This window comes from Bubalus kerabau, chromosome 6, assembly GCF_029407905.1.
Source record: "Bubalus kerabau isolate K-KA32 ecotype Philippines breed swamp buffalo chromosome 6, PCC_UOA_SB_1v2, whole genome shotgun sequence".
NCBI classification, from domain to species: domain Eukaryota; kingdom Metazoa; phylum Chordata; class Mammalia; order Artiodactyla; family Bovidae; genus Bubalus; species Bubalus kerabau.
The window spans coordinates 57,801,394-57,945,572 of record NC_073629.1 but is presented as its reverse complement, the minus strand read 5'-3'; the positions used below and the strand labels follow the sequence as shown (position 1 = coordinate 57,945,572).

The 144,179-nt window shown below is 37.4% G+C and overlaps 2 protein-coding genes and 1 long non-coding RNA gene across 3 annotated transcripts; 2 read left to right on the top strand and 1 right to left on the bottom strand.

Annotated features, from left to right (window-relative positions):
• Positions 1 to 31,494: 31,494 nt before the first annotated feature.
• Positions 31,495 to 91,125, bottom strand: LOC129656165 (uncharacterized). Its single transcript, XR_008716244.1, has 3 exons — positions 91,008 to 91,125; positions 67,368 to 67,509; positions 31,495 to 31,857 (listed from the first exon to the last, which is right to left on the bottom strand). It is a non-coding gene; the product is annotated as an uncharacterized LOC129656165 (long non-coding RNA).
• LOC129656164 (calcium-activated chloride channel regulator 1-like) lies at positions 48,987 to 72,850 on the top strand. Its single transcript, XM_055586906.1, has 14 exons — positions 48,987 to 49,145; positions 50,170 to 50,310; positions 50,504 to 50,651; positions 51,418 to 51,526; positions 54,719 to 54,899; positions 56,922 to 57,149; positions 57,940 to 58,164; positions 62,375 to 62,552; positions 64,639 to 64,739; positions 65,096 to 65,320; positions 65,458 to 65,728; positions 66,325 to 66,495; positions 67,286 to 67,525; positions 72,510 to 72,850. The coding sequence occupies exons 1-14, from the start codon at positions 48,987 to 48,989 to the stop codon at positions 72,848 to 72,850; spliced, it is 2,718 nt and encodes a 905-aa protein (XP_055442881.1).
• A 19,857-nt stretch (positions 91,126 to 110,982) lies between the features above and the next one.
• LOC129655190 (calcium-activated chloride channel regulator 1) lies at positions 110,983 to 143,543 on the top strand. The gene is made up of 14 exons (XM_055585288.1): positions 110,983 to 111,153; positions 112,550 to 112,690; positions 112,887 to 113,034; positions 113,796 to 113,904; positions 117,427 to 117,604; positions 124,090 to 124,317; positions 125,417 to 125,641; positions 132,774 to 132,951; positions 135,741 to 135,841; positions 136,187 to 136,411; positions 136,547 to 136,817; positions 137,384 to 137,554; positions 138,789 to 139,028; positions 143,203 to 143,543. The coding sequence occupies exons 1-14, from the start codon at positions 110,995 to 110,997 to the stop codon at positions 143,541 to 143,543; spliced, it is 2,715 nt and encodes a 904-aa protein (XP_055441263.1). The 5' UTR covers positions 110,983 to 110,994.
• Positions 143,544 to 144,179: the final 636 nt, after the last annotated feature.

Below are 144,179 nucleotides of genomic sequence, written 5' to 3'. Positions count from 1 at the left end.
CCTCTTGCATGAGTAGAGCAGTCCTTCTTTTGTGTTCAATTGGAAGAGGTCTGTTTTCATTCCAATCCCTAAGAAAGGCAATACCAAAGAATGCTCAAACTACTGCACAATTGCACTCATCTCACACATCAGCAAAGTAATGCTCAAAATTCTCCAAGCCAGGCTTCAACAATACGTGAACTGTGAACTTCCAGATGTTCAAGCTGGTTTTAGGACAGGCAGAGGAACCAGAGATCAAATTGCCAACATCTGCTGGATCATGGAAAAAGCAAGAGAGTTCCAGAAAAACATCTATTTCTGCTTTATTGACTATGCCAAAGCCTTTGACTGTGTGGATCACAATAAACTGTGTAAAATTCTGAAAGAGATGGGAATACCAGACCACCTGATCTGCCTCTTGAGAAATTTGAATGCAGGTCAGGAAGCTACAGTTAGAAATGGACATGGAACAACAGACTGGTTCCAAATAGGAAAAGGAGTACATCAAGGCTGTATATTGTCACCCTGCTTATTTAACTTATATGCAGAGTACATCATGAGAAATGCTGGGCTGGAGGAAGCACAAGCTGGAATCAAGATTGCTGGGAGAAATATCAATCACCTCAGATATACAGATGACACCACCCTTATGGCAGAAAGTGAAGAGGAACTAAAGAGCCTCTTGATGAAAGTGAAACAGGAGAGTGAAAAAGTCGGCTTAAAGCTTAACATTCAGAAAACAAAGATCATGTCATCTGGTCCCATCACTTCATGGGAAATAGATGGGAAACAGTGTCAGACTTTATTTTGGGGGGCTCCAAATTCACTGTAGATGGTGATTGCTGCCATGAAATAAAAAGACACTTACTCCTTGGAAGAAAAGTTATGACCAACATAGACAGCATATTAAACAGTAGAGACATTACTTTGCCAACAAAGGTCCGTCTAGTCAAGGCTATGGTTTTTCCAGTAGTCATGTATGGATGTGAAAGTTGAACTATAAAGAAAGCTGAGCACCAAAGAATTGATGCTTTTGAACTGTGGTGTTGGAGAAGACTCTTGAGAGTCCCTTGGACTGCAAGGGGGTCCAACCAGTCCATCCCAAAGGAAATCAGTCCTGAATGTTCATTGGAAGGACTGATGTTGAAGCTGAAACTCCAATACTTTGGCCACCTGATGTGAAGAACTGACTTATTGGGGAAAAAAAAAAAAACCCTGATGCTGGGAAAGATTGAAGGCAGGAGGAGAAGGGGACGACAGAGGACGAGATGGTTGGATGGCATCATGGATTCAATGGACATGAGTTTGAGTAAACTCCAGGAGCTGGTGATGGACAGGAAAGCCTGGCATCCTGCAGTCCATGGGGTCGCAAAGAATTGGACACGACTGAGCAACTGAACTGAACTGAACTGGAAGGTTGTTGCTGTGCTATGAAAGACACTGGCATTCTTGGACTCCTGAGGAGAGGAATTCAATCTGGGGCCAGTGACAAGATGATCGCTCAGAGATTTTGTGTAATAAAGTTTTCTCAAAGTATAAAAGAGATAGAGAAAACTTCTGACATAGACATCAGAAGGGGGCAGAAAGAGTGTCCCCCTGCTAGTCTTTAGCAGGAAGTTATGTACCTACTAGCAGGCTGCTAATTAGACAAAGGAAATGTCTCAGAACTCAGAGAATGGCACCAGGCCCCACACCCACAACATGCATTTTGAGATAACATTGGCACAAGGTGAGTCATCCAGGGCCATAAAATGATTGATATGAATCTTGAAGAAAGGCAGGTTTCCAAGCAGAGACACAGTCTCATAAACACAGCTTAAGAGAACATTTGCATAAGTAAAACATACTGGTTTGTCAAGTTGGTTCTGAGTCTTAGGTGGAACTGACTTGAAGAAAGACAGAATCTAGGGTAAACACATAGTTCATTAACACAGCTTAAGAAAAACATTTCCATAAGAAAAACACATTGGTTAGCTCAAGGTTTGAGAAAAGTTAAGTTCAGGTGGAACCAGGTGTCATCATGGCAACACAGAATTTTAAAGGAAACCTTTTAATTTTGTATAAAGAAGGGAAAAAAAACCTGACACTTGTAGTTTGTTTCCTCCTGCCGCTTAGTGGTGGTTTAGTCACTAAGAGAGAGAGAAAAAACATCTGACACTTGCAGCCTATTTCCACTGTTTGGAGACCCCTAGCTTTCCTGCCTGTTACCCTCTCAGAACAACAACTACAAAGCAACCTCTAAGCGACAGTCGATGACCCCAGGCCTCCGAGTCGGGGCAAGCTAAGCTCCCTGGAATGAGGTAGGAGAGAAGATGGAGACATAAAAAGGGAAAAGACGGAGAACTTCTAAATGGGAGTTTGGGCCCCAAGGGAACGAGTCGTGAAGGAGGAAGAGATTCCCGAGCACTGGGAGGCTCCCTCACAGGGGGGCCCAAGGGGGAGTTGTGGAATCTAGGGCAAAACAAAGGACCTCAAGGGCAGAAAACAGAGAAAGTTGCACTTCTCAGCCCATAAACAGCTCATGGACTGTGGCCCCAACCAGACAGCAGGCTCAGGGAACCAAGAGAAGTCCACAGAAGCCCCAGGTGCAGAGGGCCAGCCCAGGGTGCCAAGAGACCTGTGGAATTCAAACGTGGAATTCAGAACACACAAAACTTGCAGTGCAGAGAGCAGGTCCAGAGAACAGAAACATGTGAACACAAGCCCCGTGACATAGAGGCTGGCCCGGGGAGCCAAAACAAGTGCAACAAGTCCCACGGTATAGAGGGCAGGCCCAGTGAGCCGAAGCTAGTGCACACATGCCCTGCGACACAGAAGGCAAGCTCAGGGGGCTGAGGGAAGCCCACACAGGCCTCCATGATGCAGAGGGCAGGGCCAGGGAGCTGAGAAAAGATCCACACAGGCCCCTACCTGGCAACCTTCAGCTTGCAGTGCAGGGTAGGGCCAGGGGACAGGAGCACTGGCAAAGATTCCAGGGACAAACAGGGGGCTGGTGGCAGTGAAGATATGCTGATTCGGTCACTTTGATGCGACTGCAGAAATAGATGTGTCTCACACTGCCAAATCCAGAAGGACTGCCCAAAGACATACTGAACCCATAGACTCCCCAAAACCTACTACTGGACACTGTGCTGCCCTTCAGAGAGATGAGATCCGGCTCCATCAACTGGAACATAGCCACAAGCTCCCCCAACCAGGAAAACATCACAGGACACTAATCCAACCCCATCCACGGAGGCAGACTTCACAACCAAGAAGAATTACAACCTTGAGAACCTTTTTTTTATTTTTTCTCTTTTAAATCGCACTGTTCATTCCCCCTACATATGTCTACCTTCACATTAGCCTTTAGCAGTACTGTGGAGTATTTCTCTTTGTTTTTCTTGTTAAAAACAAACAAAAAAACAGTTTTTAAGGGTTTTTTTTACCCTTTTACTTGTGATTTTTCTGATTTTGTTTTTGATATATTTGACTGCTTTTCTTAAAGTTCTTTACCAGCTGGAGCTATTCTTCAATATATATAAATCTTTTCCACATATGTCTCTTTACCTTTGCTTTTCTATTTTTTCATTTCTCTCTTTTTTTTTTAACTCTCTATTCCACTGCTTCCTTACCCCTTTCCTCTTACATCTCCTCTTTTTTTTCTTTTTCTTCTCCCTTTTTTCTATCTCTCTTTTTTCACCGTGTAAGTTAAATTGTTGTGCTCTCTTTGCTATATTCTCCAGTTGGCAAAAAGCTCAGCCTCAGTTTTCCAGATTGAGCCTTAGTTAGCTTTGCTTTTAATTCGTCAATATCACTTTTGGTTTCCCTTGCTCACCAAGTCAAACTCCTGTACTCTTTTCTTTAGAATACTTTGGTTATAACTGTATGTGTGGAAGTGTGTGTATATGTCCCATTATTTCTGTAATTACCTGCTTGATCTGCTTGATCTCCTCCCACTGGAACACAGGTACAAGTCACCCCTAACAAGAAGTCAACACAAACCACTCCTCCAACCTTTCCCTCCAAGGGCAAAAACCAAATGAAGAAGGAATACAATTGTAAAGCCTAGGAAAAGAAGACTTCACACAGAGCAAAATAGGGGGAAAAGACGAAAAGACAGAGAAATGCAGCACAAATGAAAGAACCAGGTACAAACTCACAAGACCAAAGAAACAAAGAGGAAATAAGCAATCTACCTGAAAGAGAATTCAGAATAAGATAGTAAAATGCTCCAAAGACTTGAAAACAGAATGGAGAAAATGGAAGAAACAATTAACACAGTTAATACAATCACCAAGGACATAGAAGAAATAAAGAATAAGCAAACAGAGATAACACAATTACTGAAATTAAAAATACTCTAAAAGGAACCAATAACAGAATAACTGAGGCAGAACAGCTAAGTGAGCTGGAAGATAGAATGGTGGAAATAACTGCTTTAGAGCAGAATAAAGGAAAAAGAATGAAAAGAATTGAGGATAGTCTCAAAGACCTTTGAGACATTATTACATGCACCAACATTTGAGTTATAGGGGTCCCAGAGGAAGAAAAAAAAAAAAAAGAAAGGCACCGAAAAATTTTTTGAAGAAATTATAGTTGAAAACTTCCTCAACATGGGAAAGGACATAATCAAGCCAAGAAGCACAGAGAGTCCCTTACAGGATAAACCCAAGGAGAAACACATCAAGACACATATTAAGCAAGCTAACAGAGATTAAACACAATGAAAGAATATTAAAAGCAGCAAGGAAAAAGCAACAAGTAACATACAAGGGAAATCCCATACAATTAACAGTGGATCTTTCAGCAGAAATTCTGCAGATCAGAAGGGAATGGCAGGATATATTTAAACTACTGAAAGAGAAAAATCTACAACCAAGATTACTATATCTGGCAAAGATCTCATTCAAAATTGACGGAGAACTCAAAAGCTTTATAGACAAGCAAAAGTCAAGAGAATTTAGCACCAGCAAACCAGCCTTACAACAAATACTAAAGGGACATATGTAGCCAGCAAACGCAAGAGAAAAGAAAGACCTACAAAAACAAACCCAAAGCAAACTAAGAAAATGCCAATAAGAACACATATATCAATAATTACTTTAAATGTAAGCAAATTAAGTGCACCAACCAAAAGATACAGACTGACTGAATGGATACAAAACAAGACCCATATATATGTTGCCTACAAGAGACCCACTTCAGACCTAGAGACACATACAGACTGAAAGTAAAAAGATGGAAAGAGATATTCCATGCCAATGGAAACCAAAAGAAAGCCGGAATGGCAATCCTTATTTCAGACAAAATAGACTTTAAAATAAGAACTATTATAAGAGACAAAGAAGGACACTACATAATGATCAAGGGATCAATCCAAAAAGAAGACATAACAATTGTAAATATTTATGCACCCAACATAGGAGCACCTCAATACATAAGGCAAACTCTAAATAGGCGTCAGAGGGGAAATTGACAGTAACGCAATAGTAGTAGGGGACTTTAACACCTCACTTACACCAATGGACAGGTCATCAAAACAGAGAATTAGTAAGGAAACACAAACCTTAAATGAAACATTAGACCAAATGGACCTAATAGACATCTTCAGGGCTTTCCATCTAAATGAAGAAGAATACACTTTTTTCTCAAGTGCAGGAACATTCTCCAGGATAGACCACATCTTGGACCACAAATTTCTCAGTAAATTTAAGAAAATTGGAATCATATCAAGTATCTTCTCTGACAACAGTGCTATGAGACTATAATCCTCAAACTTGCTAAGAGGCTAGAATTTAATTATTTCAACCACTAAATAGAAAGAATATATAACATGGTAGAAGTGCTAATTATTGCTACAATGGCAATCAGGTTACAATATATAGATGCATGTAAGTAACATATATATATTAAATGTATACAATTTAAATTTATATATCATATATATTTACTTTTTAATAAACAAATGAATATCTTATAACTCTATTTGCCAATGACATCTCAATAAAACTAGAGGAGAGAAAAGAAACTGATCCATAGTTAAGCAATCAATCAATAAAACTACAGTAATCAAAGGAGTGTGGCATTGGCAAAAGGGCAGACACACAGATCAGTGTAACAGAATAGAGTCCAGAAATAGACCTACACAAATATATACAGTTGATTTTTGACCCCCACGCCCCCTCCAAAAAGAAAAAAAAAGCAAAAGAAATTTAAATGAGAAAATAGCAATTCAACAAATAATGCTGAAAAGGTTGGACATTCATGGGCAAAAAAAGAAATAATATTTGTAACACATATCTAAGGATTTATACAAAAATTCTCAAAAATTAATCATAGATCTAAATATAAAAAATAAAACTATAAAATTTCTAGAAGAAAAGAAATTAGAAAATCTATATGCTTTGGAGATGAGTTGTTAGATAGAAATCAAAAGTATGATGATCTAAAAAAAATTGATAATTGACTTTATAAAAAATGAAAAACTTTTACTCTGCAAAAGACACTGCTAAAAATGAAAAGACACCTGGGGGAAATGCTTTAAACCACATGTCCAATAACAGATGTGTAACTCAGCATGAAAAATATAAACAACTCAAAAAAGTGAGCAATAGGATCTGAACAGATATTCACCAAAGAAGTTATACAGGTGGTAAATAAGCATATGAAAAGACAGGCTTTGCCTGCAATAATATTTCCATGATGTTCTAATGATGATTTCTATTTCTTCATTCCTTCCATATTTATTAACAGCAATGCTTTAAGATTTTTTGTCTTTTTTTTTTTAATTATTTTTATTGGACTATAGTTGCTTTACAATTTTGTGTTGATTTCTACTGTGGGGAAAATGAGTCAGCTATACATATACATACATCCTCTCTTTTTTAGATTTTCTTTCCATTTAGGTCACCACAGAGCATCTATTAGAGTTCACTGTGATAAGCATTAGGTTCTCTTTTGTTATCTATTTTATACATAGTATCAAAATGCATACATGTCAATCCCAATCTCCCAATTTCTCCCACCCTATCATTCCCCTTTAGTATCCATACACTTGTTCTCTATACCTGTGTCTCTATTTCTGCTTTGCAAATAAGATCATCTATACAATTTTCCTAGAGCAATGCTTTAAGATTTATCATTTCTCCTTTCTCCCCATTTTTATTCATGTCATTTGGACTCAAGAACATTTATTTTATTTAATTTATAATTGAACACTATAAATACATGGTATAAATTTACCAGTTCAAATATTTTAAAGTGTAAACCCTTAACTATACACTGAGTTGGCAGCCATGTGGTAATATTGAGATTAGAAAAACTTTGTTGCCAGAGTTAACTCCAAGTGCCCATCTTAAAAAAAAATCTACCACTGAAGACATAGTCATTACAATTACTTTTTATACTAATGTAGAAATGTAACTAATCCAATTCAGTGTCTTTTAATACATTCACAGTGCTGTGCAATCTTCATCATTATCTAACACCAGAATATTTCATCACCCCAGAAACAAATCCCATTCCCATTAAGCAGTCACTTCCTATTTCTTCTCACCTCCCCCAGGCTCCTGGCAATGACTAGGCTACTTTCTGTCACCATGAGTTAACTTATGCTAAACATTTAATATCAATGGAATCATAAAATATAAGGCCTTTGTGTCTAGATTGGCATCATGGTTTCAATGTTCATTTATGTTATAGCATGTAACAGTAGAGAAATAGATTTAAGGGACTAGATCTGATAGATAGAGTGCCTGATGAACTATGGACGGAGGTTCGTGACATTGTACAGGAGACAGGGATCAGGACCATGCCCATGGAAAAGAATAGCAAAAAAGCAAATTGGCTGTCTGGGGAGGGCTTACAAATAGCTGTGAAAAGAAGAGAAGTGAAAAATCAAGGAGAAAAGGAAAGATACACCTATTTGAATGCAGAGTTTCAAAGAATAGAAAGAAGAGATAAGAAAGTCTTCCTCAGTGATCAATGCAAAGAAATAGAGGAAAACAACAGAATGGGAAAGACTAGAGATCTCTGCAAGAAAATGAGAGATATCAAGGGAACATTTCATGCAAAGATGGGCTCAATAAAGGACAGAAATGGTATGGACCTAACAGAAGCAGAAGATATTAAGAAGAGGTGGCAAGAATACATAGAAGAATTGTACAAAAAAATATTTTCATGACCCAGATAATCACGATGGTGTGATCACTCACCTAGAGCCAGACATCCTGGAATGTGAAGTCAAGTGGGCCTTAGAAAGCATCACTATGAACAAAGCTAGTGGAGGTGATGGAATTCCAGTTGAGCTATTCCAAATCCTGAAAGATGATGCTGTGAAAGTGCTGCACTCAATATGCCAGCAAACTTGGAAAACTCAGCAGTGGCCACAGGACTGGAAAAGGTCAGTTTTCATTCCAATCCCAAAGAAAGGCAATGCCAAAGAATGCTCAGACTACCGCACAATTGCACTCATCTCACACACTAGTAAAGTAATGCTCAAAATTCTCCAAACCAGGCTTCAGCAATACGTGAACCATGAACTTCCAGATGTTCAAGCTGGTTTTGGAAAAGTCAGAGGAACCATAGATCAAATTGCCAAAATCCGCTGGATCATTGAAAAAGCAAGAGAGTTCCAGAAAAACATCTATTTCTGCTTTATTGACTATGCCAAAGCATTTGACTGTGTGGATCACAATAAACTGTACAAAATTCTGAAAGAGATGGGAATACCAGGCCACTGGACCTGCCTCTTGAGAAACCTGTATTCAGGTCAGGAAGCAACAGTTAGAACTGGACATGGAACAACAGACTGGTTCCAAATAGGAAAAGGAGTACGTCAAGGCTGTATATTGTCACCCTGCTTATTTAACTTCTATGCAGAGTACATCATGAGAAACGCTGGACTGGAAGAAGCCTAAGCTGGAATCAAGATTGCCGGAAGAAATATCAATAACCAGATATGCAGATGACACCACCCTTATGGCAGAAAGTGAAGAGGAACTAAAAAGCCTCTCGATGAAAGTGAAAGAGGAGAGTGAAAAAGTTGGCTTAAAGCTCAACATTCAGAAAACGAAGATCATGGCATCCGGTCCCATCCCTTCATGGGAAATAGATGGGGAAACAGTGGAAACAGTGTCAGACTTTATTTTTCTGGGCTCCAAAATCACTGCAGATGGTAATTGCAGCCATGAAATTAAAAGACACTTACTCCTTGGAAGGAAAGTTATGACCAACCTAGATAGCATATTCAAAAGCAGAGACATTCCTTTGCCAACAAAGGTCCGTCTAGTCATGGCTATGGTTTTTCCAGTAGTCATGTATGGATGTGAGAGTTGGACTGTGAAGAAAGCTGAGCACTGAAGAACTGATGCTTTTGAACTTGTGGTGTTGGAGAAGACTCTTGAGAGTCCCTTGGACTGCAAGGAGATCCAACCAGTCCTTTCTAAAGGAGATCAGCCCTGGGTGTTCTTTGGAAGGACTGATGCTGAGGCTGAAACTCCAGTACTTTGGCCACCTCATGCGATGAGTTGACTCATTGGAAAAGACTCTGATGCTGGGAGAGATTGGAGGCAGGAGGAGAAGAGGACAACAGAGGCTGAGATGGCTGGATGGCATCACTGACTCGATGGACATGAGTTTGAGTGAACTCCGGGAGTTGGTGATGGACAGGGAGGTCTGGCGTGCTGTGATTCATGGGGTTGCAAAGAGTTGGACACGACTGAGCAACTGAACTGAACTGAACTGATGTAACAGTACTTCATTCCTTTTTAGGGCTGCATAATATTCCCTTCCTGGATATATCATATTTTGTTTATCTATTCATAACTTAATGGACATCTGGGTTGTTTCTATCCTCAGGATAGTGTCTTCCTATATAGAATTCTTAAATTGGCAGATTTTCTTCTTTCAGCATTTTCACTAAACCATCCCACTGCCTTCTGGCCTAAATGGTTTCTGATAAGAAATCAGCTATTAATCTTACTGGAAAATCTCTTGTAAGGATCTCACCATAGATCTCTGAATTTATTTTTTTAAGGTTTACTGATCTTCCTGGATATACAGATTTATGTTTTTATCAAATTTGGGAGACAAACTTCAGAAAACCTTTGAACATTATCTAGTCTAGCTGAACATATATAAACCCAGTGACTGAGAAATCCACTGAGAATTATATATTCCAAAATAATATGTGCACATGTGCACTAAGAGACTTCTTTAAAATGTTGTTATTAATAAAAGTCAAAAATTTTAAACAATTTTTTATTATGCACTCAGAGTTTACACAAATGTTTACTGCTGTTTTATTCATGATAATCAAAATGTAGGAGGAAAAAAATACATGTTCTTAAACTGGTAAATGGATAAGCAAATTGCAGTGTCTTAATACAGTGAAATTCAATAATAAACAGTAATGAACAACATGCCACAATATGGATGAATTTCAAAAACACACTTACTGAAAGGAACCAGACACCAAAAAACTCAAGAAACAAAAACCAAAGTATGCAATTACATTATATGAAATCATAGTTACTATAAACTAAAACACTGACAGAAATTAGATTAGTGGTTGCTGGGGGCTGGAGTGGGAGAGAAGGGCTGACTAAAAGGGGAAACTAGGGAACTATTTGACAGAATGGAAATGTTCTATACCTTGACTGTGATTATGTTTCATGGGTGTAAAAGTTTTCAAAATTTAAAGAAGTGTATGCTAAAAATGGAAACATTTTTGTATGTAAATTATACTTTAATAAAGTTGATTTTATAAATAGATTATTCTTGTAACCATGTGGAAACTGGATTTGGGCCAGACAAGGGTGGAAACAGGTATGCTAATTACAAGGTTATTGCAGAGATAAGAGTAGCTTGGATGAGTGTGGTAACCACAATGATAAAAGTTAATCTGTATGTGATATTTATTATGGGCCAGGCACTGTTCTCTGTACTTTGTGTGCACTGGTTTAGTTCGTGCTCCCACTTCTTATATGAAGCATTAATAAGTACTGTTATTATGTTAAAGCACAAAAAGCTTAAGTGACTTGTGTCAGTCAGTTCAGTCACTCAGTTGTGTCCGACTCTTTGCGACCCCATGAATCACAGCACGCCAGGCATCCCTGTCCATCACCAACGCCTGGAGTTCATGCAAACTCATGTGCATTGAGTCAGTGATGCCATCCAGTCATCTCATCCTCTGTCGTCCCCTTCTCCTCCTGCCCCCAATCCCTTCCAGCATCACAGTCTTTTCCAATGAGTCAACTCTTCGCATGAGGTGGCCAAAGTATTGGAGTTTCAGCCTCAGCATCAGTCCTTCCAATGAACACCCAGGACTGGTCTCCTTTAGAATGGACTGGTTGGACCTCCTTGCAGTCCAAGGGACTCTCAAGAGTCTTCTCCAACACCACAAGTTCAAAAGCATCAGTTCTTCGGCGCTCAGCTTTCTTCACAGTCCAGCTCTCACATCCATACATGACTACTGGAAAAACCATAGCCATGACTAGACGGACCTTTGTTGGCAAAGGAATGTCTCTGCTTTTGAATATGCTATCTAGGTTGGTCATAACTTTCCTTCCAAGGAGTAAGTGTCTTTTAATTTCATGGCTGCAATTACCATCTGCAGTGATTTTGGAGCCCAGAAAAATAAAGTCTGACACTGTTTCCACTGTTTCCCCATCTATTTCCCATGAAGGAATGGGACCAGATGCCATGATCTTTGTTTTCTGAACGTTGAGCTGTAGGCCAACTTTTTCACTCTCCTCTTTCACTTTCATCGAGAGGCTTTTTAGTTCCTCTTCACTTTCTGCCATAAGGGTGGTGTCATCTGCATATCTGGTTATTGATATTTCTCCCGGCAATCTTGATTCCAGCTTGTGCTTCTTTCACCCCAGTGTTTCTCATGATGTACTCTGATTATAAATTAAATAAGCAGGGTGACAATACACAGCCTTGACATACTCCTTTTCCTATTTGGAAACAGTCTGTTATTCCATGTCCAGTTGTAACTGTTGCTTCCTGACCTGCATACAGGTTTCTCAAGACGCAGGTCAGGTGGTCTGGTATTCCCAACTCTTTCAGAATTTTCCACAGTTTATTGTGATCCACACAGTCAAATGCTTTGGCATAGTCAATAACGCAGAAATAGATGTTTTTCTGGACCTCTCTTGCTTCTTCCATGATCCAGCGGATATTGGCAATTTGATCTCTGGTTCCTCTGCCTTTTCTAAAACCAGCTTGAACATCTGGAAGTTCACAGTTCATGTATTGCTGAAGCCTGGTTTGGAGAATTTTGAGCATTAGTTTACTAGCATGTAAGATGAGTGCAATTATGTGGTAGTCTGAGCATTCTTTGGCATTGCCTTTCTTTGGGATTGGAATGAAAACTGACCTTTTCCAGTCCTGTGGCCACTGCTGAGTTTTCCAAATTTGCTGGCATATCATCTTTCACAGCATCATCTTTCAGGATTTGAAATAGCTCAACTCAAATTCCATCACCTCCACTAGCTTTCACATTTCAGGATGTCTGGCTCTACGTGAGTGATCACACCATCGTGATTATCTGGTCCGTGAAGATCTTTTTTGTACAGTTCTTGACTTGTGTAGTTAGTATTAATAAAAAAGCTCATAGTGTGGCTTCAATTCACACACTTAATCATTATGCTCTACAGGATAGATTCAGAAAAAATTTTGAAGGTACAGTTGTCAAAAGTTACTGATATGTAGGATGTGCTACATGTGGAAGATGATGATGCCATAATGGTATGAAGAAAATTGGGGAAGCATCATGATTGAAGGGAATAAAATGAAGAGGCCTCCATTAAGTAATTGAAAGCAAAATTTGACTCTTTTCTGTATTAAACAAAAAGGAACTTTGTTTCCTGTTGAAGCCTCTGAAGAAAACAAACCACTATTATTCAGGGTTTCCGGGAGGGAGTTCAGGAAATAGTGGAATATCACAAATGGAAACATTTAGGGATCAATTGACTAGAACCCCGAGTATGGTCATTGAAGTTAAGCTGTTGCTGCTTGGCTGGCTTTTAGAGATGTAAGCCTTAGTAGGAAGCTATCATTGATTCATTGGGATGGGAATAACATTTGTTTTGCTGTTACTTTTTATAGCAAAAGTAACTTACAGTGATGAAAGATCATTCTACTTCTTTATAAGAGAATAAAAATTTGTTATTGTCAAGAAATAAAAAATACTTAAACTCCATTTAGGATATATCAGGTTTGAGATACTTATTAGCCATCCCAATAAAGATGACAAGAAGATACTAAGTTACATGCATCTGGAATTTCCAGTACAGACACATCAAGTCTGAGAGTCATCAGCTGATAAGACTGAATGAGATCACCCTAGGGAAATAAAGAGCTAGATAGAACCCTAGATGGGAAGAAGTCTCCAAACTTCTAGAACAGGCAGAGTAGGAGGAAATAGCAAATATGTTTGAGGACAGCTGACCAGGCCATCTGAAAAATTTTCTAAATATCCAATAAAGTATTTACAGAAAATATTCAAGTACTTAAAGGGATAAAACTGGAACAACTTTACCTGAAAAATTCTAAGTATTCCATTGCAAATAAGTCATAAATAAAGAAAATATGTTTATGAAAATGAAATATAATGATATCACTGAGTGCCCACTCCATGTATGGCATTATACAGGCACAGAAAAAGTGAGGTGAGTGAGAAGATTTCTCTTAAAATGAAGGTTTGAATTTATCTTTCCATTCATTCTACCAAAAAAAAAAAACTATTTAGCAAATGTCTTTGAGGTACTTGACATATGTTTGATTAAAAGAAATATAGATGTGAACAAGGCAAACATACTCAAGAAGTATAATGGAAAAGATAGTATCAGATACACTATTTTAGTGCATAGAGTGCTTTGGGTACTTAAATCAGGGAGAACTAACCTAATCTAAGCATCATGGAAAGTCTAAGAGAGTAAAATTTCAGCTAAAACTTAAGCTGTGAGTAGAGATTCACCAAGAGAGTAAACACTAATGTTCAAGGCAAAGAGAACAACATGTGCAGAGTCAGGCAAGAGAGCCTCAGGTCGACTAGTCTGATCAGAATAGGAAATGCAGCTGAGGAATTAAGTATGTGGGTTTTAATGAGGTGGGGGCCTTCAAGTCTCACTAAGGATTTTGGACTTTATCATAAGGTAACTAGGATTAATACCATCAGAACTTGTTTTCAAAAGTTCACTACTTTTGAAAACTCCAATTGTAAGTATCTGTAGGATCACAGAAGAGGGAAAGGTCACCTGATCAGGTTAGCTCCCCAGAAAAGAAACATTTAAATTGAGATTTGAAGCATGAGAGATTTTACCAGACAGTGAAAGAGAAAAGGCATTCCAGGAAGAGGAAACAATGAGGACAAAGATGCCAGTATACAAAAAGAGCTGGGCACACTAGGGAACAGGAGGCAACCATAAAGGACTATAGCAGAAAGTGGAGAAAACACAGAGGGAAACAAAGCCAAGGGGCACATCCCTCATATCTATGTACAAATGATACAATATGGAACAAATACCACATATTTAAATATTTAAAAGTTATAAGTCATGCCAACAAACTATTATATAAAATTTGTTCTACTCTCTATATATGTGCTGGAGAAGGGAATGGCAAACCAGTTCAATACTCTTGCCTTGAGAACCCATGAACACTATGAAGAGGCAAAAAGAACTCCGAAAGATGAACTCCCCAAGTCGGTAGGTGCACAATATGCTACTGGAGACCAGTGGAGAAATAACTCCTGAGAGAATGAAGAGATGGAGCCAGAGCAAAAACAACACGTAGTTGTGGATGTGACTAGTTATAGAAGTAAGGTCTGATGCTGTAAGAGAAATACTGCATATGAACCGGGAATGTTAGGTCCATGAATTAAGGCAAATTGGAAGTGGTCAAACAGGAGATGACAAGAGTGAACATAGATATTTTAGGAATCAGCAAACTAAAATGGACTTGAATGGGTGAGTTTAACCCAGATGACCATTATATCTACTATTGTGGGCAAGAATCCCTTAGAAGAAATGGAGTAGCCATCATAGTCAACAAGAGTCCAAAATGCAGTACTTGGATGCAATCTGGAAAATGACCGAATGATCTCTGTTCGTTTCCAAGGCAAACCATTCAGTATCACAGTAATCCAAGTCTATGCCACAACGAGTAATGCTGAAGAAGCTGAAGTTGAACGGTTCTATGAAGACCTACAAGACCTTCTAGGACTAACACCCCAAAAAGATGTCCTTTTCATTATAGGGGAATGGAATGCAAATGTAGGAAGTCAAGAAACACCTGGAGTAACAGGCAGATTTGGCCTTGGAGTACATAATGAAGCAAGGCAAAGGCTAACAGAGTTTTGCCAAGAGATCAAACTGGTCATAGAAAACACCCTCTTCCAGCAGCACAAAAGAAGACTCTACACATGGACATCACCAGATGGTCAACACTGAAATCAGATTGATTATATTCTTTGCAGCCAAAGATGGAGAAGCTCTATACAGTGAGCAAACACAGGACTGGGAGCTGACTGTGGCTCAGATCATGAACTCCTTATTGCCAAATTTAGACTTAAATTGAAGAAAGTAGGGAAAACCACTAGACCATTCAGGTATGACCTAAATCAAATCCCTGATGATTATACAGCGGAAGTGAGAATTAGATTTAAGGGACTAAATCTGATAGACAGAGTGCCTGAAGAACTATGGACTGAGGTTCATGACATTGTACAGGAGACAGGGATCAAGACCATCCCCAAGAAAAAGAAATGGAAAAAAAGAAAAATGGCTGTCTGAGGAGGCCTTACAAATAGCTGTGAAAAGAAGAGAAGCAAAAAGTAAAGGAGAAAAGGAAAGCTATAAGCATCTGAATGCAGAGTTCCAAAGAATAGCTAGGAGAGATAAGAAAGCCTTCCTCAGTGATTACTGCAAAGAAATAGAGGAAAACAACAAAATGGGAAAGACTAGAGATCTCTTCAAGAAAATTAGAGATACCAAGGGAATATTTCATGCAAAGATGGGCTCAACAAAGGACAGAAATGGGATGGACCTAACAGAAGCAGAAGATATTAAGAAGAAGTGGCAAGAATACAGAGAAGAATTGTACAAAAAAGATCTTAATGATTCAGATAATCATGATGGTGTGATCACTCATCTAGAGCCAGACATCTTGGAATGTGAAGCAAAGTGGGCCTTAGGAAGCATCACTGTGAACAAAGCTAGTGGAGGTGATGGAATTCCAGTTGAGCTATTTCAAATCCTGAAAGATGATGCTGTGAAAGTGCTGCACTCAATATGCCAGCAAACTTGGAAAACTCAGCAGTGGCCACAGGACTGGAAAAGGTCAGTTTTCATTCTAATCCCAAAGAAAGGCAATGCCAAAGAATGCTCAAACTACCACAGAATTGCACTCATCTTGCATGCCAGTAAAGTAATGCTCAAAATTCTCAAAGCCAGGCTTCAGTAATACATGAACCGTGAACTTCCAGATGTTCAAGCTGTTTTAAAGGCAGAGGAACCAGAGATCAAATTGCCAACATCTGCTGGATCATTGAAAAAGCAAGAGAGTTCCAGAAAAACATCTATTTCTGCTTTATTGACTATGCCAAAGTGTTTAACTGTATGGATCACATTAAACTGTGGAAAATTCTGAAAGAGATGGGAATACCAGACCACCTGACCTACCTCTTGAGAAATCTGTATGCAGATCAAGAAACAACAGTTAGAACTGGACATGGAATAACAGACTGTTTCCAAATAGGAAAAGGAGTACGTCAAGGCTGTATATTGTCACCCTGCTTATTTAACTTCTATGCAGAGTACATCATGAGAAACACTGGGGTGAAAGAAGCACAAGCTGGAATCAAGATTGCCGGGAGAAATATCAATAACCTCAGATATGCAGATGACACCACCCTTATGGCAGAAAGTGAAGAAGAACTAAAGAGCCTCTTGATGAAAGTGAAACAGGAGAGTGAAAAAGTTGGCCTAAAGCTCAACGTTCAGAAAACAAAGATCATGGCATCTGGTCCCAACACTTCATGGGAAATAGATGGCAAAACAGTGGAAACAGTTGCAGATTTTAATTTTTTGTGCTCCAAAATCACTGCAGATGGTGAATTCAGCCATGAAATTAAAAGACACTTACTCCTTGTAAGGAAAATTATGACCAACCTAGATAGCATATTAAAAAGCAGAGACATTCCTTTTCCAACACAGGTCCATCTAGTCAAGACTATGGTTTTTTCCAGTGGTCATGTATGGATGTGAGAGTTGGACTATAAAGAAAGCTGAGCACTGAAGAATTGATGCTTTTGAACTGTGGTGTTGGAGAAGACTCTTGAGAGTCCCTTGGACTGCAAGGAGATCCAACCAGTCCATCCTCAAGGAGATCAGTCCTGGGTGTTCATTGGAAGGACTGATGTTGAAGCTGAAGCTCCAATACTTTGGCCACCTGATGCAAAGAGCCGACTCATGTGAAAAGGCCCTGATGCTGGGGAAGATGAAGGCAGGAGGAGAAGGTGATGACAGAGGATGATATGGTTGGATGGCATCACCGACTCAATGGACAATGAGTCTGGGTAAACTGCAGGAGTTGGTGATGGACAGGGAGGCCTGGTGTTCTGCAATCCATGGGGTCGCATAGAGTCAGACACAACTGAGCGACTGAACTACGTATCTTCAAATTTAAAAAATGGTTGAGTGAGAGGTTGTTTACTGTAATTAAATATAGTAAATTTACTCTCATTCAGACCTTTATTTACACTTAACAGTCCAAATATTGTTATATCTGTATAGGAAGTTTGCCAAGTCATCTAGTTCTAAATCAAAGTTCATTAACCTTAAGACTAAGAAAGTTACATAAATCTTGCCAGTTAACAGTAATTAACAGGCAACTGCTAGGTTCTAGGCCTAGTTACTTCTTTTAAAAATGTTTTCAGTATTCTCTGCATATCTGACAAGAGTAATCAAATATGGATATAAAACTGAACTCTTTACTAAATGTAAAAAGAGTTGTTAAACTTTTTACTAAATGTAAAAATTGTGACGTGCTCTTGAGTGAGGTTAGTCCCACTGGAATCTTATAGGGGCTTACATGGCATATAAACAAATTCTTTACTATATAAACACAATTTTCTAATGTTTTTTATACCAAAGTCTAACAATATCATAGCTTCCTTCATCATTTCTGTTGATTCTTGCTCAAATTATCCCATTTATTTTTTTGCTTTCTTATCACTCTAGTCTATTCATACCTGAATGGACTTGAATGGTTTTACTGTATTTTTTTAGTTTTTGCTTGTTTGAGAAATTCTTAGTTTCTTCTTCTATTTCTTCTTGTCTATTCTAAATAATAATCTTGATGGATATAGATTCCTAGGTTGCAGGTTTTTCCCTTTCAGGACATTGAGCATATCATTCCCTTCTGGCCTGTAAATTTTCTGCAGAAAAATCAGCTAATGTCCCTACAGCAGTTCACTTATAACTGACTCCTCTTTTTGCCTTTAGAATCGTCTTGCTATCTTTAAGTTCTGCCATTTTAATTATAAGATGTAGTGATGTGTTTGGGTTCATCTTATTTGGGATCCTCTGTGCTTCCTATACCTGGATATGTTTCTTTCTTTAGGTTTGAGAAATGTTCAGCCATAATTTCTTCAAATACCTCTTTTATTCCCTGTCCTCTTTCTTCCCCTTCTGCAATCCCTATTATTTACAGGATGGCGAGCTCCATAGCTTCACAGTGTCGTAGCAGCCATCAGTGCTGGTCTCTCTCTACCCTGTTTGTCGGCAAGCCAGCACCCGTGCACTTGTCTCAAGCAAACTTCAGGCCACTCCAGCTCCCTATCTGTCCAGGAACCTTCCAGGCAGTTCCCAGAATGAAGGAACCTTTCCTCTTTCAAAGCTCCCTCCCAGGGGAGCAGGTCCATCCTGATTCTTTTTTTTTTTTTCTTTTCATTCTACCTGGTTACATTGCGGATCTTCCTTGAAGCTTTTTGTTGTAGCAGCTTTCATCTGGTACTTTATGATAATTGTTAATGCAGATTTATTTTTGATGTGTTTGGGGGGGGGAGGTGAGATACACAATCATTCTACTCTGCAATCTTAATCTTTGCCCCCTTCAGTCATATCTTCCTGATATCTTCAACTCTTCCCTGAATCCAATCTTTCTTCTTTGAACACAAATAATATATTTAGATATGCAACAAAGAGAGAGAGAGACAGCCAGCCAGACAGGCAGACCAATATACATATGTTAGAATTCAGAGAGTTATAGATCCAAAAATGTCTAAAGGAATTAAATTTCAGAGGGAAAATTATTCATAGGAGCATTGGCACAGGATAGGGTCTATGTCAGGCAGAGGGATTCTGCTGCAGTAAGAAGCTAGTAGTGCCTTTGAGAGCCACACATGCTGGTGTGATAGACTGTAATCTGTATGAGTCCCAAATACAGAGGTAATTCTTCCATTCCTCTACCAATTCTGTTCCATGGGACTTCTGTGGAGACTGCAACAGAACAAGAGGCTGGTGGCTACACTTAATAGCAGAAAGTCTCATAATGCTTAGACCCCAAAATCCTTTTTAGAGGGAAACTCCTGTAATACACATAGAATAGATCTGATTCTCAAGATATTTGAAACTACATGTGAATTCTAATTACCCCACACTACAACCCATTCCTGACTCAGGTGGACTCCTTAAAAAATAAAGGGCATGCCTTTTTTGGGAGAAAGCAATACTTAACCCAATCTCTAGAGTACTTTCAAGCACAATGTCAAGGATATAATAAGAAAAAATGGTGCGCTGTGCAAAGAATCAGAAAAATATGAACCATGGACTTCCCTGGTGGTATGGATAGAATCTGCTTGTGAATGCAGAGGACATGGGTTCAGTCTCTGATCTGGGAAGATCCCACATCCTGCAGAGCAACTGTCCAAGTGCCACAACCACTGAAGTTTGTATGCGCTAGAGCTTATGCTCCACAACAAGAGAAGCCACAGCTGTAAGTCCATGCACTGCAATTAAAAGTACTCCCCACTTGCTGCAAGTAGAGAAAGCCCATATACAGCACTGAAGATCCAGCACAACCAAACAAATAAATAAATACAAATACAAAAAAAAAAGAAAACACAAGTGTTTATATAAAATAAGAAAAATATGAACCATGAATTTAGAGAAAAAAATTTAAATATGTTAAAGAAATGAATGAAAGAGTAGAATTTCAACAAATAAGTGGAATCCCTAAAACATCTCTCAAAGCACAGCCTACTTTTCATAAATGGGGTTAAAAAAAAAAAAAAAACAGAAGAGGTCAAAGCTTGGTTTCAAACTATATACTCTCTGCTCACTCCAAGACTTGACAACGTCAGGAAACAATCCTTAAGAAAGGATGCTAGCTACAGTGGTCATGAAGAAGCTTGCCTCTAGTGACACTGAGAAATATCAATAACCTCAGATATACAGATGACACAACCCTTATGGCAGAAAGCCAAGACAAACTAAAGAGGCTCTTGATGAAGGTAAAAGAGGAGAGTGAAAAAGCTGCCTTAAAACACAACATTCAAAAAACCAAGATCATGGCATCTGGACCCATCACTTCATGGCAAATAGATGGGGGGAACAATGGAAACAGTGAAAGACTTTATTTTCTTGGGCTCCAAAATCACTGCAGACAGTGACTGCAGCCATGAAATTAAAAGACTCTTGATCCTTGGAAAAATAGCTATGAAAAACCTAGACACTGTATTAAAACACAGAGACATCACTTTGCCAACACAGCTCCGTATAGTCAAAGCTATAGTTTTTCCAGTTGTCATGTTTGGATGTGAGAGTTGGACCATAAAAAAAGTTGAGTGCTAAAGAATTGATGCTTTTGAACTGTGGTGTTGGAAACCAAAACAAAATAAGACTTTAAAATAAAGAATATTATAAGAGACAAAGAAGGACACTATATAATGATCAAGGGATAAATCCAAGAAGAAGACATAACAATTGTAAATATTTATGCACCCAACATAGGAGCACATTAATACATAAGGCAAACAGTAACAGGCATAAGAGGGGGAATCGACAGAAATGCAATAATCATAGGGGACTTTAACACCCCATTTACACCAATGGACAGATCATCAAAATAGACAATCAATAAGAAAACACAAACCTTAAATGAAACCTTAGACCAAATGGACCTAATAGATATCTTCTGGACTTTCCATACAAATGCAGTAGAATACATTTTATTCTCAAGTGCACATGTAACATTCTCCAGGATACACCACATCTTGGGCTGCAAATCAAGCCTCAGTAAACTAAAAAACTGAAATCATATCAAGTATCTTCTCTGACTACAACACTATGAGACTAGATATCAATTACAGGGGAAAAAACTGTAACAAACAAAAACTCATGGAGATTAAACACTACATTACTAAATAAGGAAGAGGTTACTGAAGAAATAAGAAGGGAAATCAAAAGATTCCTAGAAACAAATGACAACAAAAACATGGTGACCCAAAACCTATGGGATTCAGCAAAAGCAATTCTAAGAAGGAAGTTTTTAGCAATACAATCCTACCTCAAGAAACAAGAAAAGCATCAAATAGACAGCTGAACTCTACATCTAAAGCAGCTGAGAAAAGAACAACAACAACAACCAAAAAAAAAAAAACCCCAAAGTTAGCAGAAGGAAATAAATCATAAAGATCAGAGCAGAAATAAGTGGAAAAGAAATGAAGGAAACAATAGCAAAGATTAATATAACTAAAAGATGGTTCTTTGAGAAGATAAACAAAATTGACAAACCGTTAGCCAGCCTCAACAAGAAAAAAAGGGAGGAAAAATCAAATCAACAAAATTAGAAATGAAAAAGTAGAGGTTACAATAGACAACACAGAAATACAAAGGATCATAAAATAATATTATGAGCAACTATATGCTAATAAAATGGACAACATAGAGGAAATGGACAGATTCTTAGAAAACTTCAACCTCACAAGATTGAACCAAGAAGAAACAGAAATTATGAACAAGTCAATTACAAACACTGAAATCGAAACTGTGATCAAAAATCTGCCAAAAAACAAAAGCCCAGGGCCAGATGGGGAATTCTATCAAACATTTAGGGAAGAGCGAATGCCTATTTATCTGAAACTCTTCCAAAAATTGCAGAGGATGGAACACTTCCAAGCTCATTCAACCAGGCCACAATCACCCTGATACCAAAACCACGCAAAGACAACACAAAAAAAATAAAATCACAGGCCAATATCTCTGATGAACATCAATACAAAAATCCTTAACAAAATTCTAGCAAATAGAATTCAACAACACATTAAAAAAACGCATACACCGTGATCAAGTTGAGTTTATTCCAGAGATGTGAGGATTCTTCAATATACACAAATCAATCAGTGTGAGACACCATATTAACAAACTGAAAGATTAAAACTATATGATCATCTCAATAGATAAAGAAAAAGCCTTTGATCAAATTCAACACCCATTTATGATACAAATTCTTCCAAAAATGGACATAGAAGGAACCTACTTCAACATAGTAAAGGCAATATATAATAAGCCCACAGCAAACTTTATTCTTAATGGTGAAAAACTGAAAGCAATCCCTCTAAGATCAGGAACAAGAAAAGGGTATTCACTCTCACCACTATTGTTCAGCATAGTTTTGGAAGTCCTAGTCATGGCAAGTAGAGAAGAAAAAGAAATAAAAGGAACTCTGATGGAAAGAAGAAGTAAAACTCTATTTGCAGATGATGTACTATACACAGAAAACCCAAAAGAATTATCAGAAAATCACTAGACCTGATCAGTGAATTTAGCAAATTCTCAGGACAAGGTTAATACACAGAAATCACTTGCATTCCTCTATATTAACAATGAAAAATCAGATAGAAAAATTAAGGAATCAATCCCATTCAGAATTGCAACAACAACAAAAAAATAAAACATCTAGGAATAAACCTGCCTAAGGAGACAAAAGATCTGTATACATAACATTATAAGACACTGATGAAAGGCATCAGACTTTTGGAGGGCAAAAACCAAATCTTCTGTGCACCAGGAACCAGGAGAAAGGAACAGTGTCCCCACAACAGACTGAGCCAGACTTGTCTGTGAGTGTCCAGGAGTCCCCAGCAGAAGCATGGGTTGACAGTGGCCTGCTGAGGGGTCAGGGGAACTGAATACAACAGTGCGGGCACAAATCCTTTTAAAGGAGGTCACCATTACCATCATTACCCCTACAGTAGTTTGGCTTCAGGTCAAACAAAAAGGAGGTAAACACAGCCCTCCTCATCAACAGAAAAATTGGATTAAGGATTTACTGATCATGGCCCCACTCATCAGAATAAGATCCAGTTTCCCTCACAGTAAGTCTCTTTCATCAGGAAGCTTCCATAAGTGTCTTATCCTTATCCATCAGAGGGCAGACAGAATGAAAACCACAATCACAGAAAAGAAACCAAACTGATCACATGGACCACAGCCTTCTCTAACTCAAAGAAATTATGAGCCATGCCATGTAAGGCCACCCAAGACAGACAGGTCATAGTGGAGAGTTCTGACAAATGTGGTTCCCTGGAGAAGGAAATGGAAACCATTTCAGTATTCTTGCCTTGAAAACCCCATTAACAGTACAAAAGGGCAAAGAGATATGACACTGAGAGATGACCTCCCCAGGTTGGTAGATGCCTAATATGCTACTGGAGAAGAGTGGAGAAATACCTCCAGAAAGAATGAAGAAACAGAGCCAAAGTGGAAACAACTCCCAGTTGTAGATCTAACAGTAGGTGGGAGCAATCCAATGCTGTAAAAAACAATATTGCATCAGTTCAGTTCAGTTCAGTTCAGTCACTCAGTCGTGTCCAACTCTTTGTGACCCCATGAACTGCAGCACACCAGGCCTCCCTGTCCATCACCAACTCCCGGAGTTCACTCAGACTCATGTCCATTGAGTCAGTGATGCCATCCAGCCATCTCATCCTCTGTCGTCCCCTTCTCCTCCTGCCCCCAATCCCTCCCAGCATCAGAGTCTTTTCCCATGAGTCAACTCTTCGCATGAGGTGGCCAAAGTACTGGAGTTTCAGCTTCAGTATCATTCCTTCCAAAGAAATCCCAGGGCTGATCTCCTTTAGAATGGACTAGGAACCTGGAAAGTTAGGTCCATGAATCAAGGTAAATTGGAAGTGGTCAAAAAGGAGATGGCAAGAGTGAATATTGGCATTTTAGGAATCAGTGAACTAAAATGGACTGGAATGGGTGAAATTAATTCAGATGACCATTGTATCTACTACTGTGGCAAGAATCCCTTACAAGAAAAGGAGTAGCCCTAATAATCAATAAAAGAGTGTGAAATGCAGTACTTGGGAGCAATCCCCAAAATGAAAGAATGATTTTGTTCATTTCCAAGGCAAACCATTCAATATCACAGCAATCCAAGTCTATGCCCCAACCATTAATGCTGAAGAAGCTAAAGTTGAACAGTTCTATGATGACCTACAGGATCTTCCATAATGATTACCAGAAAAAAGACGTCCGTTTCAATATAGGGGACTGGAATGCAAAAATAGGAAGGCAAGAGATACCTGGAGTAACAGGCAAGTTTGGCCTTGGAGTACAAAATGAAGCAGGGCAAAGGCTAACAGAGTTTCACCAAGAGAACACACTGGTCATAGCAAACACCTTCTTCCAACAACACAAGAGATGACTACACATGGACATTACCAGATGGTCAACACCAAAATCATATTGACTATATTCTTTGCAGTCGAAGATGGTAAAGCTCTATATAGTCAGCAACAACAAGACTGGGAGCTGACTATGGCTCAGATCATGAATTCCTTATTGCAAAATTCAGACTTAAATTGAAGACAGTAGGGAAAACCACTAGACCATTCAGGTATGACCTATATCAAATCCCTTATGATTATACAGTGGAAGACATATAGATGACTAAAAAATGAAAAGATGCTCAAATTCGTTCATTATTAGAGAAATGCAGATCAAAACTAAAATAAAATTTAAAAAAAAGTACAATGAGATACCACCTCACCAGTCAGAATGGCCATCATCAAAAAGTCTGCAAACAATAAATGCTGGAGAGGGTGCAGAGGAAAGGGAACCCTCTTGCATTTCTGGTGGGAATGTAAATTGATGCAGACACTATGGAAGACAGTATGGAGATTTCTTTAAAAACTAGGGGTAATACTACTATGTGAAGTTGCTCAGTCGTGTCCGACTCTTTGTGACCCCGTGGACTATAGCCCACCAGGATCCTCTCTCCATGGGATTCTCCAGGCAAGAATACTGGAGTGGGTTGCCATTTCCTTCTCCAGGGGATCTTCCCGACCCAGGGATTGAACTCCCACATTGCAGACAGATGCTTTAACCTCTGAGCCATCAGGGAAGCCCCAAAACTACTATATGACCCACCAATCCCACTACTAGGCATATACCCTGAGGAAGCCATAACTGAAAAAGACACATGTACATCAGTCTTCACTGAAGCACTATTTACAATAGCTAGAACATGGAAGCAACCCAGATGTCCATCGACAGATGAATTAATAAAGAATCTGTGGTACATGTATACAATGGAGTATTACTCAGCCATAAAAAGGAATGCATTTCAGTTAGTTCTAATAAGGTAGATAAACCTAGAGCCTGTTATACAGAGTGAAGTAATCCAGAAAGAGAAATATAAATTGTATACTAACACATACATATGGAATCTAGAAAGATGGTACTGATGAATTTATTTGCAAGGCAGCAATGGAAAAACAGACATAGAGAACAGACTTATGGACACAGTGGGAGGGGAGAAGGGAGAGGATGAGATGTATGGAAAGAGTAACATGGAAACTTACAATACCGTATGTAAAACAGATAGCCATGGGCTTTTGCTATATGACTCAGGGAACTCAAACATGGGCTCTGTAACAATCTTAAAGGGAGGAACGCAGAGGGAGATGGGAGGGAGTTTCGGGAGGGAGGGGACATGGATGCACCTATGGCTGATTCTTGTTGATGTGACAGAAAACAACAAAATTATGTACAGCAATTATCCTTCAATTAAAAATAAATAATTTTTTTAAATGTTCCAAACAAGATAGAGAAAATGAAGTATACTCCAAATTACGTCACAGTGAAAGGGCATAATATTAAGTAGAGACAAAAAACAGAATGCTTCCTAAAATAACAATTAGACTAACTGGTAACTTCTTAACCACAAAAATGGGAGGCAGATAATAGTTAAATTTTTCATTATGCTAAGAGAAAATAATTATCAAACTAGAATACTATACACAGGGGCAATAGTTTTAGGAATGAAGAAGAAGTAAAGATATTTCAGGAAAACAAAAAACTGAGAAAAAAATGATAAAGGATATACTGAAGAGTAAGGAAAGTGGCCCTAGATAGAAGATCTGAGAAATAAAAAGGAATTAAGAACAAAGTCAGCCAAAATACAAGCAAATACAAACAAAGATTACTTACACAACAAAAATTAACTCTTATTTAGACATGCAAGGACTTCCCTGGTGGTGGTCCACTGGTTAAGAATCTGCATGCCAATGCAGGGGACGTGGATTCAATCCCTGAACCAAAGGTTCCACATGCCACGCGCAACTAAGCCCTATGTACAACAACTACTGAACCCACACACCCTAGAACCTCTGCTCTGCAGCGATAGAGTCCACCACAATGAACACCACAGTAAACAAACAGAAATAGACCATATAACTTTCAAACTATTGGAAGAGAATAAATGGCAAGAGAACTGCCTGATGGTCATGAGCCCAGTCTGTTAGCTTAGCAAGTTAAAGCCGACCACAAGAAAAACTGTTCCGGCAAATTTTCTTTGTATACAGAACAATTCATATCACACAGAGAATATTTTGCTTTATGGTTAGAGACTATGGACCTTAAACTCAGATAAAATATCTGTTTAGCATGTGTATTACTAGAGCTGATACCAGAAAATAATGTGTTACTTCCAGCATGAATGTACAAGTAATATTTTAAAACCTACTCAAATCGTATGACTTCCAAACAGGGAGTTCTCTTCATAGACCAAGATCCACACTTGAGTTCTTAGCTTTATTGTATGGAATCGACCTGTGGTACTATTTATTATTATAATAAATGGGCACCCCATTTATTAGCCTATATAACAATGCTTTCTATTTTAATAGAATTTTGTATATACAAACAGTACTCACATTTGCATTCAATTTCCATGAAACATCTTAGAGGTAGATCTAAATTTATGTTATAAATGAGGAACTAGAGGCTTATACAAATTGACATAGTGTGTAGAAAGTAAATTAGTAGCATATATAAACCTCAAACACTGGTCTCCCAGATGCCTATTTGTTGTTGTTGTTCAGTAGCCAAGTCATGTCAGACTCTACGACCTCAGGGACTGCAGCTTGCCAGGCTTCCCTTTCCTTCACTGTCTCCTGGAGTTTGTTAAAACTCATGTCCATTGAGTCAATGATGCCATCCAACCATCTCATCCTCTGTCACCCCCTTCTCCTCCTGCCCTCAGTCTTTCCCAGCACCAGGGTCTTTTCCAATGAGTTGGCTCTTTGCATCAGGTAGCCAAAGTATTGAAGCTTCAGCTTCTGCATCAGTCCATCCAATGCATAGTCAGGATTGATTTCTTTAGGATTGACTGGTTTGATCTCCTTGCAGTCTAAAGGACTCTCAAGAGTCTTCTCCAGCACCACAGTTCAAAAGCATCAATTCTTCAGCGGTCAGCCTTCTTTATGACCCAACTCTCACATCCTACATGACTACTGGAAAAACTACAGTTTTCACTATATGGACCTTTGTCGGCAAAGTGATTCCTCTGCTTTTTAATATGCTTTCTAGCTTTGTCATAGCTTTTCTTCCAAGGAGGAAGTGAAGTGAAGTGAAGTGAAGTCGCTCAGTCGTGTCCAACTCTTTGCGACCCCATGCGACTGTAGCCTACCTGGCTTCTCCTTCCATGGGATTCTCCAGGCAAGAATACTAGAGTCAGTTACCATTTCTTTCTCCAGGGGATCTTCCCAACCCAGGGATCGAACCCCAGTCTCCCGCATTGGAGGCAGACGCTTTAACCTTTGAGCCACCAAGGAAGCCCAGGGATGCTTCCAAGGAGGAAGCATCTTTTAATTTCATTTCTGCAGTCACCATTCACAGTGATTTCAGAGCCCAAGAAAACAAAATCTGCCACTATTTCCACTTTTTCCCCATCTATTTGCCACAAAGTGATGGAACCGAATGCCATGATCTTTGTTTTTTTAATGCTGAATTTTAAGCCAGCTTTTTCACTCTCTTTTACCATCATCAAGAGGCTCTTTAGTTCCTCTTCATTTTCTGCCATTAGAGTGGTATCATCTCCACATCTGAGGTTGTTGATATTTCTTATGGAAATCTTGATTCCAGCTTGTGATGCATCCAGCCTGGCATTTCTCATGATACACTCTGCATAGAAGTTAAATAAGCAGGGTGACAATATACAGCCTTGACGTACTCTTTTCTCAATTTTGAACTAGTCTGTTGTTCATGTCTGGTTCTAACTGTTGCTTCTTGACCTGCATACATTACAGATTTCTCAGGAGACAAGTAAGCTGGTCTGGTATTCCCATCTCTTTAACAATTTTCAACAATTTGTTGTGATCCAGTCAAAGGCTTTAGCGTACCCAAAGATGTAGCAGTAAATGTTTTTCTGGAATTCCTTTGCTTTCTCTATGATCCAGTGGATGTTGGCTATTTGATCTCTGGTTTCTCTGCCTTTTATAAACCCAGGTTGTATCTCTGGAAGTTTTTGGTTCACATTCTGCTGAAGCCTAGCTTGAAGGATTTTAACCATTACCTTGCTAGTATGTGAAATGAGTGCAATTGTCTGGTAGTTCGAACATTCTTTGGTATTGCCCTTCTTTGGGATTAGAATGAAAACTAATCTTTTCCAGTCCTGTGGCCACTGCTGAGTTTTCCAAATTTGCTGACATATTGAGTGAAGCACTTTAACAGCATCATCTTTTAGGATTTGAAAAGGCTCAGCTGGAATTCCATCACCTCCACTAGCTTTGTTCATAGTAATGCTTCCTAAGGCCCACTTGACATCACACTCCAGGATGTCTAGTAACCAGGATGGTGAGTAATTGTACCATCATGGATAAACCAGTCATTAAGATCTTTTTTGTATAGTTCTTCTGCATATTTTGCCACCTCTTAATCTCTTCTGCCTCTGTTAGGTCCTTGCCATTCCTGTCCTTTTTGTTGCCCATCTTTGCATGAAATGTTCCCTTGGTATCTCTAATTTTCTTGAGGAGATCTCTAGTCTTTCCCATTCTGTTGTTTTCCTCTATTTCTTTGCATTGTTCACATTGCAATAAGAAATAAGTAGGCCTTTTTATTTCTCCTTGCTATTTTCTAGAACTCTACATTCAGTTGGGTAATCTCAAAAATGACAGAATGATCTCAGTTCATTTCCAAGGCAAACCATTCAACACCACAGTAATCGAAGTCTATGCCCGAACCACTATGCCAAAGAACCTTGTAGGTCTATAAAGAACTACAAGACCTCCTAGAACTAACACCAAAACAAGATGTCCTCTTCACCACAGGGGATTGGAATGCAAAAGTGGGAAGTCAAGAGATACCTGGAATAACAGATAAGTTTGGCCTTGGAGTACAAAATGAAGCTGGGCAAAAGCTAAGAGTTTTGCCAAGAGAATACACTGGTCATAGCAAATACCCTTGATGCCTATGGAATACTTTAAAAATATTTCCAAGTGCCACTTTACTAAATTTCTTTCTCCAAAAGAAGTTTAATCATAATGTATTACAAAATATTTTAATTTCAAAATGATTTTTTTTGCTATAAATTGTCTTCTCAACCCATTATGCCAATATTTTAGTGTATATGTCTATGTGTTTATGTATATATGTATCAAACTACTTAAATGAGTTAATTTCAAGGAAGTAGCAAATATTTATTACTGATAGACAACTATAATTAGGTGATCTAATACTGTATCCCTTTCTTGGTTCTCCTCTTTGTTCAAATTTTTTAAACTATTCTTCACATGTTATCCATAAGCTTAACAAATATAACATCAATAAAAAAATCTTTCTTGGTTGTTAAGGCAAGAATGGCTAAAATGTAAGCCAATTATGTCTTCTTAGAAACATTTTACTGTTTATTAATAGGGCTTCTTGAGTACTTTAATGAAAAGATACTATTAAAAGCACATATTTATTAGTTGTATTTAAATTTTATGTGATACTGATTTTACTGAAATTTTATAAATAAGTGTTTTCAAACATGCACTGATTTAGAAAATATCACAAATCAAGTAAATTGATACTCTTATCATCACTTTGTATATCTTATATTTTGAATGGATCTTTTACATTTGCATGATCTTTTAATATCATGCTCTGATGACTTGGAAAATACTGATGCAGTGAGTTAGGCAAATCTTATAAATGTTCACACATTTCATTATATAATATCAAAAACTCACATCAATTAATACCACCCACTACCAACATTATGAGAAAAGTCTTTAAGCTATTTGCAATAACAGATGTAAGTTTCCCAAATTCTAATTTTTAAAAGCTCAAATTTTATCATTGTCAACAGATATTGTTGGTTGTATTCTTCTGCATGACATTTTGAGAAAGTATTTGCCAAATATCTGTGTCTGTATAACCACAGTTTCTCAAGTAAGAAGTGGTGTTTATGAAAACCTTGCACATTTTGTCCAAGTAGTTTTCCTAGAGTACAAACACCATACTTTGCCATGCAGCAGAAGTGCTATATCATCACAAAGAATATTAAAAAGTGTGTTCAAGGTTAGGAATTTAATATAACTAACTTTTACTGCTTCATCAATTCCAATCTTAAGTGAAAGAGGCATTATTTTATACTGCAAGTATTCAGCAGTGAATAATTCAATGATTATAAGTACAGTTTGGTGTCTCTATTTATATTTCTGCTAAGCTTCCAGCAGTTTAATCCTCTACATTTTTTGCATTATCAAGTGTTAACAAGTTTATAAAATACAAATACTATAACTTCTTAGTATCATCATCAAAATAGTTTTGACCGTTTGGATCCTCTGAAAGTCTTGGAGAGCTTCAGGGGTCTGCCAACCACACTTGAAGACTATGGGCTTAGATCAACCTGGATTCACCCCTGAGTTTGAGATAGGTGTGACCTTTATTCCAGTCACGTGAAAATTGAAAACATCTGAACAAAACTGAAATTCTGTTAACTATGACATCTAAGAATGGTTGGACTGTAGCATAACTGGGTGTGTGAGGTTGTGATGGTTCATAAATCTCTGAACCAGTGTACTGTACCCACAGGTGATGAAAGGTTGTTGCTGAACCACAAAAAGCTGGGATTCTTGGCATCCGGAGGAGAAGAATTCAATACCAGGCCAGAGACAAGACTTGATCACTCAGAGCTTTTGTGTAATAAAGTTTTATTAAAGTATAAAGGAGATTGAGAAAGCTTCTAACATAGGCATCAGAAGCGGGCAGAAAGAGTACCCCCCTGCTAGTCTTCAGCTGGATGTTATATAGTTACTAGTCACTAGCAGTCTGTTCAGAGAAGGCAATAGCACCCCACTCCAGTACTCTTGCCTGGAAAATCCCATGGACGGAGGAGCCTGGTGGGCTGCAGTCCATGGGGTCGCTAAGAGTTGGACACGACTGAGCAACTTCACTTTCACTTTTCACTTGCATGCATTGGAGAAGGAAATGGCAACCCACTCCATGTTCTTGCCTGGAGAATCCCAGGGACGGGGGAGCCTGGTGGGCTGCTGTCTATGGGGTCGCACAGAGTCGAACACGACTGAAGTGACTTAGCAGTAGCAGCAGTCTGTTAATGAAAGAAAAGAATGTCTTAAAACTCAGAATGGCACCAGGCCGCTCATCCATAAGATGTATTTTGGGATAATCTTGGCACCAGATGAGTCATCCTGGGCCATAAAATGATTGACTTGAATCTTGTAGAAGGGCAGATGACCATACACATAGTTTCGTTTACATAGATTAGGGGAACAATATCTGAGTATAACATAATGGTTTGTCAATTAGGTTCTGAGCCATTACAGTCTGGGGTAAATGCATAGTATATTAACATAGCTTAAGACAAACATTTCCATAAGAATGCATTGGTTAACTCAAGATTTGACAATAGTTAGCTTCAGGTGGAACCAGGTGTCATTATGGCAACACAGTATTTTAAGAGAAACCTCCTTTTAAATTTGTATCAGTTCAGTTCAGTCGCTCAGTCGTGTCTGACTGTTTGCAACACCATGAATCGCAGCATGCCAGGCCTCCCTGTCCATCACCAACTCCCGGAGTTCACCCAAACTCATGTGCATCAAGTCGGTGATGCCATCCAGCCATCTCATTCTCTGTTGTCTCCTTCTCCTCCTGCCCCCAATCCCTCACAGCATCAGGATCTTTTCCAATGAGTCAACTCTTCGCATGAGGTGGCCAAAGTATTGGAATTTCAGCCTCAGCATCAGTCCTTCCAATGAATACAGGACTGGTCTCCTTTAGGATGGACTGGTTGGATCTCCTTGCAGTCCAAGGGACTCTCAAGAGTCTTCTCCAACACCACAGTTCAAAAGCATCAATTCTTTGGCTCTCAGCTTTCTTCACAGTCCAACTCTCATATGCACATATGACCACTGGAAAAACCATAAACTTGACTAGACGGACCTTTGTTGGCAAAGTAATGTCTCTGCTTTTGAATATGCTATCTAGGTTGGTCATAACTTTCCTTCAAAGGAGTAAGTGTCTTTTAATTTCATGGCTGCAATCACCATCTGCAGTGATTTTGGAGCCTAAAAAAATAAAGTCTGACACTGTTTCCACTGTTTCCCCATCTATTTCCCATGAAGTGATGGGACCAGATGCCATGATCTTCGTTTTCTGAATGTTGAGCTTTAAGCCAACTTTTTCACTCTCCTCTTTCACTTTCATCAAGAGGCTTTTTAGTTCCTCTTCACTTTCTGCCATAAGGGTGGTGTCATCTGCCTATCTGAGGTTACTGATACTTCTCCCAGCAATCTTGATTCCAGCTTGTGCTTCCTCCAGCCCAGCATTTCTCATGATGTACTCTGCATATAAGTTAAATAAGCAAGGTGACAATATACAGCCTTGATGTACTCCTTTTCCTATTTGGAACCAGTCTGTTGTTCCATGTCCAGTTCTAACTGTAGCTTCCTGACCTGCATACAGATTTCTCAAGAGGCAGGTCAGGCAGTCTGGTATTCCCATCTCTTTCAAAATTTTCCACAGTTTATTGCAATCCACATAGTCAAAGGCTTTGGCATAGTCAATATAGCAGAAATAGACGTTTTTCTGTAAATTTGTATAGAGAAGGGGAAAAAAATATTGCTAGTTTGTTTCCTCTTGCTGCTTAAGAGAGATAAAAAATGTATGACACTTGCAGCCTATTTCCTCCATTTGGAGACCCCTGGCCTTCCTGCCTGTTACCCTCTCAGTGAACTCTGTTAACATTTCCTTCTTTATATCTCACGTTACAAAGAATAGCATTTGCTTTTAACTCATTTTATGTAACTCTTTGAAAGGTAGTATATAAAAAAAAATAATTTGCTATTTTGCAACACTTCTGTGAGGCATCCAGAAAAATATCTTTCAGGAGAAGAGACAATAGGAAAAGAATTAAGAAGTAAATTTTAATAAAGATCATTAAAAGAAACTTTATTAGAGATAAAGTTTTTGGAAGTTGATGACAATATGATTTTTTTCACCTCTTTTAACCATTACTATTTCAACTTAAGAATTGTTTATCGGAAAGGTTTTCTGTCCTCAAAATAATTTTTAAAAATGAATAATTAAATTCTGAAAGACTTGTACTTAACCTGAAGTATTTATGACAAAACAATCTTTTGGAAATTCCATTATTCAATCTAAACTTCAAAGAAGATAAAAATTCTATTTATTTATAATGACTGGTCATAACAATCCACATTCACTTGGATCTTGTACTATCAAGTACTAGTCTGTAATATAAACAAAAAGAAACTGCTTTCAATCTAATTTTCTAGGTGATACTCTGTGATTCACCTTTTTGAACACTAGTATATCTTACATATACTTTAAAAACATACTTTCTGAAACTGGATACATGCCTGTTCAGCCACTCAAGTCATATCTAGCTCTTTGCAAACCCAACTGTAGCCCACCAGGCTCCTCCATCCATAGGATTTTCCTGGCAAGAATACTGAAGTGGGTTGTCATTTCCTCCTCCAGAGAATCTTACCAACCTAGGGATCAAACCTGTGTCTCTTGCACCTCCTGCACTGGCAGGCAGATTCTTTACCACTGATCCACTTGCGAATTCCATAACTGGATGACCTGAGTTCAGATCCTAAATCTGCAAGTTCTTTAAAGGCAAAGCCTATGTTTTACTCATTTCTGTACTCTTAAAGAGCAAAACACTGAGCAGCCATTATGGAAAACAGAATGGACATTCATCAAAAATTAAAAAAACAGAACTACTACATGATCGAGCAATTCCACTCCTGGATGTTTATCCAAAGAAAAGAAAAACATGAAATAGAAAAGATATATGTACCACTATATTCACCCCTATGTTTAGCATTATTTACAATAGCCAAGATATGGAAGCAACCTAAGCGCTCATTAATAAATGAATGTATAAAGAAGATGTGGTATAAATATGTAATGGACTATTACTTAGTCATAAAAGAGAATGAAATCGTGCCATTTGTGACAACATGGATAGACCTAGAGGGTATTATGCTAAGTGAAATAAGTCCGAGAAAGACAAATGCTGTGTGGTTTCATTTACATATGAAATAGAAAGAATACAACAAACTAGTGAATATAACAGAAAAGAAACAGATTCACAGATACATATGACTAATAATTACCAGCAGGAACAGGGAAGAAGGGTCAGACAAGATAGGGTACACGATTAAGAGACTATTGGGGAAATCATTACAGGCTTCAAAGGCAAAAATAGGCCTTTGGCTGAACAGAGTTCCTGAAAGGAGTTACATATTAAGCTGCTAACCAGCAGAAATTGTGAAAGTACGTCTTGGGAACCAACAGATAAGAAAAGCAGTAAGTCACGAAGCTTCTTCAGACTTGGGAATATGGCCCCTTCCCAGGAATGAGTGAACATGCTGAGACTTTCAACTAGAGATGGCAGCATTTAACATAACAGCCAAAGTTGCATATTTGTACTTAAGCTGATGATTATCACTTGGAGATAAAATGTGTCAGTATTTAGAAGATTTGTGCAACTCAGTGCTAATGCTCCAGGTAATGGAAAAATCACTTCTTGCTAAAAGCTTAATATTCAGTTGCTTCTGGATGAATGTTGTTCAATGAATTGTATATTTGGTATAGTCATTCTCATCAGGGGAGTTTCAGATTCCCCTATAGGCATCTGGTCCCATCACTTCATGGGAAATAGATGGGGAAACAGTGGAAACAGTGTCAGACTTTATTTTGGGGGGCTCCAAAATCACTGCAGATGGTGATTGCAGCCATAAAATTAAAAGACGCTTACTCCTTGGAAGGAAAGTTATGACCAACCTAGAGAGTATACTCAAAAGCAGAGACATTACTTTGCCAACAAAGGTCCGTTTAGTCAAGGATTGGTGGCAGGAGGAGAAGGGGACAACAGAGAATGAGATGGCTGGATGGCATCACCGACTCGATGCACATGAGTTTGGGTGAACTCTGGGAATTGGTGATGGACAGGGAGGCCTGGCATGCTGTGATTCATGAGGTCGCAAAGAGTTGGACACAACTGAGGGACTCAACTGAACTGATGGGTCTGTTATTCAAGATGTTGAGGACAGTATTCAAGTTAGTTCTCTAGTTTTTATAAGAGCCCTCATCAAGTTTAAGTAATTGCTATTTGAGCCACTCCTGAGGCCACAGGACTTGATTTGTACTCTATAAGTGAACAAAGACTTACAAAAAGAATAATTTGTGCTATATCAACTGGTATTGGCATAAAGCTATCTCCTGAACACTTTGGACTAATTAAAGAATGATCTAGTCTAGCCTTTAAAGGTATTTGTGTTTAAGGGGGAGTAAGTGACCTTGATTATCAGGAAGATATTAAAATAATTTTACAGCATGAAAGTAATGATTTGTTTATTAATAAACATGATAGAGTCCATTTTTATTCTCCCCTACTGTATTGAAAATAAAAAAAAAAAAAAAAGGAGAACCTCTCACTTTGTTAACTGTTCAAGGAGGTGGAGGAGTTGGATCCACAAATGAATGTACCTCAATTTTAGCTACAGTCTGGGTGAAGTAACCTAACGGTCCTCCCATACCTGCTGGCATAACTGCACAGGGGAAGGATAGCACCATGTAAGAAATGATCCCTGGACAAGAAAGATGTAAATATATTCCATTAAATCATTGTTATTCTTGTGAATAGATTGTTTTTGAAAGTCTAACTGTAATTTGGATCACAAACCAAGCCTCAACTCCAGTATCTATGCTATGATCAAAGGGACACAAAAATGGAAACTTTAGATGGAGAAATTCAACTTGTTATACAAAGATAACTTCACCTGCTCTGCAAACGAAGACTGTCCTGTTCTACCTGACTTTTTGTACAAAACCTGTTTGGTCAGGGGTGGACACTAATAACCTGTGGGCTCAAGCTTCTGTATGTTCTACGACTTCTTCTTCTCTTACAATTTTATTAAGCCCTCAAGGCTCTTAACTGAGAACTTCCAGATATACAGTCAGTTCAGTTCAGTCACTCAGTCGTGTCTGACTCTTTGCGATCCCATGGACTGCAGCACTCCAGGCCTCCCTGTCTATCACCAACTCCAGGACTTTACTCAAACTCATGTCCATTGAGTCAGTGATGCCATCCAACCATCTCGTCCTCTATCGTCACCTTCTCCTCCCGCCTTCAATCTTTCCCAGCATCAGGGTCGTTTCCAGTGAGTCAGTTCTTCACATCAGGTGGCCAAAATATTGGAGCTTTGTGGATTTAGAAAGGGCCAAACTGCCAACCAATTGCCAAATTACCAATTTAGAGACCAAATTGCCAACAGCCATTGGGTCAGAGAAAGCAAGGGAATTCCAGAAAAACATCTACTTCTGCTTCACTGACTATGCTTAATGATTCTGTGAATTACAACAAACTGTGGAAATTCTTAAAGAGATGGGAATACCAGACCAACTTACCTGCCTCCTGAGAAACCTGTATGTAGGTCAAGAAGCAACAGTTAGAACCGGACATGTAACAAAGGACTGGTTCAAAACTGGGAAAGGAGTTCGTCAAGGCTTTATGTTGTCAACCTGCTTATTTAATTTATATACAGAGTTCATCATGTGAAATGCCAGGCTGTATGAAGCACAAGCTGGAATAAAAATTTGGGGGAGAAATATCAACAACCTCAGATATGCAGATGATACCACCCTAATGGAAGAAAATGAAAAGGAACTAAACAGCCTCTTGATAAATGTGAAATAGGAGAATGAAAAAGCTCACCTAAAACTCAATATTCAAAAAACTAAGATCATGGCATCCAGTCCCATAACTTCATGGGAAATAGATGGGGAAAAAGTGAAAACAGTGGCATATTTTATTTTCTTGGGCTCCAAAATCATTGTGGACAATATCAGAAGCCATGAAATTAAAAGATGCTTTCCACTTGGAAGGAAAGCTATGACAAACCTGTGTGTGTGTTAACTCGCTTCAGTCGTGTCTGATTCTGCGACCGTATGGACTGTAGCCCTCCAGGCTCCTCTGTCCATGGGATTTTCCAGGCAAGAATACCAGAGTGGGTTGCCATGCTCTCCTCCAGTGAATCTTCCCAATAAAGTATTATAAATTCCTGTAAAAATACTACTACTCTACATCTATACAATGGAAATATTATACAAAAGGTACCTTTAACACAAGTTTTCTTGTTAATACGGTTTAATAACTCACAGAGTAATGGAAGAGGCACCTTGATGGATCTTGTTACTGTCTTAAATTCTCGTCTGATGTTTTATTTCATTCATTTGTTAAGATTTCTCAATCATGTACCCAGGTAGGCCATCATTACCAGAAATTAATACTACATTTTAATATAACCTTTCCTATTCAATCTAAATGCAAATAAAATGAGCATGGTATGATATTCTATTAGGGACTAGTGGCACTGTGATAGGCTTAGTGAATTCTATGAATGTAGAGACTTTAGCATCTAGATTATAACACACTGATAAAGATATAGCCCAAGCTTTAACTATTAATGCTAAATGGATACCTACTACTTTCAAACCATAGCTCAGTTAAGATTATGATAGGGAGCTAAGATGGCAGAGGAGTAGGACGGGGAGAACACTTTCTCCCCCACAAATTCATCAAAAGAACATTTAAACGCCAAGTAAATTCCACAAAACAACTTCTGAATGCCGGCAGAGGACATCAGGCACCCAGAAAAGCAACCCAAGTCTTCGAAAGGAAGTAGGAAAAAATATAAAAGACCAAAAAAGAGACAAAAGAGGGTGGGACGGAGTTCTGTCCCAGGAAGGGAGTCTTAAAAAGAGAGAAGTTTCCAAACACTAGGAAACCGTCTCACTGCCGAATCTGTGCCGAGCCTTGGAAGCACAGAGGGCAACATAACAGGGAGGAAAAATAAATAATCAGTTAAAACCTGCAGATTACGAGCCCTACGGTAACTCCTCCAGCGGAGAAGCAACGCAGATGCCTGCACACGCCACTAGCAAGCGGGGGCTGGGCAGGGAGGCGCGGTGTGGGCTGCATCACTTACAGTAAGGATCTGGCCTGAAAACCCCGAGCGCTATCTGAGCAAAATAATTTGGGCTAGCAAACCAGACTGTGGGATATCTACCACGTGAAAAGCCAGCCCTAACCTAAGACACTGCCAGGCCCGTGCAAGGAACAAAGGACTGAACAGAGATAGCCGGCTGCAGACTATCCCCCTCCGGTGACAGGCAGCCAGAGCTGGAAGGGGGCACTTGCAGCCCCAGAGAGACATTATCTATAAAACTGTAAGCAGGCTTTTTTGCTAACTAAAACTTCTTGGGGATAGGGACAGTCAACATCCGCCTGAGAAGGTGCGCCGGTTGTACACCTAGATAACTGAGCCGCGGGGAGGCAATAAGTTGCAGCAATCACGCTCGCCAAACACCTCATCACCTGAGCTGCTCGGACCTGGGAAGGGCACAAAACGCAGGCCCAACCAAGTCTGCGCCTCTGAGGACTACCCAAGTGCCTGAACCAAAGCGGCTTGGACCCGGGAGGTGCAAGCAGCCCATGGCCGGTCACGGATGGTTCCTGACGGAGCAACCTAGAGCCTGAGCAGTGTGGGCAGGGAGGCTACACACACCGCGAGCAGGGGCAGACCCAGTGTGGCTGAGGCACTGCGACCGCACGCCAGTGTTATTTGTTTGCAGCGTCCCCCCGTCCCCACAGCGCGACTGAACAAGTGAGCCTAAAAAAAAAAAGTGTCCGCCACCGTCCCCTTTGTGTCAGGGCGGAAAACAGACACTGAAGAGACCAGCAAACAGAAGAAGCTATAACAGAGGGAACCGCCTTGGAAGCTACAGGCAATAGATTAAACCCTGTGGTTAGTACCGACTACATAGGAAGGGGCCTATAGATCTTCAGAAATATAAGTCGGATCAAGGAACTAGCTGAAAATGAACTGACCCCACAATACTCACAACAAAACCAGAGAAAGTCCTAGATATATTTTTACTATTTTTATGATCATTCTTTCTTTCTTTTTTTTTAATTTTTAAAAAAATTTTAAGTCCTCTATTATTCCTTTAATTTTCACTTTTATAACCTACTATTACTTTGCAAAAAAAAAAAGACCCTATTTTTTTTAAAGCAAACTTCATATATATATTTTTTATAATTTTTGTGACCTTGTTTTTTTTCTTCTTCTTTTCTTTAACATTGTATTTTTGAAATTCCAATCTCTACTCTAGATTTTTAATTTTAGCTTTTTGGTATTTGTTATCAATTTTGTACCTATATTTTTTTTTATAATTTTTGTGACTTTTTTTTTCCTCTCTTTCTTTCTCTTCTTCTTTTATATAACATTGTATATCTGAAATTCCAAACTCTACTCTAGATGTTTAACTTTTGCTTTTTGGTATTTGTTATCAATTTTGTACCTATATTTTCTTTATAATTTTTGCGACTTTGTTTGTTTTTGTTTGTTTGTTTTTCTCTCTTTCTTTTCCTTCTTCTTTTCTTTAACATTGTATTTTTGAAATTCCAAACTCTACTCTAGATTTTTAATTTTTGCTTTTATGTATTTGTTACCAATTTTGTACCATTAAGAACCCAATCTTCAGTATCCATTTTTCACTAGGGAGCGAGATTACTGGCTTGACTGCTCTCTCTCCCTTTGGACTCTCCATTTTCTCCACCGAGTCGCCTGTGTCTCCTCCCTAACCCCTCTCTACTCTACCCAACTCTGTGAATTTCTGTGTGTTCCAGACGGTGGAGAACACTTAGGGAACTGATTACTGGCTGGATCTGTCTCCCTCCTTTTCATTTCTCCCTTTTATCCTCCTGGCCACCTCTGTCTCCTTCCTCCTTCTTCTATTCTCTGTATAACTCCATGAGCATCTCTGAGCGGTCCAGTTGTGGAGTGCACATAAGGAAGTGACTACTGGCTAGCCCACTCTCTCCTCTATTGATTCCACCTCATCTCATTTGGGTCACCTCTAACTCCCTCCTCCCTCTTCTCTTCTCCATGTAACGCTGTGAACCTCTCTGGGTGACCCTCACAGTGGAGAAACTTTTCATCTTTAACGTAGATGTTTTATCAATGGTGCTGTATAGAAGGAGAAGTTTTGAAACTACTGTAAAAATAAGACCGATAACTGGAAGCAGGAGGCTTAAGTCCAAACCCTGACTCCAGGGAACTCCCGACTCCAGGGATCATTAATTGACAGGAGCTCATCATATGCCTCCATACCTACACTGAAACCAAGCACCACACAAGGGCCAACAAGTTCCAGGGCAAGACATACCAAGCAAATTCTCCAGTAACACAGGAACACAGCCCTGAGCTTCAAGATACAGGCTGCCCAAAGTCACCCCACAACCATAGACATCTCATAACTCATTACTGGACACTTAATTGCACTCCAGAGAGAAGAAATCCAGCTCCACCCACCAGAACACCAACACAAGCTTCCCTAACCATGAAACCTTGACAAGCCACCTGTACAAACACACACACAGCGAGGAAATGCCACAATAAAGAGAACTCCACAAACTGCCAGAATACAGAAAGGACACCCCAAACTCAGCAATTCAAACAAGATGAAGAGACAGAGGAATACCCAGCAGATAAAGGAACAGGATAAATGCCCACCAAACCAAACAAAAGAGGAAGAGATAGGGAATCTACCTGATAAAGAATTCCGAATAATGATAGTGAAATTGATCCAAAATCTTGAAATCAAAATGGAATCACAGATAAGTAGCCTGGAGACAAGGATTGAGAAGATGCAAGAAAGGTTTAACAAGGACCTAGAAGAAATAAAAAAGAGTCAATATATAATGAATAATGCAATAAATGAAATAAAAAACACTCTGGAGGCAACAAATAGTAGAATAACAGAAGCAGAAGATAGGATTAGTGAATTAGAAGATAGAATGGTAGAAATAAATGAATCAGAGAGGAAAAAAGAAAAACGAATTAAAAGAAATGAGGACAATCTCAGAGACCTCCAGGACAATATTAAACGCTACAACATTCGAATCATAGGGGTCCCAGAAGAAGAAGACAAAAAGAAAGACCATGAGAAAATACTTGAGGAGATAATAGTTGAAAACTTCCCTAAAATGGGGAAGGAAATAATCACTCAAGTCCAAGAAACCCCGAGAGTCCCAAACAGGATAAACCCAAGGCGAAACACCCCAAGACACATATTAATCAAATTAACAAAGATCAAACACAAAGAACAAATATTAAAAGCAGCAAGGGAAAAACAACAAATAACACGCAAGGGGATTCCCATAAGGATAACAGCTGATCTTTCAATAGAAACTCTTCAAGCCAGGAGGGAATGGCAAGACACACTTAAAGTGATGAAAGAAAATAACCTACAGCCCAGATTACTGTACCCAGCAAGGATCTCATTCAAATATGAAGGAGAAATCAAAAGCTTTACAGACAAGCAAAAGCTGAGAGAATTCAGCACCACCAAACCAGCTCTCCAACAAATACTAAAGGATATTCTCTAGACAGGAAACACAAAAACGGTGTATAAATTCGAACCCCAAACAATAAAGTAATGGCAAGGGATCATACTTATCAGTAATTATGTTAAACGTAAATGGGTTGAATGCCCCAACCAAAAGACAAAGACTGGCTGAATGGATACAAAAATAAGACCCCTACATATGTTGTCTACAAGAGACCTACCTCAAAACAGCAGACACATACAGACTGAAAGAGAAGGGCTGGAAAAAGATTTTCCATGAAAATAGGGACCAAAAGAAAGCAGGAGTAGCAATACTCATATCAGATAAAATAGACTTTAAAACAAAGGCTGTGAAAAGAGACAAAGACGGTCACTACATAATGATCAAAGGATCAATCCAAGAAGAAGATATAACAATTATAAATATATATGTACCCAACATGGGAGCACTGCAATATGTAAGAGAAATGCTAACAAGTATGAAAGGAGAAATTAACAATAACACAATAATAGTGGGAGACTTTAATACCCCACTCACACCTATGGATAGATCAACTAAACAGAAAATTAACAAGGAAACACAAACTTTAAATGATACAATAGACCAGTTAGATCTAATTGATACCCATAGGTCATTTCATCCCAAAACAATGAATTTCACCTTTTTCTCAAGTGCACATGGAAGCTTCTCCAGGATAGATCACATACTGGGCCATAAATCTAGCTTTGGTAAATTCAAAAGAATTGAAATCATTCCAAGCATCTTTTCTGACCAAATGCAGTAAGATTAGATCTCAATTACAGGAGAAAAACTATTAAAAATTCCAACATGTGGAGGCTGAACAACACACTGCTGAATAACCAACAAATCACAGAAGAAATAAAAAAAGAAATCAAAATTTGCATAGAAACGAATGAAAATGAAAACACAACAACCCAAAACCTGTGGGACACTGTAAAAGCAGTCCTAAGGGGAAAGTTCATAGCAATACAGGCATACCTCAAGAAACAAGAAAAAAAGCCAAATAAATAACCTAACTCTACACCTAAAGCAACTAGAAAAGGAAGAAATGAAGAACCCCAGGGTTAGTAGAAGGAAAGAAATCTTAAAAATTAGGGCAGAAATAAATGCAAAAGAAACAAAAGAGACCATAGCAAAAATCAACAAAGCCAAAAGCTGGTTCTTTGAAAGGATAAATAAAATTGACAAACCATTAGCCAGACTCATCAAGAAACAAAGGGAGAAAAATCAAATCAATAAAATTAGAAATGAAAGTGGAGCGATCACAACAGACAACACAGAAATACAAAGGATCGTAAGAGACTACTATCAAAATTATATGCCAATAAAATGGACAACGTGGAAGAAATGGACAAATTCTTAGAAAAGTACAACTTTCCAAAACTGGATCAGGAAGTAGAAAATCTTTACAGACCCATCACAAGCACGGAAATTGAAACTGTAATCAAAAATCTTCCAGCAAACAAAAGCCCAGGTCCAGATGGCTTCACAGCTGAATTCTACCAAAAATTTAGAGAAGAGCTGACACCTATCCTACTCAAACTCTTCCAGAAAATTGCAGAGGAAGGTAAACTTCCAAACTCATTCTATGAGGCCACCATCACCCTAATACCAAAACCTGACAAAGATGCCACAAACAAAGAAAACTACAGGCCAATATCACTGATGAACATAGATGTAAAAATCCTTAACAAAATTCTAGCAATCAGAAAACAACACATTAAAAAGATCATACACCATGACCAAGTGGGCTTTATCCCAGGGATGCAAGGATTCTTCAATATCCGCAAATCAATCAATGTAATACACCACATTAACAAACTGAAAAATAAAAACCATATGATTATCTCAATAGATGCAGAGAAAGCCTTTGACAAAATTCAACATCCATTTATGATCAAAACTCTCCAGAAAGCAGGAATTGAAGGAACATACCTCAACATAATCAAAGCTGTATATGACAAACCCACAGCAAACATTATCCTCAATGGTGAAAAATTGAAAGCATTTCCTCTAAAGTCAGGAACAAGACAAGGGTGCCCACTTTCACCATTACTATTCAACATAGTTTTGGAAGTTCTGGCCACAGCAATCAGAGCAGAAAAAGAAATGAAAGGAATCCAGATTGGAAAAGAAGAAGTAAAACTCTCACTGTTTGCAGATGACATGATCCTCTACATAGAAAACCCTAAAGACTCCACCAGAAAATTACTAGAACTAATCAATGATTATAGTAAAGTTGCAGGATATAAAATCAACACACAGAAATCCCTTGCATTCCTATACACTAATAATGAGAAAACAGAGAAATTAAGGAAACAATTCCATTCACCATTGCAACGGAAAGAATAAAATACTTAGGAATATATCTACCTAAAGAAACTAAAGACCTATATATAGAAAACTATAAAACACTGGTGAAAGAAATCAAAGAGGACACTAACAGATGGAGAAATATACCATGTTCATGGATTGGAAGAATCAATATAGTGAAAATGAGTATACTATCCAAAGCAATCTATAGATTCAATGCAATCCCTATCAAGCTACCAACGGTATTCTTCACAGAGCTAGAACAAATAATTTCCCAATTTGTATGGAAATACAAAAAACCTCGAATAGCCAAAGCTATCTTGAGAAAGAAGAATGGAACTGGAGGAATCAACCTGCCTGACTTCAAGCTCTACTACAAAGCCACAGTCATCAAGACAGTATGGTACTGGCACAAAGACAGAAATATAGATCAATGGAACAAAATAGAAAGCCCACAGATAAATCCACGCACATATGGACACCTTATCTTTGACAAAGGAGGCAAGAATATACAATGGATTAAAGACAATCTCTTTAACAAGTGTTGCTGGGAAAACTGGTCAACCACTTGTAAAAGAATGAAACTAGAACACTTTCTAACACCATACACAAAAATAAACTCAAAATGGATTAAAGAGCTAAACGTAAGACCAGAAACTATAAAACTCCTAGAGGAGAACATAGGCAAAACACTCTCTGACATACATCACAGCAGGATCCCCTATGACCCACCTCCCAGAATATTGGAAATAAAAGCAAAAATAAACAAATGGGACCTAATTAAACTTAAAAGCTTCTGCATAACAAAGGAAACTATAAGCAAGGTGAAAAGACAGCCTTCAGAATGGGAGAAAATAATAGCAAATGAAGCAACTGACAAACAACTAATCTCAAAAATATATAAGCAACTTCTACAGCTCAATTCCAGAAAAATAAATGACCCAATCAAAAAATGGGCCAAAGAACTAAATAGACATTTCTCCAAAGACATACAGATGGCTAACATACACATGAAAAGATGCTCAACCTCACTCATTATCAGAGAAATGCAAATCAAAACCACTATGAGGTACCATTTCATGCCAGTCAGAATGGCTGCAATCCAAAAGTCTACAAGCAATAAATGCTGGAGAGGGTGTGGAGAAAAGGGAAACCTCTTACACTGTTGGTGGGAATGCAAACTAGTACAGCCACTATGGAGAACAGTGTTGAGATTCCTTAAAAAACTGGAAATAGAACTGCCTTATGATCCAGCAATCCCACTGCTGGGCATACACACTGAGGAAACCAGAATTGAAAGAGACACGTGTACCCCAATGTTCATCGCAGCACTGTTTATAATAGCCAGGACATGGAAGCAACCTAGATGTCCATCAGCAGACGAATGGATAAGAAAGCTGTGGTACATATACACAATGGAGTGTTACTCAGCCATTAAAAATAATACATTTGAATCAGTTCTAATGAGGTGGATTAAACTGGAGCCCATTATACAGAGTGAAATAAGCCAGAAAGAAAAACACCAATACAGTATACTAACACATATATATGGAATTTAGAGGGATGGTGATGATGACCCTGTGTACAGGATAGCAGGGGAGACACTGATGTATGGAACAGTCTTTTGGACTCTGTGGGAGAGGGAGAGGGTGGGATGATTTGGGAGAATGGCATTGAAATACGTATAATGTCATATATACGTATGTCGCCAGTCCAGGTTCGATGCACGATGCTGGATCCTTGGGGCTGGTGCACTGGGACGGCCCAGGGGGATGGTATGGGGAGGGAGGGGGGAGGAGGGTTCAGGATGGGGAACACGTGTATACCTGTGGTGGATTCATTTCGATGTTTGGCAAAACCAATACAATATTGTAAAGTTTAAAAATAAAATTAAAAAAAAAAAGAAGGGAAGAACAAAACTAAAAACTAAAAACTAAATAAATAAATAAATAAAAAGGTATATTTTGTGTCACTGAGTTCTTCTGAGTCTTCCCCTAAGTATGGGTGGCTGGAAAAGTGAATAAAATCCTTGTACAGATTAGCAAGAAAAAAAAAAAAGATTATGATAAAAGTTTCTTACAATTGTTCAATGCTTCATTAATAGATTAGATCAAACTGTACATATAATTTAAAAGTTTAAATGGACTATGTGCTCTAATCAAACATTGTATTACCTTGTTCAAAAGGATAAAGCCCAAGAAATACTAATGTCTACCAAAGTATATGCTTAGAGAAAAATATTTAAAGAACGAATACCAAAAAATCATTATATATTAATAAAGGAAAAGCTAGACGTGAGAAAGCTTGGTGCAATTGGACTATATTGCATTATACTATACCATTGCCTTTGGAAAAGAATTTTGATTACCCCATTTCACAGAAAACTGTTTGGATTTCAATAACCACACCCACTGATTAACAGACTGTGAGAGAGCTGCCAAGGGACTACTCTGTGGCCAGGCTTCTTGTATCTGGGAATCCTGCTTATTAGACAACTTGATCAAATGGACTATTTTTCCTCAATCTTATAAAATACTTCTTGAAGTCACTTTCCAATTTATTTGTGTTATAATCAATGATTTAAACACAACCTCTGACTATCAGCTAGAAGTTCCATTTTCAGGATGTTTAGCACATATAGATCATTTATATAAGAAAGGAACCACATACTATTGCTCTCCTGTAAAAGAACAATTGTTGTGGACTCAAATGTTAATTCCTACTTTACCTGTCCCCAATATTAGCTTACCATTAGAACTCCTACATAAAATCCTAGAAGAAGCAAAAGAATTACAGATTTATAAAAAGAATTTATAAATAAGCATCACTGTACTTTATTAGAACATTTTATTGTTACTATTACTGCAGCTAACAAATTAATGGATGTAGGTATTAATGTCCAAAAGCATACTTCTCATTCTCAGTGGGACATTTTCTTTTCTCAGTCTCCCACTGAGCCAAATTGTTTTCTGCACTGTTTAACTCACTGTTGATAATCTTGATTGTATTGTTCTTATTAACCATATGGAAATGTTATTTATCTTAATGCATTACAAAAACTGCTAGAGAGACCTTCCTTTATTCTTATGCTCTTCAGTCTAAACAATGCTGAGGCTGAATGTTGGGGAAAGTAATAGAAGTAGTCTTGTTCAGACTTCAGAGGAAATGATAGGCCTTGACTGAACCGAGACCTCAAAAGGAGTTACACAACAAGCTGCTAATCAGCATAAATGGTGAAAGTAGTTTTGGGGAAATAACAAATAAGGATGGGAATAAATCACAAGGAATGGAATGAGTTACTAAGTTTCCTGAGCCTTGAGAATCTGGCCAGCTCCCAGGGATCAGTGAACATTCTGAGACATGACTAGCGATACCAGCATTTAGCTTATTAGTCAGAACTGTATATTTACATGATGATTATCAGCTTGCAGTTTGGCAATAAAAGCAGGACTCCTTTGGACGGCACCTTGAAGTCTTACGTGTGGGTGGACACATGCCTGGGACTTCTCAATTGAGGACTCCAGAGTGCTATTCCAGGGTTTTCCAGCATTGCCTGAATCTGGATGTAGGTATGTCCCCAGTTTGGTGATGTATATATTTGTTTCTTGTTATACTACTTGTGGATCTTCCAACTGGCACTCCAAACTGGATCTAAATGTAGAAGCTTTTCTAATTTGGTGATATATGTGTATATATATACACACACACACATTTATTTCTTGTGGCAATGTATATGTGTGTGTTAGTCGCTTGCTCATGTCTGAGTCTTTGCGATCCCATGGACTGGAGCCTGCCAGGTTCCATAAAATTCTCTAGGCAAGAATACTGGAGTGAGTTGCCATTCCCTTCTCTAGGAAACTACCCAACCCAGGGATCGAACCCAGGTCTCCTGCATTGCAGGCATTTTCTTTACCATCTGAGCCACCAGGGAAGCCCCCTGGTGATGTACATATGTATATATAATTATCTCTATATTACTTGTCCTCATATTATAACATTACTAACATAATAACCTTCCTTATTTCCTGCTTATTTAAGAGTAGAGTGGTTATTTTACTGGTCAATCCTCTGAACCTGAAACTGAAAGTGTTTCAGCAGATCATAAATCTTTTGGCAGAACAGAGATACAAATGACTATGTATAAAATAAATAAGCTACAAGGGTATATATACACACATATATATCTCTATGTTACTTGTCCTCATACTGTAACTTACTACTAACATAATAACCTTCTTTATTTCTTGCTTAAAATGTAGAGTGGTTATTTTACTGGTCAGTCCTTTGGGCCTAAAAATGAGTGTTTCAGCAGACCATAAATCTTTCGGCAAAACAGAGTACAAACTGCTGCTGGGGCTGCTAGAGTCATATCTCTGAGTTAACAGATACATAAACACTTTCCTTACATTTCCAATAGGTTTATTGTAACATGCACAAAAATGGTGCTCAGTCTGAATGTTATTCTGTTCCTAACTTTGCATCTCTTGCCTGGAATGAAAACTTCAATGGTAAATTTGATTAACAATGGGTATGAAGGCATTGTCATTGCAATTAACCCCAGTGTGCCAGAAGATGAAAAACTCATTGAAAACATAAAGGTGAGATAAAAATTTATTCATTTATTTTTATTTCATTAAGTATTTTCAACTCATGTTGCTTAATCATAAACATTCACACAGATTTATAACTTTCCAAAACTGCTTTGACAATACTCATCATTTATATGGCATGTATCTAAACTGTCAAGATTAATATCTGCTTAGTGTAAATATTATGTATCATATATTAGTAGCATTAGTTAGTCTCTAATGAATTATAAAAGTCAAACTACTAATGTTTTTTCAATACAGTAAGCTAAAATAAAGACCTTCAAGCTACTGGAGAATGATTTTCAAGTTTTATCTTTATGAAGTTTACTTTTTATAAGGTTTAAATAACTAACCTACATTTAAACCCTCTCTAGAGCTCATTATCTTATACATTTTTTCAATTTTTTTCATTCTTTATATTTGTTCAATTCTGAAAATTTTGAAATTCTTAGATTACTAATTACCCTTGTATAAACTGAGAGAAGTTAAGTGATTTTTATAGTCATATAATAAGTAGCAAAAACAGAATTTGAAGCCAATAACCTATATATTTTTAGAAAATTACTGCTTGATAAAACTTTGCATTTTATGAGCATGTTCCATATGAGAAGATAACTCAAAATGAATCTAGCAAAATAGTTTTTTCAATTAACAGCAATCTAAAATCTACCAAACTTCAAACTTCCAGCCCAATTTTAAGCATCTCTGTTCAGTTCAATAAGGAACTTGCTAACAGACTCTGAGTCTTAATCACCTTTATATCTCACCTAACACCCTCACTCTCAGCTCCAACCCATCATGCTGAATGCAGATATGGATAAATAAAAACTAAAGAATTAATTTCTAAGTATACAAAAATGAGAGTCTATAGACTACAGAGATACAGTAAAGAATAATCTATTTTTCAGTTAGTCTTTGACAAAATATTTGGGGAAGGGTGCTTATTGTTTGTATGTATACTCTCAAGTTCATTGTGAAATTGTTACTACTAGGTAATTACAATTAAATTGTTACTACAATTTAATTTTGTCAGGAAATGGTAACTGAAGCTTCTACTTACCTGTTTCATGCCACCAAACGAAGAGTTTATTTCAGGAATGTGAGCATTTTAATTCCAATAACCTGGAAATCAAAATCTGAGTACTTCATACCAAAACAAGAATCATACGACCAGGTAGGGAATTTTATTTAGCTCCTAAACTATTTCTTTCTGTCTGTGATTTTTAAAAATTAATACTCATAATTTTTTAGTAATTACTAATGACTACTATTTAAATTAGCAATTTTGCTGGTCTTATTTTAGATGAAAAATTTCTTGTTTCTATTGTTCTTGGGGTCTGTTTTGGTTTGTTTGTTCTGCTTTTTAGGCAGATGTCATAGTTGCTAATCCTTATCTAAAATATGGAGATGATCCCTATACACTTCAATATGGAAGGTGTGGAGAAAAAGGAAAATATATACATTTTACTCCAAACTTCTTGTTGACTAATAATTTCCACATCTATGGGTCCCGAGGTAGGGTTGTCTATTTTATACTTCTATTTTTATTTCCACTGGAAACAAATGTAACATTGTGATTAATGTATTCTTAAAATTTTTAAAGGAAAAAATACCTTTGTTTGGAAATTTATTGGTTATGTTCAACTAATTATATTTCTTTTTCTATGTGTGTTTAATAATAAAATTAATTTTAAAAAGCCATTTATTGATACCAACCCAGTTTAACTTCTTTGGGCTAATGAAAGTTGTCAATTTCTAGATTTCCTTGACTGAATTAGATTGATTATGTGGGAAAGGGAGACTTAAAATATAAGGAGACTGGATTTAAATACAGGATTCCCCACTATCCCAAAGAAGTGTTCCTACGCAACCATTCATAAGTCAAAATGGTATACAGCAAGAAGCAATTACCTGAGGACACATCTTGCTAACAGATGCACAAAATATGTCGAGATATAGCACAGATGATCACAGACAGAGTTCAGATCTATAGGGTTTGATACCGAGATGCTAAGCACAGAGAAGCTTGATGATGCCGCTCTTCCTGCTCTGCTTGTGTGCTGTTGTAAAACTGCTGGCTGCAAAACAAGTGCTGAATACTATTTCAGCTTTTGACCTTTTTTTCATAAAAGCAAAATTCTTCTTTGAATTTCTTTCCATTAGTGAAAACAGGTACTAAGATGGATTCTTCATAAAAGTGTAGTGGTTTAAATGAACTTTCAAAAAGCAGGGATATCTATAACGTAAATGCAAATTTATAAGTGGCAATATTCTCTCATAGGCAGAGTATTTGTCCATGAGTGGGCCCATCTCCGCTGGGGAATATTTGATGAGTATAATGTGGACCAGCCATTCTATATTTCCAGAAAGAACACTATTGAAGCAACAAGGTATCATCCTACTGAACAAATCTGTTTTCAAATTTTTTCATTTATGACTTTTTAATTTTCTATACTAGGCCAACAAAGGTCATCTCAATGGCTGAGTGCTTGCCCAATTAATGGCAAAATCCAACCTGTTGCACTATAAATATGTTGAACAACTTCTGTGTATTACACTTTGGAATAAAGATCAACCAAAATTTGGGAATAATTTCATTATCCATGGGGTTGTACTAAATAGCTGAGGAAAGAAGAGAAGTGAAAATCAAGGGAGAAAGGGAAAGATATACTCAACTGAATGCAGAGTTCCAGGAAATAGCAAGGAGAGCTAAGAAAGCCTTCTTCAATGAACAATGCAAAGAAGTAGAGGAAAACAATAGAGTGGGAAAGACTAGAGATCTCTGCAAGAAAACTGGAGATATCAAGGGAATATTTCATGCAAGGATGGGCACGATAAACAACAGAAATGGTAATTGACCTAACAGAGGCAGACGAGATTAAGAAGTGGCAAGAATACAGAGAACAACTATACAAAAAAAAATCTTAATGATTGGGATAACAACAATGGTGTGGCCACTCACCATGAAACAGACATTCTGGATTGTGAAGTCAAGTGGGCCTTAGAAAGTATCACTACAAACAAAGCCAGAGGAGGTGATGGAATTCCAGCTGAGCTATTTCAAATCCTAAAGGATGATGCAGTCAAAGTGCTACACTCAATATGCCAGCAAATTTGGAAAACTCAGCAGTGGCCACAGGACTGGGAAAGGTCAGTTTTCATTCCAATCCCAAAGAAGGGCAGTGCCAAAGAATGTTCAAACTACTGTACAATTGCACTCATTTTGCATGCTAGTAAGGTTATGTTCAAAATCCTTCAAGCTAGGCTTCAGCAGGATGTGAACCAAGAACTTCCAGATGTACAAGCTGGATTTAGAAAAGGCAGAGCAAACAGAGATCAAATTGCCAACATTTGGTAGATCCTAGAGAAAGTAAGGGAATTCCAGAAAAAACATCACCTTCTGTTTCATCGACTATGCTAAAGGCTTTGACTGTGTGGATCACAACAAACTGTGGCATATTCTTAAAGAGATGAGAACACCAGAGCACCTTACCTGGCTCCTGAGCAACCTATATGTTGATTAAGAAGCAACAATTAGAACCTGACATGGAACAACTGACTGGTTCAAAGGTGGGAAAGGAGTAAGTCAAGGTTGAATATTGTCACCCTGCTTATGTAACTTCTATGCAGAGTACATCATGCAAAATGTCAGGCTGGATATATCACAAGCTGAAATCAAGATTTTCAGAAGTATCAGCAACCTCAGATACATAGATGATACAACTGTAATGGCAGAAAACAAAGAGGAACTAAAGAATCTCTTGATAAGAGTGAAAGAGGAAAGTGAAAAAGCTGGCTTAAAACTTAACATTCAAAAAAATAAGATCATGGTATCTGGTTTCATCACTTCATGGCAAATAGGTGGGGAAAAAGTGAAAACAGTGGCAATTTTTACTTTCTTGGGCTCCAAAATCTTTGTGGACAGTGACTACAGCCATGAAATTAAAAGATGTTGGCTCCTTGGAAGAAAAGCTATGACAAACCTAGGTAGCATATTAAAAAGCAGAGACATCACTTTGCCAACAAAGGTTTGTATAGTCTAAGCTATCATTTTTCCAATAGTCATGAATGGATGTGAAAGTTGGACCATAAAAAAGACGCTGAAGAATTGATGCTTTCGAATTGTGGTGCTGGAGAAAACTTTTAAGAATCCCTTGGACAGCAAGAAGATCCAATCAGTCAATCCTAAAGGAAATTAGTCCTGAAGGACTAATGCTGAAGCTGAAGCTCCAATACTTCTGCCATCTAATGTGAAGAGCCAATTCACTGGAAAAGACCCAGATACTGGCGAAGATTGAGGGCAGGAGGAGAAGGGGGTGACAGAGGATGAGATAGTTGGGTGGTATCACCAACTCAATGGACATGAATTTGAGCAATCTCTGGGATATGGGGAAGGACAGGTAAGTCTTAGTGTGCTGCAGTCCATGAGGTCACGAAGAGTTGAACCTGACTTAGCAACTAAACAACAACAAATTATCAGAAGAAAAAGAAAGAAAAAAGTTGTAACCTAAACCTTAAAATCTGAGAATTAGAGTTCAACTTTCTACCCAATCTTTCATTCCATTTGATTCATAGCTTTTCAATGTGAATCTGTTTCATTGAAATTAACTAAACTGTTACAACCTCCTGTTAAATATATTTCATTTTCATTTAATCTTGAGCTTAAAGAAAAGAAGTACTTTTCATAAGTAAGAAAACTGATTTTATAAGGAAAAAACTGGGCAGATTTAGATAGGTCCTATTTATGAATAGACAAGATATTTAAATTAAAACTATCAGGCACATGGAGTAGTTAATGCGTACGAAAGAACAACTGAAATCAGTGTAATAGGAAATAAGTCTTTAGGATAAAAATTAGAAAAAAGAGGTGTGGTAGAAAAATGCCTTTGTGTTGTTTGCTTTATGTGTACTAAGCCACCTAGAATCTTTCAACAGCCTAGGCTTTCAACCCAGGACACTAATTAATCTCACCTCTTCCCATGCAACTCCTCCCAGCACCACCACCCTTATTCAGACAACGCTTGCTCATCCTTTAAGGCTCAGTTTAAATGCTTCTTCCGTAAGTGTCTTTCCTTTCCATCCACTTGGGGTTATATATCCTTGACACTGTTCCCAAAGCAATGTGCATGGGCTTCTCTCACATACAAATATACATAATACTTGTATTTATATATGTGTATATGTAAACACTTATATAGCAATATACATGTGTATCTATAAAAGTATATATGTAGCATACATAAGAAATTTAAGAGAGTGTTAAGAATAATGCTGAATCTTCCCTACCCATTAGGGAGCAACTCCTCTGTGTCTCTTAATTCAACTTCCACGTGCCTGTAAGGAATTATCATTTTTAGCTCAAGGTCACAAGCAACAACTATTAATAAATACAAACTAACATCATTGTTCTTGTTGAAACTGATAGTAAATGGGTAGGACGCTGTGCCTACTTTTGTTAAAATGGAATGCTGGTACATGGTCTATAGCAAAATATCACTGAGGGAATGATTTTAGGATATTAATATTTATTCATAATTTCTCTGGCCTTCATGGATAAATGTAATCTAATACTTTCACCATAGATGTTCAACTCATATTACTGGTATTAATGTGGTTTTCAAGAAATGCCCGGGAGGCAGCTGTATAACAAGGCTATGCAGACGTGACCCTCGGACAGGGCTGTATGAAGCAAAATGTACATTCCTTCCAGAAAAATCCCAGACTGCAAAGGAATCCATTATGTTTATGCCAAGTCTCCATTCTGTAAGTACCTTCTTTTTCTAGTCTCACAAAGGAAGCCTTTGGGGAAAATTAATTAGGGAAGCTGAATTTTCCATACCAATAGAAATAAGGAAAGTTACTAAGACAGTTAATTAACAGCTATTTTATTCAGTCCTGTGTATCCAGCCCTGTCAGTGTGTATCTGGAAATTATTCCACCCTTTCTCACTATTCTGTTTTCTTTTGTTTTATTTTTCCTTCAGAGGTAGAACTGTATCCTTCTTATTAGCATCACAGAATTTCATATAACATTGCTTTCCTCAATTGACTTCTGTGGATTTATGTCTAGAACTGCAACTTTACTTTTAATTTTTTCTTCTAAGTGTTATTCAATTCATACTACTTTTCCAAAGTAATTCATTCTGTACCTTTGGAAAGTACTGACAGTCTCTGTTTTCCATTACCTCCACGCTAAAGTACACTAAGTTTTGCAAAGTGATATTCTGAAAACATAAATGGCTCTGTCTCTACAGAACAATAAAAGCAGAATGGTTCACAATCACAAATCTGACCAATTAAAAAATAACAACACAATAATTCAAGTTCTAAAGCTAATGTTTGACTTGAAATATCTGGTTAAATGTATGAAGCTCAGAAGAGAAGAACAAGTGCCTTTGAGTTAGACAGAGCCGATATAAAACTCCAGTCTGTCATTTTAAAGCTGTATCACTAAGAGCAAATTGCTAAATCTAAGATTTTAATTCTCTAGCTTTTTAAACAGAAATTATAATACTCACTTTTCAGTGTTACTGTGGTTAGTTTTATAAGAATTAATATAAATAAAGTATGATCACAGTACTTAGCATAAGGTGAGTACAAAATAAACTTAAAATTTTTCATTTTTTAAATGTATAAAATATTTGGATAATAGGGAATTGTCTCTTTCTCTGGGTAAATTCAACTTAATTAATGTAAGCATATTATAGTTACCTAATGAAAGTTTCCAAACACATAAAAAAGACTTTTAAATACAAAACCTATGAAGTTAAAAAAAACTAATCAAAATAAAGCATACTACCTCTAGGTTTAAAAGGCGCAAGTTTTCATAAATAAAATTACTAATAACATAGACTTCTAAGGGTAGAGGTTTGTAAAGGCCTATTATTTCCAATAAGATTTAAAATTGGGAAATCTAGGGCATTAATAATGAAAGACTTGAGTAAAAATGTAGACTTTATATTTTCTTCTAAAACTCCTAAAGAAATCCAATGAGATATTTAAGTATAAATTGTTTTCCAGCCTAATAAAGTTCCCTTCTGGGAGTATTTGAAGTGTGATTCTAGATCTTTCATTGTAATCTGTGCATCTGGATCCACAAAGGTAGCCAAAGAATTGAGCATCCAAATAGATATCAGATCACATAACACAAGGGGATAATTGGAAAATGTACTGTCTGCACCAAACTATAAATTCCAAAGCATTTGCCTATGAGGAGATAACTCATGCTGCCTACCTGGAAAATAAATAACAATGAAGAAAGAAAACGATGTAATTGAAATATGTAGCACAACTAACTATATAAGATACGGCTCAGAGATAAATACTGTACCTTAACTATATATCTTGTATGTAATAATATTCCCTTCTAATTATTGTAACATAAACTAAATATACTGCGTAGCATCTATACCCAGGGCATAAGCTCAGACCCAGGAGAAATATGCTCTGAAATAATGAATATTCAAGTCCATTATATTCTTCCTTGAAATTTCATTACTCCCACAACTTAGGCAGTTGTGTCAGCCATCATCGTCCCCCAGTGTTATGATCAACCTATACCTAAAAGAATCACCAAATGACTTTCCAGTGCATACTGACAATTTCACTTTGCTTTCTTTCCACTCAATATACAAAATGGATGTGAGAATGTTAGATTATGAAATAATTTTTACTTGTCAAGAGATAAAATCTGTGGAGGACGTATAAGACAGCCAAGTATATGTTTGGAAAGGAAGGTAATGCTTCATCAGTTACCTATTATTGTCTTTCAATTGATTTTTTCCAGGTGACCGAATTTTGTACAGAAAAAACACACAATACAGAAGCTCCAAACCTACAAAACAAAATGTGCAATGGCAAAAGCACATGGGATGTAATCATGAACTCTGTTGACTTTCAGAATACATCTCCTATGACAGAAATGAATCCACCGACTCATCCTACATTTTCATTGCTCAAGTCCAAACAGCGGGTAGTCTGTTTGGTACTTGATAAATCTGGAAGCATGTCTGCAGTAAGACGTTTATTTGTTAGCTCTCCTAATTAAGATATTTAAGCTAATACAAATACAATTTAATCTTAGGTTCAGCTCTACTAAGCTAAGTAAAAAATATTTTTATTATTCTAACAAATTTTAGTACGATGATTTTATGTGGACAAGCACTAGAGGATAATATACTAAAATAAAATAAATGTTAAAGTTATTGTATCATGGATGATGTCTATTCTTTAACTTTTAGTTCTAACAAACAGGAAGTAACACAACTGAACAAAGAGAAAAGACAAAAATCACCCATAATTCCACCACTGAGCATGTCATTCCTATTTTTTTTCTGTTCATGTATTTGTCTTTCCTCCTCAAAAATGTGATATCTTACATAATTTTTATAATATGATTTTTTTACTTACTATATCTTAAATACTCCCCAAGGAAAAAAATGATTACATGACACAATTTTTAATGACTGTATCATATGCACATAATATAGTCAACTCCCCATTATTGGATATTTTTGTGATTTTAAACTTCTTATCAAAAATTATATTGCAAAAAACATTTTTGTGTGCATCTTAAAATGATTTCCTTATTGTTAAAAAAGAAGGTATAAATTTTTAAAGACTTTCCCAAGTAAGGCATGACTAATTTTTAATTTTTCATTAATATTCTTTTTAATATAATGAAGCTAAACTCTAAAAGAGTAATCAATTATTATCATGATCTCTGACCCATAAACTTTGTCTTTCACCAATCTGTTAGGATTGGAGGAAACTCAGGAATTGTTCAGACATCTTTTTTCTTACAGGAAGACCGTCTCTTTCGAATGAATCAAGCAGCAGAACTATACTTGATTCAAGTTATTGAAAAGGGATCTTTAGTTGGGATGGTTACATTTGACAGTGTTGCTGAAATCCAAAATCATCTAACAAGAATAACTGATGATAATGTTTACCAAAAGATCACTGCAAGTCTGCCTCAAAAAGCTTATGGTGGAACTTCAATTTGTAGAGGGCTCAAAGCAGGATTCCAGGTAAAATAAAAATGCTTTTCTAAATATCATTCACATTTATTGTTCCTTTTAATTTTGTCCAGCTCTCTTGGAACAAGTGTCATGAGCTTAGCTGCTACTAAGTCACTTCAGTCATGTCCGACTCTGTGCGACCCTATAGACGGCAGCTCACCAGGCTCCCCCATCCCTGGGATACTCCAGGCAAGAACACTGGGGTGGGTTGCCCTTTCCTTCTCCAATGCGTGAAAGTGAAGTCGTTCAGTCGTGTCCGACCCTCAGCGACCCCATGGACTGCAGCCTTCCAGGCTCCTCCGTCTACGGGATTTTCCAGGCAAGAGTACTGGAGTAGGGTGCCATTGCCTTCTCTGATGAGCTTAGAGGTCTCTTATTTAAATAATTTTAGAAGAATTTCTATTGTCCGTACTCCTGAAAAACTGAGTTCCACTGAGAAGTGATTAAAGGGAAGAAAAATTCTGTGAGCACATAATCATCATGATTTTACTGAGAAACTCCTCTTTTCTTTAGCATTACATAGCCTGAATCACTGAGGAAAAAAATAATGCTGTTAAGGAGATTGTAGAAGAGGGAGATTAGTAATATTTTTATATTATGGATAAAGAAAACCTCAGTTCATCAAATTAAATTGACATTTAAAAATCACAAAAAAAGAGGTAGTTCCTCAAGCATAGTACCAAACTCAAGATATGTGGGTAGAAGTTTATTGAAATAAAAATTGTGAAATCAAAAGTTGCAAGCAACTTTTGAGCACTATATTCAATGGCATCCAGTACTCATCTGAATTTCTTCCAACATAAGACAGCCCTGTTTTAGCTTATTTGTATTCTTTCAGTCACAAAAACGAAAACTATTTCCTTCCCTTCATTGATTCTCTCATTGCCTCCACTAAAAAGTGGAGATTGTTACTCGTATCTGGGCCACTAGTTAATGTCATCTCCTGGCTTTCCTTGTGATGTATAGTTGCTGTAAAGCATATCAGTTTTAGAAAACACATAACTTCCAGACCCAGACAAACCTGAGATTGTGGTTCTGTTATTCACTAGTAAAAGGACCTTGGATGAGTTATTCAACTCAGAAAATCTGTTTCCTCAATTAATGAAATATGGAAAGTAATAGTTGTTGTTGTTCAGTTGCTAAGTCATGTCCAACTCTTTGCAATCCCATGGACTACAGAACGCCAGGCTCCTCTGTCCTCACTATCTCCCGGAGTTTGCTCAAACTCATATCCATTGAGTCAGTGATGTTATCTAACCATTTCATCCTCTACCACCCTTTTCTCCTCCTGCCCTCAATTTTCCCTAGCATCAGGGTCTTTTCCAATGAATCAGCTCTTGGCATCAGGTGGCTAAGGTATTGGAGTTTCAGCTTCTGCATCAGTCCTTCCAAAGAATATCCAGGGTTGATTTCCTTTAGGATTGACTGGTTTGATCTCCTTGCTGTGCAAGAGACTCTCAAGAGTCTTCTCCTGCACCACTCGAAAGTATCAATTCTTTGGCATTCAACCTTCTTTATGGTTTAACTCTCACATTCGTACATGACTACTGGAAAAACCATAGCTTTGTCAGCAAAGTGATGTTTCTGCTTTTCAACACATTGTCTAGGCTTGTCATAGCTTTCCTTCCAAGGAGCAACCATCTTTTAATTTCATGACTGCAGTCAATGTCTGCAGTGATTTTGGAGCCCAAGAAAGAAAATCTGTCACTGTTTCCACTTTTTCCCCTTCTATTTTTCATGAAGTGATGACACCTGAGGTCATGATCCTCAGACAACCACTCTGCCTTCCTGCATTTCTTTTTCTTTGGGGGAAAAAGAAATAATAGTACTTATTTCATTTAATTATGAGAACTATGTCAGACTATAATCGCTCCCCTAATGTTCATAGCGGCATCATTTAAAACAGCCAAGATATAGAAGCAAATCAAGTGTTCATCAAGAGATGAATGAATAAAGAAGATGTAATGCACGTAGGGCTTCCCTGGTGGCTCAGACAGTAAAGAATCCACCTGCAATGCAGGAGACCTGGGTTCAATCCTTGGGTTGGGAAGATCCCCTGGAGAAGGGCATTGCAACCCACTCCAATATTCTTGCCTGGAGAATCCCCATGGACAGAGGAGCCTGGCGGGCTACATCCATGGGGTTGCAAAGAGTTGGATACGACTGTGTGACTAACCACAGCACAGCACAGTGTGTAGGTATGTATATATACATATATACTATGGAATATTACTCAGCAAAAAAAGGAGATTCTGTCATTTTCAACAATGTGGATGGACCTACAGGGTATTACACTTAGTAAATAAGTCAGACAGAAAAAGACAAAAACTGTGTTATAAATTATATGCTGAATCTAAAAAATAACACAAACAACTGTATATAACAAAACAGACTCACAGATATAGAGAAGAATCTAGTGATCAGTGGGGAGAAGAGAGAGGAGGCTGCAATATAAGGATATTGTATTAAGAAATATAAACTACTATGTATAAAATAAATAAGCAACAAGGATACATTGTACAGCACAGGGAAACATAGTCATTATTTTGTAATGACTTTAGAATATAATTCACAAAATAGAAAATTTGTATGTTGTACACCTGAAACTAATATAACATTGTAAATCAACTATAATTCAATAAAAATATTAAACAAGTACTCAAGAAAGGATTGCTATTAAAAATCATAATTCTTATATATGTTTATTCAATTCTAAAATATGAGAGTGCTATATTTTGGGAATGTGTTACACTGTTTGCACACATTGATTCATATATGTTTTTATTAATATGCTTTGATATATTTCTTACAACATTTTGACCAGACTCTATAGCTGAAGAGATTATATCATATCATCAATACATTCAAACAAGTAAAAACCTCTTAATTATTTATATAATGAAATCATGTTTTTACTTACAGAATCATAATAAAATGTCTGAAATTTATTAAGTACATATTACATTAGTGCCTATGTTAAATGCTTTACATTCATAATTTTACTTTATTGTTATCATTACTATTTAGTCAGGCACTATTACCATGCCCATTTTGCACACAAAAACTGATTTTCAGAGTAATTAAATATCTTTCTCAAGATCATATAGTCAGTAATTGGCAAATCCATGGTTCAAAACCTGATCTTTCTTACTCTGAAGTTCAAAAAAGTAATCATTACACTGAGCTATTTATTGGGCTTCCCTGATAGTTCAGTTGGTAAAGAATCCAAGCTATTTATAGAACCCTACTATAAATATAAATTATATTTATATACATAAATGAAAGACTGCTGCTGCTGCTGCTGCTAAGTCGCTTCAGTCGTGTCCGACTCTGTGCGACTCCAGAAACGGCAGCCCACCAGGCTCCGCCGTCCCTGGGATTCTCCAGGCAAGAACACTGGAGTGGGTTGCCATTTCCTTCTCCAATGCATGAAAGTGAAAAGTGAAAGTGAAGTCGCTCAGTCGTGTCCGACTCCTAGCGACCCCATGGACTGCAGCCCACCAGGCTCCTCCGTCCATGGGATTTTCCAGGCAAGAGTACTGGAGTGGGGTGCCATCGCCTTCTCCAAAAGACTAAACACTAGCTATTCTACTTGGCAAATGGCAGAGCTAGAATTTATTCTCAATTTGTCTGAGTAAATTGTCTTAGTCACTACTCTTAGTAAAAAAATCGGGAAAATACTCCTCCAAATTATAATACTTGATAAATTCATGAACCCTTCATGACACATCAATTTTTCTTCCAGGAAACCCTGAGATTCTTCAATTATCAACTCGCTTTTATGCACTAAAAAGCACAAGTCACATCATTTAACTTTGCACACTGGCCTTCAGTCACAGCTTTACAAACGTCTAGTCTGCAAACTTTCAAAACTGTCTGGGTCATCCGCCTCTGTCCCAAGTACCTCCTGAGATAATAATAATAGCTAACATTCACTGAGTATTTGCTGTGAGTTAGATAGTGTTCTAAGTGTTTTATTCTTTCTTTCTTGGGTAGTTTGCATATATGTGAAAGTACTGTTAACATTCTGCCTTTGGAAACCTACATGACCATTGTACATTACACTCATTTTCAAACCAACTCAACCTGGAATGACAATACAAACAAAGTTTCCCTTTGCCTACTCGGATGCATAATGACTTCTCCAAGACCAAAGAACAAGTTTATTCTTAGTTTATTTAGATATAATCTAATTAATAATCTGGGTTTTCACTATCAGGCAATTATTCACAGTGACCAGAGGACTTCTGGTTCTGAAATCATACTATTAACTGATGGGGAAGATAATGAAATAAATTTATGCTTTGAGGATGTAAAACGAAGTGGTGCAATCATCCACACCATTGCTCTGGGACCTTCTGCTGCCAAAGAACTGGAGACATTGTCAAATATGACAGGTAAACCTTTGAAATAGAATTTGAATACATACATTTTCAGTTTCTCTCATTCCAGGGGCTCTTTCCCCTTAAACTACAAACTGCTCAAAATTTTCCTGTCCTAAAAAATCAATCTTTGTCCTTTCCTTGTCCTCATCCTTCAAATTAATGTCTTTCTTCTCCCCACTCCCATTTTCTATTTCTACCTATACTAGCTTCTTTTAACATTAGTCAACATTTTCTGTCTTCATTCATTTCTCATAACTTTTACCAGTACCATCAAGATGAACCTTCTTTCTCCATGGTCACTAAGGACTTACTCAAGTGCAGTTCCAAAATTCTTGGAATATTCAGTATCTTATCTGCTTAATCTTATAGTAGAGATTCAGATAGCACTATTTCATTGAGGAAGAAATGTAAGACCTAGAGAACACAAATTATTTGCCCAAGGATATAGTCAGAGACCTGAATACCAAATCTTGCTCTCTGTAATCCATTCTTTTCCAGCTTCTGACACCTAAATTATCTCCTTCTTCATTAACTCCTGTATCATTTATTATCTGCTTTTAATCAATTTTACTTTATTCTAAACTGTCATTCTCTAATTGTTTTGGTGTATCTTAGATATAACCAGAGAATAAGCAGCTGGTTTAAAAAAAATCATTAATTTTCATAAAATTATTTAGAGATTACATCAGCTTTACTAATGTGGCAAGCACTTAAATCTAATGATTAAAAACATTTTTTTGGCCAGTTTTTATTTTTTTCTAATATATTTTCAGCAAGGTTTACTTATTGTAGCATTACATCTAGGATACTGATATAATAAAAGTTCCTAAGGTCTGGGAAATTCATCTTTTGTAAGTTTAAAAAGAAATTTTAAAATGTATTTTATAGGACATTTATTGATAAGTATTATAGTATTTTATTGATAAGAGCATAATAGCAAACGATTTTCCCACTTAAAATTAGTATCATATGGAACATTCAGTCAGTTCAGTCACTCAGTCATGTCTGACTCTTTGCGACCCCATGGACTGCAGCACACCAGGCTTCTCTGTCCATCACCAACTCCCAGAGCTTACTCAAACTCATGTCCATTGAGTTAGTGATGCCATCCAACCATCTCATCCTCTGTCATCCCCTTCTCCTCCTGCCTTCAATATGGAATATTATGCAGTCATACAAAAGAACAACATATTGTCATTTGCAGCAACATGGATGGACCCAGAGATTGTCAAACTGAGTGAAGTAAATTAGAGAAAGACAAATATCATATGATATCATTTATATGTGGAATCTAAAAAACTAGTACAAATGAACTTATTTACAAAATGAAAATAGAGTACCATATGTAGAAAACAAACATGGTTATGGTTACCAGGGGCAAAAGGAGTAGGGGAGGGATAAACTGGGAGATCGGGATTGATATATCAACACTACTATATGTGTGTGTGTGTGTGTTTGTGTGTCTGTGTATGTACCTACTGTATAGCACAGGGAACTCTCTACTCAATATTCTTTTTTTTTTTTTTTAATGATTCAGAATTCCTTTATTAGTGCAGCTTTTGAGTCAGAGACACCTGTTTTAATTCCACCTATTCACTTATTTCACTCATTGAGTTTTTTAAAATTTCACTTATTACTTAATCAATTTCTTGTGTTCAGTAAGTTCTTTTTTTTTTAATTTAATTTTATTTTTAAACTTTACAAAATTGTATTAGTTTGGCCAAATATCAAAATGAATCCACCACAAGTATACATGTGTTCCCCATCCTGAGCCCTCCTCCCTCCTCCCTCCCCATACCATCCCTCTGGGTCGTCCCAGTGCACTAGCCCCAAGCATCCAGTATCGTGCATCGAACCTGGACTGGCAACTCGTTTCATACATGATATTTTACATGTTTCAATGCCATTCTCCCAAATCTTCTCAATATTCTGTAATGATCTATATGGAAAAAGAATCTAAAAAAGAATGGATATATGCATTTGTATAACTGATTTATTTTGCTGTATACCTGAACTAACACATTGTGAATTAACTATACTCCAATAAATTTTTTTAAAATAAAATTAGATTATAAAAGTAAACAAAATTCCATTTTAGGAGGATATCGTTTTTATGCCAATAAAGACATAACTGGCCTTACTAATGCTTTCAGTAGAATTTCATCTAGAAGTGGAAGCATCACTCAGCAGGCTATTCAGGTTGGTATCTTTAAAAAATTCTTTGCCTTTTCACACTTGTAACAAATATTTATTATCCTAAATAGTAATTTCTTTCTCTAATAAATAACTTATCTGCCTGAAAACATTTTGGGTGTCCAGAAAACATCCTTATTGAATTTGCTTTATGTAATATTTACAGACACTTTTTCTTTGATTCTTCTATTTTTATCAATATAAATGCATTTTATTTGCAAAATTCTTCAAAATAATTCTTAGTTATTTTAATTAAAATCTTAAAAGTATATTTAGAATTACTCTGAACTGACTAAACTTTGAAATGTTATAACTGGAATAACAAATCAGTTTCATGTGATTTGTTTATATTTACGTAACAGTTGGAAAGCAAAGCCTTAAAAATTACAGGAAGGAAAAGAGTAAATGGCACAGTGCCTATAGACAGTACAATTGGAAATGACACTTTCTTTGTTGTCACATGGACAATACAAAAACCAGAAATTGTTCTCCAAGATCCAAAAGGAAAGAAATATAAAACCTCGGATTTCAAAGAAGATAAGTTAAATATTCGGTCTGCTCGTCTGCAAATACCTGGTATTGCAGAGGTAAGAATATTTTTTATTTTCTCCATGCTTTATCAACCAATTTTAAGGAAAAAAATGAAAATAACATCTTATATGGGAGTAGGAAAATATTACAAAAGCTCTCAAATAGTTTTTTTTTTTTTTTTTTTAATTTTTAGACAGGTACTTGGACTTACAGCCTTCTAAATAATCATGCCAGCTCTCAAATGCTAACAGTGACAGTGACCACTCGGGCAAGAAGTCCTACTACACCCCCAGTAACTGCAACAGCTCACATGAGTCAACATACAGCACATTACCCTAGCCCAATGATTGTTTATGCACAAGTCAGTCAAGGGTTTTTGCCTGTACTGGGAATCAGTGTAATAGCCATTATAGAAACCGAAGATGGACGTCAAGTAACATTGGAGCTCTGGGACAATGGTGCAGGTAATAACAATCTGCATCTACTTCCACTGAACTTAAAATCCTACTATAGTCACATGCCTCAGAAGTCATTTATTTCCTATATATGCTAATGACACATATTTTAGGTGAATTAAATTTAATTTTAATGTTTTTAAAGCTTTCTAACTTTTTACTTAGTTATCTTGTCTAGGTATAGACATGAGTACATTTATCTTCTTTGAATTTTATAAGTAATTTTATTTTTTCCATGTAAAATGAAAAAAAAGATTTTTATTTTTTCCAACAGCACAATAATTTTTTATTTTCGTTAGTGTCAGTGTTTTGCATATCTTTTTCCAGTTTAGTTATATTTTCCTTTTTTGTTAGGATTATCTTATGAAATAATAATATCTAATATTAACTGAATGCTTACTATGAATTAGACCTTTTCAAAGTCAAGATGTGGCAATTTGTCAACCCAAGCTTCGAATTCAAGTAGTCTGATTCTAGGGTTCATATATTTTAGAAAATTGTGCTATACTATCTCACAAAAGAGCTTCCATCACTAGTGCTCATGCACAGCTGATATTGTCATATTTTACTTTGTTGTATGTCTAATATAACATTTCAATATCAAGGTGCTGATACTGTCAAGAATGATGGCATCTACTCAAGATACTTTACAGATTACTATGGAAATGGTAGATACAGTTTAAAAGTACATGCACAGGCAAGAAACAATACGGCCAGGCTAAATTTAAGACAACCACAGAACAAAGTTCCGTATGTTCCAGGCTACGTTGAAAACGGTAAGTGGCATTAAAACAAATGTGTCATTTATTTAGGTAAATTAATGTGGCAAGCATTCAAAATAAAAAGTACTGTGGAAAACCTAACTATATAGTTATATAATCACCTCTCTGTTTCAAAATCATATTTATGATAAGGGAACTAGCATAGGACTATACTTACAATATGCTTTCTTTACATCTCCCTGAGTTCACTTCATTTATATTGAAAAAAATTTACTGTGGCAAGCACTTTGCTAGATGTTTGAGCTACAAAAATAAATAAGGCACCATCATTGTCCTTGGAGAATTTAGAATCAAGAAGACAGATAAGTTAAATGATAGGACTAACACTTCATAATGTCTCCTCATCAATTTTAAAATGACACCAATAGAACAAGCTCTTTTTTTCACTAAAAGCTGTTACTTTTTCTTTTTTTTTTTTAATTTTATTTTATTTTTAGACTTTACATAACTGTATTAGTTTTGCCAAATATCAAAATGAATCCGCCACAGGTATACATGTGTTCCCCATCCCGAACCCCCCTCCCTCCTCCCTCCCCATTCCATCCCTCTGGGTCGTCCCAGTGCACCAGCCCCAAGCATCCAGTATCGTGCATTGAACCTGGACTGGCAACTGTCTCCTCATCAATTTTAAAATGACACCAATAGAACAAGCTCTTTTTTTCACTAAAAGCTGTTACTTTTTCAATGGCTGCTATCAATCAACATTAACTATCTACAGCTGCAAATGAGATTATCAGAAAAGACATCACAATACGAAAAGTTACAAAATTGCTTTTTTTGGTAGGTAAAATTATACTGAACCCACCCAGACCTGAAGTCAAAGATGACCTGGCAAAAGCTAAAATAGAAGATTTTAGCAGACTAACCTCTGGAGGGTCATTTATTGTATCAGGAGCTCCTCCTCCCGGTAATCACTCTTTTGTGCTCCCACCCAGTAAAATTACAGATCTTGAGGCTAAGTTCAAAGAAGATTACATTCAACTTTCATGGACAGCCCCTGGCAATGTCCTAGATAAAGGAAAAGGTAAGTTTGATGTTACATTTTAAAATATTACATACATTGGCTTTCATTTGCTATTTTCTAATGTCCTATTTATAAATAACATGCATAGATGGTCTACTATGGGTCACCTATTTATGTATGTGAAAACATAAGCCTGAAGAGATAATGAACTGCCCCAAATTACTTCTATTTTAATAAATTAGTAGTTAAACTCACTCTCATCAGATCATGTTGTGCCAAACTGCCTGTCAAAATATGAACCATCTTAGAAATTACTTTAAGAAGACTGACTTAACAGCTTTCTGTTGCATTCCTTTCTCCCTAACAGGTAAAATTTTTTCTAAGTATATCTGTACTTGAACAATTTCATTCATTCATTGACCTTTTTTTAAATTTTCAAATGTTGTTAGGTTCGTAAGAAATAATCCCTATTGTCAACAGTTAGGTGGAAAAGACACTTTCTGCAAATAAACAGATAATTTTACAGAATATGATAAGATACGCCATTGGATAGCCAGTTCTAGTTGAGAGTTAAGATCAAAAGGTATATCTTAAAGGGCTTTTCAGGGAAGACTATTACTGACCTAGGTCTTAAAGAATGAGAGAAGTTAGGAAAGTTGAGTGAAGACGTCCCAGAGAGAGGATAATATGCAGAGATTTAGCTATGAAGTTTGAATTAAAGTTCAATGCCAAATTATCTTATTCATTCAAGTTCAGTTCGATCACTCAGTCATGTCTGACTCTTTGTGACCCCCATGGACTGCAGCACACCAGGCCTCCCTGTCCATCACCAACTCCCGGAGCTTATTCAAAGCTTATTCATGTCCATCGAGTCGGTGATGCCATCCAACCATCTCATCCTCTGTCGTCCCCTTCTCCTCCCACCTTCAATCTTTCCCAGCATCAGGATCTTTTCCAATGAGTCAGTTCTTCACATAAGGTGGCCAAAATATTGGAGTTTCAACTTCAGCATCAGTCCTTCCAATGAATATTCAGGACTGATTTCCTTTAGGATTGACTGGTTTGATCTCCTTACAGTCCAAGGGACTCTCAAGAGTCTTCTTCAACACCACAGTTCAAAAGCATCAATTTTTCGGTGCTCAGCTTTCTTTATAATCCAGCTCTCACATCCATACATAACTACTGTAACTTCCTCATAATAAATTGCCCACATTCTTAAAAGTTTAAATCACTTTTAGCTTTGCTTTAAATTTAACCGAATTAAATTAGTGTTTATTGAATGTCTACCATATTCCAATGTTGTGCTAGACTAGCAGATTCTCATAGGATAAAGCCAATCTTGTTATTTTCCCTTTAAGGTGGTAAAATGAAAGCAATATGCATATCAACAGACAATATCTCAGAGGTTGTTAGTGCTGAAAAGCCACTTTAAATGCTCTTTCCCTTGTGTTATAATACATTCCTTACTATAGGCCCTCTCAAAAGAAACAATGCTTCTTAATCTTTCATTTCCTATGTAGCTATATTTCTCTTTGTCATTATTATACAATGAAAAAAATCATTCTAAAGTCAAAGGAAACATAAAATACCTATGAAGAGCTCTTGTACTTCAATACTGAGACTCTTATCATGACAGCTTCTGAAATACACTTGACCATTAAAAATATGGTGAAAAGAAAAAATACTGCCACTTAGAAATCCATAAATGAAATTATCTGACTAAATGTTTAATTCTAAAATTGAATTCAGTTAAGACCAAGTCTTTAGATCAAGACTGGATTCACAATAAATGTTCCTTATACTGATTATAGAAACTAAAAGATGGAATAAAATATTTCATACATACATTGGGAAAGAAAGAACTTCACTGTGTTTAAACTCAAATACCTAAAACAGGTGGGATCTGATCTCCCTCTCTCCTGGTAACAAATAGGAAGATGTAGTTCTACCAGATTTTACCCCTAGTCATTACAAAAGGAAGTATTAGCAGTACCAAAAAATAAATAATTATCTATATAATTTTAAAAGAAAAACTTAAGCTTGAAAGTGAAAGTGAAGTCTCTCAGTTGTGTCCAACTCTTTGTGACCCCATGGACTGTAGCCTACCAGGCTCCTCCATCCATGGGATTTTCCAGGCAAGAGTATTGGAGTGGGTTTCCATTTCCTTCTCCAGAGGATCTTCCTGACCAGGGATCGAACCTGGGTCTCCCACACTGTAGGTAGATGCTTTACCATCTGAGCCACCAGGGATCTGTGATAAACTTAAGTTTACTGGGACCCAATTTCCATACCAGTCATATATGCAAATCAGACTAGATGACTTGGAAATACTAAAACATGTAGATATAATTTTAATATTTTATGATCCACTAATTTTGTCATTTTGGGCATCAACTGAATAACTATTTTTGGCCAAAAAGTAGTATTTTTATTAAAGTATAATTGACCTATGACACTAAGTTAGTTCGTGGTATATAATATAGTGATTTGATATATCTATACAATACAAAATGATCACCACTTTAAGTCTAGTTACCATCTGTTACCATACAAAGTTACTATAGTATTATTGACTATACTCTCCATTCCATACATTTCATCCTCATGATTCATTTATTTTGTAACTGGAAGTTTGTACCTTTTAATCTCCCTCACCTATTTCACTCATTCCCCCTACTCACCTCCCATTTAGCCAATGCTTGTTTGTTCTCTGTATCTATGAGTCTATTTCTAGTTTGTTATATTTGTTCATTTGTTTTGTTTTTTAGATGCTACATATAAGTGAAATCATATGGTATTCATCTTAGCTGTCTGACTTAATTCACTTAGCATAATACCCTCTAGGTCCATTCACGTCACAAAACACAAGATTTCATTCTTTTTATGAGTGAGTAATATTCCATTACAGGTTTGTTTGTACACACACCACATCTTCTTTATCCATTCACCTATCAGTGGATACTTAGGTTGTTCTATATCTTGGCTACTGTGAATAATGCTGCAATGAACATAGAAGTGCATATATCTTTCTGAATTAGTGTTTTTGTTTTCTTCAGAAAAACATTCAGAAGCAGAATTGCTGAATTGTATGGTTGCTCTATTCTTGATTTTAATAACATCCATACTGTTTTCCATAGTGGCTGCACCAATTTACATTCCCACCAACAGGATGAGAAGGTTCCCTTTTTCTCCACCTTCTCACCACACTTGTTATTTGTTGTCTTTTTGATAATGTATGTTCCGACAGGTGTGAGGTAGTTTTAATCTGCATTTCCCTGATGATTGCTAAGACTGGGCACCTTTTCATGTCCGTTGGGGCCTAGAAGTAATTAAGGAGGTCAAATACATGCCAAACACAGTACCAGGTACTCTAGTTCATACAAAAGGAGTATAAAACATATTTTTGTCCTAAAGAATAGTACATTCAAACTGGAAAGATAAACTGAACCTCTATAAAACTGGAAAACTAAATTTCATGCAATAGAGTTCAGGGAAGAGAGTTACCAAGGGATGAAATACATGACCAAGACTTCATTAAGAAACTGGACCTCCTATTGGGTGGGCCTTGAAGAATAAGTACAATTTGCATAGATAGGGAGAGGGAGGCACATTCCAGGGATTCATGTCAAGGAGAAAAGGAATCAAATAATATGATCAAAGTCAAGAAAGCAAAATATCACAATGAAATATTTAAATTAAATATTTAAATATTACTTAATTCACTTAATTCACATTAATTCACATTTAATTCATACATTTCATCCCCATGATTCATTTATTTTGTAACTGGAAGTTTGTACCTTTTAATCTCCCTCACCTATTTCACTCATTCCCCCTACTCACCTCCCATTTAGCCAAGGCTTGTTTCTTCTCTGTATCTATGAGTCTATTTCTAGTTTGTTATATTTGTTCATTTGTTTTGTTTTTTAGATGCCACATATAAGTGAAATCATATGGTATTCATCTTATGAATGGATGGATGGATAGTTAGATGGATAGATCCACAGAAATTAAATGCAGAGAGGGTATGAAGAGTAGTGGACTAGATCAGATTGATAGGACTATTTATTAGAAGACCCAAATGTGAGGCATAGGGCCTGAATTTAAAAGAAAACAATAAATTTAAGCTACTCACCACATACTTAGAAAATATTCAATATTTCATGAAAAAATAAAGTCACTGCAAAAAAAGATATCTTATGTCTTATTGTTCATCGCATTTCATGTTAAAATATATTTCTTTATCTATGGCTCTTGTAGATTTCTAAAGCATTTTGAATGAAACATTTGTCAGCATCTTTCTTTCCTTTCTTGATACAATAACAATAATAATAGCTAATATTTCAAACATTTATTAAGTTCCAGACATTGTGCTAAACACTTTTCATGTATTATTATACATTATATTATATAATGTTCATATATAAAATTCCATAAATATTTGTTGAATTGAATGACTGATTCTCTTTTTTACAGATAAGAAAACTAAGGTAAGAAAGATTAATTAAATTTTTCTTTGTTACAGCTAGAAAGTAGAACTAAGGTACAAATTTAAGTCTGCCTAGCTCCTAAACATGTTTAATTTTTAGTACACATTCTAAATTCTCTGCCTTCCTTTGCTCTTTGTCTTTATCCCTGGCTCCCACTCTATTTATCTGCTTTCCTACTCATACGTCCTAGTACTCCCTTTCTCAGCTTATTGAAAAATAATATAGACAAAGGGTATTGAATGTTACTGAATGTCATTACTATACTCAAACATTACTGTGTTCCTTGCTCTAAATCAAAAGTAGACTCAGTTCTTCATATTTCTATTTTTAAATCTATATTCCATTTTTAGTAATATACAATTCTGAATTAAATTCTTTGTGATTAGATAACTAGATAAAAAAAACTGTTCATATATGTGTTCTTAAAGAAGATGGAATAACCAAACAAAAAAACCAGTGTGCATTCCTGATGGACCCCTAAATATAAACTGATGTGATAGCAATAAGGCATCCTAGTGATCCTAACATACATGAAATATCTATTTATTTTCCAGCCAACAGCTACGTTATAAGAATAAGTAAGAGTTTCATGGATCGCCAAGAAGATTTTGACAATGCGACTTTAGTGAATACTTCTAATCTAATACCTAAGGAGGCCGGCTCAAAAGAAAATTTTGAATTTAAGCCAGAACATTTTAGAGTAGAAAATGGCACCAAATTCTATATTTCAGTCCAAGCCATTAATGAAGCCAATCTCATCTCAGAGGTTTCTCACATTGTACAAGCAATCAAATTTATTCCTCTACCAGAAGACAGTGTCCATGATCTGGGTACCAAGATTTCTGAAATCACTCTGGCAATTTTGGGATTACCAATGATTTTCTCTATATTTTAAACTAGGAAGTGTGTCAGCACTGATAACCAATGTTATACATAGTTGGTACACATTTATTTAGGATTTAATTTGCTGTTTTCTTGTTGTTCAGTTGCTAAATTGTGTCCAGCTCTTTGCGACCCCAGGACTGCAGCATGCTAGGTTTCCCTGTCCATCACCAACTCCCAGAGCTTGCTCAAATTCATGTTCATTTGAGTCAGTAATGCTATCTAACTATCTCATCCTCTGCTGTCCTCTTCTCTGTTTACCTTCAATCTTTCCCAGCATTAGGATCTTTTCCAATGAGTCAGCTCTTAGCATCAGGTGACCAAAATATTGGAGTTTTCAGAAACAGTTCTTCAAATGAATATCCAGGGTTGATTTTCTTTAGGATTGACTGGTTGATCTTGCAGTTCAAGGGACACTCTGGAGTCTTCTCCAGCACCACAGTTTGAAAGAACCAGTTCTTTGGTACTCAGCCTTCTTTATAGTCCAAGGCTCGCATCTATGCATGACTACTGGAAAAACCATAGCTTTGAGTAAATGGATCTTTGTTGGCAAAGTGATGTCTCTGCTTTTTAATATACTGTCTAGGTTTGTCATAGCTTTCCTTCCAAGGAGAAAGGGTCTGTTAATTTCATGACTGCAATCACAATAGTCAGTGATTTTGGAGTCCAAGAAAGAAAATCTGCCACTGTTTCCACTTTCCCCCCATCTATTTGTCACAAAGTGATGGAACCAGATGCCATGATCTTAGTTTTTTGAATGTTGAGTTTCAAGCCAGTTTCAAGCTCATTTTCCTCCTTCACCTGCATCAAGGGGTTCTTGAGTTCCTCTTCATTTTCTGCCATCAGAGTGGTATCATCTACATATCTGAGGTTGTTGATCAGTTCAGTTCAGTTCAGTCACTCATTCGTGTCTGACTCTTTGCGACCCCATGAATTGCAGCACGCCAGGCCTCCCTGTCCATCACCAACTCCCGGAGTTCACTCAAACTCATGTCCATCGAGTCAGTGATGCCATCCAGCCATCTCATCCTCTGTCGTCCCCTTCTCCTCCTGCCCCCAATCCCTCCCAACATCAGAGTCTTTTCCAATGAGTCAACTCTTCGCATGAGGTGGCCAAAGTACTGGAGTTTCATATTTCTCCCCAAAATCTTGATTCCAACTTGTGTCATACAGCCTGGCATTTAACATGATGTAGTCTGCAAAGAAGTTAAATAAGCAGAGTGACAGTATACAGCCTTGTTGTACTTCTTTTCCAATTTTGAAACAGTCACTTGTTCCATGTTCAGTTCTAACTGTTGCTTCTTGACCAATATACAAGTTTCTCAGGACACAGGTAATATGCTCTGGAATTCCCATCTCTTTAAGAATATGCCACAGTTTGTTGTGATACACACAGTCAAAGCCTTTAGCATAGTCAATGAAGCAAAAACAGATACTTTTCTGGAATTCCCTTGCTTTCTCTATGATCCAGCAATGTTGGCAATCTGATCGCTTGTTCCTCTGCCTTTTCTAAATCTAGCTTTAACATCTGGAAGTTCACAGTTCACACCCTGCTGAAGCCTAGCTTGAAGGATTTTGAGCATAATCTTACTAGCATATAAAATGAGCACAATTGTACAGTAGTTTGAATGTTCTTTGGCATTGCTCTTCTTTGGAGTTGGAATGAAAACTGATCTTCTTCAGTCCTGTGACCACTGATGAGTTTTCCAAATTTGCTGGAATACTGAGTGCAGCACTTTAACAGCATCATCTCTTAGGATTTTAAATAGCTCAGCTGGAATTGCATCACCTCCATAACTACTAGCTTAGTTCATAGTAATGCTTGCTAAGGACCACTTGACTTCACACTCCAAGATGTCTGGCTCTAGGTAAGCAACCACACTATCATGGTCATCCAGGTCATTCAGATCTTTTTTGTATGGTTCTTCTGTGTATTCTTGTCACCTCTTCTTAATCACTTCTGCCTCTGTTAAGTCCTTACTGTTTCTGTCCTTTATCGTGCCCATCCTTACATGAAATGTTCCCTTGGTATTCTCCAACTTTCTTGAAGAGATCTCTAGTCTTTCTCATTCTATAGTTTTTCTCTATTTCTTTGCATTGTTCACTGAAGAAGGGCTTCTTAACTCTCCTTGCTAGTCTCTTGAACTCTGCATTCAGCTGGGTATATCTTTCCCTTTCTCCTTTGCCTTTTGCTTCTGTTCTTTCCTCAGCTATTTTCAAGGCCTCCTCAGACAACCACTTTGCCTTCTTCCTTTATCTTTTTCTTGGGGATGATTTTGGTCACTGCCTCCTATGCAATGTTACAATGAACCTCCCTCCATAATTTTTCAGGTACTCTGTCTATCAGATCTAATCCCTTGAATCTATTCATCACCTCCACTGTATAAGGGATTTGATTTAGGTCATACATGAATGGCATAGTGGTTTTCCCTACTTTCTTCAATTTAAGCCTGAATTTTCCAATAAGGAGCTCATGATCTGAGCCACAGACAGCTCGTGGTCTTGTTTTTGCTGACTTTATAGAGCTTCTCCATCTTCAGCTGCAAAGAATATAATCAATCTGATTTTGGTATGGACCATCTAGTGATATCCATGTATAGAGTCATCTCTTGTGTTGTAGGAAGAGGGTGTGCATGCTATGTGTTGCTATGTGTTGCTATGCCCGATGTGTTCTCTTGACAAAATTCTATTAGCCTTTGCCCAGCTTCATTTTGTACTAAAGGACAAACTTGCCTATTCCTCCAGGCATTTCTTGACTTCCTACTTTTGCATTACAATTCCTGATGATGAAAAGGACATCTTTTTGGTGTTAGTTCTAGAAAGTGTTGTAGGTCTTCACAGAACCAACCAACTTCAGCTTCTTCTGCATCAGTGGCTGGGGCACAGACTTGGATTACTATGACATTGAATGGTCTGCCCTGGAAATGAACTGAAATCATTCTATTATTTTTCAGATTGCATCCAAGTACTGCATTTCAGACTTTTTTGTTGACTATGAGGTCTACTCCATTTCTTCTAAGAGATTCTTTCCCATAGTAATAAATTCGCCCATTTCCATCCATTTTAGTTCACTGATTCCTAATATGTCAATGCTCACTCTTGCCATCTCCTGTTTGACTACATCCAACTTACCTTGATTCATGGACCTAATATTCCAGGTTCCTATGCAATACTGTTCGTCACAGCATCAGACTTTTCTTTCACTACCAGACACCTCCACAGCTGAATATTGTTTCTGCTTGACTCAGCGACTTCATTCTTTCTGCAGCTATTCATAATTGTACTGTGTTCTTCCCCAGTAGCATATGCTCTTCCAACCCTGATAGCTCAGTTGGCAAAGAATCCGCCTGCAATGCAGAAGAGCCCAGTTCGATTCCTGGGTCAGGAAGATCCGCTGAAGAAGGAATAGGCTACTCACTCCAGTATTCTTGGGCTTCCCTTGTGGCTCAGCAGGCTAAGAATCCGAGTGCAATGCAGGAGACCTGGGTTTGATCCCTGGGTTGGGAAGATCCCCTGGAGAAGGGAAAGGCAACCCACTCCAGTATTCTGGCCTGGAGAATTCCATGGACAGTCCATGGGGTCGCAGAAAGTCGGACATGACTGAGCAACTTTCACCCACTCACTCCAACCTAGGGGGCTCCTCTTCAGTGTTATATCCTTTTCATACTGCTCATGGGGTTCTTACAGCAAGAATACTCAAGTGGTTTGCCATCCCCTCCTTTAGTGCACCACATGTTGTCAGAATTCTTCACTATGACCCATCCATCTTGGGTGGCTCTGCACAGCATGGCTCATAGCTTCATTGAGTTATACAAGCCCCTTCACCCCAACAAGGCAATGATCCATAAAGGGACATTTGCTATACTCATTGTGTATTATATAACTCTTTGAAATGTACACATGGATGTATGAAAGTCATAAATTTCCTAAGTACTTCAGCTTATTAGTTCTAATTATTAAGGCAAAGTGAATATACCATTCCTTATATTTTAAAAATCCATTTATTAACTCATCATAAAATAAAATGCTTATTTCTACTTTCTGGCTTTTTTTTTTTTTCTTGGCCATGGCATATGGCTTGCAGGATCTTAGTTCCCCAACAGGAACTGAAGCCAGGCCATGCCAGTGAAAGTGCCAAATCCTAACTATTAGGCCACTAGGGAACTCCCTAGTTATTGAAGAAACTTTTTAAGAAGCATTTTCAAAGTGTGCTACAAATTCATTCAGTATATTAACAAAATCAAAGTTTATTTAAGCCATTTGAAAAATATTTGTGAACCCACAACAGAAATAATTTTATGGTAGAATTATTTACATTTCATGCTTATTATAAATGAATACTTCATATTAATACAAACTGTAATCAAAAAAGACTATAAAATAATTTTTCAATGAAATATGGTCCAAGCAATAAAGAGGTCAAATTTGTTTTTTATCATTGATTAAAAGTCATCTATCAAAGCCTTGACTCTAGGCATAGAATGACTATTAGACAACAAGAATAATTTTCTTCAGTTATGTAAAGTTTAAAAATAAAATAAAATTAAAAAAAAAAAAAAAAAAAGAATAATTTTCTTGTGTATGAATTGTGGAACGTCACTAAAGACCCATTTATATTCTGAGACCATTCTTATATCCAAAGGATAGCAGCAAGATGCTCCATCAAGGCAGGGATTTGTTTTGACTGCTACATCCTCAGCATCTAGAATAGTAGTTGATAGATTATAAATATGTAATAAATATTTGTGAAACTAATAAACATTTCCATAACATCAAAGGTATTCACATTTGACAAATTACATTAAAAAATCCATAAGCTATTATGCACACATGATATTGTAAGAATTTGATACAATGAAAGCTAACCACTTAATAATAGGGATCTCAATCAACACACAGCATTTCAGGAAACTACCGTGTCAATAGAATCTAAAAGCTACTTAATAAAATGTAAATTAAGCTTTAATATAGCACTAGTGTGATTTTTTTTCTGAAGGAGAAAGAGAGAGAGAGAGCATCAGTAATATTAGAGGAAAATCCTTTGTTTACAGACAGGAATATTTCAAAAACTCTTTGAATGTCTGAAAGGAAGAAGCTATATGATACATTTGGAAAAGTCAGGAAAAAATCATAATATAGTAACATACCAAAACCAGAGGAATATGTAAAATATAATAACGTACTCTGACCAAGTTGAATTTATCCCTGGAATCCAAAGATGGTTTTAATATTAGAAACCAATGTAATTTATCACATTAATAGCTTAAAAAGAAAAACTATATTATTTCAATACACATATAAAAATATAATTCAACCAGCATTCTTCAATTAAAAATGAAACACTTGAAAATGTTATTAACCTGATACTATGAATCTTACTGTCCAACCCAATCATTAAAAAAAATTTTTTTAAGAGTGCATTAAATCTTCAAGTAGGGATGAAAAATTAGACACAACAGGGGAGAATTCTAAATCCTGAGGAAAACAAATCACTTAAAAGTCTATAAATTATAAAAAAAAAAAATCACTGCTGATTATGAAGGCCTTAAATGGTCTTAATTTAGTCTATCTACGTGGCTGCTGTACTGAGAAATGACTTACAGAGCTTTAAAAGTCACTGAGGAAAGTAAGATTCCTATGCAGCTTAAAAAAAAAAAAAAAAGGATACAATAATTGGGAAGAAAGGTACAAAACTGTAATTACTTTCAGGTGACACAGAAAAGCCAACAGAATTAAGAAATAATTAAAATTAATAAGAGAATTCTGTAAAGTTACCAGACATAAGATCAGTTTATAAAAAATCAGGAGCACCAGTCTGACACGTAAAGAGCTAGAGGTCACATTACCATCCTCGCAAGAAACAAGCTGAATAACTAAAAAGCAACAATTATTCTTAGATCCACCAAAGAATTAAGCCCATATCACTATATGCTGTTCCATTAACTGGAAAGACAGACAAATACAGAGACTCACAGTTAGAACAGAAGCCCAGGACTTGAACCTTGCCACAGAAGCCAGTACCGGTAGCAACACAAACTATAAACAGTGACCTGGCCGAGGCCCAGTGCAGCCAAATTTAAGAGTTAAAAGCTCCAAGGGACCTTAGAAGAACCTCCACACTTTCCTGAGCTTTTGCTCTAGGAGCCCCACCATGTTTTCAGAGTGAGAACTGAAGAAAAATTCCTTCAGATTTTTAGCAGGGAGAGAAGGAAAAGTAATCATTTTGAAATATGCCCAGAGCATTCTCTCTTCCTTAGAAAGCTGTCCTTGAGGGAAACAACGTTACCTAACTATTCAGATTAGGTTTTACAAGAGCATAACGAACTTTCAGGAAGAGAAATACCCAACTCCACGGCCATTTAGTTGTTCCTGTCTTATCAAAGGAAAAAAAAATCTATAAAACAGGTGTGAAGGTCACAGCTCAGAGGACAAGCACATTAAAAGAATGAGACCTAACTACAGGACTATAAAATGCTTCCCTTTCCCCCACACCTTACTATCACATTAATAAGGCTGCAGTATAATAGAATGGGCTTCCCTAGTGGCTCAGGTAGTAAAGAATCTGCCTGCAATGTGGGAGATCCACGTTTGGTCCCTGGGTCAGGGAAGATCCCCTGGAGAGTGGCTACCCACTGCAGTATTCTTGCCTGGAGGAGCCTGGCAGGCTACAATACATGGGATGCAAGGAGTCTGACACAACTGAATGACTAAACACTTTCACTTTTTCTTTCATAATAACAGAAGATTACAGATAAAAAAAACAGAAGCCTCGGAATCAATTAAGAGTCTCTAGGGAAGTCCAAAACATCCAAGGAGACAAAAATGGACACTACAGTAAATTTTGTTTCAGACAACTAAAGTTACAGGTTTTGTAAGCATACCCTAACTACTAGCCAGATAGCATAAAATTTCAGATGAAGGCCTATTTACCTCAGTTCCTTTCACTGAACACATAATGTGTGGTTTTCAGCCAAAATTTACAAGGCATGATAAAGGCAAAAAACAGTCTGAAAGCACCAAAACAAACAAACAAAAAACTTCAAGGCCAGACTTAAGATATAGCAGAAATTTTGGAATCATCAGATCCTGGAGTGACAACCCACTCCAGTATTCTTGCCTGGAGAATTCCATGGACAGAGGACCCTGGTGGGCTACACTTCATGGGGTTGCAAAAAGTTGCAACTTAGCAACTAAAACAACAACATTGATATATTTAATTAATTGGATGTAAAAACTGCTTCTGATGGTTAAGAAAATGTAAAATTAAACATGCTGTAGACAAAATCTGTAAAAAAAATAAAATAAAATAAAATGTACTTGAGATTTTAAGTTCAAAAAAAAAAAGAATTTAAAATAACTATTATTAATGTCCTAGGACTCTAATATAGAAAGTAGACAACATGGAAGAACAAGTAATGAAAATAGAGGCATGTAAACCCTAATAATCAAAATTAAATGCTAAAAAATCAAAAATACTGTAAGAGAAATGAAAAATGCGTTTGATGGACTCACCAGTAGACTGAACATGGCCAATAAAAGAATCAGTAAGCTTGAAGATAGGTGCTATGGTGGTTCAGGGGTAGACTTCTCGCCTTCCACGTGGGAAATTCGGGTTTGATTCCTGTCCAATGCATCATGGTCATTTTGTTTTGGTATTCCCTGGTGGTTCAGATGGTAAAGAATCTGCCTGCAATACGGGAGACCTACATTGGGATGATCCTCTATAGAAGGAAATGGCAACCTACTCCAGTATTCTTGCCTAGAGAATCTCATGGACAGAGGAGCGTGGTGGGCTACAGTCCAAGAGACTGCAAAGAGTTGGATAGTACTGAACAATTAACACACAAGCTTGAAGATATGTCACTAGGAAGTTCCCAAACTAAAAAGAAAAAAGAAGAGAAAAAATGGAATAGAATTTCTAAGAACTATGACAATTATAAAAATGCAACATACATTCAGGGGGAGTATCAGGAGAAAGAGAAAGGAAAAAAAGAAATGATGAATAATGGCTGAAAGTTTTCCAAAATTAATGACAAATATCAACCACAGATCAAGGAAGCTCAGAGAGCACCAAGTACAATAAATTCCAAAAAATCTACACCTAAGCATAGCATGGAGAAGGCAATGGCACCCCACTCCAGTACTTTTGCCTGGATAATCCCATGGACGGAGGAACCTGGTAGGCTGCAGTCCATGGGGTTGCTAACAGTCGGACACAACTGAGCAACTTCACTTTCACTTTTCACTTTCATGCATTGGAGAAGGAAATGGCAACCCACTCCAGTGTTCTTGCCTGGAGAATCCCAGGGACAGGGGAGCCTGGTGGGCTGCCTTCTATGGGGTCACACAGAGTCAGACATGACTGAAGCAACTTAGCAGCAGCAGCAGCAGCAGGCATAGCATATTCAAACTATAAAAAATAAAGACAAAAATCTTGAAAGAAGTTGAAAATAAACACCTATAAAGGAACAAGATAAGAATTCTCTTCAGAAACCCTGTAAGCAGGATGAGGGTAAGAGTGATATATTTAAAGTGCTGAAGAGAAACCACCAACAAAGAATTATCTATTCAGCAAAATTATCTTTCAAAAGCAAAGGAGATTATTTTTGTATATGTATGTTAGAGAATGTTCTAATTTTATTCTTTTATAAGTAGCTGTCCAAAACTAAACTCAAAATGGATTAAAGACCTAAATGCAAAACTGGATACTATAAAACTGTTCTGCCTATAAAATAAGGCAAAACACTCTTAGACATGAATAGAAGTAATATTTTTTGGATCTGTCTCCTAAAACAAACAAACAAACAAAAAAAAAAAAGTAAAAAAAGACAAATGGGACCTAATTAAACTCAAAAGCTTTCACACAGCAAAGGAAACCATGGATCCAAGAAAAAAAAAATACTGAATGGATGAAAATATGTGAAGATGACATGACTGATAAGCAGTTAATATCCAAAATATATAGAGAACTCATACAGCTCAACATCAAAAAACAAACAGCTCAATTAAAAACTGGGCAGAAGAACTGAATAGACATTTTTTCAGAGAGAAAATGCAGATGGCCAATAAGCACATGGAGGCCAACTCCAAGGAGTTTTATATTCAAACCAGGACATATTTTAGGACAAAATGCAACTCACGTATTCATTGTCATTCAAAGTGTGGATAAAAGTAATCTGAAATCAAAAGTATCCAACATTGCACAAGTAGGTTTGTTTATTCCTCAAGCATATCCCAGCCCTGGTGAAAGTCACTCAAATCCCAGAGTTAACATTTCTACTTTGATGTTATCAGTGGTTGGATCCGTTGTAATTGTTAAGTGTTTTTTTAAGTGCTATTATTGGTATTTTAAAGAAGAAAAGTATGCAATTAGATCAAGGACTGGATTTTAATAAATTGAAGGATAATATGAATCATAAATTCTATTGTGGATCATTACATAGCTCATGAAAATAATTTTAAGAATCTCAGTTCAGCTCACTCAGTCATGTCCAACTTTTGCAACCCCATGGACTGCAGCACGCCAGACTTCCCTGTCCATCACCAATCCCAGAGCCTACTCAAACTCATGTCCATCGTGTCAGTGATGCCATCCAACCATCTCATCCTCTGTCATCCCCTTCTCCCGCCTTCAATCTTTCCCAGCATCAGGGTCTTTTCCAATGAGTCGGTTCTTCGCATCAGGTGGCCAAAGTATTGGAGTTTCAGCTTCAGCATCAGTCCTTCCAATGAATATTCAGAACTGATTTCCTTTAGGATGGACTGGTTGGATCTCCCTGCAGTCCAAGGGACTCTCTAGAGTCTTCTCCAACACCACAGTTCAAAAGCATCAACAAGTAAACACTCAGAGATATTTGAAATACTGTAAGTCAATATTAAAAGTATAATTTTATTTACTCATTGTTTCATTTATCATACATAGTGATAAATAAAACTCTTTTTTCTTCTTGCTGTCTGGTTGAATGTTACTTCATACAAAAGTTTTCTGGAATAAATCAAACTTTATCAACATGTTAAAGTTGTCTATGTGAATAGTAAAAGTACAAGTATCAGAATGAAAAGAGCAATATTTGGGGGAAAAGTAATTTGATCTTGGTCCTATTAAGTATTGGTAACATGGTATCCTGTAAATATCTACAAAATAATGTAATGTTTATTGCACCTTATGGAAATTGAATGTTCTAGCATACAATACAGTCACCACCTATCATATCATGACTTTTTCCTATTTCATCCCAATATAAACAAATATCTATTCCTTTTACCTTAAAAATATATATATCCTTGTATGCTTTTCTTTTATTATAGAAAAGAATTGGTGAAGCTGCTATACAATGCCCTTGTTTTCAGATAAAGAAAGAAAAATAAATGTTTATAAAATATTTTTTCCATCATTTAGAGTCATAGAGCCTGAGACAGAGTTGGATTTCAAAACCCACATTTGATTAATCTCAAAAATGATGCTCAAGATACACTCTCCACTGGATTCTGAAGGGCCTGAGGCTTATGGAAGAAAGTCTGAGTTTCCAAGTGTAGAAGTTGTTGATGATCTATAAGTGTACTCTAATTTACATTTCAAAACAGTTCTCTGGTTTCTGTGATAAAGGGAATCTATAATACATGAGAGGAAATGTCCTATGAGAAAGCTATAGCAATTGTCCTGGGTTTGAAATGATTTGGGCTTAAAGAAGAACGATAGGGGAAAATGAATATACTGAAAATAAAATTAAGTGGACTAGAGAAGATATGGTCATGGACTGTATGGGGGAGATAAAGAGGAGTGAATGTGAAGATGAATCCCAAGTTTCTAACTGAAACTATGGGCAAACAGAAGTGTCATTTACTGAGATGAGGAAGATTTGGGAAAAGAGGATTTTAATAAAAGGAATAGAGCTGAGGGGAGCCTGGTAGGCTGAGGCCTATGGGGTCGCACAGAGTCAGACACGACTGAAGCGACTTAGCAGCAGCAACAGCAGACTGTGAATAAATGTAAAATAACAGTATCACACTGGCAGTTGAATCCAAAGGCCTGGAATCCAAACATTTGTTGTTAAATAAAGATACAAGGAGATCCAACCAGTCCATTCTGAAGGAGATCAGCCCTGGGATTTCTTTGGAAGGAATGATGCTAAAGCTGAAACTCCAGTACTTTGGCCACCTCATGCGAAGAGCTGACTCATGGGAAAAGACTCTGATGCTGGGAGGGATTGGGGGCAGGAGGAGAAGGGGACGACAGAGGATGAGATGGCTGGATGGCATCACTGACTCGATGGACGTGAGTCTGGGTGAACTCCGGGAGTTGGTGATGGACAGGGAGGCCTGGCGTGCTGCGATTCATGGGGTCACCAAGAGTTGGACACAACTGAGTGACTGAACTGAACTGAACTGAGAGATACATATTTTATGGTTGTCAGCATATAGATGGATTAAAACCATAGCAATGATTAAATCAATTAAAGAGAGAGTGTAGCTTGAAGAAAGCAGATTTAAGTAGCAGGCAATGGCCATGCCTACAAAGGTCCTAACAATGAAGAAAAAACTAACAAAACAACATAAAACTATGGTCTACCATGATGTTAAAAGAATTTGGCTTCAAGAGAGTAGGTAGACTTATCAGTCCAAGTTTATAGGCTTGTTGTTTCTTTCTTCTCATGTTGCAAAGGGAATTTTACCACCAAAATTCAGCTCCCTGAGGACTGGAGAGATACGAAGATGACCATCCATCATTTGCCTCCTTATCACTGATCTGGGCTTCCCAGATGGCTCAGCAGTTAAGAATCACCTGCCAATGCAAGAGATGAGGATTCAATTCCTGGGCTGAGAAGACTCCCCTGAAGAAGGAAATGGTAACACACTCCAATATTCTTGCCTGGGAAACCTCACGAACAGAGGAACCTGGTAGGCTACAGTCCATGGCGTTACAATTCATTGATTTGGAGCAAACCAAAATGCAAGCCAAATAAGATGAGCTTGGGGGTCATCCTTAACAATCTTCAAACACAGACCAGACTTTGACCTGGCATAATTCCTTTGGTCTGAGTGGCAGGATTGACAAGAAGGGTGCTGTGGTTCAAATGAGAAGTGCAGAAATCTAAAATTAGAGGAAAGTGGGAAGTCCTCAGTGAGATGTTCTGATTGACACTCATGACACTCAGTGGAACATGAGCTCTGCATATAGGCATTTGGGGGCCTGCCTGAGCTGTTGAGGCAGAAAATCTGTTGGCACTCTGTTCCTCCAGTGAGCTGGCACCAAGTCAACCAGTGCTAGTGGTTTTGAATAAACAGGTAAATGTGGAGGAGGTCGGAGAGGGGTAAGTGTAGAATACTTGAACTATTACAAAGAAGATGATCAAAGCCTGAAGTTCTCTGTTGGCAACCAGTGGTGTAGTTAATATCACCAATGTAACTTGTAGGGCCCAGAGTAAAATGAGAATGAGAGGGCCTCAGTTGAAAAACAATTATGAAATTCAAGATAGCAACAACAAAGCACTAAACAAAGGGCAGGGCCTTCTAAGCTTGGGGCTCTGTACAAGTGCAAAGGACTTATGTCCACTAAGCCAGCTCTAGGTACAATCCAGGTTAAACTAGTAATAACACATGTAATATGGAATCTCTGTACAGGCTTTCCATTACAGCCATACAGCAACATTCATGATCTAATACTTGATGTAGTTAATCACAAAAAATACGAAGTTTGGAAAGGGAACCTTAGGACTATTGTCTCTGGGAAGGAACCTAGCTACAGAAAATAAATATAGGTTTTCCCAAGTACAGGAAAAGAGACAGCCCTATGTGAAACTGGGCAGCCTTAGAACCAACCTCAGAGTCTCAAATGACTTCAGGGTTTCTGAATGAAAACAAACAAACAAACACAACTGACCACTTCCCCTGGAGGTGGGCAGTCAGTAGTGCCACAAAGTATACTTTATCTACCTTCAGGAATCTGTCCAAAGATATAAAACTGAGGGGTGGTATATATTCACAATCCTTCCAAACCAGTCACAAGGGAACTACCTTTCTGTGCTCCTAATTCATGTTACTAGTGATGACAGGAGTTGCAGCTCAGTCACCTAACAGCACATGCAGATGGTGGGACCAAAACCATAGTGTCTGATGAACACTCACCATAACAGAAGCCTAAAATTAGATTCAGAAAAGCACAAAGCACATCTTGAATTAACATGAAAGTGAGGTCAAACAAAAAAGTATAGTAGCTAGTTTCCAAAACTAGCTTTGGAGTTTGGAAACTGTTTTCAAAGATTCATAAGACCTCTTATTTATGCCTTTGTGTAGTACCTTCACAAATTGGGTCTAGGCTGGTCCAACGACTTGCTTTAATTAGTAGGATGTAGCAGGAATTATGAAAGCTTCCATTTTTGTGTTCTTGGGAGCCCATGTATAAAATCCAGCTATGCTGATTGAGAGGTTCCAAGACTATAGGCAGAAAGAAACAACCTAACTATTTCTGATTCCAAGTCAACCCTCTAGATGATTCCATTCATAATTACCAGACTTCAAGTAAGACCAGAAGAGCTACCTAAGTTAGTCCAGTCAACCCACAAAATCATGAAAATAATAAATTGGTTGTTTCAAACCACTAAGTTTGGGGATAGTTTGGTACACATTAATAGCCAAAACAACCAATAAAGATATTAGAGTTCCATCAAGAAAACAGAACTACTATGAATATTATACAGTAGGGAAGTATTATCAGAGTTAATTGGGGAAGTAAAGAACTGAAGAAAGAGTGGGAGAGTTAAGAAAAGTTACTAACAGTGTTTCCTGAAGCACTGGAGTTAGATTTTGATGTTGAATGTTAGAAGCTAAGCAAGGCCAGGAACTATTAATAAAGTGGGGCTGTGAGGGCATGGTGTCAAAGTCTGTGGCAGCCTGTGGCCACTGTACAGCTACCACCTGTATGAGTTCTTCACTAAGTGTCTTGTTGTGGGTCGGGAATCATGATAGGTAAGCAAAGCCAGCATTCAGGAAGAAGAGTTGGGCATGGAGTAGGGAAGAGTAAGGGTGCCAGCCCATTTCCATCTGTTTTCTTTCTTACTGTCTCCTGTCACCTCTCCCTTCAGACAGTTATGGCTGTTGTTTTACTTATGCCTTCCAAATTTTAACATGTATTTATTTGACCAACTCGAACCAAAGTCTTGTGGTTTCTGGGAAATGTAGCTCAATCTTCTCCATGTTGCCTTCAAAGCCAATTGAAACATGGAAAGTAGGCAATGGTGACAATTGTGGGAGAGCAAAGAATGTCCTTATGTGGAATTGTGAGAACCCTGTCTTAGATGAACAATAAATAAATAATAAAACAATAATTAATAATAAAATAGAAATAACTATATAATAATAAGCAACAATTACTTTAATTTTTTTCAGCTTTTAAAAATTTATTTATTTTAATCAGAGGCTAGTTACTTTATAATATTGTAGTGGGTTTTGCCGTACATTGACATGAATCAGCCATGGGTGTACGTGTGTTTCCCATCCTGAACCCCCCTCCCACCTCCCTCCCTATCCCATCCCTCTGGGTCATCCCAGTGCACCAGTCCTGAGCACCCTGTATCATGCATCAAACCTGGACTGGCGATCTGTTTCACATATGGTAATATACATGTTTTAATGCTATTCTCTCAGATCATCCCACCCTTGCCTTCTCCCACAAAGTCCAAAAGACCATTCTATACACCTATGCCTCTTTCACTGTCCCGCATATAGGGTTATTGTTGCCATCTTTCTAAATTCCATATATATTTGTTAGTATACTGTATTGGTGTTTTTCTTTCTTACTTACTTCACTCTGTATAATAGGTTCCAGTTTCATCCACCTCATTAGAACAGATTCAAATGCATTCTTTTTCATGGCTGAGTAATATTCCATTGTGTATATGTATCACAGCTTTCTTATCCATTCATCTGCTGATGGACATCTAGGTTGCTTCCATGTCCTGGGTATTATAAACAGTGCTGCGGTGAACATTGGAATACACGTTGTCTTTTTCAGTTCTGATTTCCTCGGTGTGTATGTCCCAGCAGTGGGATTGCTGGGTCATATGGCAGTTCTATTTCCATTTTTTTAAAGGAATCTCCACACTGTTCTCCATAGTGGCTGTACTGGTTTGCATTCCCACCAACAGTAGGAAAGGGTTCCCTTTTCTCCACACCTTCTCCAGCATTTATTGTTTGTAGATTTTTGGATAGCATCCATTCTGACCGGCATGAGATGGTACCTCATTGTGGTTTTGATTTGCATTTCTCTGGTAATGAGTTATATTGAGCATCTTTTCATGTGTTTGTTAGCCATCTGTATGTCTTCTTTGGAGAAATGTCTATTTAGTTCTTTGGTCCATTTTTTGATTCGGTCGTTTATTTTTCTGGAATTGAGCTGCAGGAGTTGCGTGTATATTTTTGAGATTAATTCTTTGTCAGTTGCTTCATTTGCCATTATTTTCTCCCATTCTGAAGGCTGTCTTTTCACCTTGCTTATAGTTTTCTTCGTTGTGCAAAAGCTTTTAATTTTAATTAGGTCCCATTTATTTTTGCTTTTATTTCCATTACTCTGGAAGGTGGGTCGTAGAGGATCCTGCTGTGATTTATGTCGGAGAGTGTTTTGCCTATGTTTTCCTCTAGGAGTTTTATGGTTTCTGGTCTTACATTTAGATCTTTAATCCATTTTGAGTTTATTTTTGTGTATGGTGTTAGAAAGTGTTTTAGTTTCATTCTTTTACAAGCGGTTGACCAGTTTTCCCAGCACCACTTGTTAAAGAGACTGTCTTTTCTCCATTGTATACTGCATATTAGTTAAATAAGCAGGGTGACAATATATAGCCTTGACGTACTCCTTTCCCTATTTGGAACCAGTCTGTTTCTCCCTGTTCAGTTCTAACTTTTGCTTCCTGACCTCCATACAGATTTCTCAAGAGGCAGATCAGGTGGTCTGCTATTCCCATCTCTCTTCACCTTCTAAATGTCTGATCTCAGAGAAAGAAAAATATTTCACCACCCAGTCACCTAAATCAGAAACCAGGAGGAAATTGCTTGACCCTCCAATTCCCCCACTTTTTGCATCCAATCAATCAACAAGTCTTATCATAAACACCCCCTTAACCTTTGTCTCTCCCCACCTCACTTTCAGTAATGCAGCCTCAGTTCAGCATCCACAGTTATCTCCTGGATACAGATGCTCCCTAACACGCCTCTGTCTTCATCCTACCCTCCCCAATATGTCTACAACACTGGCCCCAAAGTAACACACAAAATGAAAATAGCTCTTAAATTGTTTTAAAAATAAAGTCTCATGCCACAAAAGCAGAGACTATGACATCACATAAATTTTTCTAGGCATAGAGGACAAAAGGGACAAAATATTTGATAAATGAGTGCCAGGCCTTCCACTATGTGGCCCTTGCCTCCACTTCTCTATCTGTACCATCCCAGTGATCTCACACTTTTAATCAAAGACTTTCAGTCTTCCCAAAAGTCCATGCTGTTTTATACCTCTGTATCTTTATCAGAAATACCATACCCCTTTTGTCCTTCTCCATTTCTATTTATTTTTCTTTTTAATTAGAGGATAATTGCTTTACAAGGGCTTCCCAGGTGGGACTAGTGGTAAAGAACCTGTCTGCCAATGCAGGAGATGTAAGAGACACAGGTTTGATCCCTGGGTCAGAAAGATCCCCTGTAGGAGGGAATGGCAACCCATGCCAGTATTCTTGCCTGGAGAATCCCATGGACAGAGGAGCCTGGTGGGCTACAGCCCGTAGGGTAGCACAGAGTCAGACATGACTGAAGCTTAGCATGCATGCACATGCTTTACAATTTTGTGCTGGTTTCTGCCAAGCAACAATGTGAATCACTCATAATTATCCCTTACCTTTTGGGCCTCCCTTCCTACCCCTCTTTGTGACTGGGTGTCTTAAACAAAATAAATTTACTTCTCACTGTTCTGGAGGCCAGGAAATGAAGATGAAAACTCCAGCAGATCTGGTGTCTGGTGTCTCTTCTTGGTTGTCAGATATTTGTCTTATCTTCAAATAGTGGTGTCCTCATTTCTAATTATACCACCTTCAGGCTCCCTCTTCTGCCCTGAACATGTTTCTCTTTTAAAACCCCACCTCTACTGCCATCCCTGACTGTCTCTACCACTCTCAGGCAGAAGAGAGGATTCTCTTTTGCATACAACTCCCCACTCCTTATAATGAATCTAGCTTCCAAATGCATTTCCCTCTTACATCTGACATCATAAGCCTCCCTAACACACCTCAACTATACAATGAGCTCTTTGGAGAACAGGACCACATCCTGGGAAGAGAGAATAAAACAGGAGAGAGGGAAGGATGAAGTACTGAATATTTGAACACACATACACATACAGAAACTTTTCCATTCCCACTCTTTACCCTCTTACAACCAGTCACCAAACCTTGTCAGTTCTGAATACCTCAAAAAGTCCTCCACCTTTCTTTGTCCTTAGTTCATGCCTCCAGCGTCCCTCACCTGGACTCCTACATAACCTTTTGCAAACAGAGCCACTGTGAACTACTGTGCAGGTTGTGCCCTGCCTGAAAGCACCCAGTCTTGTCAGGGGCATGGAGACTAAGGGTAAGATACAGTCCAAACTCAGCTCCCAAGATTAAGGTGGGGGAGGGGCGGCAATATCTGATCGTTCCTCTGCCCAGTGGGAATACATTTTTCTAGTTCACCAGTTGTTTTTCTAATTCACACAACATATGTGCAAGCAATTGTGGCCCTATTTCAATCATTCTTCACCCTGCTGCCAGAGTCTTTCTTAAGTACAAACCTGATCCTTTCACTCTCTTTAAAACCTTCTAATGACTTTCCTTTCTACTGTGTGAAGTTCAAGCCCCATGATATGATTAATAATGTATTTCATGTTCCACCTCTAGTTGGCCACTCCAGTCATAGTCCTTACACCTCACACTCCCCATTGTATGTACTGAGCTCCATCTAACCTTTCTGTATCCCCAAGCTGCATCTCCATCTTCCCTCAATCACCCACCCATTTCCACATTCTGCAGTTACATGAATGACTCAAGCTCATACTTCCCCTAGACCGTCAGCTCTAGGTACACATCAGGATAAAGGGGCAGTGACCCCACAAAAGACTGACCCAGACTTGCCCAGGAGTGTCCAGGACTCACCAGTGGAGGTGTGGGTTGGTGGTGGCCTGCTGCAGGATGGTAGGCACTGAGTGTACCAATACATGCATGGGATCTTTGAAGGACATTGCCATTATCTTCATTACATCCACCATAGTTTGGCCCAGGTAAATGGCAGGGAGGGAACACAGCTCCACCCATCAACAGAAAATTGGATTAAAGATTTACTGAGCATGGCCCCGCCCATCAGAACAAGACCCAGTTTCCCCTTCAGTCAGTCTCTCATATGAGGAAGCTTCCATAAGCCTCTTATCCTTCTCCATCAGAGGGCACACAAACTGAAAACCACAACCACAGAAAACTAACCAATCTGATCACATGGGCCACAGCCTTGTCTAATTCAATGAAACTATGAGCCATGCCTCGTAGGGCCACCCAAGACGGATGGGTCATGGTGGAGAATTCTGACAAAATGTGGTTCACTGGAGAAGGGAATGGCAAACCACTTCAGTATTCTTGCCTTGAGAACCCCATGAACAGTATGAAAAGACAAAAAGATAGGACACTGAAAGATGAAGTCCCCAGATCGGTAGGTGCCCAGTATGCTACTGGAGATCAGTGGAGAAATAACTCCAGAAGGAATGAAGACAGAGCCAAAGCAAAGGCAACACTCAGTTGTGGATGTGACTGATGATAGAAGCAAAGTCTGATGCTGTAAAGAGCAATACTGCATAGGAATCTGGAATGTTAGGTCCATGAATCAAGCCAATTGTAAGTGGTCAAACAGGAGATGGCAAGAGTGAACGTCAACATTTTAGGAATCAATGAACTAAAATGGACTGGAATGGGTGAATTTAACTCAGATGACCATTACAGCTTTAACTGTGGGCAAGAATCTCTTAGAAGAAACGGAATACCCTAACTGTCAACAAAAGAGTCCGAAATGCAGTACTTGGATGCAGTCTCAAAAAGGACAGAATGATCTCTGTTCATTTCCAAAGCAAACCATTCTATATCACAGTAATCCAAGTCTATTCCCCAACCAGTAGTGCTGAAGAAGCTGAAGTTGAATGATTCTATGAAGACCTACAAGAGCTTCTAGAACTAATACCCAAAAAAGATGTCCTTTTCATTATAGGGGAATGGAATGCAAAAGTAGGAAGTCAAGAAACACCTGGAGTAACAGGCAAATTTGGCCACAGAGTACAGAATGCAGCAGGGCAAACGCTAATAGAGTTTTGCCAAGAGATCAAACTGGTCATAACAAATACGTCTTCCAACAACACAAGAGATAACTCTACACATGGAAATCACCAGATGGTCAATATTGAAATCAGATTGATTATATTCTTTGCAGCCAAAGATGGAGAAGCTCTATACAGTCAGCAAAAACAAGACTGGGAGCTGACTATGGCTCAGATCATGAACTCCTTATTGCCAAATTCAGACTTAAATTGAAGAAAGTAGGGAAAACCACTAGAGCATTCAGGTATGACCTAAATCAAATCCCTTACAATTATACAGTGGCAGTGAGAAATAGATTTAAGGGACTAGCTCTGATAGTTAGAGTGCCTGAAGAACTATAGACAGAGGTTTGTGACATTGCACAGGAGACAGGAATCAAGACCATCCCCAAAATATGAAATGTAAAAAAGCAAAATGGCTATCTCAGGATGCCTTACAAATAGCTGTGAAAAAAGAAAAGTGAAAAGCAAAGGAGAAAAGGAAAGATATACCCATCTGAGTGAAAAGTTCCAAAGAATAGCAAGGAAATATGAAAGCCTTCCTCAGTGATCAGTGCAAAGAAATAGAGGAAAACAATAGAATGGGAAAGACTAGAGATCTCTTCAAGACAATTAGAGATACCAAGGGAATATTTCATGCAAACATGGGCACAATAAAAGACAGAAATGTTATGGACCTAACAGAAGCAGAAGATATTAAGACAAGGTGGCAAGAACACACAGAAGAAATACACAAAAAGACCTTCATGACCCAGATAATCACAATGGTATGATCACTCACCTAGAACCAGACATCCTGGAATGTGAAGTCAAGTTGACCTTAGGAAGCATCACTATGAACAAAGCTAGTGGAGGTGATGGATTTCCAGTTGGGCTATTACAGTCCTCAAAGATGATGCTGTGAAAGTGCTGCACTCAATATGCCAGCAAATTTTGAAAACTCAGCAGTGGCCAGAGCACTGGAAAAGGTCAGTTTTCATTCTGATCCCAAAGAAAGGCAATGCTGAAGAATGCTCAAACTATCGCACAATTGTACTCATCTCACACGGTAGTAAAGGAATGCTCAAAATTCTCCAATCCAGACTTTAACAGTACATGAACCATGAACTTCCAGATGTTCAAGCTGGTTTTAGAAAAGGCAGAGGAACCAGAGATCAAATTGCCAACATCTGCTGGATCATGGAAAAAGCAAGAGAGTTCCAGAAAAACATCTATTTCTGCTTTATTGACTATGCCAAAGCCTTTGACTGTGTGGATCACAATAAACTGTGGAAAATTCTGAAAGAGATGGGAATACCAGACCACCTGACTTGCCTCTTGAGAAATCTGTATGCAGATCAAGAAGCAACAGGTAGAATTGGACATGGAACAACAGACTGGTTCCAAATAGGAAAAGGAGTACATCAAGGCTGTATACTGTCACCCTGCTTATTTAACTTATATGCAGAGTACATCATGAGAAATGCTGTGCTGGAAGAAGCACAAGCTGGAATCAAGATTGCTGGGAGAAATATCAATAACCTCAGAAATGCAGATGATACCACCCTTATGGCAGAAAGTGAAGAACTAAAGAGCCTCTTGATGAAAGTGAAAGAGGAGAGTGAAAAAGTTAGCTTCAAACTGAACATTCAGAAAACTAAGATCATGACATCTGATGCCATCACTTAATGGCAAATAGATGGGGAAACAGTGGAAACAGTGACAGAATTTATTTTGGGGGGCTCCAAAATCATTGCAGATGCTGACTGCAGCCATGAAATTAAAAGACGCTTACTCCTTGGAAGAGAAGTTATGACCTACCTAGACAGCATATTAAAAAGCACAGACATTACTTGGCCAACAAGTTCTGTCTAGTCAAAGCTATGGTTTTTCCAGTAGTCATGTATGGATGTGAGAGTTGGACTATAAAGAAAGCTGAGCACCAAAGAATTGATGCTTTTGAACTGTGGTGTTGGAGAAGACTCTTGAGAGTCCCTTGGGCTGTAAGGAGATCCAACCAGTCTATCCTAAAGGAAATCAGCCATGAATATTCATTGGAAGGACTGATGCTGAAGCTGAAACTCCAATACTTTGGCCACCGAATGCGAAAGACTGACTCATTTGAAAAGGCACTGATGCTGGGAAAGATTGAAGGCAGGAGGAGAAGGGGATGACAGAGAATGAGATGGTTGGATGGCATCACCGACTAGATGGACATGAGTCTTAGTAAACTCTGGGAGTTGGTGATGGACAGGGAGGCCTGGCATGCTGCAGTCCAAGGGGTCACAAAGAGTCGGACATAACTGAGTGACTGAACTGAACTGAATCGAACTGATCAATATTTTAAAATTCTGCTCTGAATCTGACATTGATTCTTGAGACTGGTGGCTCAAAGAGTAAAGAGTCTGCCTGCAATGCTATTAAAATTAGTCTTTTAAAGCCTAGCTTTATTTACAGAAAAACACTGAATACAGAGGCAGGATTCAATTTAGTAAAATAAGGAATAAGATTTTAAAAATCAACTATTCTTGTATTTTTCATTTAAAAAGGAAGTAAAATGAGTTTCAGCAAGACATATAAAAATGAACCTTTTAAAATACTTGAGTATATTACTTAAAGTTCTTATGAAGAATTTTCTTGGATTATTATTTAAAAATTATGTCAGAGATAACTTATATGTGATACAAGCTATAAGTGGAAACTGAGGTCAATTTTAGAAGAGATTTTCAAATACAAATTTTGATTTTTCAAAAAAAAAAGATCTTGAAGTTATTTTTGTTTACTATAAGTGCTACTGGCAAAGCTGCTTTTTGTAGGAGTTTTAGGGACTATTTAAACACCCATGAATCAATAAATTAATTAATAAGAAATAATGATCCATAATTCATTCAGTGAAGATTTAATTATATGTATTCAATTTGTAATCAGAAGATATGTACCTGACATTAGCATCATTTTTACTAATCACATGCCAGTTTTTTTCTTTTCATGTAAATTTGTAAGGTATGGAGAAAAACACTCCAGGGTATTTTGAAGATCTAAATACAGATAATATATGTAAATTCCCTAGCATAGAACCTAGCAAATAATAGCTAATCAACCCTATAAGCTGTCCTTCCCAGTTTTCTTAACTATAAAATTATATTAATTTATATCTCACAGAGTAGTCATGGGAAATAAAAATGAAGTACATATTGCAATGTATAAGCACCTATCAAAACGCCTGGCATATGGCATAAGCTCAGTCATTCTTCCATTAGCTCCTGATTTCCTATCATTTCATTTTCAAATCAACATATTTGCTAAGCATCTACTTATGTGCAGTGGATCCTGAGCAATGAAGGTAAACAAGACAAATGTGATCCATGCCCTCACAGAATTTATAATCTTGTGCTGGAGGAAAGACAAATTAGTCATTTAATTACAATTAGATGGTAAGAAAGCCTTCATAACCAAAAATATGTTAGTCTCTGAATCGTGTCTGACTCTGCAATCCCATGGACTGTGGCCCACCAGGCTCCTCTGTCTATGAAATTCCCCAGGAAAGAATACTGGAGTGAGTAGCTATTCCCTTCTCCAAGGGATCTTCCCAATCCAGGGACAGAACCCAGGTCTCCCACACTGCAACAGTTTCTTTACCATCTGAGCCACCAGGGAAACTCACAACCAGCTTTTAAGTCTACCAACTCAGTGCTAGGCACTGGGAATACAAAGGTTATATGTGCTTGCTTTCATTTGCTTTGAGAAATTATTTAGGGAAGCCTGTCTACAGCATGATCACAGGTATGTCAATGAGGTCCTGATCATCCCTCAGTCTCAACTGTTATTTGGGTTCTATTGTTTCTCTGTAGTTTTTATCCTTCTTGACTCAGCAAGCGATTAATATCTGTCAGTGACTGTTTTGTTATGACAACATTCACATTCCTAAAATGTGAGTGGTAAATGGTTGTTTACTATAGTTCAAGTAGAGGGTAGCATCAGCATTGCTGACAACAGAATGTGACACAGTGAAGAGGAAGTGCTAATAAACTCTTCACCTTGTTACTGTCATAGAAAATCTCTTGCAGATTCAGGCAGGTGTAAAGCAGCTATTTACTTGAAATGATTTTTAGATCACTGTGTTCAAGCTTACTGCCTGTGCAAAGTTCTACTATGGCTTACCTTGGAGTGCCTTTTCCCTTCCTACATTATCTACTTGCCATCAGTAAATTAATTTCTTCAGGTTCAATTCAATATGACAAATATTTATTGAGTGCCTATTGTGTGCATATCCTCAGGAATCTAACGTTTCAAATATTCATTGTGTGGGAGCAAAGTTCTTAGCCCTCCAAGAAGCAGGGAAAACCTATTAAAGATGCTGAAGGAGAGAACATGAGCAGAGGTTCAGCAGTGTTAGTACACTAAACCAAGGAAGGTGCATTAAGCTGACAAGATAAACCTGGCATGGATGGACATGACTGAGTGTTGAGCAGTATCCTTCTTTTGCACTTATTCTAGTTCCTATCCTCAAAACAAGAATATTAAAACATCACAAAAGAACCTCTTGAGAACTGTATAAGACACCAACCAAGGATATGCCTGACCTCCCAGTGATTTAACACTTGGCCATGTTGTTATTGCTCAGTTTTCCTTATGGAACACCATGGCTCCCCTCACCTCATTCACTACTCTAATATGTAGCCTAAATATGTCACTTAGAGCCATTCCTCCCTTGCCATGGTGTACACCTAACACTGGATATGCCAGTCACAAAGACCTGACACCCTGGCCACGCAGATTGGTTCAGAGGGTGAGCACATAGCCTGAACCAATATAACCAGAGCCCCTTGTCTTGCTTGTTTAACCTGAGGTACGGAACAAGAAGCTCTTTTTTCTCATGGGGTGATGTTGGAAAGATATGAGTCTGAACTGTCAGCAGCCAAAATTCCTGGCTTGTAGAGAAAGTCAGTTTGAAAGATGGATACTAACATGATAAGAGAAACAAAAGCAAGAAACAAAGCGTGATTCCTGCTCATCCTGGGGTCCCCTACACCTAACCTTATTCCTATTTCTAATATAGTAATAAACTTGGCATGTTCAAGGAACTGAATTCAAGTAAATGAGGAGACAGTGAAAGCAGATGAGTTGAAGATCTCAACAACAATGAAATTTTGGTGTCTGTTATGGGGTCACACGGAGTTGGACACGACTGAAGTGACTTAGCATAGCATAGCATAGCAATATAACTCCATGCTGCTGCTAAGTCACTTCAGTCGTATCTGACTCTGTGCGACCCTGTCCCTGAGATTCTCCAGGCAAGAATACTGGAGTGGGTTGCCATTTCCTTCTCCAATGCGTGAAAAAGTGAAAAGTGAAAGTGAAGTCACTCAGTCGTGTCCGACTCTTAGCGACCCCATGGACTGCAACCTACCAGGCTCCTCCGTCCATGGGATTTTCCAGGCAAGAGTATTGGAGTGGGTTGCCATTGCCTTCTCCGAATATAAGTCCATAGTTAAATATTAAAATCATCTAGAAGGTTTATAGAAACACTATGGGTTAACACTTATACTAATGTTGATTTGGCAATTCAAGTCAACCTTCCCTCTTGTAATCAATATTCCTCTGGAGATTCTAGCAATGTAATAACATGAGAAAACAAATAAAAGTCATCAAGATTAGAAAATAAGTAAAACTCTCCTTGTTTGCAAATGATATGATCATCTATGCAGAAAATTCAATCTCTTCTGCAAAAGCTATAAAACTAATATGTGATTTTATCAAGGTTGCTTTATACAATAGCAATTTATTTTTAAAAATCCATTACTTTTGTGTGTTTTCAGTTGCCAAGTTGTATCCAACTCTTTGAGATACCATGGACTGGCACACCAGGGTTCCCTGTCCCTCCCAGAGTTTGTCCAAATTCCTGTCCATTAAGTCAGTGATGCTATCTAGCCATCTCATCCTCTGCCACTCCCTTCTCCTTTTGCCTTCAGTCTTTCCCAGCATCAGGGTCTTTTCCAACAAGTTGGCTCTTTGTATCGGTGGTCAAAGTATTGGAGCTTCAGTTTCAGCATCAGTCCTTCCCATGAGTATTCAAGACTGCTTTCTTTTAGGATTGACTGGCTTGATCTTCTTGCTGTCCAGGAGACTCTCAAGAGTCTTCTCCAGCACCACAGTTCGAAAGCATCAATTCTTCAGCATTCTGCCTTCTTTATGGTCCAACTCTAATATTCATACATGACTACTGTAAAGACCATAGCCTTGACTATATGGCCCTTTGTTGGCAAATGATGTCTTTGCTTTTTAATACACTGTCTAGGTTTGTCATAGTTTTTCTGCCAAAAGCAATCATCTTCTAATTCCATGGCTGCAATCACCATCTGTAGTGATTTTAGAGCCTAAGAAGAAGAAATCTGTCACTACTTTCACCTTTTCCCCTTCTATTTGCCATGAAGTAATGGGACCAGCATTACTGGTTGGGGCATAGACTTGGATTACTGTGATATTTAATGGTTTGCCTTGGAAACAAACAGAGATCATTCTGTTGCTTTTGAGACTGCATCCAAGTACTGCATTTCGGACTCTTTTGTTGACCATGATGGCGACTCCATTTCTTCTGAGGGATTCCTGCCTGCAGTAGTAGATATAATGGTCATCTGAGTTAAATTCACCCATTCCGGTCCATTTTAGTTCGCTGATTCCTAGAATGTAGACGTTCACTCTTGCCATCTCTTGTTTGACCACTTCCAATTTGCCTTGATTCATGGACCTGACATTCCAGGTTCCTATGCAGTAGGAACTGCTCTTTACAGTATTGGACCTTGCTTCTATCACCAGTCACATCCACAACTGGGTATTCTTTTTGCTTTGGCTCCATCCCTTCATTCTTTCTGGAATTATTTCTCCACTGATCTCCAGTAGCATATTGGGCACCTATGGACCTGGGGAGTTCCTCTTTCAGTATCCTATCATGTTGCCTTTTCATACTGTTCATGGGGTTCTCAAGGCAAGAATACTGAAGTGGTTTGCCATTCCCTTCTCCAGTGGACCACATTCTGTCAGACCTCTCCACCATGACTCGCCCATCTTGGGTGCCCCCACAGGCATGGCTTAGTTTCATTGAGTTAGACAAGGCTGTGGTCCTAGTGTGATTAGATTGACTAGTTTTCTGTGAGTATGGTTTCAGTGTGTCTGCCCTCTGATGCCCTGTTATAACACCTAGTGTCTTACTTGGGTTTCTCTTACCTTGGATGTGGGATATCTCTTCACGGAAGCTCCAGCAAAGCACAGCCGCTGCTCCTTACCTTGGACGAGGGGTAGCTCCTCACCACCGCCCCTCCTGACCTTGAACGTGGAATAGCTCCTCTAGGCCCTCCTGTGCCCATGCAGCCACCGCTCCTTGGACGTGGGGTAGCTCCTCCCGGCCGCCACTCCTGGCCTCAGACACGGGGTAACTCCTCTTGGCCGCCACCCCTCAGGCATGGGGTCCTCCCAGCTTCTGCCCCTGACCTAGGACGTGGGGTAGCTCCTCTCGGCCGTGCTAAGAGCACCCGTAGCAGCTGCCCCTGCTAAGTGCGCTAGGATGGAGAAGCTCTACAGAGTCAACAAAAACAAGACCAGGAGCTGACTGTGGCTCAGATCATGAACTCCTTATTACCAAATTCAGATTTAAATTGAAGAAAGTAGGGAAAACCACTAGACCATTCAGGTATGACCTAAATCAAATCCCTTATGATTATACAGTGGAAGTGAGAAATAGATTTAAGGGGCTGGATCTGATAGATAGAGTGCCTGATGAACTATGGACGAGGTTTGTGATACTACAGGAGACAGGGATCAAGATCATCCCCATGGAAAAGAAATGCAAAAAAGCAAAATGGCTGTCTGGGGAGGCCTTACAAATAACTGTGAAAAGAAGAGAAGTGAAAGCAAAGGAGAAAAGGAAAGATATAAGCACCTGAATTCAGAGTTCCAAAGAACAGCAAGAAGAGATAAGAAAGCCTTCCTCAGTGACCAATTCAAAGAAATAGAAGAAAACAACACAATGGGAAAGACTAGAGATATCTTCAAGAAAATTAGAGATACCAAGGCAACATTTCATGCAAAGAGGGGCTCGATAAAGGACAGAAATGGTATGGACCTAACAGAAGCAGAAGATATTAAGAAGAGGTGGCAAGAATACACAGAAGAACTGTACAGAAAAGATCTTCACGAACAAGATAATCACTATGCTGTGATCACTCACCTAGAGCCAGACATCCTGGAACGTGAAGTCAAGTGGGCCTTAGAAAGCATCACTACAAACAAAGCTAGTGGAGATGATGGAATTCCAGTTGATCTATTTCAAATCCTGGAAGATGATGCTGTGAAAGTGCTGCACTCAATATGCCAGCAAATTTGGAAAACTCAGCAGTGGCCACAGGACTGGAAAAGGTCAGTTTTCATTCCAATCCCAAAGAAAGGCAATGCCAAAGAATGCTCAAACTACCACACAATTGCACTCATCTCACATGCTAGTAAAGTAATGCTCAAAATTCTCCAAACCAGGCTTTAGCAATACGTGAACTGTGAACTTCCAGATGTTCAAGCTGGTTTTAGAAAAGGCAGAGGAACCAGAGATCAAATTGCCAACATCCGCTGGATCATGGAAAAAGCAAGAGAGTTCCAGAAAAACATCTATTTCTGCTTTATTGACTATGCCAAAGCCTTTGACTGTGTGGATCACGATAAACTGTGGAAAATTCTGAAAGAGACGAGAACACCAGACCACCTGACCTGCCTCTTGAGAAATCTGTATGCAGGTCAGGAAGCAACAGTTAGAACTGGACATGGAGCAACAGACTGGTTCCAAATCGGGAAAGGAGTACATCAAGGCTGTATATTGTCACCCTGTTTATTTAACTTCTATGCAGAGTACATCATGAGAAATGCTGGGCTGGAAGAAGCACAAGCTGGAATCAAGATTGCCAGGAGAAATATCAATAACCTCAGATATGCAGATGACACCACCCTTATGGCAGAAAGTGAAGAGGAACTAAAAAGCCTCCTGATGAGAGTGAAAGAGGAGAGTGAAAAAGTTGGCTTAAAGCTCAACATTCAGAAAACGAAGATCATGGCATCTAGTCCCATCACTTCATGGGAAATAGATGGGGAAACAATGGAAACAGTGTCAGACTTTATTTTGGGGGGCTCCAAAATCACTGCAGATGGTGACTGCAGCCATGAAATTAAAAGACTCTTACTCCTTGGAAGGAAAGTTATGACCAACCTGGAGAGCATACTCAAAAGCAGAGACCTTACTTTGCCAACAAAGGTCCGTCTAGTCAAGGCTATGGTTTTTCCTGTGGTCATGTATGGATGTGAGAGTTGGACTGTGAAGAAGGCTGAGTGCCAAAGAATTGATGCTTTTGAACTGTGGTGTTGGTGAAGACTCTTGAGAGTGCCTTGGACTGCAAGGAGATCAGCAGTCCATTCTGAAGGAGATCAGCCCTGGGATTTCTTTGGAAGGAATGATGCTAAAGCTGAAACTCCAGTACTTTGGCCACCTCATGCGAAGAGCTGACTCATTGGAAAAGACTCTGATGCTGGGAGGGATTGGGGGCAGGAGGAGAAGGGGATGACAGAGGACGAGATGGCTGGATGGCATCACTGACTCGATGGACATGAGTCTGAGTGAACTCCAGGAGTTGGTGATGGGCAGGGAGACCTGGCGTGCTGCGATTTTGGGGTCGCAAAGAGTCGGACACGACTGAGCAACTGAACTGAACTGAAATGAATGGGACCAGATGTCATGATCTTAGTTTTGTTAATACTGAGTTTTAAGCCAGCTTTTTCACTCTCTTCTTTCAGCCTCATCAAGAGGCTCTTCAGTTCCCGTTGGCTTTCTGCCATTAGTGTGGTATCATCTGCATTCTGAGGTTGTTGATATTTCTCCCAGATCTTGATTCTAACTTGTAATTCATCCAGCCTGGCATTTCACATGATGTGCTCTGCATATAAGTTAAATAAACAGGGTGACTATAAATAGCCTTGTCATACACCTTTCTCAATTTTGAACGAGTCAGTTGTTCCACATAAGGTTCTAACTGATGCTGTTTGACCCACACACAGGTTTCTCAGGAGACAGGTAAGATGGTCTGGTGTTCCCATCTTTTTAAGAGTTTTCCACAGTTTGTTGTTATCCACACACTGAAAGGCTTTAGCATAGTCAATGAACCAGAAGTAGATGTTTTTCTGGAATGCCCTTGCTTTCTCTATGATCCAGTGAATGCTGGCGATTTGATCTCTGGTTCCTCTGCACTTTCTAAAAACAACTTGAACATCTGGAAGCTCTTGGTTCATTTACTGCTGAAGCCTAGCTTGGAGAATTTTGAGTATAATCTTACTAGCATGGGAGATGAGTGCAATTGTCTGGTAGTTTGAACATTTTTTAGTACTGCCCTTCCTGAACTGGGATGAAGATTGACCTTTTCCAGTCCTGTGGCCACTGCTGGGTTTTCCATATTTGCTGACATATTGAATGCAGCACTTTAATAGCATCATCTTTTAGGATTTTAAATAGCTCTGCTGGAATTCCATCCTCTCCACTAGCTTTATTGGCAGCAGTGCTTCCTAAGGCCCACTTGACTTCACACTCCAGAATGTCTGGCTCTAAGTGAGTGATCACACCATCATGGTAATCTGGGTCATTAAGATCTCTTTTGTACAGTTCTTTTGTGTATTCTTTCCATCTCTTCTTGATCTCTTCTGCTTCTATTAGGTCTTTACCACTTCTGTCCTTTACTGTGCACACCTTTGCCTGAAATATTCCTTTGATAACTCTAATTTTCTTGAAGAGATCTCGTGTTTCCCTTTCTGTTGGTTTCCTCTGCATTGTTCATTGAAGAAGGCCTTCTTGTCTCTCCTTGTTTACTTCTATACACTAGCACAACATCTGAAAAAGTTTTAAGTGCCATTTATAACAATACCCTGGAGGAAGAAAATGGCAACCCACTCCAGTTTTCTTGACTGGAGAATCCAATGGACAGAGGAACCTCACCGGCTATAGTCCAAGGGTCACAAAGTGTTGGACATGACCGAGTGACTAAGCACATGCACTTTATAGAGATAATATGACAATAATTGTAAAAAAAAAAAAAAAAAAAAACTTGTACACTGCAAACTACAAAATATACTGAGAGAAGTTAGATGACCTAAATAAAATTGAGCAATAAATCATATTTATGTACCAGAAGACTCAATATTGTTAAGATGATAATTTTCTCAAAACTTATCTATAAGTTTAACAAGATCTCACTAGGTTTTTTGGTAGAAAGTGAGAAGAAAATTCTAAAACTTGGAAATTGAAAGAAACTAGAATAACAAAAAAATTTTTTTCTGAAAAGGAAGAACAAAGTCAGGGACTCACATTGTCTGAGTTCAAGACTTACTATAAAACAACAGTAGACTGAAAACTGTAAGACATTGATGACATTGAAGAAGACACAAATAAATGGAAAAATATTCCATACTCATGGATTAGAAGAGATAATTTAAATTTTCATACTCAAAGCAATACAACTAAGCCTGTGTGCCACAGACACTGAGCCTGAGCTCTAGAGCCCATGAGCAGCAACTACCAAAGCTCACATGCCCTAGATCTTGTGCTCCACAACAAGAGAAGCCACCACAATGAGAAGTCTGAGGAAGGCAACTAGAGAGTAGTCCACGCTCCCCGAGTTAGAGAAAGTCCCTGCACAGCAATAAAGACAGCCTAAATAAATAAATTTAAACTAAATAAATAAATATGTGGAATTAAGATATATGAGAAGGATAATATAAATGAGAAAGAAGGATTGGAATTCAAGTTTACTAAGGTCCTTGTTTAATCTGAAAATAAAAGATAATTTGATTAACTTTGAACTTTGTTAAGACAAATATGCATATTAAAATTTTTAGGGGAAACAGTAAACAAATAGAAATACAGCATATAACTTCCAAACTATCGGAGGAGAAAAAATGGCAAGAGAACTACCTCATGATCATGAGCCCAGCCAGTTAGCTCAGCTAGTTAAAGCCCACCACAAGAAAGACTTCTCCTGCAGATTTTATCTCTATATAGAACAATTAGTATTACACAAAGAACATTTTGTTTTATGGTTGGAGACTTTGGACCTTAACGTTAGGTAAAAGATCTGTTTAGCATGTGCATTACTGGAGTAGATAACAGAAAATGTGTTACTTCCAGCATGAATGTATCAGTAACATTTCAAAAATAAGTCATATGACTTCCCAGTAGTGAGTTTTCTTCATAGACCAAGGTCCACACCTGACTTATTAGCTTTATTGTACAGGATAAACTTGTGGTACTGAACATCCTATTTAATATTCTAAATAATAACACTTTCTATTTGAATAGTATTTTGTATATACAGGCTTCCCTTTTGGCTCAGCTGGTAAAGAATCTGCCTGCAATGCAGGAGACCGGGGTTCAATCCCTAGGTTGGGAAGATCCCCTGGAGAAGGGAAAGGCTACCCACTCCAATATTCGGGCCTGGAGAATTCCATGAACTGTATAGCCCATGGGGTCACAAAGAGTCGGACACAACCGAGCAATTTTCACTTTCACTTTCTTTTGTATATACAAATAGTACTTACAATCCCATTTAATTTACATGGGAATTCTTAAAGATAGATATAAATTTATGTTATAAATGAGGAGCTAGAGGTTATACAAGTTGACATAGTTTGTACAAAGTAAATTAGTAGCATATATAACCCTCAAACTCTGGTCTCCTGGCTGCCTATCAGTTCAGTTCAGTTCAGTCGCTCAGTCGTGTCCGACTCTTTGCGACCCCATGAATAACAGCATGCCAGGCCTCCCTGTCCATCACCAACTCCCAGAGTTCACTCAGACTCATGTCCTTCGAGTCAGTGATGCCATCCAGCCAGGTCATCCTCTGTCATCCCCTTCTCCTCCTGCCCCCAATCCCTCCCAGCATCAGAGTCTTTTCCCATGAGTCAGCTCTTCGCATGAGGTGGCCAAAGTACTGGAGTTTCAGCTTCAGCATCATTCCTTCCAAAGAAATCCCAGGGCTGATCTCCTTCAGAATGGACTGGTTGGATCTCCTTGCAATCCAGGGGACTCTCAAGAGTCTTCTCAAACACCACAGTTCAAAAGCATCAATTCTATGGCACTCAGCCTTCTTCACAGTCCAACTCTCACATCCATACATGACCACAGGAAAAACCATAGCCTTGACTAGACGGACCTTTGTTGGCAAAGTAAGGTCTCTGCTTTTGAGTATGCTCTCCAGGTTGGTCATAACTTTCCTTCCAAGGAGTAAGAGTCTTTTAATTTCATGGCTGCAGTCACCATCTGCAGTGATTTTGGAGCCCCCCAAAATAAAGTCTGACACTGTTTCCACTGTTTCCCCATCTATTTCCCATGAAGTGATGGGACCGGATGCTATGATCTTCGTTTTCTGAATGTTGAGCTTTAAGCCAACTTTTTCACTCTCCTCTTTCACTCTCATCAGGAGGCTTTTTAGTTCCTCTTCACTTTCTGCCATAAGGGTGGTGTCATCTGCATATCTGAGGTTATTGATATTTCTCCTGGCAATCTTGATTCCAGCTTGTGCTTCTTCCAGCCCAGCGTTTCTCATAATGTACTCTGCATAGAAGTTAAATAAGCAGGGTGACAATATACAGCCTTGACATACTCCTTTCCCGATTTGGAACCAGTCTGTTGCTCCATGTCCAGTTCTAACTGTTGCTTCCTGACCTGCATACAGGTTTCTCAAGAGGCAAGTCAGGTGGTCTGGTATTCCCATCTCTTGCAGAATTTTCCACAGTTTATTGTGATCCACACAGTCAAAGGCTTTGGCATAGTCAATAAAGCAGAAATAGATGTTTTTCTGGAACTCTCTTGCTTTTTCCATGATCCAGCAGATGTTGGCAATTTGATCTCTGGTTCCTCTGCCTTTTCTAAAACCAGCTTGAACATCTGAAAGTTCATGGTTCACATATTGCTGAAGCCTGGCTTGGAGAATTTTGAGCATTACTTTACTAGTGTGTGACTACAGACTACTTCAAAAAACACTCCCAAGTTGCTACTTTACTAAATTTCTTTCTCCAATAGAAGTTTAATCATAATAAATTACAAAATGTTTAATTTTCAAAATCTTTATTTTGCTCTACTATAAATTGTCTTCCTAACCCATTATGCCATAATGTTTTAGTGTATATATCTACGTGTGTATGCGAACATATATCAAACTACCAAAATGAGTTATTTCAGAGATGTAGCAAATAGATAGATAACTAAGAAGAGTTAATCTAATACTGTATCCCTCCCTTGGTTTACCTCTTCTTTCAAGTTTTTTAAACTATTTCTCACATTACCCATAAGTTTGTTTAGCAAACATAACATCAACAAAAAATTCTTTCCTGGGTATTAAGGGATGAATGATTAAAATGCAAGCCAATTATAGCTTCTAAGAAACAGTTTACTGTTTATTAACAGGGTTTCTTGAGTATTTTAATGAAAAGACACTAATAAAATCAAATATTTGTTAATCGGTATTTAAATTAAGTGATACTGATTTTATTGAAATTTTAGAAATAGTTTTCAAACATCCACTGATTTAGAAAACATCACAAATCAAGTAAATTGATATTCTGTTAAATAGCTCTTTATGTATATTATATTTTTAATGGATATTTACACTTGTGTAATTTTTTAATATCATGCATTGATGATTTGGAAATACTGATTCATTGAGTTATGCAAATCTTCTAAATGTTGACATATTTCATTATACAATAGCAAAAACTCACATCAATTGATACCACCTACTACCAACCTTATGAGAAAAGTCTTCATCAAGTTTAAAATATTTCCAAATTCTAATTTTTAAAAGCTCAAATTTTATCATTGTCAACAAATAGTTAGTTGTCTTCTCTTACATGACATTTTTGAGAAAATATTTGCCAAATATCTATGTCTAAATAACCATAGTCTATCAATAATTCTTTCAAGTAAAACATGGCACTTATGACAAATGTGACTAGTTCAGCTTATACCTTTTGTCCAAGTGGTTTTCCTTATTTGTGCTAAGGTCTTAGCAGTATTATCCTCTGCAACTTTTGCATCATCATCAAATGTTAACAAATTTAAATTTAAAAAACACAAATACTGTAACTTCTTAGTATAATTATCAAAATAGTTTTTGGCCTTTTAGATCTTCTGAAAGAGTCTTGGAGACCTTTAGAGGTCTGCAACCACACTTTGAAGACCATGGGCTCCGATCAACCTAGAATTATCCTTGCTAGAGATAGGGATGGCCTTCATTCAAGTGACATGAAAGTTGAAAACACCTGGACAAAATTGAAATTCTATCGGCAAGGGAAAGGGTAAGTGGACATTGAAGAAACTTACAAAGTATTCCACAGCAATGTAGTATAGTAGTTAACACTTGCTGAGATAGTGTTAAGTTCAAAAATCACAGTAATAAATTGCATAATGATCAGAGTCTCTAAATTGAAATAATGCTCAACAATGTAGGAAGAACAAGAGAAAATCAATCAAGATAATTACTAGTGTCCAGGATGCCAAGTGGATTGGAGGCACCTTGAAGAAGATAATGATTATAGCTTAATACACTAGCAGAGTGCCTGATACATGGGAAGTGTCCATTAAGTTTGTTGAATAAATGAATGAATGAACAGATTTGTAAAATAAAATAATGAAGAGAATAGTCATGAATGCAGAGCATGAATGTTGGTAGCAAATAAAATAACATTCCAGAAGTGATGGTATAAAACAAGCAAAGAAAAAGGAAGGGCCAATAAAATTTTAAGGCAGCATCTACAAGGAGACTAAGCTAACAATTCACTGTATTCATCAGTTTAAAGTTTATGTAACAGTTGGTAAAATCCAGTATAATCTCTACAGGAATTAACTGTGACATCTAAGAATGATCGGACAGTAGCATGAGTGGGTGCGGTTCATAACACCTCTGAATCGGTGCAACACACCCATAGGAGAACTCTTAACATTTCCTTGTTCATATCTAGCATTTGCTTTTAATTCATTTTATGTAACTCTTTGAAAGGCAGTATATATAAAAAATAATTTGCTATTATCTCAACACTTCTGAGGCATCCAGACAAATATCTTTCAGGAGAAGAGGCAACAGGAAAAGAATAAAGAAATAAGTTTTAATAAACATCATCAAAAGAAACTTAGAGATTAAGTTTTTGGAATTTTTATGACAATATGATTTTTTACCTCTGTTGACCATTTCAATTTCAAATACAGTTTAAGAATTGCTTATTGAAAGGTTTTTTGTCCTTAAAATAATCAAAAAGTGAATAAATTCTGAAAGACTTGTACTTAATTCTAAGTTTTCATGTCAAAAGTCTTTTGAAAATTCCATTATTCAACCTAAAATTGAAAAAAAGATAAAAGTCCAATTGATTTATAGCAAATAATCATAGCAGTCCCCATTCTTTTTACTCTTATACTTCAAGTACTAGTCTGCAATAGAAACAAAAAGAAACTGCTTTCAAAGTAATTTTCTAGGCTGATACTCACTAATTCATCCTTTGAGAAGTTATGTATGTTACATACACTTTAAAAACATAGATTCTGAAAGTGGATGACCTGAGTTCAAATCTCAAATTTGCAAGTTCTTTAAAGGCAGTGCCTGTGTTTTACTCATTTCTGTACTCTTTAAAAAGCAGGAAGAACACTGATTGGCCACTATGGAAAACAGTACAGAGATTCCTCAAAAGTTAAAAAAAAATAAAAAAAATAGAACTACTACATGATCTAACAATTCCAGTCCTAGGTGTTTATTCAAAGAAAGGAAAATCATGAAATAGAAAAGATGTATGCATCCCTATGTTCATTATTGCATTATTTACAATAGCCAAGATACAGGAGCAATTTAAGGGCCCATGAACAGATGAATAGATAAAGATGTGGTATACATATAATGGACTATTACTCAGCCATAAAAGAAAAAATGAAATCTTGCCATTTGTGACAGCATGGACAGACCAACAGGGCATTATGCTAAGTGAAATAAGCCAGACAGAGAAAGACAAATGCTGTATGGTTTCATTTATAAGTAAAACATAAAGAATACAACAAACTAGCAAATACAACAAAAAAGAAACAGACTCACAGATATACAGAACTAGCCGTCACTGGTGGAAAGAAGGAAGCAGGGTCAGGCAAGATAATGGTAGGGGACTAAGAGTTACAAACTACAAAATGTATAAATAAGCTACAAGGGTATATTGTACAACACAGAGAATATAGCCAATATTTTATAAGTATAATATAATCTTTTAAAACTGTGAATCATTTTGTTGTGCACCTGAAACTTATATTTTACACCAGTAAGTGAGCAAGTAAGTGAAAGTCGCTTAGTCGTGTCCGACTCTTTGCGACCCCATGGACTATACAGTCCATGGAATTCTCCAGGCCCAAATACTGGAGTGGGTAGCCTTTCCCTTCTCCAGGGGATCTTTCCAACCCAGGGATCAAATCCAGGTCTCCTGCATTGTGGGCAGATTCTTTACTAGCTGAACCACAAGGGAAGCCCAAATACTTTACACCAACTAAATCTCAATTTTTTAATCTGCTTATTTAATTGGCTGCATCAGGTCTCAGTTGTGGCATGCAGGATCTTTTGTTGCTGCACAGACTCTCCAGCTGTGGCACAGGCTCCAGAGCACACGAGCTTCAGTAGTTGCAGCATGCAGGCTTAGCTGTTCTGTGGCATGTAGAATCTTAGTTACCTGACAAGGGATCTAACTTGTGTCCCTGCATTGAAGGTGGATCTTAACCACTGGACCACCAGGGAAGTTCCTTTACCTCAATTTTTAAAAAGAATCACATGACTGTTAAATGACCAAGGCAAGGGTCAGGTTTAGATTCATCTGACTCTAAAGCCAGCTCACAATGCTATGTATACAACTATTTCAAGCTAACAGAATATTGGAAGATTTGTGTTCAATCCAAAAAAGAAATATAATTGAAGCAGGTTAACTGTCCAAGTTATACAAGGATTTAAAGCATTCAGTGCTATTTGAAAACTGAAATATCCAAGTAGTCATCACAGAAAGTAGGGGGGAAAACCCACTTCCTTCTTGACACATAGCTGTCTGCAACCACTGTGTTATATGACTCCCATCATCATAAAAGAGATATTTTACAGTCCTGGGTCTGTTTGCAGAAAAGTGCTCTATGAAAGCATGAGGAACTGAAACGCAAAGCAACAGGAAATAACAGATGAAAAAGTCTTGTTTAGAAACCAAAACAAAAATAAATAAAAGAATTAGAGTAGGAGTGGCAGTGAATTAGGATTTTGATAATTCACTGCCACTCCTCCTCTAGTTCCTTTATTCATCTTTGCTTTGTTTTTTAAACATGACTTATTCATCTGTTATTTCCTGGTGCTTTGCATTTCAGTTCCTCAGCTTTCCACAGACCACAGATCACAGGACTGTAAAATATCTAAAACTATTTGATGATGATGACAATGAAGACAATGAATGACCACCATGATGAAGATGATGACTAACTACATAATGTAAAAGAATTCCTCAGTTCATTGAGTATTTAACACCTTAGTTGTCTTAGAAAGTGCAATTAATGTCCAGTATAATCCCTGTTACTACTTAACAGTTGAAGAATTCTTTAGAATAAGGAAGTTCATCAAGATTTTTTGTAATACTTTTATGCAAATTTGGGGCTATAGTCAAATCTCTGAATTATACAGATACATAAATACTCTCCTTACATTTCCAATAGGTTTATTGTAACATGCGCAAAAATGGTGCCTCGTCTGACTGTCATTCTGTTCCTAACTTTGCACCTCCTGCCTGGAATGAAAAGTTCAATGGTAAATTTGATTAACAATGGATATGATGGCATTGTCATTGCAATTAACCCTAGTGTACCAGAAGATGAAAAACTCATTCAAAACATAAAGGTAAGAGAAAAGCTTATTATCCACTTATTTTTATTTTGTTAAGTATTTCAACTCATGTTGCCTAGGCAGATATGCACATTCACATAGAGTTATAATTTTCCAAAATTCCTTTGATAATATTCATCATTTATTTAGCATATATCTAAACTGTCAAGGTTAATATCTGCTTAGTTTAAGTATTATGTATCATATATTAATAGCTTTAGTCACTCCCTTAATGAATTATTAAAAGGCCAAACTACTAATATTTTTAACTCATTAAGCTAAAAGAAAGATCTTCAAGCTACTAGAGAATAATTTTGAAACTTTATGAAGTTACTTTTATAATGTTTAAAAAACTAACCTTATTTAAAGCCCTTGAGGTTCATTATCTTATACCTTTTTTCAATTTTTTCAGTTTTCATATTTGTTTAGCTCTGAAAATTTTGAAATTCTTAGGTATCTGATCACAAAGAAAATATTATATTTTTAAGGTTGACTTATTTCCTAATTTTCTTTGGGCTAATCAGTACAATATTCTATATATAGTACTCTTAATATATACTATTTTCTTTGTATCTCAATATCCCTATAAGGTGGTCAACAATGCATGCATGCATGCTCACTCATTTCAGTCGTGTCTGACTTTTTGTGACCCCATAGACTGTAGCCCACCAGACTCTTCTGTCCACGGTATTCTCCAGGCAAGAACACTGGAGTGGGTTGCCAGGACCTGCTCCAGGGGATCTTCCCAACCCAGGGATCAAACCCACGTCCCTTATGTCTCCTGCATTGGCACACAGGTTATCACCAGCAGTACCTGGAAAGCCCACACAATACAGATTATTAATTATCCTTGTTGTATAAATTGAGAGGAGTTAAGTGATTTGTACGTCATACATTAAGTAGCAAAACTAGAACTTGAAGCCAATGACTTACGTAGTCTTAGAAAATTATTGCCTAGTAAAACTTTGCTTTTTATGAACACATTCCATATGAGAAGATAACTCAAAATAAATCTAGTAAATGGTTTTTTCAATTAACAACAGCATAAAATCAACCAAACTTTTAACTCCCAACCCAGTTTTAAGCACCTCTGTCCAATTCAAGAAGCAACTTGCTAACAGACTCCCAGTCTTAATCACCTTTATATCTCACCTAGCACCCTCACTCCCTGCTCCAACTCATGTTGAATGCAGACCTGGACAGGTAAAACTTAAAGAACTGATTTCTAGGTATATAAAAATGAGAGTTTACAGACTAGATAGATATGGTAAAATGTAACCTACTTTTCAGTTAGTCTTTTCCAAAATATTTGGGGAGATGGGCTTAGATCAGCTTCTTCTTGCTTGTTTGTACACTTTCACATTCATTTCATTGTGAAACTGCTACTACAAGGTACTTTTAATTTTGCCAGGAAATGGTAACTGAAGCTTCTACTTACCTGTTTCATGCCACCAAACGAAGAGTTTATTTCAGGAATGTAAGCATTTTAATTCCAATGACGTGGAAGTCAAAATCTGAGTACTTAATGCCAAAACAAGAATCATATGACCAGGTAGGGTATTTTATCTAGCTCCTAAATTGTTTCTTCTTGCTGTGATTTTTAGAAATTAATGCTCATAATTTTGAGTAATTATTAATGACTACTTTAGTATTTAATTTAGTAATATTAATGTTCTAAATTTAGATGAAAATTTCCTTGTTTCTATTGCTCATGAGATCTGTTTTGGTTTGTTTATTCTGCCTTTTAGGCAGAAGTCATAGTTGCTAATCCTTACCTAAAACATGGAGATGATCCCTATACACTTCAATATGGAAGATGTGGAGAAAAAGGACAATATATACATTTTACTCCAAAGTTCTTGCTGACTAATAATTTGCCTATCTATGGGTCCCGAGGTAAGGATATTTATTTCATACTTCTGTTTTTATTTCCACTGGAAACAAATATAACACTGTGATTGATGGTATTTTTTAATCTTTTAAAGGAAAAAATAAGTATTAATTAATATTTTTGTTCAGAAAGTTACTAGTTATGTTCAACCTAACTACATTTCTTTTTGTATGTGTGTTTAATAATAAAGTTAGCCATTTACTGATATTAACTGATTTAACTTCTTTGGTCTAATGAAAGTTGTCAATTTCTAGATTTCCTTGACTCAGTTAGATTGATGATGTGGAGAAGGGAGACTTAAAATATAAGGAAACTGTATTTATATACAAGTTTCCCTCATTATTCAAAAGAAGTGTTCCTATCATAAGTCAGAATGATGTACAAGAAGCATTACCTTAGGACAAATCTTGCTAACAGATACACAAAATATGTTGAGATGAATCACAGATGCTCACAGACACATTTCAAATCTATGAGGCTTGATGCCAAGCACAGTTGCTAGGGAAGGAGCTTGGTGCTGCCACTTTTCCTGCTCTGGGTGTGTGCTGTCTGTAAAACAGTTGGCTGCAAAACAAATGCCTAGTGCTACCTTTGCTTTTTGCCTTTTTTCATGAAAGCAAAATCCTCTTCAAATTTCTTTCTGTTAGTGAAAACAGGTACTAAGGTGGGTCTTTCATAAAAATGAAGTGGTGTATAATGAATTTTCAAAAAGCAGGGATACTTCTGTTGTAAACATAAATTTTAAAGCGGCAATATTCTCTCATAGGCAGAGCATTTGTCCATGAGTGGGCCCATCTCCGATGGGGAATATTTGATGAGTATAACGGGGACCAGCCATTCTATATCTCCAGAAGGAACACTATTGAAGCAACAAGGTATCATTCTATTGAATAAATCTGTTTTCAAATGTTTTCACTTATGAATTTTTAATTTTCTATACTAGGCAAACAAAGACTATCTCTGTGGTCGAGTGCTCACACAGTCAATTGCAATATTCAACCTGTCCCATTATGTATCTAACAATTTCTGAGTATTACATTTTGGAAGCACAATCAATCAAAATTTGGGAATAATTTCAATATTCATGGGGTTGTATTAAAAATATGTTGTTGTCAGAGGAAAGAGTTGGAGAAGGCAATGGCAACCCACTCCAGTACTCTTGCCTGGAAAAACCCATGGACAGAGGAGCCTGGTAAGCTGCAGTCCATGGGGTCGCTAAGAGTCAGACACGACTGAGTGACTTCACTTTCACTTTTCACTTTCATGCATTGGAGAAGGAAATGGCAACCCACTCCAGTGTTCTTGCCTGGAGAATCCCAAGGACGGCGGGGCCTGGTGGGCTGCCATCTATGGGGTCGCACAGAGTCGGACACGACTGAAGCAACTTAGCAGCAGCAGCAGCAGAGGAAAGAGAAAGAAAAAGGTTGTAATCTAAACCTTAAGATATCTGAGAATTAGAGCTCAAGTTCCTACCCAATCTTTTATTCCATGTGGTTCAAAGCTTTTTAAGGTGAATCTGTTTCACTGAAATCATTTAAACTGTTAGAGTCTCATGTTAAGTATATTTTACTTTTCATTTAATCTTGAGCTTAAAGAAAAGAAGTACTTTTCATAAAAATAAGTGAAAATTTTGGTTTTTTAAAGAATAGGTAGAATTAGCACTTATTTATGAATAGATGAGATATTTAAATTAAAACTATCAAATACATGGCATAGTTAATGAGTATTAAAGAACAACAGAAATTAGTGTAATGAAAACTGCTTTGGAATAAAAAAACAAAGTAGAGAAAAGAGGTGTGGTAGAAAAATGCCTTTGTATTGTTCGCTTTATGTCTACTAAGCTGCTAGAATCTTTCACAGACTAGGGTTTCAACTCAGGAAACACTCTCTCCTCTTCTCATGCAACAACCCCTCCCAGCACCACCTCCCGTATTCAGATAATGCTTGTTGGTCCTTCCAGTCTCAGTTTAAATGCTTCCCCTCAAGTGTCTTTCCTCTCCCTCCATTTGTGATATCCTGGAGACTGTTCCCAAAGCAACATGCACGGGCTGCTCTCACCTGTGTGTGTGTATGTGTGTGTGCGTGTGTGTCTGTGTGCGCTCAGGCACTCACTCGTGTCTCTTTGTGACCCCATGGACTGCAGTCCACCAGGCTCCTCTGTCCATGGAATTTTCTAGGCAAGAATACTGGAGTGGGTTGCCATTTAATCTTTGAGGGTGCTTCTCTCACAATGGGCAATAATTTTCTGTATCATTTTATTTTCTCCACTAGACTTTAAGATCCTTGAGGACTGATTTTTTTAATCTCCTAGCCTTGTACATGGCATAAAGTAAAAACTAAACAAAGAATCTATCAAACAACTACTTTTTAAAAGTTAATGAAAAATAAATCAGGTTCCTTATCAGTCACAAAGATATATAGTAAAAACAAGTATTGAAAATAACACTGAGTTCCCATTGTGAGCCAGGCACTTTGTTGGAGGCAGTGTAAGTTTAATTTTCAGGCTTACTCTAGAGCTAACCTTCTGGGAAAATATGACTAATCATTTCTTTTAACCCTTGAAATACAAATAAATTAATTTAAATGGATTAATGGAATGAAGTTTAATATTAACACAGAATGGGATAAATCCTGCAGATAAACAAGAACTCTTTAGAATCTTTTACCCATACCCTACTCCACCTCATTCTCTGCCAGGGATTTGACAATTCTCTTACTTATAAAGACCAAAAGGTTTGAACACACAAGCATTTCTATACAGGGTTTATTTTTATTTCTTAATTCAGTCTAGCTCAATAAAATGTAAAATGTAAACACAAAAACCACACATGGTTTTTTATGTATGATATATACATCTATGTATATATGTATATATCTATTTAGCAATATGGGCTTCTCTGGTAGCTCAGCTGGTAAAGAATCTGCCTGTAATGCATAAGACTCAGGTTCGATTCCTGGATCAGAAAGACCCTCTGGAAAAGGGATAGGCTACCCACTCCAGTATTCCTGGGCTTACCTGGTGGCTCAGATAGTAAAGAATCTGCCTGCAATGCGGGAGACCGAGTTCAATCCCTGGGTTGGGAAGAACCCTTGGAGGAGGGCATGGCAACCCACTCCAGTAGTCTTGCCTGGAGAAACTCATGGACAGAAGAGCCTGGCGGGCTACAGGCCACAGGGTTGCAAAGAGTCAGACACAACTGAAGACTAAGCACAGCACAACATATACAGCAATATCAGTTCAGATCGGTTGTGTCCAACTCTTCGCAACCCCATGGACTGCATCACGCCAGAATTCCCTGTCAATCACCAACTCCCAGAGCTTACTCAAACTCATGTTCATCAAGTCGGTGATGCCATCCAACCATCTCATCCTCTGTTGTTCCCGTCTCCTCCCGCCTTCAATCTTTCCCAGCATCAGGGTCTTTTCAAATGAATCAGTTCTTTGCATAAGGTGGCCAAAGTATAGGAGTTTCAGCTTCAGCATCAGTCCTTCCAATGAATATTCAGGATTGATTTCCTTTAGGATTAACTGGTTTGATCTCCTTCAAGTCCAAGGGATTCTCAAGAGTCTTCTCCAACACCACAGTTCAAAAGCATCAACTCTTCAGAGCTCAGCTTTCTTTATAGTCCAACTCTCACATCCATACATGACTACTGGAAAAACCATAGCTTTGATTAGATGGACCTTTGTCAGTAAAGAAATACCTCTGCTTTTGAATATGTTCTCTAGGTTGGTCATAGCTTTTCTTCCAAGGAGTAAGTGTCTTTTAATTTCGTGGCTGCAGTCACCATCTGCAGTGATTTTGGACGCCAAAGAAATAAAGTCTCTTACTGTTTCCATTGTTTACCCATCTACTTGCCATGGAGTGATGGGACCAGATGCCATGATCTTAGTTTTCTGAATGTTGAGCTTTAAGCCAACTTTTTTCACTCTCCTCTTTCAATTTCATCAAGAGGCTCTTTATACACACACACACACACACACACATGTGCAAGTATATATGTATATGTGTACCATGAGTAGGAAAGAGGGTTTTAAGCATAATGTTGACTCTCCCCTCCCCAATGGGAAGCAACTCCTCTGTATCTTTTACCTCAATTAATGTTCACAACATCCCTGTGAGGAATTATCATCTTTAGCTCAAAGTCACAAGGAGCTAATAGATACGTTGATCACTTTAATGAACAGTGAATATTAATACATATGAATTAACATTATTGTTCTTGTTGAAGCTGATGGTGAATAGGGGTAGGACACTGTGCCTACTTTTGTCAAAATGGAATTTGGTACATGGTCCATAGCAATTATCACTGAGGGAATGATTTTAGGATGTTAATATCTATTTATAATTTCTCTGGCCTTCATATATAAATGTAATCTAATTCTTTCACCATAGATGTTCAACTCATATTACTGGTACTAATGTGATTGTCAAATGCCAGGGAGGCAGCTGTATAACAAGGCCATGCAGACGTGACTCACAGACAGGGCTGTATGAGGCAAAATGTACATTCCTTCCAGAAAAATCCCAGACTGCAAGGGAGTCCATCATGTTTATGCAAAGTCTCCATTCTGTAAGTACCTTCTTTTTCTAGTCTTACAAAGGAAGCCTTTGGAAAAAATTAATTAGGGAAGCTGAATTTTCTACTGTGAAATTATATATACCAATAGAAGTATGGAAAATTACTAAGACAGTTAACTAACAGTCATTTTATCCAGTCTTGTGTCACCAGTCCTGTCAGAATATATCTGGAAATTATCCCATACTTTATTACTAACCTGTCTTTTTTTCTTCAGAGGTAAAACTGTACCCTCCTCATTGGTATCACAGAATTTCTTATAGCATCCCTTCCCTCATTTGACTTCTGTATTGTCTAGAACTACAACCTTAATTATTTCCTCTAAGTGTTATTCATACTACGTTTCCAAAGCAAATCATTCTGTAGCTTCAGAAAGTACTGACAGTCTCTGCTTTCCATTACCTTCACACTAAAGCACACTATGCTTGGCAAAATGATATTGTGAAAACATAAATGGCTCTGTCTCTACAGAACAACAAACAACTGCTTAATCTGAAATTTAATTCTCTAGTTTTTTAAATGGGAATTTAAAAATACTTTACAGTACTACTGTTGTTAGTTTTATAAGAGCTAATATAAATAAAGTATGACAACAGTGCTTAGCACAAGGTGAGTACAAAGTAAACTTAAATTTTTTAATTTTTTAAAATTATAAAATATTTGGATAATAGGAAATTATCTCTTTCCCTGGATAAATTCAGCTTAATTAATGTAAGCATATTATAGTTAACTCAATGAAAGTTTCCAAACATTAAAAATAGACTTTTAAATATGAAACATATGAAAGTTTTCAAAAACATCAAATCAAAATAAAGAATACTATCTGTAGATAGTAAACTAACAATTAAAAGAAGCAAATTTTCATATACCAAATTACTAGTAACATAGACTTTATGGGTAGAGGTTTGTAAAAGCCTATTATTTCCAATAAGCTTTAAAATTGCTTTGAAGTCTAGGGAATTAATAATGAAAGACTTGAGTAAAAATATAGACCTGATAAATTCTTCTAAAACTCCTAAATGAATCCAGTGAGATTTTTAAGTAAAAATTGTTTTCCAGCCTAATAAAGCTCCCTCCTGGGAATATCTGAAGCATGAGTCTAGAAACCTCACTTTAACCTGCTGCAAGTAGATCCACAAAGGTAGCCAAAGAATTCAACATCCAAATAGATATTAGATCATGTGACACAAGAAGATAATTGGAACATATACTGTCTGTACCAAATTATAAATTCCGAAAGCATCTGCCTATTAAGAAATAACTGATGCTGTCTATCATAAAATAAATAATAATGAAGAAGGAAAATCATGTAGCTGAAATATGGAGGGCAACTTATATAAGATATGGCTCAGAGATAAATACTGTACTTTAATTTATAATATCTTGTGCATAACACTAACCTTATAATTATTATCACATAGACTAAATACATACCTTCTAATTATTATCACATAGACTAAATACATTGTATGACTATACCCAAGGCATAAGCTCAGACCCAGGAGAAATACACTCTGAAATAATGAATATTCAAGTCCATGATTTTCTTCCTTTAAACTTCATTATTCCCATTTCATGTCCAGCACTGTATTAGGAGCAGAAAAAATATACAAATAATTAAAAAGAATTGTTTTTGAGGAACTCAATTTAGTGAGGCTGGTAGATATAAGAAAAATAAATAAGAATACAAAGTCGGAAGAAATAGAAACCAAGTATTGTGGGAGTACAGAAAATGTCTCCAACTAGAGGTCAGAAAACGGATTCTAAAAGAAATGAGCTTTGAGTTGGGATTTGGAAAAAAAATTAGTATGAACTTGCTAAAGCAGGAAGAGAAAGTGTATTCTAGGCAAAGAAACAGGTTTACAAAAACAAAGATGGAAAAATACACAGATGCCACACATGACTGCACAAGTTGAGCACTGCCAAATTATCTGCAGCATGGTCACTGAAATTTTAATATTTATTAGAACAATTTTCAAGTTATTGTTGTTGTTCAGTCACTAAGACGTGCCCAAGTCTTTGCAACCCCATGAACTGCAGCACGCCAGGCTTCCCTGTCCTTCACCACCTCCCAGATTTTGCTCAAACTCATGTTCATTGACTCAGTGATGCCATCCAACCATCTCATCTGCTGTTGCCACCTTCACCTGCTGCCTTCAATCTTTCCCAGCATCAGGGTCTTTTTCAGTGAGTCAGTCCTTCGTATCAGGTGGCCAAAGTACTGGAGCTTCAGCATCAGCATCAGCATCAGTCCTTCCAATGAATATTCAGGGTTGGTTTCCTTTAGGATTGACCATTTTAATCTCCTTGCTGTTCAAGTGACTCTCAAGTGTTCTCCAACACCACAGTTCAAAAGCATCAATTCTTTGGCACTCAGCCTTCTTTATAGTCCAACTCTCACATTCATACATGACTACTGGAAAAACCATAGCCTTGACTAGATGGACCTTTGTTGGCAAAGTAATGGCTCTACTTTTTAATATACTGTCTATAATGGCACCCCACTCCAGTATTCTTGCCTGGAAAATCCCATGGACGGAGGAGCCTGGAAGGCTGCAGTCCATGGGGTCGCTGAGGGTCGGACACGACTGAACGACTTCACTTTCACTTTTCACTTGCATGCATTGGAGAAGGAAATGGCAACCCACTCCAGCGTTCTTGCCTGGAGAATCCCAGGGACGGCAGAGCCTGGTGGGCTGCAGTCTATGGAGTCGCACAGAGTCAGACACGACTGAAGCGACTTAGCAGCAGCAGCAGCAGCCTTCTTTATGGTCCAACTCTCACATTCATACATGACTACTGGATAGAAATAAAAAGAACTCGAGAAAGGGGCACCTTCCTATAATTTGCACAAATTTCCTGTTCTCTTTTTCCATTTGGATTAGTGAGAACCTTATAAAAGTTTCTGGCATACTCTAAAGAACAGGAGAAAGTTCAGTGTCCTATAAGCAAAATATACACGGTAAGGAAGAAACATGGAATGAGACTGAAACACAAAATTGGAAGCTACAAACCTAAGGTGTTCAGATTTTTATTTTATCAATCTCAGGCTTGTAATGTAACCAGCTAATTCCTTCAGGACAATTCTACTGTCTGTGAAAAATAAAAGGGAGTGAGATAGTGGAGGTAGGCAGACCAATTGGAAGGACATGAAAACAGGCAGACAAGAGACCTGAAGGTCACAAATAAAGGCAGTGACAGTAGTAAAAGGAATCATGTTTCATATGCATTTCATAACATCAAGATGGTTATAAATCACTGCTTTGACTGAAAACTATACTTTTCTTCCATCCAATATATCCCCTTCTAAGAAATATTGGTCAGAAACATAAGAGAAGGAAAAGAAACTCTTACAACTTGAATAAAAGTTATGCAGGTTTAATAATTTAGTTCTAAACCTGAATTTATAGCCAGAGATTTATATAAGGAGGGCGTTTAAAAAAAACAAAATGACACTTACAAAGCTGAGACTTTACTGTAAGACAAATTCTCTCCTAATGTTATACTAGTTTATCCAGTGTTTCTCCAACTTGCTAAATTTTCAAAACTTGGAGGATTTTAATAGGTTCTATAGTAATGGACGGAGAAGGCAATGGCACCCCACTCCAGTACTCTTGCCTGGAAAATCCCAAGGATGGAGGAGCCTGGAAGGCTGCAGTCCATGGGGTCACTAAGAGTCGGACACGACTGAGTGACTTCACTTTCACTTTTCACTTGCATGCCTTGGAGAAGGAAATGGCAACCCACTCCAGTGTTCTTGCCTGGAGAATCCCAGGGACGGGGGAGCCTGGTGGGCTGCCGTCTCTGGGGTCGCGCAGAGTCGGACACAACTGAAGCGACTTAGCAGCAGCAGCAGCATAGTAATGGAACATCATTTGGCAGAATTACTGGACATGACTCACCAGTTCAGTTCAGTTCAGTGGCTCAGTCGCATCCGACTCTTTGCGACCCAATGCACTGCAGCATATCAGGCTTCCCTGTCCATCACCAACTCCCGGAGCTTACTCAAACTCATGTCCATCGAGTCTGTGATGCCATCCAACCATCTCATCCTCTGTCATCCCCTTCTCCTCCTGCCTTCAATCTTTCCCAGCAACAGGGTCTTTTCAAATGAGTCAGTTCTTTACATTAGGTGGCCAAAGTATTGAAGTTTCTGCTTCAGCATGCCAATGAATATTCAGGACTGATTTCCTTTAGGATGGATAGGTTGGATCTCCTTGCAGTCCAAGAGACTCTCAAGAGCCTTCTCCAACACCACAGTTCAAAAGCATCAATTCTTCAGTGCTCAGCTTTCTGATAGTCCAACTATCACATATATACATAACTACTGGAAAAACCATAGCTTTGACTAGACAGACCTTTGTCAGCAAAGTAATGTCTCTGCTTTTTAATATGCTGTCTAGGTTGGTCCAAGGAGTTAGTGTCTTTTATTTTTTTTTTTTAAAGGGTAGAGATACTTTTTAATAGGTTAAGTGGAAATAACTCCTTAGTCAATTAAACAAAGCATAGTCTTCCTTCTTTATTACTTATAATAATAAAGTACATAAAGACTCATTCTGTGCCATCATTATTCATCTCTTTAGTAGAGTTGAAAAGAATTCGTGAAAATTAATGTTCACAAAAGTTAAGTCTTGGTAATTAGAATAAGGAAGAACAGAAGACAAAGACATCAACATAATTGCTTTTTCCTCAACCCATTGCTAATTTTCAAGATTTGACTGTGATATTGACTGGTAGGTTGGTCCAAGGAGTTAGTGTCTTTTAATTTCATGGCTGCAATCACCATCTGTAGCGATTTGGGAGCCCCCCCAAAAAAGTCAGCCATTCTTTCCACTGTTTTCCCATCTATTTGCCATGAAGTGATGGGAACAGATGCCATGATCTTAGTTTTTTCAATGTTGAGTTTTAAGCCAGCTTTTTCACTCTCCTCTTTCATTTTCATCAAGAGGCTCTTTAGTTCTTCTTCACTTTCTGCCATAAGGGCGGTGTCATCTGCGTATCTGAGGTTATTGATATTTCTCCTAGCAATCTTGATTCTAGCTTGTGTCTCATCCAGCCCAGCGTTTCTCATGATGTACTATGCATATAATTAAGCAGGGTGACAATATACAGCCTTGACGTACTCCTTTCCCGATTTGGAACCAGTCTGTTGTTCCATGTCCAGTTCTACCTGTTGCTTCTTGATCTGCATACAGATTTCTCAGGAGGCAGGTCAGGTGGCCTGGTATTCCCATCTCTTTCAGAATTTTCCACAGTTTATTGTGATCCACACAGTCAAAGGCTTTGACATAGTCAAGAAAGCAGAAATAGATGTTTTTCTGGAACTCTCTTGCTTTTTCCATGATCCAGCAGATGTTGGCAATTTGATCTCTGGTTCCTCTGCCTTTTCTAAAACCAGCTTGAACATCTGGAAGTTCATGGTTCACGTACTGCTGAAGCCTGGCTTGGAGAATTTTGAGCATTACTTTACTAGCGTGGGAGACGAGTGCAATTGTGTGGTAGTTTGAGCATTCTTTGGCATTGCCTTTCTTTGGGATTGGAATGAAAACTGACTTTTTCCAGTCCTGTGGCCACTGTTGAGTTTTCCAAATTTTCTGGCATATTGCATGCAGCACTTTTCACAGCATCATCTTTTAGGATTTGAAACAGCTCAACTGCAATTCTATCACCTCCACTAGCTTTGTTCGTAGTGATGCTTCCTAAGGAGGCATCACATTTCTTTTCTTTCTTCCCACATTGTCATTACTTTTTCAGGAGTATTATTTTATTTATTTCTGAGTTCACAGAGCCAATAACATTCAGAGTAACAATGTAACAATGTAACATTGTTACATATTTGTTTTCAAGTTTTCCAATAAATTATAAAGAGATAGCAAATACTTAGGCAATTAAAGAAGGCTATTTTCTTTAGCCTACTCTTAGGGGTCAGCTAGAAATTACTACAAATCCTACCCGTTTTTCCATTAAACTTATTTTAAAGCTTGAATTCCCCAAGAGTCTAGAAGGGAAAGTAAGAAGTTAACTTAAGCAGTTAAGATGATGTCAGCCACCATCATCTCCCAAGGGCTTCCCTGGTAACTCAGATGGTGAAGAATCTGCCTGCAATGCAGAAGACCTGGGTTCGATCTCTGAGTCAGAAAGATTCCCTGGAGAAGGGAATGGCTACCCACTCCAGTATTCTTGCTTGGAGAATTCCATGGACAGAGGATTCTGGCAGGCTATAGTCCATGGGGTCACAAAGAGTCAGACACCCATAACTAAAAAAATTACCAAATAATTTTCCAGTGCATATGATTTTACTTTGCTTTTTCTCCACTAAAGTATGCAAAACAGATGTGAGAATGTTAGATTATGAAATAATTGTTAATTAGCAGGAGATAAAATCTGTTAAGGATGTATAACACAGCCAGCTGTATATTTGGAAAGGGAGGTAATGCATCAGTTACTGTATAATTGTCTTTCAATTGATTTTTTTCCAGGTGACTGAATTTTGTACAGAAAAAACACACAATATGGAAGCTCCAAACCTACAAAACAAAATGTGCAATGGCAAAAGCACATGGGATGTAATCATGAACTCTACTGACTTTCAGAATACATCTCCCATGACAGAAGTGAATCCACCAACTCAACCTACATTTTCATTGCTCAAGTCCAAACAGCGAGTAGTTTGTTTGGTACTTGATAAATCTGGAAGCATGTCTTCAGTAAGATTTGTATTTTTTAGCTCTTTTAAATTAAGATATTTAAGCTAATAGATGTATAATTTAATCTTAGGGTTAGTTTTACTAAGCTAACCAAAATTTATTATTCTAATAAATTTTAATCAATGATTTTGTATGGACAAGCACTAGAAGATAATATACTAAAATAAAAGTAATTTTTATATTAAGGTTATTGGATTATGGATGACATTTATTCTTTTAACTTTTAGTTCTAACAAACAAGAAATAATATAACTGAACAAAAAGAAAAAATGAAAATCACTCATGATTCCACCACTGAGCATAATTCTTTGTTTCTGTTTATGCACTTGTATTTCCTTCTCAAAAATGTGATTATCTTGCATAATATTTCATAATATGATTTTTTACTTACTATACCTTAAACACTCCCCAGGGGAAAAAATGATTCCATGAGACATATTTTAATGATTGTATAATATGCACAAACTACAATTTAGTCAAATAACTCCTCATTAATGGATATTTTGATGATTTTCAACTTATCAAAAATTACACTGCAACAAACACTTTTGTGTGCATTTTAAATTATTTCCTTATTGTTAAAGAAGACGGTATACATTTTCAGGGCTTTCCCAAGTATGACATGACTGACTTTTTAAGTTTTTCTTTAATATTTCTTTTTAATATAATGAAGTTAAATGCTAAAATACAGTAATAAATTATTACCATGCTCTCTGGCCATAAGCTTTCTTTTCACCAGTCTGTCAAGATTGGAGGAAACTCGGGGATTGTTCAGACATGCCACAATAATTGATTCAGTGATCACTGGAATTATTTAATCCCTTTAGTTTAAATTATAAGAATTTGTCAGGGATATTAAAACAAATAGGGGCTTCCCTGGTGGCTCAGAGGTTAAAGCACCTGCCTGCAATGCGGGAGACCCAGGTTTGATCCCTGGGTCGGGAAGATACCCTGGAGAAGGAAATGGCAACCCACTCCAGTACTCTTGCCTGGAGAATCCCATGGAAGGAAGAGCCTGGTAGGCTACAGTCCACGGGGTCGCAAAGAGTCGGACACAACTGAGCGACTTCACTTTCACTTTCACTTTCTTTTCTTACAGGAAGATCGTCTCTTTCGAATGAATCAAGCAGCAGAATTATTCTTGATTCAAATTATTGAAAAGGGATCCTTGGTTGGGATGGTTACATTTGACAGTGTTGCTGAAATCCAAAATAATCTAACAAAAATAACTGATGATAATGTTTACAAAAATATCACTGCAAATCTGCCTCAAGAAGCTAATGGTGGAACTGCAATTTGTAAGGGGCTCAAAGCAGGATTTCAGGTAAAATAAAAATGCTTTTAAAAGTATCATTTGCATTTATTATTACTTTTAATATTGTCCAGCTATCTTACAAGGGTCGTGAGCATAGAGGTCTCTCATTTAAATAATTTTTTTCAATAGTAAAAGACGTTTATCTCTTTTCACAATCAATAGCCAGACAAAAAATAAAAGATAATTACAATTGCAGGCCATAATCGGGACATGATTAATCTAACAATATAAAGTAATTACATACAGTTTGGGGGGGGTCAAGCAGAGTGATGTGCTAAGTGGAAGTACCTACATGCACATGTTTTTATCTGCCCAGCCAGTCTACATCTTTTAGTTGATGCATTTAATCCATTTACATTTAAGGTAATTATGGATATGTACGGGCTTCCCTTGTGGCTCAGCTGGTAAAGAGTCTGCCTGCGGTGCAGGAGACCTGGGTTGGATCCCTGGGTTGGGAAGATTCCCTGGAGAAGGGAAAGGCTACCCACTCCAGTATTCTGGCCTAGAGAATTCCATGGACTGTATAGTCCATGGGGTTGCAAAGAGTCGGACACGACTGGGCGACTTTCACTTTCACTTTCATATGGCCCTATTACCATTTTCTTAATTGTTTTGGGTTTATTTTTTGTAGGTCTTTTCCTTGTCTTCTTTCCTGCCTACAAGTTCCTTTAGCATTTGTTGTAAACCTGGTTTGGTGGCACTGAATATTCTCAACTTTTGCTTATCTGGAAAGCTTTTGTTTTCTCCATCAAATCTGAATGACAGCCTTGTTATGTAGAATATTCTTGGATGTAGATTCTTCCGTTTCATCACTTTAAATATATCATGTCATTCCCTTCTGGTTTGTAAAGTTACTGTTGAGAAATCAGCTGATAACCTGATGGGAGTTCTCTTGTATGTTATTGGTCATTTTTCCTTGTTGTTTTAAATATTCTACCTTGTCTTTAATTTTTGTCAATTTGATTACTATGTGTTTCAGTGTGTTCCTCCTTGGGTTTATCCTGCCTGGGACTCTCTGTGCTTTCTGGACTTGGTTGACTATTTCCATTCTCATGTTAGGGAAGTTTCAGTTATTATCTCTTCAAATATTTTCTCAGGTCCTTCCTCTCTCTCTTCTACTTCTGGGACCCTCAAAATGTGAATGTTGGTGTGTTTAATGCTATCCCAGGGGTCTCTTAGGCTATCTTCTTTTTTTTTTCATTCTTTTTTATATATTCTGTTCTATGGGAGTGATTTCCACCATTCTGTCCTCCAGGTCATTTATCCGTTCTTCTGCCTCAGTTATTCTGCTACTGACTCCTTCTAGTGGATTATTCATCTCTGTTTGTTCTTTAGTTCTTATAGGTCTTTGGTAAACATTTTTTGCATCTTCACCATTGTTCCCAAGATCCTGGATCATCTTCACTATCATTATTCTGAATTATTTTTCTGGGAGGTTGCCTATCTCCACAACATTTAGTATTTTTCTGGGGTTTTATCTTGTCCCCTCATCTGGGATATAACCTTTTGCTTTGTCATCCTGACTAACTTTCTGTAATGTGACTTTTGTTCTAGCTGTGGGATTGTGGTTCTTACTGCTTCTTCTGTCTTGCATTCTGATGGAGGAGGCTAAGAGGCTTGTGTAAGCTTCCTGATGGGAGGGACTGGCAGTGGGAAAAACTGGGTCTTACACTGGTGGGCACGGCCTTGCTCAATAAATTTCAACCCAATTATCTGCTGATGGGTAGAGTTGTGCTCCCTCTCTGTTAGTTGTTTGGCCTGAGGCAACCCAGCCTTGGGGTCTACAGGCTCTAGGGTTAATGGTGATCTCCAAGAGGGCTTATGCCAAGGGGGGATGTTGGGTATTTTTTTTTGGTGGGTTCCAGCATCTTCCTGTCGATGGCTGTTCAACAACTAGTTGAGATTTTGGTTTTCTCACAGGAGGAGATGAGCACACATCCTTCTACTCTGCCATCTTGAACTCTCATTTAAATAATTTTTAAAGACATTCTATTGCCTATTGTTCATACTCCTGAGGTACTGCATTGCACTGAGGAGTGGTTAAAGGGAAGAAAAATTCTGTGTAAACATAATCATCATGATTTTATTGAAAAAGTCCTCATAATCACTCCATAGTCCAAATTTCTATGAGGATAAAATAATGCTGTTAAAGGGATTTTAGAAGAGGGAGATAACTAATATTTTTATATTATGGATAAATAAAACCCCAGTTCATCCAATTAAATTGACATTTAAAATCACAAAAATAGAGGTAGTTGCTCAAGTATAGTATGAAACTCAAAACACATAGGTAGAAGTTTATTGAAATAAAAATTGTGAAATCAAAAGCTGTGAGCAACTTTTTGAGCATTATATTAAACTGCCTCCAGTACTCATCTGAATCTCTTCCAACCTAAGATAGCCTCTGTTTAAGCCTATTTATATTCCTTCAGTCAAAAAAACAGAAAACTGTTTCCCTTCCCTGATCCTCTCACTGCCTCAGCTAAAAAGTAGAGATTATTACTCTCATCTGGGCCACTAGTTAACGCAAACTCCTAGATTTCCTCATGATGTTTATTTTCTGTAAAGCATATAGGTTTAAGAAATACACAAGTTCCAGATCCAGACAAACCTGGGACTGTGATTCTATTATTCCCTAGCTAAATGACTTTGGGTGAGTTACTCAACTCAAAAAAATCTCAGTTTCCCCAATTAATGGAATATGAGAAGTAATACTTGTTGTTCTTGTTCAGTCACTAAGTTGTATCCAACTCTTTGTGACCACATGGACTGCAGCACACCAGGCTTCTCTGTCCTCTATTATCTCCCAAAGTTTGCTCAAATTCATGTCCATGAGTCAGTGGTGCTATCTAACCATCTCATCCTCTGCCACCCCCTTCTCCTTTTGCCTTCAATTTTTCCCAGCATCAAAGTGTTTTCCAATGAGTTGGCTCTTCACACCAGATGGCCAAAGTACTGGAGCTTCAGCTTCAGCATCAGTCCTTCCAATGAATAGTCAGGGTTGATTCCCTTTAGAATTGACTAATTTGATCTCCTTGCAGTCCAAGGGACACTCAGGAGTCTTTTCCAGCACCACAATTCAGAAATATCAATTCTTCAGCATTCAGCCTTCTTTATGGTCCAGCTCTCATAACTGTACATGACTACTGGAAAAACCATAACTTTGACTAGACTGATTTTTGTCAGCAAAGTGATGTCTTTGCTTTTAAATATGTTGTCTAGGTTTTTCATAGCTTTCCTTTCAAGAAGTAAGCATCTTTTTATTAATTAATTTATTTATTTAAATTGGAGGATAATTATTTTACAATATTGTAGTGGTTTCTGCCTACATCGACATGAATCAGCCACAGGTGCACATGTTCCCCCCATCCTGAACACTCCTCCCACCTCCCTCCCCATCCCATCCCTCGGGGTTGCCCCAGAGGCTTTGAGTACACTGCTTCATGCATCAAACTTGCACTGGTCATCTGTTTTACATATGGCAATATACATGTTTCAATGCTATTCTCTCAAATCATCCCACCCTTGTCTTCTCCCACATAGTCCAAAAGTTTGTTCTTTACATCTGTGTCTCTTTTGCTAAGGAGCAAACATTTTTTTAATTTCAAGGCTGCAGTCGCTGTCTGCAGTGGTTTTGGAACCCAAGAAAATAAAATCTGTCACTGTTTCCACTTTTTTCCCTTCTATTTGCCATGAAGTGATGTGACCAGATGTCACGACCTTAGTTTTTTGAATGCTGAGTTTTGAGCCAGTTTTTTCACTCTCTTCTTCCGCTCACATCAAGAGGGTCTTTAGTTCCTCTTCATTTTCTGCCATTTGAGTGGTATCATGTGCTTATCAGAGGTTGTTGATATTTCTCCCAGCAATCTTGATTCTAGCTTGTGATTAATTCAACCCAGCATTTAGCATAATGTACTCTGTATATAAGTTAAATAAGCAGCCTTGTCACACTCTTTTCCCAATTTGAAACCAGTCAGTTGTTCCATGTATGGTTCTAACTGTTGCTTCTTGACCTGCATACAGGTTTCTCAGGAGGCAGGTAAGGTGGTCTAGTATTCCCATCTCTTTCAGAATTTTCCACAGTTGTTGTGATCCACACAGTCAATCAAAGGCTTTAGCATAGTCAATGAAGCAGATTTTTTTTTAATTCCTTTGTTTTTTTTCATGATCCATGGATGTTGGCAATTTGACTTCTGATTCCTCTGCCTTTTCTAAATTCAGTTTGTACATCTGAAAGTTTTTGGTTCACATACTACTGAAGCCAACTTGAAGGATTTTGGCATAACTTTACCAGTATGTGAAATGAGCACAATTATTCAGTAGTTTAAACATACTTTGGCATTGCCTTTCTTTGGGATTGGAATGAAAACTGACCTTTTCCAGTACTGTGGCTACAGCTGAGTTTTCCAAATTTGCTGAAGTATTGAGTGCAACATTTTAACAGCATCATCTTTTAGGATTTGAAATAGTTCAGTTGTACCTCTATCACCTCCACTAGCTTTGTTCATAGTAATGCTTCCTAAGCCCACTTGACTTCACACTCCAGGATGTCCATCTCTAGGTGAGTTACCATACTATCAGGTAATTAGTGCCATTAATATCTTTTTTGTATAGTTCCTCTGTGTATTCTCGCCACCTCTTCCTAATCTCTTATGCTTTGGTTAGGTCCTTAGCACTCTGTTCTTTACTATACCCATCCTTGCATGAAATGTTCCCTTGATATCTCCATTTTCTTGAAAAGATCTCTAGTCTTTTCCAGTCTACTGTTTTCCTCTATTTCTTTACATTGTTAATTTAAGAAGGCCTTCTTAGCCCTCCTTGCTATTCTCTGGAACTCTGCATTCAGTTGAGTGTATTTTTCCTTTCTCCTTTGCTTTTCACTTCTCTTCTTTCCTCAGCTCTTTGTAAAGCCTCTTCAGACAACTACTTTGCCTTCTTGCACTCCTTTTTCTTTGAAGGAAAAAAAGCAACAGTACTTATTTAATTGCAAGAAATATGTCAGATAAATAAGTGTTCCCCTAATGTTCATAGCAGCATCATTTACAATAGCCTAGATATAGCAGCAAACCAAGTGTCTATCAAGAGATGAATGAATAAATAAGATTTAGTGTGTATGTATGTATATATACACATATACAGTGGACTATTACTCAGCAATAAAAAAAAAATAATGAGATTCTGCCATTTGTAACAATGTGGATGGACCTAGAGGGTATGATGCTTAATAAAATAAGTCAAGCAGAGAAAGACAAAAACTCTATTATCAATTATATGTAGGACCAAAAAAATTATACAAACATCATGTATATAGCAAAACAGGCTCACAGATATAGAGAACAATCTAGTGGTAACCAATGGGGAGAGAAAAGGGAAGGTGCAAGATAAGAGTATGGTATTAAGAAATATAAATTACTATATATAAAATAAATACACAGCAGGATATATTGTACAGCACAGAGAAATATAGCCATTATTTTGTAATGACTTTACAGTATAATTCATAGAATAGTAAATTACTATGTTGTATACCTGAAACTAATATAACATTGTAAATCAACTATAATTCAATAAAAATGATAAGCAAGTACTCAAGGAAGGATTGCTATTAAAAATTATAATTCTTATATATGTTTATTCAATTCTAAAATATGACTGCACTATATCTTGGGAATGTGTTATAATGTTTGCACATATTGGTTCATAAGTTTTTCTTAATGTTTTGATATGTGTCATATGACATTTTGACCACAGACTATTGCTGAAGAGATTATATCAAATTACATTCAAACAAATAAAAACCTCTTAATTACTTATATAATGAAATCATATAAGCTTTTACTTACAGAATCATAACAATAATATCTGAAATTTATTGAGCATATACTACATTAGTCCCTATGTTAAATGCTTTTCATTCATAATCTTACTTTATTGCTACCATTAATTTTTAATCAGGCGCTATTATTATGCCTATTTTGCACATAAAGAAACTGAGGTACAGAGTAATTAAATATCTTTCGCAAGGTCATATAATCAGTAATTGGCAAAACCATGATCAAAACCTGGTCTTTCTTACTCCAAAGTTCAAAAAAGTAATCATTACACTGAACTCATTACAGAACTTTATTATAAATATTAATTATATTCATATTTCGGAGAAGGCAATGGCACCCTACTCCAGTACTCTTGCCTGGAGAATCCCATGGATGGAGGAGCCTGGTGGGCTGCAGTCCATGGGGTCACGAAGAGTTGAACATGACTGAGCGACTTCACTTTCATTTTTCACTTGCATGCATTGGAGAAGGAAATGGCAACCCACTCCAGTGTTCTTGCCTGGAGAATCCCAGGGACGGGGGAGCCTGGTGGGCTGCCGTCTCTGGGGTCACACAGAGTCGGACACGACTGAAGCGACTTAGCAGCAGCAGCAGCAGCAGCATACATACATTTTATATATACATATACTATAGAGAGACTAAACACTACCTATTCAATTCATCAAAGGGAAGAGCTAGAATTTACTCTCAATGTCTCTGAGTAAATTGTGTTAGCCACTACTCTTGGTAAAAAATCAGGAAAATACCACCCTCCCAAAATTACAGTATTTGATAAATTCATGAACTTCCTTCTTCGTGACAGGTCAATGTTTTTTCCAGGAAATCCTAAGATTCTTTAATTATCAACTAAAATGCATAAAAAGACACAAGTCACATCATTTAACTTTGTACACCTGCCTTCAGTCATGCCTTTACAAATGTTGTTTAGTCTGCAAATTACCAAAACTGCCTGGGTCATCAGGCTCCACCCCATGTATCTCCTGAGATAATAATAATAGTTAGCGTTCACTGAATATTTATTGTGTGTTAGTGTTCTAAGTGTTATATTCTTTCTGTCTTGGATAGCTTGAGTATATGTGAAAGCACTGTTAACATTCTGCCTTTGGAAACCTACAAGACCATTGTACATTACACTTATTTCCAAGCTAGCTCAACCTAGAATGACAATAGGAAGTTTCCTTTGGCCTACTCTGATGTATAGGCCTAAAGACTTTTCCAAAATTAAAGAAAAGGTTTATTCTTAGTTTATATGTATTTAGATAAGATATTCTCTAATTATTAACAATAGTCTGATTTTTCAACATTAGGCAATTATTCAGAGTCAACAGAGCACTTCTGGTTCTGAAATCATACTACTAACTGATGGGGAAGATAATGAAATACACTTATGCATTGAGGAGGTAAAACAAAGTGGTGTGATCATTCACACCATTGCCCTGGGACCTTCTGCTGCCAAAGAACTGGAGACACTCTCAGATATGACAGGTAAACCTTTGGAATAGAGTTTGAATAGAAAATACCTTTTCAGTTTCTTTCATTCCAGGGACTCTTTCCCCTTAAACTATAAACTGCTCAAATTTTTCTTGTCCTAAAAAATTCATCTCTGTCCTTTCCTTCTCTTCATCCTTCAAATTAATATCTTTCCTCACCCCATTTCACTTCTCTCTGTTTCTACCTATACTAGCTTCTTCTAACATTAGTCCATATGTGTTGTCTTCACTCATTTCTCATCACTTTTTACCACCAAGATGAATCTTTGCTCTCATGGTTACTGGACTTACTCAACTGCAGTTCCAAAATTCTTATTCAGTATCTTACCTGCTCAATATTACAGTAGAGATTCAGCTAGCACTATTTTATTGAGGAGTAAATGTAAAATCTAGAGAATACAAATTATTTACCCAAGGCAATATAGTAAGACTGGGCTTGCCTGGTAGCTCAGCTGGTAAAGAATCCACAATCCACCTGCAATGCAGGAGACTTGGGTTTGATTCCTGCGTCAGGAAGATCCCTTGGAGAAGGGATAGGCTACCTACTCCACTATTCTTGGGCTTCCCTGGTGGTTCAGATGGTTAAGAATCCACTTACAATGAGGGAGACCCAGATTCAATCCCTGGGCTGGGAAGATCCAGGGAGGAGGAGCTGGCAACCCACTCTAGTATTCTTGCCTGGAGAATCCCCAAGGACAGACAGCCTGGTAGGCTACAGTCCGTGGGTCTCAAAGAGTTGGACACAACTAGAGAGTCGGACACAACCAGCAACTAAGCACAGCACAGCATAGAGAACTGAATACCAAATCTTGTTCTCTGCAATACACTCTTTTCCAGCTCCTGACACCGAAGTTATCTCTCTCTTCATTAACTCTTGTGTCATTTAGTATCTGCATTTAATCAATTTTAGGGCTTCCATGGTGGCAAAGAGGTTAAAGCGTCTGCCTGAAATTCAGGAGACCTGGGTTCGATCCCTGGGTCAGGAAGATCCCCTGGAGAAGGAAATAGCAACCCACTTCAGTATTCTTGCCTGGAGAATCCCATGGACGGAGGAGCCTGGTGGGCTACAGTCCACAGGGTCGCAGAGTGGGACACGACTGAGCAACTTCACTTTCACTTTACTTTCACTTTCTTTAATCAATTTTACTTTATTCTACACTGTCATTCACTAATTGTTTTGGTATGTCTTAATATAACCACAAAATAAGCAGCTAGTTTAAAATTGTCTTTAATTTTCATATCATTATTTGGTGATTTAGATAAGCTTTACTAATGTGGCAAACACTTAAATCTAATGATTGATTTTAAAATAATATTATTTGGCCAGTTTTTTTCTTTATTCTAAGATATTTTGAGCAAGGTTTAGTTATTGCAGGATTACATCTAGGATACTGATACACTAAAAGTTCCAAAGGTCTGGAAAATTCATCTTTTGTAGGTTTAAAAAGAAAATTTTAAATGTATTTTATAGTATACTGATAAGAGTATAATACCAAATACGATTTTCCCACTTAAAATTAGAATCATATGGAATATGACTCAGCCATAAAAGAGAACTAAATACTGCCATTTGCAGCAACATGGATGGACCTAGAGATTGTCAAACTGAGTGAAGTCAGACAGAGAAAGACAAATCTATGATATCACTTATATGTGGAATCTTTAAAAAAAATGGTACAAATTAACTTATTTACAAAACAGAAACAGAGTCACAGATGTGGAAAACAAATTTATAGTTACCAAGGGCAAAAGGAGCTGGGGAGAGAGAAATTGGGAGATTCAGTTCGGTTCAGTTCAGTTGCTCAGTCGTGTCCGACTCTTTTCAACCCCATGAATCACCAGGCCTCCCTGTCCATCACCAACTCCCAGAGTTCACGCAGACTCATTCGAGTTGGTGATGCCATCCAGCCATCTCATCCTCTGTTGTCCCCTTTTCCTCCTGCCCCCAATCCCTCACAGCATCAGAGTCTTTTCCCATGAGTCAACTCTTCACATGAGGTGGCCAAAGGACTGGAGTTTCAGCTTTAGCATCATTCCTTCCAAAGAAATCCCAGGGCTGTTCTCCTTCAGAATGGACTGGTTGGATCTCCTTGCAGTCCAAGGGACTCTCAAGAGTCTTCTCCAACACCACAGTTCAAAAGCATCAATTCTTCGGCGCTCAGCTTTCTTCACAGTCCAACTCTCACATCCATACATGACCACAGGAAAAACCATAGCCTTGACTAGACGGACCTTTGTTGGCAAAGTAATGTCTCTGCTTTTGAATATGCTATCTAGGTTGGTCATAACTTTTCTTCCAAGGAGTAAGCGCCTTTTAATTTCATGGCTGCAGTCACCATCTGCAGTGATTTGGGAGTCCCAAAAAATAAAGTCTGACACTGTTTCCACTGTTTCCCATCTATTTCCCATGAAGTGATGGGGCCAGATGCCATGATCTTCATTTTCTGAATGTTGAGCTTTAAGCCAACTTTTTCACTCTCCTCTTTCACTTTCATCAAGAGGCTTTTTAGTTCCTCTTCACTTTCTAATTAGGATTGACATATAAACACTGTATATAAAATAGATAATAAAGACCTACTGTATAGCATAGAGAACTCTACTCAATATTCTGTAATGTCCTATATGGAAAAAGAATCTAAAAAAAGAATGAATAAATGTATTTGTATAACTGAGTCACTTTGCAACATACCTGAAACTAACATTTTGTTAATCAAATATATTTCAGTAAAAATTTTTCAAATAAAATAAAATTAGTATTATAAAAGAAATAAAATTCCATTTTAGGAGGACATCGGTTTTATGCCAATAAAGACATAAATGGCCTTACTAATGCGTTCAGTAGAATTTCATCTAGAAGTGGCAGTATCACTCTGCAGACTATTCAGGTCAGTATCTTAAAAAAATTCTTTGCCTTTTCACACTTGTAACAAATTTTTATTACCCTAAATAGTAACTTCTTTCTCTAATAAATAACTCATCTGTCTGAAAACATTTCAGGTTCCAGAAGAAAAACATCCTACTGAATTTGCTTTTTGTGATACTTACAGCCACTTTTTCTTTTGATTCTTCTATTTTTAATCAATATAAACATTCAACATAAGTCTCGGTTATTTTAATTGAAATCTTAAAAGTATATTTAGAATTTCTCTGAACTGACTAAACTTTGAAATCTTATTAACTGTAATAACAAATCAGTCTCACGTGTTTGTTGTTTATATTTACATTAACAGTTGGAAAGCAAAGCCTTGGCAATTACAGAAAAGAAATGGGTAAATGGTACAGTGCCTGTGGATAGTACAATTGGAAATGACACTTTCTTTGTTGTCACGTGGACAATAAAAAAGCCAGAAATTCTTCTCCAGGATCCAAAAGGAAAGAAATATAAAACCTCAGATTTCAAAGAAGATAAGCTAAATATTCATTCTGCTCGTCTTCGAATACCTGGTATTGCAGAGGTAAGAATATTTTTTATTTTCTCCATACTTTATCAACCAATTTTAAGGAAAAAATGAAGACAACATCTCATATAGGAGAGGGAAGATATTACAAAAGCTCTAAAATAGATGTGTTTTTTTTTTTAAATTTTTCAGACAGGTACTTGGACTTACAGCCTTCTAAATAATCATGCCAGTCCTCAAATACTAACAGTGACAGTGACCACTCGGGCAAGAAGTCCTACTACACCCCCAGTAACTGCAACAGCTCACATGAGTCAACATACAGCACATTACCCTAGCCCAGTGATTGTTTATGCACAAGTCAGTCAAGGGTTTTTGCCTGTACTGGGAATCAATGTAACTGCCATTATAGAAACTGAAGATGGACATCAAGTAACATTGGAGCTCTGGGACAATGGTGCAGGTAATAAGAATATGCATCAACTTCCACTGAACTTAAAATCCTACTACAGTCACATGTCTTAGAAGTCAGGAGTTCCTATATATCCAAAGAAACGTACTTTAAGTGAATTAAATTTAATTGTAATGCTTTTAAAATTTTTTAACCTTTCACTTAGTTATCTTGTCTAGGCGTGAACATAAGCATATTTATCTTCTTTAAATTTTATGAATAATTTTACTTTTCCCATATAACAGAGTACAATTTTTCTCTGTTTTCATTAGTATCAGTGTTTTACATTTGCTTTCTCCAGTTTAGTTACATTTTCCTTATTTTGATAGGATTCTCTTATGAAAAAATAATAACTAATATTAATTGAATGTTTACCATGAATTAGACTTTTCCAAAGTCAAAGGTTGGCAAGTGGCCAATCAAGACTTTGAACCCAAGTGGCCTGATTCTTGGATTCATGTATTTAAAAAATTGTGCTCTACTATCCCCCAAAATAGCTTCCATCACTAGGGCTCATATACAGTTGATGTTGTCATTTTTACTTTGTGGTATATCTAATATTATACTTCAATATCAAGGTGCTGATACTGTCAAGAATGATGGCATCTATTCAAGATATTTTACAGATTACCGTGGAAATGGTAGATACAGTTTAAAAGTACATGCCGAGGCAAGAAACAACACGGCTAGGCTAAGTTTAAGACAACCACAGAACAAAGCCCTGTATATACCAGGCTATATTGAAAATGGTAAGTGGCATTAAAATAGAAATATGTCATTTATCTAGGTAAATTATATGTGACAAGCATTCAAATTAAAAGGTACCATGGAGGCAGCACTAGTGGTAAAGAACCCACCTGCCAATGCAGGAGATGTGAGGCATGAGTTCAATCCCTGGGTTGGGAAGATCTCCCAGAGGAGGAAATGGCAACCCACTCCAGTATTCTTGCCTGAAGAATCGCCCTGAACAAAGAAGCCTGGCTGGCTACAGTCCATGAGGTTGCAAAGAGTTGGACATGACTGAAGCAACTTAGCATGGAAAACCTAAGTATAGAGTTATATAATCAACTTTATGTTTCAAAACCATATTTATGATGAGGGACCTAGTTTCGTTTACATCTCCCTCAGTTCATTTCAATTACACTGAAAAAAAAAATTTACTGTGGCAAGCTTTTGCTATATACTAGAGCTACAGAGATTCTGATGAGTTTTAAAAATTGTGAAATTTATCAAATGCCTTCATATTTAAGCCAAAAATGTTAGTTCAAGACAAACAGAAGTCTTGTTCCCAGGATTCTCTAGCGTAGAGTCTTTTGTTTATAGCTTCCTGTGCCTTAAAGGTGAACTCTATACTTTTCATCAACATTAGGCTTTTCCAAATTCAAAAGTAATCTAAATGTTGTAATTCATTTTATAAAATGCCCATGCTCTTGGATATCAGTAAGCAAAGGCATTATATCGAACTAATCAATGATAATCGAGTACATAACGAAAACCTTCAGATCTTAATTTCACTTATATAACTTGATTTTTGGCCCAGCTAGGTCATAGAACATTGAAGTCATCTAAAGTATAGTTTTGGAGAAGGCAATGGCACCCCACTCCAGTACTCCTGCCTGGAAAATCCCATGGACAGAGGAGCCTGGTAGGCTGCAGTCCATGGGGTCGCTAAGAGTCAGACACGACTGCACAACTTCACTTTCACTTTCAGAGCTACAGAGATAAATAAGGGGCCATCCTTGTCCTCAAAGAATTTAGAGTCAAGAATAAAGACAGATGGGTTAAACAATAGTACTAATATTTCATAATGTCTCCTCATCAATTTTAAAATAACACCAATAAAACAAGCTTTTTTCCCCCTAAAAGTTATTACTTTTTCAATAGCTGCTACTATCACTCAATATTAACTCCTCTACAGCCACAAATGAGATTACAAGAATAGATATGGCAATATGAAAAGTTACAAAATTGCTTTTTTGGTAGGTAAAATTATACTGAACCCACCCAGACCTGAAGTCAAAGATGACCTGGCAAAAGCTGAAATAGAAGACTTTAGCAGACTAACCTCTGGAGGGTCATTTACTGTATCAGGAGCTCCTCCTTCTGGTAATCACCCTTCTGTGCTCCCACCCAATAAAATTATAGACCTTGAAGCAAAATTTAAAGAAGATCACATTCAACTCTCATGGACAGCCCCTGGCAATGTCCTAGATAAAGGAAAAGGTAAGTGTGATATTATATTTTAAAATATTATATACTAAAAGAAATCCCACAGGCTTTCATTTGCTCAAAATTTTCTACTGTCCTGTTTGTAAATAACATGTATAGATTGTCTACTATTGGTCACCTGTTTTCATATGTGAGAACTTAAGCCCCAAGAGATAATGGATTGGCCCAAATTATTTCTGTATTTAATAAATTAGAAGTCTAACTCACTCTCATCAGACTCTGTTGTACCAAACTGCCTCTCACAACATGAACTATCTTAGAAATTCTTTGAGAAGACTGATTTCCTAACAGAGAAAATTTTTTCTATGTATTTCTGTACTTGCACAATTTCATTCATTCATTGACCTTTTATTGAATTTTCAAACACTATTAGGTTCTTAAGAAATAAACCCTACTCTCAACAGTTAGGTAGAGAAGATAGTTCCTGAAAATAAAAGATAATTTTATAGAATATAATGAGATACACCATTGGATGGCCACTTCTATTAATAGTTGAAGGTTAAGATCACAAGGTATATTAAAGAATTTTTCAGGGAAGACTATCCCTGACCTAGTCTTGAAGAATGAAAGTTAACAAATTTAAGTGAAGATCTCCCAGAGACAGGATCACGAGCAGAGATTTGGCTATGGAGTTTGAATTAAATTTCAAGGCCAAAATATCTCATTCATTCAAAGTTCCTCATAATAAACTGCCCTCATTCCAAAAAGCCTAAATCACTTTTAGCTTTGCTTTAAATTTAACTGAATTAAATATTGAATGACTATCATATTCCAGAATTGTGCTAGACTAGAAGATTCTCATGGGGTAAAGTCAATCTTGTTATTTTCCCTTTAAGGTGGTAAAATGAAAGTAATATGCATATCAACAGACACAATTAACTCAGAGCTTGCCAGTGCTTAAAAGTGACTTTCAATGCTCCTTCACTTGGATTATAATACACCCCTCACTATATGCTCTCAAAAGAAATGATGCTTCCTAATCTTTCATTTCCTTTGTAGTTATATTTCTTTTTGTTATTATTACACAATGAAAAAAATCATTCTGAAGCCAAAGGAAACATAAAATACCTACAAAGAGCTCTTTGTACTTCAGTACTGAGACTCTTACCATGATAGCTTCTGAAATACAATATGACCCTTAAAACTATGGTGAAAATATATATATATACTTTCACTGAAAAGCCATAAATGAAATTATATGACTATATGTTTAGTTCTAACTTGAATTCAGTTAAGATTAAGCCTTTAGATTAAGACTGGATTCATAATAAATGCCTTATGCTGCTTGCTGCTACTGCTGCTGCTACTGCTAAGTCGCTTCAGTCGTGTCCGACTCTGTGCGACCCCAGAGACGGCAGCCCACCAGGCTCCTCTGTCCCTGGGATTCTCCAGGCAAGGACACTGGAGTGGGTTGCCATTTGCTTACAGGAACTAAAAGAAGGAAGAAAGTATTTCATACACACATTGAAAAAGAAAGCACTTCAGTGTGTTTAACCTCAAATGCCTACAATACGCGAGATCTGATCTCCCTCTTTTCTTGTAACTAATAGGAAGATACTGTAGTTCTATCAAATTTTACCCTTAGGCATTACAAAAGGAGGTAGTAGCAGTATCTCAAAAAATAAATGAATAGCCTATATAATTTTGAATGAAAAACTTAAATTTACTGGGACCCAATTTCCATATCTGTCATATATGCAAATCAGACTAGATGACCTAGAATTACTAAAACAAGTAGATATAATTCTAATATTTTATGATCCTCTAATTTTGTCATTTTGGGCATCAACTGAATAAACATTTTTGGCCAAAAAGTAATATTTTTATTAAAGTACAATTGATCTACAACACTATTTTAGTTCTGAATACATAATATAGTGATTTGATGTATCTATACAGTACAAAATGATCACCACTTTAAATCTAGTTACCATCTGTCACCATACAAAGTTACCATAGTATTACTGACTACATTCTCCATCCTGTACATTTCATCACCATGACTCATTTATTTTGTAACTGGAAGTTTGTACCTCTTAATCCCCCTTACAGATTTCACTCACTCCCGCCACTCCCCTCCCATTTGGCAAATACTTGTTTGTCCTCTGTATTGATGAGTCTATTTCTATTTTGTTATATTTGTTCTTTTGTTTTGTTTTTTAGATTCCACATATAAATGAAATCACATGGTATTTGTCTTTTCTATCTGACTTAATTCACTTAGCATAATACCCTCTAGGTCCATCCATGTTGTCATGTAATACAAGCTCTCATTCTTTTTATGGCTGATTAATATTCCGTTGTGTATAAGTATGTATATATAGGGTTTCTGTAGTAGCTCAGCTGGTAGAGAATTCACCTGCAATGCAGGAGACCCCAGTTCAATTCCTGGGTTGGGAAGATCCCCTGGAGAAGGCATAGGCTACCCACTCCAGTAATATATATATATATATATATATATCCATTCACCTATCAATGGAAACTTAGGTTGCTCCATATCTTGGCTATTGCAAATAATGCTGCAATGAACATAGAAGTGCATATATATTTTTGAATTAGTGTTTTTGTTTTCTTGAGAAAAATACCCAGAAGCAGAATTGCTGGATCATATGATCATTCTACTTTTAATGTTTTTAGTAACTTCTATACTGTTTTCCATAGTGGTGCAGCAATTTACATTCCCACCAACAGTGCAAAAGGGTTCCCTTTTCTCTACATTTTGGCCAACATTTGTTTTTTGTTGTTTTTTTAATAATACATATTCTGACAGGTGCAAGGTAGGTTTGATTTGCATTCCTAATGATTGGTGATGTTGAGCATTTTTCATGTGTCTTTGGGGGCCCAGAAGTAATTCACATTGAAAAAATAAACTGAACCTTCATAAAGTTGGAAAGCTCCTTCCCATGCAGTAAGAGTTCATGGAAGAGAGTCAACAAGTGATGAAACACATGATCAAGACTTCAAGGAGAAACTGGACCTCCTGTTGGGCCTTGAAGAATAAGTACAAATTGCATAGATAGGGAGAGGGAGGCACATTCCAGGGATTCATGTCAGGGAGAAAAGGAACCAAACAATATGCTCAAAGTCAAGAAAGCAAAATTTCACAATGAAATATTTGAATTAAAGTAAGGGATGGATGGATAGTTAGATAGACCCACCAAAATTAAATGCAGAGAGGATGTGAAGAGTAGCGGAATAGATTAGATCGATAAGATGTATTTATTAAAAGACTCAGATGTTAAGGCACAGGTCCTGAATTAAAAAGAAAACCCTAAATTTAAGTTATTCACCACATACTTAAAACATCTTCAACACTTCATGAAATAAAGTCTTCACTTCAAAAGAAGACATTCGATGGTTTATTGTTCACGGCATTTCATAATGTTAAAATATATTTCTTTATCTATGGCTCTGATGGATTTCTAAAAGCATTTTGAAATGAAATATTTGTATTATCTTTCTTTCCTTTCTTGATAAAGTAACAGTAATAATAACTAATATTTCAAACATTTATTAAGTCCCAGACATTGTGCTAAACACTTTTCATGCATTCTCACATATAATTTTCATCACTAGCACTCCATATATGTTAGATGAAATGAATGATTGATTCTCTTTTTATAGTTAAGAAAACTAAGAAATATTAAATAAATTTTTCTTTCTTACAGCTAGAAAGTAGTAAAACTAAGGTACTAGTCAAAGTCTGCCTGGCTCTTAAACATGTTTAATTAGTACACATTCCAGACTCTTTGCCTCCCTTTGCTCTTTGTCCATATCCTTGGTTTCTACTCTACTTATCTGCTCTCTTACTCACCCATCTTATAACTCCCTCTCTCAGCTTAATGGAAAATAGCATAGACATAAGGTCTTTACTCAAACATTATTGTGTTCCTTGTTCTAAATCAAAAGTAGACTCAGTTCTTCATATTTCTATTTCTTAAAAAATTGAGATCCATTTTTAGTACTATACAATTTTAAATTAAATTCTTTGTGATTAGATAACTAGATAAAAAACTGTTCACATATTTGTTCTTAAAATAAAGAAGATGGAATAACCAAACAAAAAACCCAGTGTGCACTTCTGATGGACCCTTAAATGTAAAACAATGTGGTAGCAATAACGCATGTAGTGATTCTAATGTACACGAAATACCTATTTGTTTTCCAGCCAACAGCTACATTATAAGAATAAGTAAGAGTTTCCTGGATCTCCAAAAAGATTTTGACAATGCTACTTTAGTGAATACTTCCAGTCTAAAACCTAAGGAGGCCGGCTCAGAAGAAAATTTTGAATTTAAACCAGAACCTTTTAGAATAGAAAATGGCACCAACTTCTATATTGCAGTCCAAGCCATCAATGAAGCCAATCTCACCTCAGAGGTTTCTAACATCGCACAAGCAATCAAGTTTATTCCTATGCCAGAAGACAGTGTCCCTGCTCTGGGTACCAAGATTTCTGCAATCAGTTTGGCAATTTTTGCATTAGCTATGATTTTACCTATAGTTTAAACTAGGGATTGCATCAGAACTGAGATTCAATGTTATACATAGTTGGCAAACATTTATTTAGGATTTAATTTACTATACATTGTCTATTATAAAGCTCTTTGAAATATATGTGAACATATGAAAGTTGTAAATTTCCTAAATACTTGAGTTTATTAGTTCTAATTAGTTTCACTTTAAAGCAAAATGAATATACCATTTCCTATCTTAGAAAAATCCATTTATTAACTAACCATAAAATAAAATGCATATTTTTATTTGCTGGCTTTTTTTCTTTTTTTGGCCATGCCATACATCTTGCAGGATCTCACTTCCCCAAATAGAAACTGAACCCAGGCAACACCAGTAAGAGTGCCAAATCCTAACTTCTAGGCCACTAGGGAACACCTTACTTATTGGCTTTTTAAGAAACACTTTCAAAGTGTGCTATAAATTCACTTGGTATATTAACAAAATCAAAGTTTTTCTAAGCCATTTGAAAAATATTTATGAATCCACAATAGAAATAATTTTATGATAGAATTATTTAGGTTTCATTTTTATTATGAATGAATACTTCATATTAACAAAAACTATAATAAAAAAAGACTATAAGATAATTTTTCAATGAGATATGATCCAAAGCAGTAAGGAGGTCAA

Coding starts and splice junctions, on each gene's coding strand:
- LOC129656164 (XM_055586906.1), top strand. CDS start 48,987: ATGGTGCTCAGTCTGAATGTTATTCTGTTCCTAACTTTGCATCTCTTG. Junction 64,740..65,095: donor TCACTCAGCAGGCTATTCAG/GTTGGTATCTTT, acceptor TTTACGTAACAG/TTGGAAAGCAAAGCCTTAAA. Junction 67,526..72,509: donor TGTCCTAGATAAAGGAAAAG/GTAAGTTTGATG, acceptor TTTATTTTCCAG/CCAACAGCTACGTTATAAGA.
- LOC129655190 (XM_055585288.1), top strand. CDS start 110,995: ATGGTGCCTCGTCTGACTGTCATTCTGTTCCTAACTTTGCACCTCCTG. Junction 124,318..125,416: donor AATCTGGAAGCATGTCTTCA/GTAAGATTTGTA, acceptor CTTTTCTTACAG/GAAGATCGTCTCTTTCGAAT. Junction 139,029..143,202: donor TGTCCTAGATAAAGGAAAAG/GTAAGTGTGATA, acceptor TTTGTTTTCCAG/CCAACAGCTACATTATAAGA.